At 47.7% G+C, this 144179-nt stretch overlaps 2 protein-coding genes across 6 annotated transcripts; one reads left to right on the forward strand and one right to left on the reverse strand.

The window, feature by feature from the left end:
- Positions 1–6777: 6777 nt before the first annotated feature.
- Positions 6778–76910, reverse strand: LOC147119058 (uncharacterized). The gene is made up of 6 exons (XM_085984022.1): positions 76673–76910; positions 62854–64165; positions 38476–39041; positions 38065–38391; positions 22705–22711; positions 6778–7609 (listed from the first exon to the last, which is right to left on the reverse strand). Exons 2-6 carry the CDS (start codon positions 64054–64056, stop codon positions 6941–6943), a joined length of 2772 nt encoding a protein of 923 aa, XP_085840148.1. The 5' UTR covers positions 64057–64165; positions 76673–76910; the 3' UTR covers positions 6778–6940.
- On the forward strand, positions 10779–19893 carry LOC147119059 (uncharacterized). 5 transcript variants are annotated; one of them, XM_085984763.1, is made up of 2 exons: positions 10779–10865; positions 18422–19893. In XM_085984763.1, exons 1-2 carry the CDS (start codon positions 10830–10832, stop codon positions 19172–19174), a joined length of 789 nt encoding a protein of 262 aa, XP_085840889.1. In that variant the 5' UTR covers positions 10779–10829; the 3' UTR covers positions 19175–19893. The 5 variants fall into 5 exon arrangements, with proteins under 5 accessions (XP_085840889.1, XP_085840890.1, XP_085840888.1 ...); XM_085984764.1 differs by lacking the exon at positions 10779–10865 and adding an exon at positions 10873–11603; XM_085984762.1 differs by lacking the exon at positions 10779–10865 and adding an exon at positions 11621–11849.
- Positions 76911–144179: the final 67269 nt, after the last annotated feature.

The following is a 144179-nucleotide window of genomic DNA, read 5'->3' on the forward strand; positions in this document are numbered from 1 at the left end:
AGAATCCCCATGTACATTCCCAGGGTTAGACTCTCCATATACAGTCCCAGGGTTTGAATCCCCATGTACAGTCCCAGAGTTAGAATCCCCATGTACAGTCCCAGGGTTGGAATCCCTGTGTACAGTCCCAGGGTTAGAATCCCCATGTACAGTCCCAGGGTTAGAATTCCCATGTAGAGTCCCAGGATCGGAATCCCCATGTACAGTCCCAGGTTCGGAATCCCCACGTACAGTCCCAGGGTCGGAATCCCCATTTACAGTCCCAGGGTCAGAATCCCCATGTACAGTCCCAGGGTCGGAATCCCCACGTACAGTCCCAGGGTTAGAATCCCCATGTACAGTCCCAGGGTTAGAATCCCCACGCACAGTCCCAGGGTTTGAATCAACCACATACAGTCACAGCATTAGAATCCCCATGTACAGTCCCTGGGTTAGAATCCCCACGTACAGTCCCAGGGTTAGAATCCCCATTTACTGTCCCAGTGTTAGAAGCCCCATGTACAGTCCCAGGGTTAGAATACCCATCTACAGTCCCAGGGTTAGAATCCCCATGTATAATTCCAGGGTTAGAAACACCGCGTACATTCAAAGGGTCGGAATCCCCACGTACGGTCCCAGGGTTGGCATCTCCGCCTACATTCCCAGGGTCGGAATCCCCATGTACGGTCCTAGGTTCGGAATTGCCGCGTACGGTCACAGGGTAGCAATCCCAGCTTACGGTCCCAGGGTCGGAATCGCCGCGTACGGTCCCAGGGTCGGAATCCCCGCGTACGATCCCAGGGTCGGAATCCCCGCACACAGTCCCAGGGTCGGAATCTCCGCATACAGTCCCAGGGTCGGATTCCCCGCGTACGGTCCCAGGGTCGGAATCCCTGCGTACGGTCCCGGGGTCGGAATCCCCGCGTACGGTCCCAGGGTCGGAATTCCCGCGTACGGTCCCAGGGTCAGAATCCCCGCGTACGATCCCAGGGTCGGAATCCCCGCGTACGGTCCCAGGGTCAGAATCCTCGCGTACGGTCCCAGGGTCAGAATCCCCGCGTACGGTCCCAGGGTCGGAATCCCCGCGTACAGTCCCAGGTTCGGAATGCCCACGTACGGTCCCAGGGTTAGAATCCCCATGTACAGTCCCAGGGATAGAATCCCCATGTACAGTCCCAGGGTTAGAATCCGCATGTACAGTCCCGGGTTGTTATCCCCATGTACAGTCCTAGGGTTAGAATCCCCATGTACAGTCCCAGGGTGAGAATCCCTCTGTACAGTCCCAGGGTTAGAATCCCCTTGTACAGTCCCAGGGTTAGAAACCCCATGTACAGTCCCAGGGTTAGAATCCCCATGTACAGTCCCAGGGTTAGAATTCCCATGTACAGTCCCAGTGTTGGAATCCGCATGTACAGTCCCAGGGTTAGAATCCCCATGTACAGTCCCAGGGTTGGAATCCCCATGTGCAGTCCCAGGGTTAGAATCCCCATGTACAGTCCCAGGGTTAGAATCAAAATGTACAGTCGCTGGGTTAGAATCTCCATGTACAGTCCCAGTGTTAGAATCCCCATGTACAGTCCCAGGTTTAGAATCCCCATGTAGAGTCCGAGGGTTAGAATCCCCAAGTATAGTCCCAGGGTTAGAATCGCCAAGTACAGTCCCAGGGTTACAATCCCCGTGTACAATCCCAGGGTTGGAATCCCCATGTACAGACCCAGGTTTAGAATCGCCAAGTACAGTCGCAGAGTTGCAATCCCCGTGTACAGTCTCAGGGTTGGACTCCCCATGTACAGCCCCAGGGTTAGAATCCCCATGTACAGTCCCAGGGTTAGAATCGCCAAGTACAGACCCAGGGTTAGAATCCCCATGCACAGTCCCAGGTTTAGAATCCCCATGTACAGTCCAAGGGTTAGAATCCCCATGTACAGTCCCAGGGTTAGAATCCCCATGTACATTCCCAGGGTTAGAATCCCCATGTACAGTCCCAGGGTTGGAATCCCCGTGTACAGTCCCACGGTTAGAATCCCCATGTACAGTCCCAGGGTTGGAATCCCCATGTACAGCCCCAGGGTTAGAATCCACATGTACAGTCCCAGGGTTAGAATCCCCATGTACAGTCCCAGGGTTGGAATCCCCGTGTACAGTCCCACGGTTAGAATCCCCATGTACAGTCCCAGGGTTGGAATCCCCATGTACAGCCCCAGGGTTAGTATCCCCATGTACAGTCCCTGGGTTAGAATCCCCACGTGCAGTCCCAGGGTTAGAATCCCCATGTACAGACCCAGGATTAGAATCCCCATGTACAGTCCCAGGGTTAGAATCCCCACGTACAGTCCCAGGGTTAGAATCCCCATGTACAGTCCCAGTGTTCGAATCCCCATGTACAGTCCCAGGGTCAGAATCCACATGTTCAGTTCCAGGGTTAGAATCCCCATGTACAGTCCCAGGGTTAGAATCCCCATGTACAGTCCCAGGGTTAGAATCCCCGTGTACAGTCCCATGGTTGGAATCCCCATGTACAGTCCCAGGGTTGGAATCCCCATGTACAGTCCCAGGGTTAGAATCCACATGTACAGTCCCAGGGTTAGAATCCCCATGTGCAGTCCCAGGGTTAGAATCCCCATGTAGAGTCTCAGGGGTGGAATCCCCATGTACAGTCCCAGGGTTATAATCCCCGTGTATAGTCCCAGGGTTGGAATCCCCATGTACAGTCCCAGGGATGGAATCCCCATGTACAGCCCCAGGGTTAGAATCCCCAGCTACAGTCCCAGGGTTGGAATCCCCATGTACAGTCCCAGGGATGGAATCCCCATGTACAGCCCCAGGGTTAGAATCCCCAGCTACAGTCCCAGGGTTGGAATCCCCATGTACAGTCCCAGGGTTGGAATCCCCATGTACAGTCCCAGGGTTAGAATCCCCGTGTACAGTCCCAGGGTTGTAATCCGCATGTAGAGTCCCAGGGTTGGAATCCCCGTGTACAGTCCCTGGGTTAGAATCTCCCTGTACAGTCCCAGGGTTAGAATCCCCATGTACAGTCCCAGTGTTAGAATCCCCATGTACAATGCCAGGGTTGGAATCCCCATGTACATTCCCAGGGTTAGGAAGCCCATGTACAGTCCCAGGGTCAGAATCCGCATGTACAATCCCAGGGTTAGAATCCCCATGTACAGTCCCAGTGTTCGAACCCCCATGTACAGTCCCAGGGTCGGAATCCCCCTGTACAGTCCCAGGGTTAGAATCCCCATGTACAGTCCCAGAGTTAGAATCCCCTTGTACAGTCCCAGGGTTAGAATCCCCATGTAGAGTCCTAGGTTTAGAATCCCCATGTACAGTCCCAGGGTTAGGAAGCCTATGTACAGTCCCAGGGTTAGAATCTTCATGTACAGTTTCAGGGTTAGAATCCCCATGTACAGTCCCAGTGTTCGAATCCCCATGTGCAGTCCCAGTGTTAGAATCCCCATGTACAATCCCAGGGTTGGAATCCCCATGTACAATCCCAGGGTTAGAATCCCCATGTACAGTCCCAGGGTTAGGAAGCCCATGTACAGTCCCAGGGTCAGAATCTCCATGTGCAGTCCCAGGGTTAGAATCCCCATGTACAGTCCCAGAGTTAGAATCCCCATTTACAGTCCCAGGGTCGGAATCCTCATGTACAGTCCCAGGGTCGGAATTCCTACGTACAATCCCAGGGTTAGAAACCCCATGTACAGTCCCAAGGTTAGAATCAACCACGTACAGTCCCAGGGTTAGTATCCCCATGTACAGTCCCTGGGTTAGAATCCCCACGTGCAGTCCCAGGGTTAGAATCCCCATGTACAGACCCAGGATTAGAATCCCCATGTACAGTCCCAGGGTTAGAATCCCCACGTACAGTCCCAGGGTTAGAATCCCCATGTACAGTCCCAGTGTTCGAATCCCCATGTACAGTCCCAGGGTCAGAATCCACATGTTCAGTCCCAGGGTTAGAATCCCCATGTACAGTCCCAGGGTTAGAATCCCCATGTACAGTCCCAGGGTTAGAATCCCCACGTACAGTCCCAGGCTTAGAATCCCCATGTACAGTCCCAGGGTTAGAATCCCCATGTATAATCCCAGGGTTAGAATCACCGCGTACATTCACAGGGTCGGAATCCCCGCGTACGGTCCCAGGGTTGGAATCTCCGCCTGCATTCCCAGGGTCGGAATCCCCGCGTACGGTCCTAGGGTCGGAATTGCCGCGTACGGTCCCAGGGTCGGAATCCCCGCGTACGGTCCCAGGGTCGGAATCGCCGCGTACGGTCCCAGGGTCGGAATCCCCGCATACGGTCCCCGGGTCGGAATCCCCGCGTACGGTCCCAGGGTCGGAATCCCCGCGTACGGTCCCAGGGTCGGAATCCCCGCGTACGGTCCCAGGGTCGGAATCCCCGCGTACGGTCCCAGGGTCGGAATCCCCGCGTACGGTCCCAGTGTCGGAATCCCCGCGTACGGTCCCAGGGTTAGAATCCCCATGTACAGTCCCAGGGTTAGAATCTCCATGTGCAGTCCCAGGGTTAGAATCCCCATGTCCAGTCCCAGGGTTAGAATCCCCATGTACAGTCCCAGGGTTAGAATCTCCATGTACAGTCCCAGGGTTAGAATCCCCATGTACAGTCGCAGGGTTAGAATCCCCATGTACAGTCCCAGGGTTAGAATCCCCATGTACAGTCCCAGGGTTGGAATCCATGTGTTGGCAATGAGCTTGGACCCAGTAAAACCCAGGTCAAGGGCAGGCCCACTGTGCTCACTCTGAACCCGGTTTGCTGCTCCCCCTGCCCAGCACTGCCTGCACCCGCAGCGCACTAAAATGGAATTTCAGCCTCAGTGTTGCAAGTTTCATCGGTTAGAGGCTGGAGAGATGAATCGTTCAAACTGACCCAGAGCTCTGTGATTGGTTCAATCTGTATATCACTGATGGGCCCTTTTACATTTGAGTGGTCAGGTATTCAAATTCCCACATACTCTAATCCCGGATATAACAAGGATGTCTTGCTACAGCTGTACAGGGCCTTGGTGAGACCACATCTTGAGTATTGTGTGCAGTTTTGGTCGCCTTATCTGAGGAAGGATATTCTTGCCATGGAAGGAGTTCAGCGAAGATTCACCAGGCTGATACCTGGGATGGCAGGAATGACGTATGAGGAGAGATTGGGTCGATTGGGCTTGTACTCACTGGAGTTTAGAAGAATGAGAGGGGATCTCATTGAAACTTATAAAATTCTGACAGGACTGGACAGACTAGATGCAGGAAGGATGTTCCCGATGGTCGGGGAATCCAGAACCAGGGGTCAGTCTAAGGATAAGGGGTAAGCCATTTGGGACAGAAATGAGGAGGAATTTCTTCACCCAGAGAGTGGTGAACCTGTGGAATTCTCTACCACAGAAGGCAGTTGAGGCCAATTCATTAAACATATTCAAGAAGGAGTTGGATATATTTCTTAAGGCTAAAGGGATCAAGGGATATGGGGAGAAAGCAGGTACCGGGTACTGAATTTGGATGATCAGCCATGACCTCATTGAATGGTGGAGCAGGCTCAAGGGGCCGAATGGCCTACTCCTGCTTCTATCTTCTATGCAGCACGGTGGCATAGCGGTTAGCACTGTTGCCTCACAGCGCCAGGGACCCGGGTTCGAATCCGGCCTCGGGTGACTGTCTGTGTGGAGTTTGCATATTCTCCCCGTGTTTGCGTGGGTTTCCTCCGGGTGCTCCGGTTTCCTCCCACAGTCCAAAGATGTGCGGGTTAGGTTGATTGGCTATGATAAATTGACCCTTAGTGTTAGGGGGATTAAATACGTGGGGTTACGGGGATAGGGTGGGATATGTGTTGGTGTCGGGGTTACGGGGATCGGGTGGGATATGTGTCGGTGCAGGCTCGATGGGCCGAAATGGCCTCTATCTGCACTGTGGGGTTTCTGTGATTCTGTGATGTATCTATGTTTCTATAAAAGAGGGGAGAGCTGTGTTTAAATCAGAGTCCACCTGGAGATTCTCTGAAGGAAGGAACTGGTCAGCTTGAAGTTCGAATCAGAAAAATCAGTGAGAAATTTCCACTGAGCAGTTTTTGACCATAGAATCAATGGTTACAGCACAGAAGGAGGCCATTCGGCCCGTCGAGCCCGTGCCAAAACAGCATAGCTCATCAGGACGGGGATTGAACCCGCGACATTGGCGTTATTAGCACCATGCTCGAACCATCTGAGCAAACTGACCAATATCAACTCCCACAGGGATGGGGAATTCTAGAATAAGGAGGAACCGGTCACGATTTGAAAGGTATTAAAGTATTTGAGGGGCCCTTACATTTGGGATCTTTGTTTATTTTGTCCACTCGAGGAGTTAGATAACAGACTTCCTCCTGTGAATGTAGAGCTGGATTATTGGGCCGTGATATGTTTCCTTGTTGATCTTCTGTTAAATACATTTCCTGAGGTAATTTAAATATAAACCAGGTTCTGAGGCGTGATGCTCTATTCACACATCGGAGGTGAGAGAGATGCTGTGGGTCACACGCTAAGTCCAGTAGCTGAAAGTGATTAACAGACTCGGTTTTGTGTTTAGTGATCCCGGGCGTGTTACCGATACCTTCCCTGGATACCAAGGCTAGGAGAGGCACTCTGGAATGTATGGGGAGCTGGGACTTGTCCATAAGAGTAACCGAAGGTATGAGAACTGAAATAATCTAGTTAAAAAGGAGAAAAGGCCCAAAAATGGAGCAGTCGGTCACAGGACATCAATTAGTCTCCTCTTATCTTGGAGACGTCAAGGACTCGATACACTGTGTGTTGGAAACAAAGCTGATTTATTTGGCATATATCCAGAAGATTAAACTCCAGCCCAGTTAGGGAGTTATTAACATCAGAAACAAACCCCAACTATCAGAATGAACATGGTTCAGTCCTGAATTTGATTAACAGCAGTAATAACAGCAGAATCCAACCCCTGCAGTCAGTGGTGAACTCGCTGGTGAGTCAGCAGGTTGGATGACTGAGTGAATCCCTTCCCACACACAGAGCAGGTGAATGGCCTCTCCCCAGTGTGAACTCGCTGGTGTTCAGTGAGTGTGACTGACCGAGTGAATCCCTTCCCACACACGGAGCAGGTGAATGGCCTCTCCCCGGTGTGAGTGAGTTGGTGTCTCAGCAGGGTGGGTGAACAAATGAATCTCTTTCCACACACGGAGCAGGTGAACGGTCTCTCCCCAGTGTGAGTGCGTTGGTGTGCCAACAGATCATTTTTCCTTTTAAAGGTCTTCTCACAGTCAGAACATTTAAAAGGTCTCTTATCAGTGTGAACAACTTGGTGTGAAATGAGGTCAGCTGATGAAGCAAATCCCTTCCCACACACGGAGCAGGTGAATGGCCTCTCCCCGGTGTGAATACGCTGGTGTTCAATGAGGTGGGACGAACGAGTGAATCCCTTCCCACACACGGAGCAGGTGAATGGCCTCTCCCCGGTGTGAATACGCTGGTGTTCAGTGAGGCTCCATGAACGAGTGAATCCCTTCCCACACACGGAGCAGGTGAACGGCCTCTCCCCGGTGTGAATACGCTGGTGTTCAGTGAGGTTCTTTGAACGAGTGAATCCCTTCCCACACACGGAGCAGGTGAACGGCCTCTCCCCAGTGTGATTGCGCCGATGAGCTTCCAGCTTAGATGGGCAAGAGTATCCCTTCCCACAGTCCCCACATTTCCACGGTTTCTCCGTGGTGCGGGTGTCCTTGTGTCTCTCCAGGTTGGACGATCAGTTGAAGCCTCGTCTACACACAGAACACATATATGGTTACTCCCCGCTGTGAAAATTTTCCTTATATAACAGATTCTACAAACAAATACTAATTATGATATTCATACAATATTATAGTTGTGTGGTAAAGTTCTTCTGACAGGCAGTGTCCACCAACTGAGCAGACCGATAGTTAGCAGATCTGGGAGGCACCACAAGATGTTCCACCTTGACTGCAGCAGTCAGCTTTTTTATCCCCGGGGTACGGACTCTCAACCAAGCTGCTAACTGCAAGATGGGAAAAGAGAACGGAATAATAGTGAAAAAAGGAAGATAAAAGGCAAAACAAAGTAATATCGGCAAGGAATAATGAATGTCTTGATGGCTGGGTCCTGTGAGTGATAACAGCAAAAAGAAGGAAATTTGAGTCGTCGTTTTCTTCTTTTATGGGATTTGAGAAAGTGGTCGGCTTCTTTTCTTTGGAAAAGTTGAAGACTGTGGACAAGGATCATTACATTATTTGGTTAGATAACATCAAGTGAAAACGAGGAGTTATTAGAGTGCCAATAGGACTGGCGTTGAACTGGTATTTACTTGTTTTGTTGAAGAAGTTTTGGGTTTCTGGTTAAAAGTAGTTTACTTGAAGTTTTAATTGATATCTGATATGGTTATGGGACTTTGTATATTGTGGTGTTATTTAGTGTTAAAGCTTTCCTCAATATATGAACGATCGAATGAACGAACGCTCAAGTGAACACACGCATGCGGACACAAATAATACGCACACACGCATACTCAATGGAACTTATGTTCGACCGAATGAAGGGCCCTCGCTCCCCAGGATGAAGGCCGGCATCCTATTGGGTGAGCGTGAGGCCTGTCTGGACGGATGAACAAACACACGTATGCATGCAGGTAGACAAATGATACGCACGCACGCAGACATGCACATTGGAATTTACGCTTGAGCAAACAAACGGAGGAATGAATGACCGAATGATTGAGCGATGCCAGTAGGACTGGTGTATACGGGTTCTTTCTTTTCTTGGTTTATTAAATAGTGTCAGTTTGTACTGTAAACATTATTGATTTACCTGTAAAATTTATTAAGGCCCGAAAAGTAGAGCCTGCGTGATTCTTGTTACATCTGTGAATCAGATCATCCTGCTGAAGGAAAGTTACAGAACAAACAACCTCAAACTAAACTTACAATTAATGAACTAACAAAGGGCCTCCATCGAACTGCAAGGAATATTACTTCCAGCTGCATTCCTTTTACAGATGTGCTCGCTCTAACTCGATCTTCCACAGACATAGGCTTGGCAAATTGTTTTTGTAACTAACAGCTCCTTCAGTATATTTTCTTCCCACAATTGAGTTTTGTGCCTCAGGAGTTAATTGGAACTATAAACTTCTTAAATTGATAGTTAAGACAGATGGCTTCGCCCGTAGGCAGCACAATGATGTTTATGGACATCTCCAACAGAGAAGGTCCCTGTGTAGAGAATAACAACAACTTGCATTTATGTAGCACCTTTAACAGAGTAAAATGTCCCAAGGTGCTTCACAGGAGCCTATTATCAAACAAAATTTGACACCAAACCGCATTAGGAGACATCAGCGCAAAAGAGGTAGGTTTGAAGGAGAGGGTTAAAAGAGGAAAGTGAGTCGGGGAGTTTGGGGGAACGAATTCCAGAGCTTAGGGCCCAGTAGCTGAAGGCACGGCCGCCAATGGTGGAGCGATTAAAACTGGGGACGTGCAAGAGGCCAGAATTGGAGGAGCGCAGCAATCTGGGAGGGTTGTAGGGCTGGAGGAGGTTACAGAGATAGGGAGGGGTGAGGCCAAGGAGGAATTGAAAAAAAGCTTCAATTCAAGAGTTTCTGGGCAGTTAGTCTTTTAATTCAGAATCTAGCAGCCTCTATGTAAACATACAATAGCAAAATACTGCGAATGCTGGAAATCTGAAATAACAACGGCAGGTCATGTGTGTATGAAATAAAGAAAATCTGGCTTATGTTTAGAATTTCATTCTAAATCCAGTTTAATAGTGACAATATTTTCATTTTAATTCCGGACTTCTAAAACCCCCTTTCCCACACTCGGTCCCTCCCTATAAACTGTCCCTATGTAATATTTCTCAGTTTAGGTGAAGGACGCTCCCTGACCAGTCTCCATTTCTCCTCCATTTACAGACGCTCCCTGATCAGTCACCATTTCTCCTCCATTTACAGACGCTCCCTTACCAGTCACCATTTCTCCTTCATTTACAGATGCTCCCTGACCACTTTCCATCTCTCCTTTCATTACAGACACTCCCTGATAAGTCACCATTTCTCCTCCATTTACAGACGCTCCCTGATAAGTCACCATTTCTCCTCCATTTACAGACACTCCCTGACCAGTTGCCATTTCTACTCCATTTACAGACTCTCCCTGACCAGTCTCCATTTCTCCTCCATTTACAGACGCTCCCTGACCAGTCACCATTTCTCCTTCATTTACAGATGCTCCCTGACCAGTCTCCATTTCTCCCCCATTTACAGACGTTCCCTGACCCATCACCATTTCCCCTCCATTTACAGCCACTCCCTGACCAGTCACCATTTCTCCTCCATTTACAGACACTCCCTAACCACTACCCATTTCTCCTCCATTTACAGACGCTCCCTGACCACTCACCATTTCTCCTTCATTTACAGACGCTCCCTGACTCACTTCCTGTCTGTCCCGGAGTTTGGCGCTTTGTTGAGATTCGGGCCGGAGTGAAACGGGAACCCGCGGGTGGGGGCGGATAATGTTCACTGCTCTTATAATCGGGCCTGGGGCCGCACTCGGGGTGTGTGAAGCCCGCGTCCCCCCGGGTTTCATTAACCCACCTCCCTCTGACCTGCTGCAACCTCTCCCGCGCATGCTCAGCTCACACTGCCCAACAATCAGCCTCTCCCGCGCATGCTCAGCTCACTTCTGTTGTTCAGGTTTAAAGGTCAAGCCCCGCCCCTCACACACACCGATTGCTTGGAGGACCCGCCGCCCGCTCGGTCCTCCAGCCCCGCCCCGCTCTTCCTATTGGTCCGAAGCTCCCGTCAATCACCCGGGTAGTGTGAGCTGAGCATGCGCGGACCTTGGCAGCAGCCGCTGACACATCAGGTGAGAGAGCTCAGGGAGCGGGTTCATGAACCCCGGGGCGGACGCGGGCTGCTCACACCCCGAGCGGATTCATGAACCCCGGGGGGACGCGGGCCGCTCACACCCCGAGCTCAGGGAGCGGGTTCATGAACCCCGGGGGGGACGCGGGACGCTCACACCCCGAGCTCAGGGAGCGGGTTCATGAACCCCGGGGGGACGCGGGACGCTCACACCCCGAGCTCAGGGAGCGGGGTCATGAACCCCGGGGGGGACGCGGGCCGCTCACACCCCGAGCTCAGGGAGCGGGGTCATGAACCCCGGGGGGGACGCGGGACGCTCACACCCCGAGCTCAGGGAGCGGGGTCATGAACCCCGGGGGGACGCGGGACGCTCACACCCCGAGCTCAGGGAGCGGGGTCATGAACCCCGGGGGGGACGCGGGACGCTCACACCCCGAGCTCAGGGAGCGGGTTCATGAACCCCGGGGGGACGCGGGACGCTCACACCCCGAGCTCAGGGAGCGGGTTCATGAACCCCGGGGGGAGGCTGCGAGATTCTCAGCAGCTCAGCTCTGCTCGGTGCTGTGTGAACGGGCTGCTCCACACCCCGGCTGCTCACAGGGAATGCTAGTGCAGAAGGCCCAGGGTGGAAGACCCAGAGGAGAGTGTCCTAGGCGGGAGGCCCAGCACGGAGGACCCCAGGCGGGGGGCCTAGGGCGGAGTGGCTGGTCGACAGAAGCGGAGTCGGGAGATGCTGTGGGTGAGCATGCTGCACGGTTTCTAAAGGTGAAGAACGGTCTCCGGCCCGAATGAGTTCGAGCGGCCCGTCTGTGTTCCATCTGGTGGCAGCTGTGAGGCTTTTTCTCGGTGACGGGATTGGGTTTGTGCCGCCATTTGGTGGAGGAAAGACAGACTGTTCCTATCTATAGTATGGTGCTTGAACAGCCATAAAATGGGAAAAGAGAACGGGATAAAAGTAAAAAAGGAAAATAAAAGACAAAACAAGGTATATCGGCAAGGAATAACGAATGTCTTGATGGCTGGGTCCTATGAGTGAATATGAGTGAATGGCCACAGCACTGTGGTACAGGGGGCCATTCAAGTGGAGGGAGTAAAAAGAAATGTTGTAGTGGTAGGGGATAGTATCATTAGGGGGATAGATAGGGTTCTCCGCAGTCAAGAGCGGGAGTCCCGAAGGCTGTGTTGCCTGCCCGGTGCCAGGGTTAAGGACATCTCTTCTGGGCTGGAAAGAAACTTGGAGGGGGAGGATCCAGTTGTCGTGGTCCATGTTGGTATAAATGACGTAGATAGGACAAGGAAGACGGTTCTGTTAAAGGAGTATGAGCAGCTAGGGGTCAAATTAAAAAACAGAACCTCAAGGGTAATAATCTCTGGGTTATTACCTGAGCCACGAGCGAATTTGGCTAGGATAAATAAAATTAAAGAGTTAAATGCGTGGCTCAAAGACTGGTGTGGGAGAAATGGGTTTTGCTTCTTGGGACACTGGCACCAGTACTGGGACAGGAGGGAGCTGTTCTGTTGGGACGGACTCCACTTGGCCAGTGCTGGGACTAGAGTCCTGGCGAATCATATAACTAGGGCTGCAGAGAGGGCTTTAAACTAATTAGTGGGGGGGAGGTTTCTAGAGAGCAAATAATAGAAATGACAACAGAGAAGGTCATAGACTTAGGTAGCAGTGGGGGAATTAAAAAACAGAATGTGTCAGGAAGGTATGGAGTAAAAAGTAAAGTACTAAAAAGGGAAAAAACAGGAACTAAGTGTTACAAAACATATTTGAAAGTTCTTTATCTGAATGCACGTAGCATTCGTAACAAAATGAATGAGTTAACGGCACAAATAATGACATATGGGTATGATCTTGTGGCCATTACAGAAACATGGCTGCAGGGTGACCATGACTTGGAATTAAACATACCAGGTTATTTAACAATCAGGAAGGACAGGCAGGAAGGGAGAGGAGGTGGGGTGGCTATGTTAATAAAGAAAGGAACCACTATAATACAGAGAAATGATATTGGGTCAAAGGAGCAGGATAGTGAAACAGTTTGGGTGGAGATAAGGAATAATAAGGGGAAAAAAACACTAGTGGGTGTAGTCTATAGGCCTCCAAACAGTTGCAACTCTGTTGGACGGAGTATTAATCAGGAAATAGTTGAGGCTTGTAATAAGGGAACAGCTATAATTATGGGGGATTTTAATTATCATATTAACTGGACAAATCAAATTGGGCAGAGCAGCCTTGAGGATGAGTTCATTGAGTGTATTAGGGATGGGTTTCTTGAGCAGTATGTAACTGAACCGACCAGGGGGCAAGCAACCTTAGATTTGGCCCTGTGTAATGAGACAGGATTAATTAAAAATGTCCTAGTAAAGGATCCTCTTGGAATGAGTGACCATAATATGGTTGAGTTCCATATTCAATTAGAGGGTGAGAAGGTTGGATCTCAAACAAGCGTGCTGAGCTTGAATAAAGGAGACTATGAAGGTATGAGAGCGGAATTAATTAGAGTGGACTGGGAAAATAGATTAAAGGGTAAGACGGTACATGATCAGTGGTGTACATTTAAGGAGTTATTTTACAACTTCCAAAAAAAATATATTCCACTGAGGAAAAAAGGGTGTAAAAGAAAAGATAGCCATCCGTGGCTAAGTAAAGTAATTAAGGATAGTATCCGACTAAAAACAAGGGCATATAAGGTAGCCAAATCTAGTGGGAGGATGGATGATTGGGATGTCTTTAAAAGACAGCAAAAAATAACTAAAAGATTGATTAAGAAAGGGAAGATAGATTATGAAAGTAAATTAGCAAAAAATATAAAAACAGACAGTAAAAGTTTCTATAGTTATATAAAAAGAAAAAAGGGTGGCTAAAGTAAATGTTGGTCCCTTAGAGGATGAGACCGGGAAATTAATGGTGGGAAACATGGAGATGGCAAAAACACTGAACAATTATTTTGTATCAGTCTTTACAGTAGAGGACACTAAGAATATCCCAACACTGGACAAACGGGGGGCTCTAGGGGGGGGGAAGGAACTAAATACGATTAAAATCATTAAGGAAGTGGTACTTGGTAAAATAATGGGACTCAAGGTGGATAAATCCCCTGGACCTGATGGCTTGCATCCTAGGGTCTTGAGGGAAGTAGCGGTAGGGATTGTGGATGCATTGGCAATAATTTTCCAAAACTCACTGGACTCAGCAAAGGTCCCGGCAGATTGGAAAACTGCTAATGTAACACCCTTATTTAAAAAGGGTAGTAGGCAGAAGGCTGGAAACTATAGACCTGTTAGCCTAACATCTGTGGTTGGTAAAATGTTAGAGTCCATTATTAAGGAGACAGTAACGGGACATTTGGATAAACATAATTTAATAGGACAAACTCAGCATGGTTTCATGAAGGGGAAGTCATGTTTGACAAATTTGCTTGAGTTTTTTGAGGAAGTAACATACAGGGTGGATAAAGGGGAACCAGTGGACGTAGTGTATTTAGACTTCCAAAAGGCATTTGACAAGGTGCCACACAAAAGATTATTGCTCAAGATAAAAAATCACGGGATTGGGGGTAATATTCTGGCGTGGGTGGAGGATTGGCTCTCTAACAGAAAGCAGAGAGTTGGGATAAATGGTTCGTTCTCAGATTGGCAACCAGTAACTAGTGGTGTTCCGCAGGGGTCAGTGCTGGGTCCCCAACTCTTTACAATCTATATTAACGATTTGGAGGAGGGGACCGAGTGTAACATATCAAAGTTTGCAGATGATACAAAGATGGGACGGAAAGTAGTGAGTGAGGAGGACATAAAAAACCTGCAAAGGGACATAGACAGGCTAAGTAAGTGGGCAGAGATTTGGCAGATGGAATACAATACTGGAAAGTGTGAGGTTATGCACTTTGGCAGGAAAAATCATAGAGCAAGTTATTATCTTAATGGCAAGAAACTGGAAAGTACTGTAGTACAAAGGGATCTGCATACTAACTCAAAAAGTTAGTATGCAGGTGCAGCAAGTGATTAAGAAGGCCAATGGAATGTTGGCTTTTATTGCTAGGGGGATGGAATATAAAAACAGGGAGGTATTGCTGCAGTTGTACAAGGTATTGGTGAGACCGCACCTGGAATACTGCATACAGTTTTGGTGTCCATACTTAAGAAAAGACATACTTGCTCTCGAGTCAGTACAAAGAAGGTTCACTCGGTTAATCCCGGGGATGAGGGGGTGGTCATATGAGGAGAGGTTGAGTAGATTGGGACTCTACTCATTGGAGTTTAGAAGAATGAGAGGCGATCTTATTGAAACATATAAGATTGTGAAGGGGCTTGATCGGGTGGATGCGGTGAGGATGTTCCCAATGATGGGTGAAACTAGAACTAGGGGGCATAATCTTAAAATAAGGGGCTGCTCATTCAAAACTGAGATGAGGAGAAACTTCTTCACTCAGAGGGTGGTAGGTTTGTGGAATTTGCTGCCCCAGAAAGCGGTGGAAGCTATATCATTAAATAAATTTAAAACAGAAATAGATAGTTTCCTAGAAGTAAAGGGAATTAAGGGTTACGGGGAGCGGGCAGGAAATTGGACATGAGTCTAGGTTCGGAATGGTCATGGCCCTGTGGGTAGTGGAGTGGGCCCAGGGGCCGTGTAGCCTTGTTTTGCTCCTACTGTGTTCTAATTCTGTTAGATTTCAGGAGATGGTTTTATTCCTGTTCCTGGCTGGGGTGGAGATCGCCTTTACAGAAGGTAAGTACTGTAGAAAATATAGGGACAGAGTGATCTCCTGGAAGAATTTCGATCGCCTAGATGGGTCGGAGAGGAATTTCCCGGATTTTTTTCTCCCAAATTGGCCATTGGGTCTTTATCTGGTTTTTCGCCTCTCCCGGGAGATCACATGGGTTCGGGTGGATGCAGAGTGATAGAAGATTTGAGGTTAGGATCAGATCAGCCATGATCTTATTGAATGGTGGAGCAGGCTCGAGGGGCCGATTGGCCTACTCCTGCTCCTATTTCTTATGTTCTTATGTTCTTATAACAGCAAGAAGAAGGGAATTTGAGTAGTCATTTTCTTCTTTTACGGGATTTGAGAAAGTGGTCAGCTTCTTTTCTGTGGAAAGGTTGAAGACTGTGGATAAGGATTATGACATTATATGGTTGGATAACATCAAGTGAAGATGAGGAGTTATTAGAGTGCCATTAGGACTGGCGTTGAACTGGTATAACTTGTTGAAGAAGTTTTGGGTTCTGGTTAAAAGTAGTTTACTTGAAGTCTTAAGTGATTTTTTGATATGGTTGTGGGACTTTCTATATTGTGGTGTTATTTAGTGTTAAAGCCTTCCTTAATCGAACGAACAAACGCTCTAGTGAACGCACGCATGCGGATACAAATATATGCATGCACGCTTACACAATGGAACTTACATTCGACCGAATGAAGGGCCCTCGCTCCCCAGGTGAAAGTCGGCTTGGTGAGCGTGAAGCCTGCCGGACAGATGAACAAACACATAGGCATGCACGCAGATAGAAACGGCACACATGTACACAGTCATGCACATGGAACTTACACTTGAGCGAACGAATGGAGGAATGAATGACTGAAAGATTGAACAATGCCAGTTGGAGTGGCGTATACGGATTCTTGCTTTATTAAATAGTTGCAGTTTGTACTGTAAACATTGATTTACTTGTAAAAATTTATTGTTGTATTTATATTGTTGACCATAATTGGTCAATGAATGTAATGGATTTACTATGTAACTGTTGAGTTATATAAGTACTGTTGTACTTGAATGTTAAAATTTTTAAAAAAGGACAACAGGTTATACCAAGCAAAAATGAAGAGTTACTAGATTGCCAGTAGGACTGGTATGTATTGTTTTTTACTATGGGTACCTGTATTGTTGACATTGGTTTTGTCTGGAAAAATGTATTATTGTATTTGTACTGTTAATCCTAAAGCTGTTTTTTCTAAGGCTTAGCCTTATTGTGGTTAATGAATGTAATGGATTTATCATGTAATTGATGAATTGTAACAAGTACTACCAGATTTAAATAAAAGATATAATGAACCCTGGGGGGACGTCGGCTTCACACACCTCGAGTGCGGCCCCAGGCCTAATTATTAAAACATTCAACATTATCCGCCCACCGCTTCCCGGTTTCTTCCAATTCACTCGGCAAAGGGGCCCCGCGCCAAACCCCGCGACAGACAGGAAGTCAGGGAGCATCTGTAAATGGAGGAGAAATGGTGTCTGGTCAGGGAGCGTCTGTAAATGGAGGCGAAATGGTGCTAGGTCAGGGCGCGTCTGTAAATGGAAGAGAAATGGAGACTGGTCAGGGAGCGTCTGTAAATGATGGAGAAGTTGCTATTTTTAATTAACAAATATATGATTGATTTTAATTAGATTCTTTTCCATGTCCCAGCTCCTGTAAATACTGGCTGTAAAGGGGGCAGACCATCAGGAGGCTCCACACCGCTGCCTGCTTGTGTGAAAGTGATCTCGCATCAGATTAATGTGCTTCTGCTGTGTGTGTGTTTAACAATGTGCCCGAAGCTGTTTACGAAATGTGGGGAATCAGTGAGTGTATAACTGAACCCAGCCAGAGTCAGCACCTTCAGGGGAGGAGAGGGAGGGGAACCAGTGAGTGTAGAACTGAAACCAGCCAGAATCAGCACCTGAGAGGGAGGGGAACCAGTGAGTGGCTGGGTTCAGTTCTACACTCACTGGTTCCCCTCTCCTCACCTGAAGGTTCTGACTCTGGCTGGGTTCAGTTCTACAGAGTCAGAACCTTCAGGGGAGGAGAGAGCGGGGAACCAGTGAGTGGAAAACAATCCAGCCAGAGTCAGCACCTTCAGGGGAGGAGAGGGAGAGGAACCAGTGATTGTAGAACTGAACCCAGCCAGAGTCAGCACCTTCAGGGGAGGAGAGGGAGGGGAACCAGTGAGCGTTGAACTGAACCCAGCCAGAGTCAGCACCTTCAGGGGAGGAGTGGGAGGGGAACCAGTGAGTGTAAAACTGAACCCAGCCAGAGTCAGCACCTTCAGGGGAGGAGAGAGAGGGGAACCAGTGAGTGTTGAACTGAACCCAGCCAGAGTCAGCACCTTCAGGGGAGGAGAGGGAGGGGAACCAGTGAGTGTAGAACTGAACCCAGCCAGAGTCAGCACCTTCAGGGGAGGAGAGAGAGGGGAACCAGTGAGTGTAGAACTGGACTCAGCCAGAGTCAGCACCTTCAGGGGAGGAGAGAGAGGGGAACCAGTGAGTGTAGAACTGGACTCAGCCAGAGTCAGCACCTTCAGGGGAGGAGAGGGAGAGGAACCAGTGAGTTTAGAACTGAACCCACCAGAGTCAGCACCTTCAGGGGAGGAAGAAAACTGGGAGTGGAAGAAAGAAATGTTGGAGATGGTGCGATGGGTTTGGATTTCAGCACAGGGAGGAGGGAGAATGTGTGGGACGGGGATTTACAGCTTTGGGGGAACAAGAGAGGAAAGAATGTTCCATAGAAACTAGAATTGTCTGTTCTGAATTCCTATCCTGTATTACAGTGATGACTTTTGTAAACTCCTTTTACAGGGTATTAGAAGGGGAAACTCAAACCAAACATCATGTCAAGATCTGACAGAGTCACTCGATTCACCATGTCCTGAATATCATCGGATTTTGAATATGGAAGGAAAAAGCCCCAATCACAGCGGGCAGAAATCATACACGAGCTCGGTGTGTGGACGAGGCTTCAACCAATCATCGGGCCTGTCAAGACACAAATGCAGTCACTCCAGGGAGAAACTGTGTAAATGTGGGGACTGTGGGAAGGGATTCAATTACCCATCGCAGCTGGAAACTCATCGGCGCTCTCACACGGGGGAGAGGCCGTTCACCTGCTCCGTGTGTGGGAAGGGATTCAATTACCCGTCCCAGCTGGAAACTCATCGGCGCTGTCACACCGGGGAGAGGCCGTTCACCTGCTCTGTGTGTGGGAAGGGATTCACTTATTCATCCAACCTGCTGACACACCAGCGCATTCACACCGGGGAGAGGCCGTTCATCTGTTCCGTGTGTGGGAAGGGATTCAAAGAATCATCCAACCTGCTGAGACACCAGCACATTCACACCAGGGAGAGGTCATTCATCTGCTCCGTGTGTGGGAAGGGATTCAATAATTCATCTGGCCTGCAGAAGCACGTGATAGTTCACACTGACGAGAGACCATTCGAGTGCTCTCGCTGTGGCAAGAGGTTTAGGCGCTCGTGCCACCTGCGGACACACCAAAGCAGCCACACCAGGGAGAGGCCCCGTGTGTGGCAAAGGATTCACTCAGTCCGCTAGCCTGGTGGGACGGGATTCACTCCTCCCGCTTTATGGTGCATCAGCGAGTTTACACTGGAGAGAGGCCGTTCACCTGCTCCGTGTGGGAAGGGATTCGCTACTTCATCCAACCTGAAAACACACCAGCGAGTTCACACCAGGGAGAGGGCGTTCACCTGCTCTGTGTGAGAGAAAGGATCCACTCGTTCATCCCACCTACTGACTCACCAGCGAGTTCACAAGTGACTGTAGGGGTTGGATTCTGCTCTTGCTGCTGTTAATCACATCCAGGACTGTACCATGTTCATTCTGACATTTGGGGTTTGTTACTGCTGATGTTAAACTCCAGCCCAGTTATAGAGTTATTAATATTCTGGTTATATGTCAAATAAATCAGCTTTGTTTTCAACACATTGCTGTCAGTGGAGAGGGATGAGAAATCTACAAAGTCCCCATGCGCGTAATCCTGAGGCCTGTAAGAAATATGTCCCAGCCGCGCGCTCTTCCATGGTTCAGAGCTCCTAGGCATGGAACAGAATGCTCCTTTACAACTGTGTTTAGAGTCAGGAAGAACGGTGAATGCTGGAAACGTGCTGTCAAATCAGAGATTGATGTAAAACTGCGATCTGTTCCTGACTGAAAGTGAAACGGCAGGTTTAAGTTTCCAATCTAAAAATGACTGGTAGTTATTCTACGAAGATTCAACGTGTTTATTTCAAATAAATCAGCTTTGTGTCAAACACAGTGTCAAATATTTGATTTCTCTAAGATAAGAGGAGACTAATTGATGTCCTGTTACCGACTGCTCCATTTTTTGGGCCTTTTCTCCTTTCTAACTCTAGATTAGTTCAGTTCTCATGCCTTCAGTTACTCTCATGGACAAGTCCCAGCTCCCCATACATTCCAGAGTGCCTCTCCCAGCCTTGGTATCCAGGGAAGGTATCGGTAACACGCCCGGGATCACTAAACACAAAACCCAGTCTGTTAATCACTTTCAGCTACTGGACTTAGCGTGTGACCCACAGCATCTCTCTCTCCTTCGATGTGTGAATAGAGCATTATGCCTCAGAACCTGGTTTAAATTTAAATTTGAATCCACTCAGCAAATGTCTTTTTAAATGAACAAGTAAACAGATCACATCAAACAAGTAGCAAAGGATTAGAGTCAATAAGATGAACAATTAAACACATCACAGCCCAATAATCCAGCTCTATATTCACAGGAGTAAGTCTGTTATCTAACTCCTCGAGTGGACAGAATACAGAAAGATCCCAGCTCTAAGAAACCCTCAGATCATTTGTAATCATTGTCTCCTGCAATGGCTCCTCTTCCTGCTCCCGCACTGTTAGAATATTTTAAAGTGGCCCAAATGGTCGGATATCCCAGCATGCTTTGCTTGACCATTCTAGCCAGGGAGCGAATGTGGAGAAAAGGGGAAGTTGAATCTTGTCTGTGTGTGTGAGCAGCAGACAGTTTGGAAACTCAAAGACAGAGAATACTGAAATGATAAACACCCAGGTCAAGAGAAGGACTTCACCGAGATAAGGGAGGCGGTTGCTCAGAGAGCCACATATCTAAAGACCCAATAACACTGGGAATTGCTCGGGCAGTAGACTTGTTGGTACCATGTGGGGCCAGGGGTCAGTTCATATTCTGATAACAGAAGCTTACACATTCCCAAAAGGGACATGCTGTTTCTTCAGCCCAGATAAGAGCTGTGATCTGGAATTCCGTGGCAATACGTGGAACAACCCATCCGTGGTTAACGCAGTGTCAGGATGGGGGTGGGATTAATGACTAAGACATTAGGACAGCAACACCTCGATTTTAAAATTCTCATCCTTGTTTTCAAATCCCTCCAGGGTCTCACTCCTCCCTGTCGATGCAACCTCCTCCAGCCCTACAATCCTCCGAGATCTCTGCGCTCCTCCAATTCTGCATCTTGCCCGTCCCCTATTTTAATCACTCCACCATAGGCGGGCATGCTTTCAGCTGCCAAGGCCCTAGGTTATTGAATTCCCTCCATAAACCTCTCTTTCCACCTTTAATAAGATCCTTAAAATGATAATCTTAAAGTTAGAACTAGGTAATTGAGGAGTGACATCAGACGGCACTTTTTCACACACGGTAGTAGAAATGTGGAACTCTCTCCCCCAAAAGGCTGTGGATGCTGGGGGTCGATTGGAGCTTTCAAGACTGAGATGATCGATTTTTGTGAGGTAATTGTTCCAAGGGATGTGGAATAAAGGTGGGTAAATGGAGTTAAGATACAGATCAGCCCTGATCTAATTGAATGGTGGAGCAGGCTCGAGGGGCTGAATGGCCTCTTCCTGTTCAGAATCACAGAAACCCCACAGTGCAGATAGAGGCCATTTCAGCCCATCAAGCCTGCACCAACACATATCCCACCTGATCCCCGTAACCCCACGTATTTAATCCCCCTAACACTAAGGGTCAATTTATCAGAGCCAATCAACCTAACCCGCACATCTTTGGACTGTGGGAGGGAACCGGAGCACCCGGAGGAAACCCACGCAAACACGGGGAGAATGTGCAAACTCCACACAGACAGTCGCCCGATGCTGGATTCGAACCTGGGTCCCTGGCGCTGTGAGGCAACAGTGCTAACCACTATGCCACCGTGCTGCCCGGTGTTACTGTGACACACTCAGAGTAATGTTACTGTGACACACTCAGAAATGCCCCGGAGCAGTGAAATCCCACTGGGCCCCAGCACACGCTCAACGGAAAGCCCAGGTCAGGAGCAAACCCAGCATGCCCTCTCTGAACCCGGTTTGCTGCTCCCTCTGTGCCCAGCACTGCCTGCACCCCCGGCACATGGCAGTGGAATTTCAGCCTCAGTGTTACAAGTTTCATCGGTTACAGGCTGGAGAGAGGAATAATTCAATCTGTCACCGAGCCGTGTGATTGGTTCAGTCTCCACTAATATTGACTGTCAGAAATGCCCAAGAAGCAGTTTTTGACTAATATCGGCTCCCACAATGATGAGGAATTCACAGAGTTACAGAGAGTCTGCAGCACAGAAACAGGCCATTCAGCCCAACTGGTCCGTGCCGGTGTTTATGCTCCACACGAGCCTCCTCCTGCTCCTCTTCATCCAAACCTATCAGCAGATCCTTCTGTTCCCCTGAAATGTATCCGTGCTATTCACCTCAACCACTCCATGTGGTAGCGAGTCCCACATTCTCACCATTCTCTGGGTAAAGAATTCCACATTGGATTTATTGGTGACTCTCTTATATTTATGGCCCCTAGTTTTGGATTCCCCCACAGAAAGAAACATCTTCTCTACGTCCACCCTATCGAACCTCTTCACAGTTTTAAAGACCTCTATCAGGTCGAGAGAAAAGAGCCCCTGCCTGCCCAGTCTTTCCTGATAAGTACATCCTCTCAGTTCTGGTATCAACCCTGTGAATCTTTTTTGCACTGACTCCAGTGCCTTTATATCCTCTTTATAATATGGAGACCAGAACTGTGCAGAGTTCTCCAAGTGTGGCCTAACCAAGGTTCGACACAAGTTTAACAGAACTTCTCGACTTTTCAATTCTATCCCTCTAGAAATGAAGCCCAGTGCTTGGTTTGCTATTTTTAACGGCCTTATTAACCTGCTCATCGGAAAACCCAGGGTAAGGTACACCCAGCGAGCCCACTCTGAACCCAGTTTGCTCATCGGAAAACCCCGGGTAAGGTACACCCAGCGAGCCCACTCTGAACCCGGTTTACTGCTCACCGGAAAACCCCGGGTAAGGTCCACCCAGCGAGCCCACTCTGAACCCGGTTTGCTGCTCATCGGAAAACCCCGGGTAAGGTACACCCAGCGAGCCCACTCTGAACCTGGTTTGCTGCTCATCGGAAAACCCCGGGTAAGGTACACCCAGCGAGCCCACTCTGAACCCGGTTTGCTGCTCCCTCTGTGCCCAGCATTGCCTGCAGCCCTGGCACACGGCAGTGGAATTTCAAAAGAAGGAAGGAATCTGTCAGCATTTGAAAGGCTTTTAGAAATAATTCAAGGAGTTTTCAGAGAGTTGGGATCTTTCTCTGTTCTCAGGGAGTTAGATATCAGCTTTTCGCCTGTGAATATAGAACTGCCTTTTAGGGCCGTGATCATCTTTGAAAGAGCTGCCAATTAATCCCACTCCCCGGCCCTTTCCCCATAGCCCTGCAAACTTTTCCTTTAAGTAGATCCAATTCCCTTTTGAAAGTTACTATTGAATCTGCATCCGCCCCTTTCAGACAGTGCATTCCAGATCACAACAACTCACTGAGTGAAAAATGTTTCATCTCCCCTCTGGATTTTTGTCCATTATTTGATGTGATGTGTTTACTTGTGAAATATATTTTCTGAGTGGATTTAAATATAAACCAGGTGTGCAGGCGTGATGCTCTATTCACACATCGAAGGTGAGAGAGATGCTGTGGGTCACACGCTAAGTCCAGTAGCTGAAAGTGATTAACAGGCTGGGTTTGTATTTAGTGATCCCGGGCGTGTTACCGATACCTTCCCTGGATACCAAGGCTAGGAGAGGCACTCTGGAATGTATGGCGAGCTTGGACTTGTCCATGTGAGTAACCAAAGGTATGAGAACTGAAATAATCCAGAGTTAGAAAGGAGAAAAGGCCCAAAAATGGAGCAGTCGGTAACAGGACATCAATTAGTCTCCTCTTAGCTTGGAGAAATCAAATACTCGACACACTGTGTGTTTGATACAAAGCTGATTTATTTGACATATATCAAAATATTAAATCCAGCCCAGTTATGGGGTTATTAACATCAACAGAAACAAACCCCAACTGTCAGAATGAACATGGTTCAGTCCTGGATGTGATTAACAGCAGCAATAACCGCAGAATCCACCTTTGGCAGTAAAGTGTGAACTCCCTGGTGTTTCAGTCGGTGGGATTGAATCAGTGAATCCCTTCCCACACACGGAGCAGGTGAACGGTCTCTCCCCAGTGTGAGTGAGTTGGTGTCTCTTGGAGTTTGGATGACTGAATGAATCCCTTCCCACAGATGGAACAGGTGAACAGCCTCTCCCCAGTGTGAACTCGCTGGTGTGTAAAAAGGTGAACTGAATGAGTGAATCCCTTCCCACACATGAAGCAGTTGAACAGTCCTTGGTGTGAACTTGCTGGTGTTCAGTGAGTTGCAATGACTGGCTGAACCTCTGCCCACAGTGAGAGCAACTGAATGGACTCTCGTCAGTGTGAACTCGCTGGTGTTCAGCCAGACGGAATGACTGCCGGAACCTCTTCCTGCAGTGAGAGCAACAGAACGGTCTCTCATCAGTGTGAACTCCCTGGTGTTTAATCAGCTCCTCAGAGGTTTTAAAGCTGTTCCCACAGTCAGAGCATTTAAAAGGTCTCTCATCAGCGTGATCAAGTTGGTGTGCAGTGAGGTGGGATGAACAAATGAATCCCTTCCCACACACGGAGCAGGTGAACAGCCTCTCCTAAGTTTCCAGCAGGGCCAGTTAATTGAATCCCTTCCCACAGTCCCCACATTTCCACGGTTTCTCCGTGGTGTGGGTGTCCTTGTGTCCCTCCAGGTTGGGCGATCGGTCGAAGCCTCGTTCACACACAGAACACGTGTACGGTTTCTCCTCGCTGTGAATGGTGCAATGTTTTTTCAGGCTGTGTAACTGGTTAAAGCTCTTTCCACAGTCAGTGCTCTGGAACACTCTCACTCGGGTGTGTGTGTCTCGGTGCTTTTCCAGTTACACTGATGTTTGAAATCTTTTCCCACAGACAGTGTAAGAATTTGCAATAATTTACAGTTCTGAAGATTCATTTTTTTTGATTAAAAGTATCCCTGGGAGATGTGCTTTTAAATTTCCAGGGATAAAAATGGCGGACACCACATGGCCGAGACAAAAGAGGCTTGGAATGCAGCTTTCTGTGTCTGGAGGTAAGGTTCAATGAAGACAAAGGACAATGCTTTGTTTACAAAGCAACTGAATGCTATTAGCATTTGTTTGTATATCGAGTGGATACATCTAAACTGCAGAAGAGACTTTTTGTATCTTGAATGGGAAGCGTTAAGATTTGAATGGATTTTAAATCACCCAGTACTGGACAATAGAGCAGTTGTGTCTCCCTTTTGTTTCAGCCCAGGGAGCTCCAAAAATCACATTAACCCAGTCTAACCACTGTGAGTTAGCCTATCACAGCTTTCTCTTGTGTATTGGACCCTTTTGGGTGGGGAATTTTGCACACAGCCCTTGCAAGGCAGAACGGGAGGGGCTCACCAGATATAAAGATAGGGCTGAGAAGCCAGCTCGCTCTCTTGACTTCCTGGGACCATAGGTGAGCTCTCTCTCTCTCTCTCTCTCTCTCTCTCTCTTCGCTGGACCACATGTGAACAGAGTTTCTGGCTCCTCAACAAGGCAACCTAGCAAGAGTTAAGGGGGGATGGTGATTTAAGGGAATTGCTAAGATTGTTTAAATAACATTGTAGCCATTGTATCCCTCGTTTTCGCCGTCTGCAACCCCCCTGTTATATAGTTTTACAATTTCACTGTGTTCGTGTGGGATAGTTTGATATTTTGATTATAGTTTCTTTTAGTTAATAAAGCTTGATTTTTTTCTCTCACCCAAACCACGTGTTCCGTTTTAATATCATTAATTATAAGTTCCTCCACTCCGAACTAAAGGATGGGTAGCGATTCGAAACCGCTGTTTGTAAATTGGTTTAGAGTGCAGCAGCAAAAAGACTGCTGGCCAGGTAGATTACCTTAAACCAGTTTAAAAGATGCCCCGAAATCCTTACACAGAACAGACAAACATTTCTCCTTGCACATTCAAAGGCCGATGATATTCGGGTCCTGATGAATTGAGTGACTCTCAGATCTTGATGTGATGTTTGGTTTGAGTTTCCCGTCTGTAAATCCTCCCCTTCTAATACCCTGTAAAAGAAGTTTACAAAAGTCATCACTGTAAGTGCAGGATAGAAATTCAGAACAGACAATTCTAGTTTCTATGGAACGTTCTTTCCTCTCTCGCTCCCCCAAAGCTGTAAATCCCTGTCCCACACACTCTCCCTCCTCCCTGTGCTGAAATCCAAACCCATCGCACCATCTCCAACATTTCTTTCCTCCACTCCCAGTTTTCCCCCTCCCTCTACTCTGGTTGGGTTCAGTTCTCCACCCGCTGTGTGCAGAGTGAGAATAAAATCAATGAGCCAATGATTGTCTCTGCTGGTCACTGGGACTTTTTGGATGGACCAATAGGGTGAGACTGGGTTGCCCCAGGGTCACCAAACAAGAATCAGCCCAACAAGGCTCCCTTTCAGGGGCCACTAATGTGGGAGAAACATGTGGACCAATCAAAATTATATTTGTTCAATTTATATTACCGATTTAGACTTTGGAATCAATAACACAATTTCTAAATTTGCGGACAACACCAACTTGGGGGGCATAGTCAATACTGAGGAGGACTGCAACAAATTACAGGAAGACATTAATAAACTTGAAGAATGGGCCTATAATTGGCAAATGAAGTTCAACACAGATAAATGTGAGGTATTACATTTTGGTGAGTAAAATAGGGAGGTCACATATTACTTGGAAAATAAGAATCTAAATGGGGTAGAGGAGCAAAGGGATCTAGGAGTACAAATACACAAATCACTAAAAGTATCGACACAGGTTAACAAGGCCATAAAAAAAGCAAACCAAGCACTAGGGTTTATTTCCAGAGGGATAGAATTGAAAAGTCGGGAAGTTATGTTAAACTTATATCGAACCTTGGTTAGACCACACTTGGAGTACTGCGTACAGATCTGGTCACCATATTATAAAAAGGATATAGAGGCACTGGAGAGGGTGCAGTGAAGATTTACAAGGATGATATCAGAAATGCGAGGTATACATATCAGGAAAGGATGAACAGGCTGGGTCTCTTTTCTCTTATACCTCCTTATGTGGCTCAGTGTCAAATTTTGTTTGATAACGCTGCTGTGAAGCACCCTGGGACGCTTTACTACATTAAAGGCGCTATATAAATCCAAGTTGTTGTTGTTGCTGTAAAGGAGGAGGCAGTAGCGATATTGGATAGGATAAAAATAGAGGGTTATACATAAAAGGTTGGCAGTCCTCAAAGTAGATAAGTCACCTGGTCCGGATGGGATGCATCCTCGGTTACTGAGGGAAGTAAGGGTGGAAATTGTGGAGGCTCTGGCCACAATCTTCCAATCCTCCTTGGATATGGGGGTGGTGCCAGAGGACTGGAGGATTGCAAATGTTACCCCTGTGATAAATCCATGTAGTGAGACAAGGAACTCGAAGAGGCGAGGTATGAGGATTAATACGAGTGCTTTATTGAATGACTGCGAGACAACCAGGCAGACCTGCTTCCAGGCATTGCACCTTTGCTGACCTTAGCAGGAAGCTAACCCCTGACCTTAACAGGAAGCAACCCCTGACCTTAGCAGCAGCATTGGCTACAGCACCACCTGGTGGATAACCTTAATCATAACATCCCAAATTACTATATCCCTCCCCCCTTAAGATTTCAGTATGAATTTCTTAACAAACAACCATTCCTAAGGGTCACCTAAGAAGTCTCCATTCACCATGTTCCATACTTGATGAATCTAACAGGTCAGTATCAATCTCTCTGGTGGCTTGCAATACCTTTGTGAACGTCTGACAGTAAAGTCCCTGCTTGTTTGTGGTGAAGCCACCAGCTGCTCCTGAGCAGTGCTCGGAGTATCTGACTCTGCAACGATGGTTTCCTCTTGACAAATGGGTTCCTGTGGAATGGTCTCTGTCCCTGATGGTGGCACCACAGGTGCTCTTGGATAACTGGGGGCAAACCTGTCCTCAGCCATTGCATCTGGAACCTTCATTTCAATTTCCCCTTGTCTGGTAAGTATCTGATCTACATGTCTGCGTACTACCCTACCATCACCCAACATGACCTTGTATGATACGGGACCGGTCATTGAGTCTATGAAGCCAGGAATCCACTTGGGTCCATAACTGAAATTCCTGGTAAGGACCACATCTCCTTCTCCAAAACTTCGGCTCTTTGTTCTTTTGTCATGGTTCTCTTTTTGTTTGTTTTGTCTGTTTTCCATTTTCCTTTTTAGGTCTGGGTGGACAAGGTCAAGAGTGGAGCGTAGTCTACGACCTAATAACATCTCAGCAGGAGAGAGTCCTGTGGTGGATTGAGGTGTTATTCTGTAGCTGAACAGAACCTGTGACACTTTGGCTGCTAAACTCCATTCTGCACTTTTTTTCATCATCTCTTTAAATGTTTGTACGGCTCTCTCTGCAAGTCCATTTGAGGACGGATGATATGGGGCCGAGGTCACCTGCACTATGCCATTTTTTCTCAAGAACTCTTTTGTCTCTGTACTCACAAAACAAGTGGCATTGTCACTTACCACGATCTCCGGTAGCCCTTGATTACTGAAGCTCCGACGCAGGCAGTCTATAGTAGTAGTGGCGGAAGCAGAATTTACAGGATAAACATCCATCCATTTGTAATGTGCATCAATGATTATGAGGAACATCTTCCCCATGAATGGACCCGCATAATCTAAGTGCAATCTTCTCCATGGTTTATCCAGCCACTCCCAGGGGTGGAAAGGAGCTGCTGCTGGTGCCTTCCGGTGTTCCTGACAAGTGCTGCATGTCTTGACTAGATTTTCTATCTCCTCATCTAGCTTTGGCCACCACAAGTAACTCCTAGCCAAGGCTTTCATACGCGAGACCCCAGGATGACACTGATGTAGTTGCTCTAGGATAGACTGTCATGCTGGCTGTGGAATAATCACTCGTGCTCCCCACAACACGCAACCATCCTGCACACTCAGCTCTGTTTTCCTGACACTGCAGGGTGTGAAGTCAGCCCCTTCCGGATGCTGTGGCCATCCCCTCACCACATATTCTCGAACTCTAGACAGTACTGGACCTTTACCGGTCCATGACCTTACTTGCTCTGCAGTCACAAGTGCTATGTCAGTGTCCTCCAACATCAACACTCTGTCCTCTGGAGCTGCACGGATAGGTGTGCCTGGCAGTGGAAGACGGCTCAAGGTATCTGCGTTCCCATGGTACTTGCCCGCCTTGTAGACGATGACATACTCATATGCCCTCAACGTCATGGCCCACCTCTGGATCCTGGGTGATACCATCTGTGGAACTGCTTTCATTTCATTGAAAAGAGAGATAAGAGGTTTATGATCGGTGCATATGGTGAACTTCCTGCCATATATGTACTTGTGGAACCTCTGTAACCCAAACATTACTGCTAACCCCTCTTTGTCTAACTGGGAATTGTTTTTTTCCGCTGGTGTTAGAGTTCGGGACATAAACCCTATTGGTCTTTCAGTTCCATCTTCCATGCAGTGTGAAAGAACTGCCCCCACCCCGTAAGGTGAAGTGTCACAAGAGAGAATGATGTCTTTCTCTGCATTGTAGTGAACCAGCACATCCGATGACAGCATCAGTTTCTTGGACTGTTCAAATGAAACCCCCTGCTCCTCTCTCCACTGCCACTGTGTCTCCTTGCGCAGTAGTTTGTGAAGAGGTGCTAACACAGTTGACAAGTTTGGTAAAAACCTGTTATAATAGTTCAGCAGTCCCAGGTAAGCTTTTAACTCAGCCACATTTGTAGGAGCAGGGGCGTCCTGCAGTGCTTGTACCTTCTCCTTGAGTGGATGGAGCCCGGTGGCGTCCACTCTGTGTCCCAGGAACACTGCCTCATTCCCCAGGAAAGTGCACTTACTCCTCTTGAGTCATAACCCTGCCCTCTCCAATCTCTGTAGTACCTCTCTCAGCGTGCTCAGATGCTCCTGGTTGGCTCTTCCCATCACCAGAATGTCATCCAGATAGATGGAAACATGTGGAATCCCTTGCAGTACACCTTCGATTGTCCTCTGGAAGATAGCTGGACTAGATGAGGCAACAAACAGTAAGCGGTTATATGTAAACAAGCCCTTGTGTGTATTTTTATTTATTTATTCATTGATGGGATGTGGGCGTCGCTGGCTAGGCCTGCATTTAGTGCCCATCCCTAATTGTCCTTGAGAAGATGGTGGTGAGCCGCCTTCTTGAACCGCTGCAGTCCATATGGTGTAGGTACACCCACAATGCTGTTAGGAAGTGAGTTCCAGGATTTTGGCCCAGCGACAATGAAGGAACGGCGATACAGGTTCAAGTCAGGATGGTGTGTGGCTTGGAGGGGAATTTGTAGGTGGTGATGTTCCCATGCGTCTGCTGCCCTTGTCCTTCTAAGTGGTAGAGGTCGTGGGTTTGGAAGGTGCTGTTGAAGGAGCTTTGGCGAGTTGCTGCAGTGCATCTTGTAGATGGTACACACTGCAGCCACAGTGCGGCGGTGGTGGAGGGAGTGAATGTTGAAGGTGGTGGATGGAGTGCCAATCAAGCGGGCTGCTTTATCCTGAATGGTGTCGAGCTTCTTGAGTGTTGTTGGAGCTGCACTCATCCAGGCAAGTGGAGAGTATTCCATCACACTCCTACCTTGTGCCTTGTAGATGGTGGAAAGGCTTTGGGGAGTCAGTAGGTGAGACACTCGCCGCGGAATTCCCAGCCTCTGGCCTGCTCTTGTAGCCACAGTATTTATATGGCTGGTCCAGTTCAGTTTCTGATCAATGGTAACCCCCCAGGATGTTGATAGTGGGGGATTCAGTGATGGTAATGCCATTGAATGTCAAGGGGAGATGGTTAGAGTCTCGCTTGTTGGAGATGGTCATTGCCTGGCACTTGTGTGGTGCGAATGTTACTTGCCACTTGTCAGCCCAAGTCTGAATGTTGTCCAGGTCTTGCTGCATATGGACACAGACTGCATCAGTATCTGACGAGTCTCGAATGGTGCTGAACAGTGTGCAATCATCAGCGAACATCCCCACTTCTGACCTTATGATGGAGGGAAGGTCATTGATGAAACAGCTGAAGATGGTTGGGCCTAGGACACTGCCCTGAGGAACTCCTGCAGTGATGTCATGTGATTGAGATGAATGACCTCCAACAACCACAGCCAACTTCCTTTGTGCTAGGTATGATTCCAACCAATTTATGGTGACATACTTCTTTGATTCGTCATCCAGTGTAATCTGCAAGTAGGCATGACTCATATCCAACTTTGTGAATTTCTTTCCTCCAGCCAGGTTTGCAAAGAGATCCTCTATTTTGGGAATCGGATACTGCTCTAGTTTGGACACCCGATTGACTGTCAATTTATAGTCTCCACAGAGTCTTACCGAATTGTCCGGTTTTAAAACAGGTACTATGAGAGCTGCCCATTCCGAACATTTCACTGGCTCCAGTATGTTCTCTCTCAATAGACGGTGAAGCTCAGCCTCTACCTTTGGCTTCATGGCATAAGGCACAGGTCGTTGTTTAAAAAACCTTGGCGGTGCCTCCTTGTCTATATAAATCTTAGCTGGGGGGGCCATTAAATGTGCCAAGTTCCTCCTTGAACACATTCTCATGTTCACTCAACACTTCTTGCAAAGTCAACTGTTTGCCCACATCTATTTGATGTACTGCTCCCCAGTCTAATTTAAGTTCTTTTATCCAGCCCCGACCTAACAGGTTTGGTCCGGTACCCGATACCATAACTACAGGTAGCTATTCCACTGTGTCCCTGTGTTGCACAGTTACCTTAGCTGTACCTAATGTCGCTACTCGTTCACCTGTATATGTTTTAAGATGCAGGGAGCAAGGCTTTAACTCTGGAACTTTTGCACGGTTCCACAATTTTGAGTATTCTGCCTTGTTCATTATGGTCACGCTGCACCCTGTATCCACTTCAAAGTTCACCTTAGAGTCATTTACTGTCAGTTGCAATGTGATAGGAGCCACTTTTGGAATGTTCTTTAACATGCCATACATTATGAACATGTCCTCTTCTTCCTCAGCTTCCCTGCTGATGTGGTGTGCTCCATGTTTTTTCACTTCTCTCCCTTGGTTTTGCTGTCCTCCCCCTTTTGGTTTGGATTCCTCCACAGGTGATTTCGCCCTGCAAGCTCATTTTATGTGTCCTTGTTTCCCACACTTGTAGCACTTTTCCTCCAGAAACTGGCATTCACTCACCAGGTGATCGCCCTTGCATCTATAACATGCCTTCACATGCTCACGTTGTGATTTCTGATGCATGTTCAACTTGTGCACAACAACCTGACCTGCAACTTGCATAGCATTAGCCCTCTCTGAACCCTGTATTTCTTTTACATCTCGGTTCACTGTCTCTATGGCTTGAGCAAGTTCCAATGCTTTTTCATAAGTAAGCCCAGTCTTGGATAATAATCTGCGCTGCATTCGGTCATCCATTATTCCACAAACTAGCCTATCTCTCAGCATTTCCTTCAGGTTGTTCCCATAATTGCAATCTTGTGCCAATTAAGGCAACACCGCTACGTAGTCCATTACACTCTCTTCCTCTTTCCTGTTCCTTGAATTAAACTTGAACCGCTGTCCAATCTCACTAGGCTCAGGGTTGAAATGTTCTTTTAGCACGGCCACTAATTCAACAAATTATTTGTCTCCAGGCTTTTCAGGACTGAGCAGATTCCTCATCAAACTGTAGGTTTGGCTTCCCACTGAACTAAGCAGAATGGCTTTCCTTTTTCTGGCATTATTTATTTCATTTGCTTTGAAAAAATAACCCAACACTTCACAGTATTCCTCCCAAGTTTGTGCTTGAATATCAAAAGCAGAGACCGTTCCTACCGTGGCAGCCATGCTCTCTTCCAACTGGTAGCTAACTGCAGCTCGTGATTTTGTTGTTTAAACAACCTGGCAGACTTCTCTTATTCAGGGTCCTGTTTTACCTCGTCGCCAAATGTGATAAATCCATGTAGTGAGACAAGGAACGCGAAGAGGCAAGGTATGAGGATTAATACGAGTGCTTTATTGAATGACTGCGAGACAACCAGGCAGGCTTGCTTCCAGGCATTGCACCTTTGCTGACCTTAGCAGGAAGCTAACCCCTGACCTTAACAGGAAGCAACCCCTGACCTTAGCAGCAGCATTGGCTACAGCACCACCTGGTGGATAGCCTTAATCATAACATCCCAGATTACTATAACCCCCTTGTTTATAAAAGGGGGAGAGGGATAAACCCGGCAACTACAGACCAGTCAGTTTAACATCAGTGGTGAGACAATAATCCGGGACAAAATTCATTCACATTTGGAAAAGGCTGGGCTAATAAATGAAAGTCAGCACAGATTTGTTAAAAGCAAATCATGTTTGACTAACGTGATTGAGTTTTTTGATGAAGTAACAGAGAGGGCTGAGACTTATTAGTAAAATTAAAGCCCACGGGATTAAAGGGACAGTGTCAGCGTGGCTCAGAGACAGAAAGCAGAGAGTGGTGGTGAACGGTTGTTTCTCCAACTGGAGGGACGTACACAGTGGTGTTCCCCAGGGGGTCAGTATTGGATTAAAGGGACAGTGTCAGCATGGCTCAGAGACAGAAAGCAGAGAGTGGTGGTGAACGGTTGTTTCTCAGACTGGAGGGACGTACACAGTGGTGTTCCCCAGGGGTCAGTATTGGATTAAAGGGACAGTGACAGCGTGGCTCAGAGACAGAAAGCAGAGAGTGGTGGTGAACGGTTGTTTCTCAGACTGGAGGGACGTACACAGTGGTGTTCCCCAGGGGTCAGTATTGGATTAAAGGGACAGTGACAGTGTGGCTCAGAGACAGAAAGCAGAGAGTGGTGGTGAACGGTTGTTTCTCCGACTGGAGGGACGTACACCGTGGTGTTCCCCAGGGGTCGGTATTGGATTAAAGGGACAGTGACAGCGTGGCTCAGAGACAGAAAGCAGAGAGTGGTGGTGAACGGTTGTTTCTCAGACTGGAGGGACGTACACAGTGGTGTTCCCCAGGGGTCAGTATTGGATTAAAGGGACAGTGACAGTGTGGCTCAGAGACAGAAAGCAGAGAGTGGTGGTGAACGGTTGTTTCTCCGACTGGAGGGACGTACACCGTGGTGTTCCCCAGGGGTCGGTATTGGATTAAAGGGACAGTGACAGCGTGGCTCAGAGACAGAAAGCAGAGAGTGGTGGTGAACGGTTGTTTCTGAGACTGGAGGGGCGTACACAGTGGTGTTCCCCAGGGGTCAGTATTGGATTAAAGGGACAGTGACAGCATGGCTCAGAGACAGAAAGCAGAGAGTGGTGGTGAACGGTTGTTTCTCAGACTGGAGGGACGTACACAGTGGTGTTCCCCAGGGGTCAGTATTGGATTAAAGGGACAGTGACAGCGTAGCTCAGAGACAGAAAGCAGAGAGTGGTGGTGAACGGTTGTTTCTCAGACTGGAGGGACGTACACAGTGGTGTTCCCCAGGGGTCGGTATTGGATTAAAGGGACAGTGACAGCGTAGCTCAGAGACAGAAAGCAGAGAGTGGTGGTGAACGGTTGTTTCTCAGACTGGAGGGACGTACACAGTGGTGTTCCCCAGGGGTCAGTATTGGATTAAAGGGACAGTGACAGCGTAGCTCAGAGACAGAAAGCAGAGAGTGGTGGTGAACGGTTGTTTCTCAGACTGGAGGGACGTACACAGTGGTGTTCCCCAGGGGGTCAGTATTGGATTAAAGGGACAGTGACAGCGTAGCTCAGAGACAGAAAGCAGAGAGTGGTGGTGAACGGTTGTTTCTCAGACTGGAGGGACATACACAGTGGTGTTCCCCAGGGGTCGGTATTGGATTAAAGGGACAGTGACAGCATGGCTCAGAGACAGAAAGCAGAGTAGTGGTGAACGGTTGTTTCTCAGACTGGAGGGACGTACACAGTGGTGTTCCCCAGGGGTCTGTATTGGATTAAAGGGACAGTGACAGCATGGCTCAGAGACAGAAAGCAGAGAGTGGTGGTGAACGGTTGTTTCTCAGACTGGACAACGTACACAGTGGTGTTCCCCAGGGGTCAGTATTAGATTAAAGGGACAGTGACAGCGTGGCTCAGAGACAGAAAGCAGAGAGTGGTGGTGAACGGTTGTTTCTCAGACTGGACAACGTACACAGTGGTGTTCCCCAGGGGTCAGTATTGGATTAAAGGGACAGTGACAGCATGGCTCAGAGACAGAAAGCAGAGAGTGGTGGTGAACGGTTGTTTCTCAGACTGGAGGGACGTACACAGTGGTGTTCCCCAGGGGTCAGTATTGGATTAAAGGGACAGTGTCAGTGTGGCTCAGAGACAGAAAGCAGAGAGTGGTGGTGAACGGTTGTTTCTCAGACTGGAGGGACGTACACAGTGGTGTTCCCCAGGGGTCAGTATTGGATTAAAGGGACAGTGACAGCGTGACTCAGAGACAGAAAGCAGAGAGTGGTGGTGAACGGTTGTTTCTCAGACTGGAGGGACGTACACAGTGGTGTTCCCCAGGGGTCAGTATTGGATTAAAGGGACAGTGTCAGTGTGGCTCAGAGACAGAAAGCAGAGAGTGGTGGTGAACGGTTGTTTCTCAGACTGGAGGGACGTACACAGTGGTGTTCCCCAGGGGTCAGTATTAGATTAAAGGGACAGTGACAGCGTGACTCAGAGACAGAAAGCAGAGAGTGGTGGTGAACGGTTGTTTCTCAGACTGGACAACGTACACAGTGGTGTTCCCCAGGGGTCAGTATTGGATTAAAGGGACAGTGACAGCATGGCTCAGAGACAGAAAGCAGAGAGTGGTGGTGAACGGTTGTTTCTGAGACTGGAGGGATGTACACAGTGGTGTTCCCCATGGGTCAGTATTGGATTAAAGGGACAGTGACAGCATGGCTCAGAGACAGAAAGCAGAGAGTGGTGGTGAACGGTTGTTTCTCAGACTGGAGGGACGTACACAGTGGTGTTCCCCAGGGGTCAGTATTGGATTAAAGGGACAGTGACAGCGTGGCTCAGAGACAGAAAGCAGAGAGTGGTGGTGAACGGTTGTTTCTCAGACTGGAGGGACGTACACAGTGGTGTTCCCCAGGGGTGGGTATTGGATTAAACGGACAGTGTCAGCGTGGCTCAGAGACAGAAAGCAGAGAGTGGTGGTGAACGGTTGTTTCTCAGACTGGAGGGACGTACACAGTGGTGTTCCCCATGGGTCAGTATGGGATTAAAGGGACAGTGACAGCGTGGCTCAGAGACAGAAAGCAGAGCGTAGTGGTGAATGGTTGTTTCTCAGACTGGAGGGACGTACACAGTGGTGTTCCCCAGGGGTCAGTATTGGATTAAAGGGACAGTGACAGCGTGGCTCAGAGACAGAAAGCAGAGAGTGGTGGTGAACGGTTGTTTCTCAGACTGGAGGGACGTACACAGTGGTGTTCCCCAGGGGTCGGTATTGGATTAAAGGGACAGTGTCAGCGTGGCTCAGAGACAGAAAGCAGAGAGTGGTGGTGAACGGTTGTTTCTCAGACTGGAGGGACGTACACAGTGGTGTTCCCCAGGGGTCTGTATTGGGACCACTTCTCTTTTTGATATAGGTTAATGACCTGGACTTGGGTATATTATATACTTGGGTATATAATTTCAATGTTTGCAGATGACACAAAACTTGGAAATGTCGTAAACAATGAGGAGGATAGTAGCAGACTTCAGGAGGACACAGACAGACTGGTAAAATGGGCAGACACATGGCAGATGAAAATTAATGCAGAGATGTGTGAAGTGATATATTATGGTGGGAAGAATGAGGAGAGGCAATATAAAATTATAAAATTCTAACAGGACGAGACAGACTAGATGCAGGAAGGATGTTCCAGATGGCGGGGGAGTCCAGAACCAGGGGTCACTGTCTAAGGATAAGGGGTAAGCCATTTAGGACAGAGATGAGGAGGAATTTCTTCACCCAGAGAGTGGTGAACCTGTGGAGTTCTCTACCACAGAAGGCAGTTGAGGCCAATTCATTAAATATATTCAAGAAGGAGTTAGATATATTTCTTAAGGCTAAAGAGATCAAGAGATATGGGGAAAAGGCAGGGACAGGGTACTGAATTTGGATGATCAGCCATGATCACATTGAATGGCGGAGCAGGCTTGAGGGGCCGAATGGCCTACTCCTGCTCCTATCTTCAATGTTTCTATGTTTCAATATAAACTAAAGGGTACAATTTTAACAGGAGTGCAGGAACAGAGAGACCTGGGGGTTTCTGTACACAAATCTTTGAAGGTGGCAGGACAAGTTGAGAAGGCTCTTAAAGAACCAGGCGGGATCCTTGACTTTATTAATAGAGGAATAGAGTGCAAAAGCAAGGAAGTTATGCTAAACCTTTATAAAATACTGGTTCGGCCTCAGCTGGAGTATTGTGTTCAATTCTGGGCACCGCACTTTAGGAAGGATGTCAAGGCCTTGGCGAGGAAGCAGAAAAGATTTACTAGACTGGTACCAGGGGGGAGGGTTTTCAGTTATGTGGAGAGACTGGAGAAGCTGGGATTGTTCTACTTAGAGCAGAGAAATTTAAGGGGAGATTTAATTCAGGTGTTCAAAATTATGAGCAGTTTTGATGGAGTAAATTAGGAGAAACTGTTTCCACTGGCAGAAGGGTCGGTGACCAGAGGACACAGATTAAAAGTAATTGGCAAAACAATCTGAGGGGAGATGAGGAGAATTTTTTACGCAGCGAGTTGTTGTGGTCTGGAATGCACTGCCTGAAAGGGTGGTGGAAGCAGATTCAATAACAACTTATAAAAGGGAATACTTGAGAAGGAAACATTGCGGGGCGATGGGGAAAGTGCTGGGCTGTGGGAATAATTGGATAACTCTACCAAAGAGCCAGCACAGGCACAATGGAGCGAATGGCCTCCTTCTGTGCTGTAAGATTCTATGAAACTCCAGCCCAGTTATAGGGTTATTAACATCAGCAGAAACAAATCAACTGACAGAATGAACATGGTTCAGTCCTGGATGTGATTAACAGCAGCAACAACAGCAGAATCCAACCCCTACCATCACTTGTGAACTCGCTGATGTCTCAGCAGGTGGGATGACCGAGTGAATCCCTTCCCACACTCGGAGCAGGTGAACGGCCTCTCCCCAGTGTGAGTGCGCTTGTGTCTCAGCAGGTTAGGTGAGTGAGTGAATGTCTTCCCACACACGGAGCAGGTGAACGGCCTCTCCCCAGTGTGAGTGCGCTTGTGTCTCAGCAGGTTAGGTGAGTGAATGAATCCCTTCCCACACTCGGAGCAGGTGAACGGCCTCTCCCCAGTGTGAGTGCGCTTGTGTCTCAGCAGGTTGGGTGAGTGAGTGAATGTCTTCCCACACACGGAGCAGGTGAACGGCCTCGCCCCGGTGTGAACATGCTGGTGTTCAATGAAACGGGAAGAACTAATGAATCTCTTCCTGCACACAGAGCAGATAAAAGGCCTCTCCCCAGTGTGAACTTGCTGATGTGTGACCAGGGTGGATGACTGAGTGAATCCCTTCCCACACATGGAGCAGATGAACGGTCTCTCCCCAGTGTGAGTGTGTTGGTGCCTCAGCAGATCCTTTGTTCTTTTAAAGCTCTTCTCACAGTCAGAACATTTAAAAGGTCTCTTAGTGGTGTGAACAAGATGGTGTTCAGTGAGGTTGGATGATTGAGTGAATCCCTTCCCACACACGGAGCAGGTGAACGGCCTCTCCCCAGTGTGAACTCGCTGGTGTGTCTGGAGCTTCGATGACTGAGTGAATCCCTTCCCACACGCGGAACAGGTGAATGGCCTCTCCCCGGTGTGACTGCGTCGATGAGTTTCCAGCTTCGACAGGGAACTAAATCCCTTCCCACAGTCCCCACATTTCCACGGTTTCTCCATGGTTCGGGTGTCCTTGTGTCTCTCCAGATTGGACGATCCGTTGAAGCCTCGTCCACACATAGAACATGTGTACGGTTTCTCCCCACTGTGAACGATGCAATGTTTTTTCAGGCTGTGTAACTGGTTAAAGCTCTTTCCACAGTCAGTGCACTGGAACACTCTCACTCGGGTGTGTGTGTCTCGGTGCTTTTCCTGTCACACCGATGTTTGAAATCTTTTCCCACAGACAGAACAGACAAACATTTCTCCTTCCACATTCATAGGCCGATGATATTCGAGTCCTGATGAATGGAGTAACTCTGTCAGATCTTGATGTGAGGTTTGGTCTGAGTTTGCGGTGTGTAAATGCTGCCCTTCTCACAGCCTGTAAAAGGAGTTTACAAAAGCCATCACTGTGAGTCCAGGATCGAAATTGACAAGATTCTCTCCTCCTGGTTCCTGGCCAAGGGGGCCGCGCATGCGCCCTGCTGCCCCCTGAGCCTTTCAAGATGGCGGCCGTTAACCCGGGCCTGTCACCGGGAGAAAGCCCCGCAGCTGCCGCCCCGCTCGGGGCAAACGCCCGGCCCGGAGGCTCTTGTTCAGGGCCTGAGGCTCACCCCGGGTGTTTATAAAGCCTCCCCGCTGGTTCTATTGCTTCCCTGCGCTCCGCCGCCTCCTCCCCGCTCCGGAATCTTCTCTCTGTCTTCCACCGCCATCATCCGATTGGCGGCACTGCGCACGCGTGGGACCCGCCCCGCACTGTGCCCGCCCCGTGCCTGCGCACACCAGGCCCTGCAGCATTGATAGGGCCTATTCTAGCCCGGAAGTGTTCTGGGTAATAACCGTCGCCATTTTGCTCAACAACAATGTGCAGGAGAAGTGAGTGGAATAGCTGAGTACAGAGATACCTTTGGACTAGGGAGTAGGAGGAGAATGAGTGGTGTGGCACAGAGCTGGAGAATCTATTTAATGGAGGGACTTGCTAAACAGGGTGATAAACGGACTTGCGAAACGGACCAGTGTCAAGCAAGGCTGTGTCATCGCACCAACGCTCTTCTAGATCTTCCTGGCTGCAATGCTACATCTCACCCTCAGTAAGCTCCCCGCTGGAGTGGAGCTAATCTACAGAACAAAAGGGAACCTCCGTCGCCTCCAGTCCAGATCCAAGGTCGTCCCATCCTCTGCCATCGAATTACAGTATGCAGATGATGCTTGCGTTTGCGCACACTCGGAGGCCGAAATCCAAACCACCGTCAGCACCTTCACCAAAGCATACGAGAGCATGGGCCTTGCACTAAACATCCGTAAGACAAAGGTCCTCTATGAACCTGCCCCGCCACACAGTGCTGCCCCCCGATTATCAAAATCACCGACAAGGCTTTGGACAATGTGGGCCACTTTCCATACCTCGGGAGCCTACTGTCAACAAAGGCACCACCAGTGCAGCCTTAGGTCGCCTGAGGAAGAGAGTGTTTGAAGACCAGGACCTCAAACCCAGCACCAAGCTCATGGTCTACAGAGCAATAGTGATACCCGCCCTCCTGTATGCTTCAGAGACATGGACCATGTACAGCAGGCATCCCAAAGCACTGGAGAGGTACCACCAATGCGGCCTTCACAAGATCCTGCAAATCCATTCGCAGGATAGGCGCACCAACATCAATGTTCTCACTCAGACCAACATACCCAGCATCGAAGCTTTGATCATGCTTGATCAGCTCCGATGGACGGGCCACATCATCCGCATGCCCGATACAAGACTCCCAAAACAAGTGCTCTACTCAGAGCTCTGACACGGCAAGAGAGCCCCAGGTGGACAGAGGAAATGCTTCAAGGACACCCTCAAAGCCTCCTTGAAAAAGTGCAACAATCCCACCGACACCTGGGAATCCCTGGCCCAAGACCGCACAAAGTGGAGGAGAAGCATCTGGGAAGGCGCCAAACACCTCGAGACTCTTCGCCGGGAGCAAGCGGAAGCCAAGCGCAGACAGCGCAAAGAGCGCACGTCAACCCAAGCACCCCACCCACCCGCCCCTTCAACCACCGTCTGCCCCACCTGTGACAGAGACTGTAGGTCCCGCATTGGACTCATCAGTCACCTGCGAACTCATTTTCAGTGTGGAGGCAAGTCATCCTCAGTTCCGAGGGACTGCCTAAGAAGGTGGTAAGGGGAATTTGGTGAGAATGGGAATTAGATGCTGAGGGGGAAGGAGGTGCTCAGTAATTTAAACCATGGAGCAACAGTAAATAATAAATAATCGCATCGGAGGACACCGAAAAAGTGACATCATCGGGAGCGGCGGATCTGCGAGGGAGCAGCGGCTGTGGGTGAAAATAAAGGTCGGTGATTTTCAGGCCCAGTCCAGCAGTGGGAACGGCGGCAGAATTCGAGAGTGACGTCGCAGTACAGAAAGTGACACCTGCGCAGGGGAAGCAGCTGATTGGGTGAGTATGGCCAGGTGAGTATTTATACTACTCTATAGTTTGACAGTTTAGGTTAATAGTTTATAAGGTTTAAAAGGTCTTAATTTTGTGGTTTATAGTTGCTAAGGTCGCTGTTGAGTAACGGGGAGTGCTAGGAAACAAGGGCCCTTGAGTATATCATTTAATTGTAGTGTAATTAGTGGTATTGATTTGATTTAATTTGAATTAATTAAAGGGTAAGACATGCCAGCACAGCTCGGCCCCATGGCATGCTCCTCCTGCACTATGTGGGAAATCAGGGATACTTCCTGTGTCCCTGACGACCATGTGTGTGGGAAGTGTATCCAGCTGCAGCGACTGGCAGACCACATTGCGGCACTGGAGCTGCGAATGGATACATACTGGAGCATTTGCAATGCTGAGGACATCGTGAATATCACGTTTAATCAGTTGGTCACACCGCAGGTAAAGGCTGCACAGGCAAGGAAGGGAATGGGTGACCGCCAGGCAGAGTAGTAGGCGCAGGCAGGTAGTACATGGGTCCCCTGTAGACATCCCCCTCTCAAACAGATATACCGCTTTGGATATTGTTGAGGGAGATGGCTTATCGGGGGAAGGCAGCAGCAGCCAACTTCCTGGCAACGTGGTTGGTTCTGTGGCACAGGATGGGAGGAAAAAGAGTGGAAGAGCTACAGTAATAGGGGGTTCTATTGTAAGGGGAATAGATAGGCGTTTCTGCAGCCACAAACGAGACTCCAGGATGGTATGTTGCCTCCCTGGTGCAAAGGTCAAGGATGTCTTGCAGCGGCTGCAGACCATTCTGGAGGGGAAGGGTGAACAGCCAGTTGTCGTGGTGCATATAGGTAAAAACCAGCATGAGGTCCTGAAAGCTGAATATAGGGAGTTAGGAGGTAAATTTAAAAATAGGACATCAAAGGTAGTAATCTCAGGATTGATAACAGTGCCACGTGCTAGTCAGTGTAGAAATAGAAGGATATTTCAGATGAATACATGGCTAGAGGAATAGAAACATAGAAACATAGAAACATAGAGATAGGAACAGGAGTAGGCCATTCGGCCCTTCGAGCCTGCTCCGCCATTCAATGAGATCATGGCTGATCTTCGTCTGAGATCATAGCTGATCTTACCAGTTCATTACCCCGTCCCCGCCTTTTCTCCGTAACCCTTAATCCCCTTAGCCTTCAGAAATATATCCAATTCTCTCTTGAAAATATTTATTGAATTAGCCTTCACAGCCCTCTGTGGCAGGGAATTCCACAGGCTCACCACTCTTTGAGTGAAGAAATTCTTCCTCATCTCTGTTTTAAATGATTTGCCCGCTATTTTTAGACTGTGGCCCCTGGTTCTGTGCTCCCCGGCCATTGGAAACATTCTCTCTGAATTCAGCCTGTCCAGGCCTGCCATAATTTTATATGTTTCGATGAGATCCCCTCTCAATCTTCTAAACTCCAGTGAGTACAAGCCCAAACTATTTAATCTCTCTTCGTAGGTCATTCCCGCCATTCCAGGTATCAGCCTGGTGAATCGCCGTTGCACTCTTTCCATGGCAAGAACATCCTTCCGCAGATGGGGCGACCAAAACTGTACACAATACTCCAGATGCGGTCTCACCAGCACCTTGTACAGCTGTAGTAAGGTATCCCTATTCCTATACTCGAACCCCCTTGATATGAAGGCCAACATACCATTTGCCTTCTTAATCGCCTGTTGCACCTGCATGCTCTCCTTCAGTGACTGGTGCACAAGAACACCCAGGTCCCTCTGCACTTCCCCATCTCCCAATCTATTGCCATTTAGAGAATAATCTACCCTCCTGTTTTTACCCCCAAAGTGGATAACCTCGCATTTATCCACATTATAGTGCATCTGCCACGTATCCGCCCATTCCCCCAACCTGTCCAAATCGCACTGTAGCCTCCTGACATCCTCATCAGAGCCCACCCCTCCTCCTAGTTTAGTGTCGTCAGCGAATTTGGAAATATTGCATCCAATTCCCTGATCCAGATCATTTATATATATTGTGAACAGCTGGGGTCCCAGGACAGATCCTTGCGGCACCCCGCTGGTCACTGCCTGCCACTCCGAAAACGAGCCGTTTATTCCAACTCTCTGTTTTCTATCCGCCAGCCAGTTCTCTATCCACGTTAATACTTTGCCCCCAATCCCATGAGCCTTAATTTTGCATGATAATCTTTTGTGTGGAACCTTATCGAAGGCTTTCTGGAAGTCAAGGTACACCACATCCACCGGCTCTCCCCCATCTATTTTACCAGTTACTTCCTCAAAAAATTCCAGCAGATTAGTCAAACACGATATACCCTTTGTAAATCCATGTTGACTCTGTCCGATCCTTTCCCCATTTGTCAAGTGCTCCGCTATTTTATCCTTAATAATGGACTCTAGCATTTTGCCCACAACCGATGTAAGGCTTACTGGTCTATAATTCCCTGCTTTCTCTCTACCCCCCTTTTTAAATATTGGGGTAACATTAGCTACCCTCCAATCCATGGGTACTGTTCCCGAGTCAATGGAGTTCCGGAAGATGATCCTTAGAGCATCTGCTATCTCCAGGGCCACCTCCTTAAGTACCCTAGGATGTAGTTTATCAGGCCCCGGGGATTTGTCGGCCTTCAGTCCCCTCAACTTACCCAACACCATATCCCTAGAGATACTAATTTCTGTCAGCTCCTCCCTCTCATTAGTCCCTATGTTTGCCGATATTCCTGGGAGGTTATTTGTGTCCTCCTTTGTGAATACAGAACCAAAGTATGAGTTTAATTGGTCTGCCATTTCCTTATTCTCCATTATATATTCTCCCGAATCGGACTGCAAGGGACCGACTTGGGATTTTACCAGTCTTTTCCTCCTGATATACCGATAAAAGCTTTTGCAGTCTGTCTTTATGTTTGCTGCAAGTTTACTTTCGTATTCTATTTTCCCCTTCCTCATTAATCCCTTTGTCCTCTTTTGCTGTATCCTGTACTGCCCCCAATCTTCCGGTCTGGTGCTTTTTTTTGCCAGTTGATATGCCCTTTTTTTTGATTTTATGCTGTCCCTAATTTCCCTCGTTATCCACGGTTGAGTCACCTTTTTAGGTTTATTTTTATGCCAAACCGGTATAAACATGTTCTGGAATTCTTCCATTCTATCTTTGAATGCTTGCCATTGTCTATCCACTGTCAATCCCCCCAGAAACACCACCCAATCAATCTTACCCAATTCCCGTCTCATACCCTCGTAATTCCCTTTATTTAAGTTCTGGACCTTAGTCTCTGATTCAATTTCCTCACTCTCCATCTCGACTGAGAGCTCGATCATATTATGATTGCTCTGACCCAAGGGGCCTCGTACAAGAAGATTGCTGATAAGTCCCTTCTCATTGCACAATACCCAGTCTAAAATGGCCTGATCTCGAGTCGGCTCCTCGACATATTGGTCCAGATAACCGTCCCGAAAACATTCCAGGAATTCCTCCTCCTCAGAATTTTTACTAATTTGGGTAGTCCAATCAATATGTAAATTAAAGTCACCCATGATGACAGCTGTGCTCTTATCGCACGCTTCTCTAATTTCCCTTTTTATGCCTTCCCTCACCTCCATATTACTATTTGGAGGCCTATATATCACACCCACTAACGTTTTCCTCCCCTTGCTATTTCTCATTTCTACCCATACAGATTCCGTTTCATCCGAGTTAATATCCTTCCTTTCCATTGCATTAATCCCCTCCTTTACCAGCAATGCTACCCCACCTCCCCTACCTTTTTGCCGATCCTTCCTAAATATTGTATATCCCTGGATGTTAAGTTCCCAGCCTTGCCCACCCTGCAGCCACGTTTCTGTAATCCCAATCAAATCATACTTGTTTACCTCTATTTCCACAACTAATTCATCCACCTTGTTCCTAATGCTTCTAGCATTAAGATACAAAGCCTTCAGGCTTGCTTTTTTCACACTCTCATTATGAATTAGTTTGGCCCTTTGTGTTTCTCTCCTTTGCTTATTGCTTCTCACCTTTCTCCATCTATTTCTGACTTCATATGACTTCCCTCTTTTCCACTACCTAGGTTCCCATCCCCCTGCCAAATTAGTTTAAATCCTCCCGAACCGCCCTAGAAAATATTACCCCGAGGACATCGGCTCCCTCACAGTTCAGGTGTAGACCGTCCCCTTGGTACAGGTCACTCCTCCCCAAGAACTGGTTCCAATGCCTCAAGAATTTAAATCCCTCTCCCTTGCACCACTGCTCAAGCCACGTATTTAGCTTATCTATCTTACTCTCTCTAAACTTATTAGCTCGTGGCACTGGTAGCAATCCAGAGATTACTAGCTTTGAGGTCCTACTTTTCAATTTAGCTCCTAACTCCCTAAATTCAGCTTGTAGGACCTCCTCCCTCTTTTTACCTACATCGTTGGTACCTACATGTACCACGACAACTGGCTGATCCCCCTCCCCCTTCAGAATGCTCTGCACCCGCTCCGAGACATCCTTGACCCTTGCACCAGGGAGGCAACATACCATCTTGGAGTCTCGGTCTCGGCCACAGAAACTCCTATCTATCCCCCTTACAATTGAATCCCCTATCACTATAGCCCTATCCCTCTTTTTCCCGCCCTTCTGTGCAGCAGAGCCAGTCATGGTGCCCTGAACCTGGCTGCTGGTGCCTTCCCCTGATAAGTCATCTCCCCCAACAGTACCCAAAACGGTAAACCTGTTTTGGAGGGAGATGACCGCAGGTGACTCCTGCACTACCTTCCTGCCTTTACCCTGCCTTTTGGTCACCCATTTACTGTCTGAGCTAGCCTTTACCTGCGGTGTGACCAACTCACTGAATGTGCTATCCACAACATCCTCAGCATCGCGTATGCTCCAGAGTGAGTCCATTCGCAGCTCCAGCGCCGCCATGCGGTCCGCTAGGAGCTGCAGCTGGACACACTTCCTGCACACATAGTTGTCAGGGACAGTGTCCCTGATTTCCCACATGGCACAGGAGGAGCATGACACGGGTCCGAGCTGCCCTTCCATGACTTAACCCTTACAATACCCTTTTATTTACTACGATTTAGCTTAATTATTGAATTCTACTTAGAATAAGTTTGTGAAAGTACTCACCAACCAGTCACCTACCTGTTTTCTGGTGTTGTATTTTCACTGCCGCCTCCTGTCCTGGAACCTTTTCCACCTAGGTTAGGCTCCTGAAATAAAATAAATTGAACCTACCTTTTCAACTTCCCCTAACCCCTAAAAGGTTAGAGGAGGTGGAAGGGTGGGAGACACTACACTGTAGTGTTTCGGGTTTAGCAACAGCTCCACCTATATAAGAGTTACTGGCCTCCTGCTCTCCCGACTGCCCCAGCTGTGAAAGAAAAAGCCCGCGAAAGGTGAGCTTTTAAACTCACCAGTTACTGGCCTCCTGCTCTCCCGACTGCCCCAGCTGTGGTCTCGGGCCTCGCCTCTCTCCGGTTTTTATACCGGGCTCCGACTCACTGCTCCCGACTGGTCTCGGGCCTCGCTGGTCGCCGGGTTTTCTCCCGAGCTCCTCCTCGCTGCTCCCGCTGGTCCCGACTGGTCTCGGGCCTCGCCTCTCTCCGGTTTTTTTACCGGGCTCCGACTCACTGCTCCCGACTGGTCTCGGGCCTCATCTGTCTTTGCACATGGAAGGAGAGAGCAGCGATCGCAGCGTGGACAAACCGCACACGTGTTCTATGTGCGGAAAGGGATTTGTTTATCCAGCTCACCTGCGGACACACCAGCTTGTTCACTCTGATGAGAGACCGTTTAAATGTTCTGACTGTGGGATGAGCTTTAAATGCTCTGGCGATCTGAAGGGACACCAGCGAGCTCACACTGATGAGAGGCGGTTTACTTGTTCCGACTGTGGAAAAAGCTTTAAAAACTCCGGGGATCTGACCACACACCAGCGAGCTCACACTGGGGAGAGGCCATTCACCTGCTCTGTGTGTGGGAAGGGATTCAGTCTGTCATCCACCCTACTGACACACCAGCTTGTTCACACTGATGAGAGACCGTTTAAATGTTCTGACTGTGGGAAGAGCTTTAAAAGCTTCCCGGGGCTAAAGCGACACCAGCGCCTCCACACTGGAGAGAGACCATTCACCTGCTCCGTGTGTGGAAAGGGATTCGCTCGGTCCTCCAATCTGCTGAAACACCAGCGAGTTCACACTGGGGAGAGGCCATTCACCTGCTCTGTGTGTGGGAAGGGATTCGCTCTCTCATCCCCCCTGCTGGTACATCAGCAAATTCACATGGATGAGAGACCATTTAAATGTTTGGAGTATAGGAAGAGCTTCAAAATCTCCAATTACCTGAAGAGACACCAGTGCCTACACACTGGTGAGAGCCCATTCACCTGCCCTGTGAGTGGGAAGGGATTCACTCAGTTATATGCTCTAATGATACACCAGCGAGTTCACACTGGGGAGAGACCGTTCACCTGCTCCGTGTGTGGGAAGGGATTCAGTCGGTCGTGCAACCTGCTGACACACCATTGAGTTCACACCGATGAGAGACCGTTTAAATGCTCGGAGTGTGGGAAGAGCTTTAAGAGGACCAGTAACCTGCTGAGACACCAGCGAGTTCAGACTGTTCTGTAGTGCGGGGTTGTGAGACCCTCTCCCCTGCACTATATTAAATATATTAGTTTAGATATTAAGCAAGGTGGGTCTGCAATAACTTTAAATCAACTGTCCTATTTAGAGAGTGTTACTCCCATCCCGGTTAATCGTATTGGGTCATCACAGAAAGGTGATGTTATATCTAAAGGAGGGACAGAGCTATTGCGAAGCTTGATTGGTCAGTTGAACTGGTTCTGCACTCAGACTGGACCAGAGGCCAGTTTTGATGTGTTGAGTTAAGTATTTCAGTGGATCACCCCACAGTAGAGAATGTTTTAACGGCAAATAAAACATGACCAAAATTAAATCTGGATTAATCCACACTTAAGTTCCCATCCTTAGGCAACCCAGTGACCATGAAGCGAGTTATCTTTAGCAATGCTTCACATGCTGATCGTCCTGATGCCTGTTCCACTGCAGCTGGTTTCATCGCCTTTCTTCTGGGCGAGAATGGGAAATGTTGTCCTTTAGCTTGGGACGCTAAGAAAATAAAAAGGGTTGTTCAAAGTACTCTGGCTGCGGAAACACTGCCTCTTGTGGAGACAGTGGATACTGGATTGTATTTGGACATCCTGCACAGTGGGAGTACTGAGGAAAGTTTACAAGACTAGGCTCTGGTATTCTACCCATCACCACCTGCCTATCCGACTTTTACATGGATGAGGGTTTAATGCAGCAACCGTGGCCGCTAATCTGCGCACAGCAAGCTCCCACTAATCGCAATGCGATAATCACCAGATAATCTGTATTGCTGATGTTGGTTGAGGGATAAATATTGGCCTCAGGACACAGGGGAGAACTCCCCCTCCTCCTCCCCCCATCTCCCCTCCTCCTCCCCCCCACCTCCACCCCCTCCACCCCCCCTACCCCCACCTCCCCCCCCTCCTACCCCCACCTCCCCCCCCTCCTACCCCCACCTCCCCCCCTCCTACCCCCACCTTCCCCCCCTCCCTCCCCATCCCCATCCCCCCTCATCTCCCCCTCCCCCTCCTCTCCCCCTCTCTCTCCCCCCCTCTCCCCCCTCCCCCTCCCCTCTCTCTCCCCCTCCCCTCTCCCCCCTCCCCCTCCCTCTCTCCCCTCCCTCTCTCTCCCCCCCCTCTCTCCCCCCCTCCCACCCTCTCTCTCCCCCCCTCCCCCCCTCTCTCTCCCCCCCTCCCCCCCTCTCTCTCCCCCCTCCCCCCCTCTCTCTCCCCCCTCCCCCCCTCTCCCCCCCTCACTCCCCCCTCTCCCCCCTCTCTCTCCCCCCTCCCCCCTCTCTCTCCACCCTCCCCCCCTCTCTCTCCCTCCCCCTCCCCCCCTCTCACCCCCCCCCTCTCCCCCCCCTCCCCCCCTCTCTCCCCCCGCTCTCTCCCCCCTCCCCCCTCTCTCTCCCCCCCTCTCTCTCCCCCCCTCCCCCTCTCTCTCCCCCCCTCCCCCCTCTCTCTCCCCCCCTCTCCCCCTCTCTCTCCCCCCTCCCCCCCTCTCTCCCCCCTCTCTCTCCCCCCTCCCCCCCTCTCTCTCCCCCCCTCCCCCTCTCTCTCCCCCCTCCCCCCTCTCTCTCCCTCCCCCTCCCCCCCTCTCGCTCCCCCCCTCTCTCTCCGCCCCCCCTCTCTCCCCCCCTCCCCCCTCTCTCACCCCCCCTCCCCCCCTCTCTCACCCCCCCTCCCCCTCTCTCTCCGCCCCCCTCTCTCCCCCCCTCCCCCCTCTCTCCCCCCTCCTCCCACTCTCTTCCCCCTCCCCCCCCTCTCTCTCCCCCTCCTCCCCCCCTCTCTCTCCCCCTCCTCCACCCCCTCCCTCCCCCCTCTCCCCCCTCCCCTTCTCTCCCCTCCCCTCTCTCCCCCCCTCCCTCCCCCTCCCCTCTCTCCTCCCCCCCTCTCTCCTCCCCCCCTCCCCCTCCCCTCTCTCCTCCCCCTCCCCTCTCTCCCCCCTCCCCCCTCCTCCCTCCCCTCTCCCCTCCCTCCCCCCTCCCCCTCCCCTCGCCCCCCTCCCTCCCAATTCACAATTCACAATTCAAATCGCTTTATTGGCATGATAAGTTACATCTTATGTTGCCAAAGCATCAAAATACATTTATGGTTTAGCACATAAACGCAGTTCTATTCATACAGTGTATAAACAGGTATATCCCTGAGTGTATAAATATACATTCGCATTGTTTATATATATTCTTTTCTTAGTTTACTGGCTGTCCCTCTGTTCATGGCAAGCTGTAACATAGTGTGCCGCCAGTGTTATACAGCTTCTCTCCTCTCCCAGTAGGAATGGGAGTTTTTGGTTGTCATTCAGATTTCTGAAATCAGGGCATATTTGTGAGAATTTTTGGTAGAAATTCTCCCTGATGCTCTGATATTTTCCGCAGGCTGTGAGGAAGTGCATCTCTGTCTCCACTACTCCCTGACTGCAGTGAGAGCATATCCTGTCTTCCCTTGGTAGCCTGGTCTGCCTGTGTCTGCCTTTTTCGATCGCGAGGCTATGTTCGCTAAGTCTGTACCTTGTCAAGGTTCTTCTCAGTTTGTTATCCTTTACCATGGTCAGGTAATCAGCTATGTTGTATTGTCTGTTTAGGGCCAAGTAGCAATTGAGTTTGCTTTGGGTTTTTGTTGTTTCTGCCCAATATGTCAGATATTTTTCCTTTTGCTTAGCGACGATTGTGTTGGGTCGAATTCTTTGTGTTACCCTGTCACTGTCCTGGGGCTGGTTATTGTTAGTATTGTTAGTCGTTACTTCACTGAGTCCCAGGACTAGTTGACTGAGGGTATTCTTCTTTATGGTCAGCTCTTGGCATTTCAGGGCGTCATAGTGATAGCATTGGGGATTGCTCATTTGTAGGTGATTCCAAAATTTGGTGGCTCTTTTTTGGATAGTGATTATTAATGGATATTGGCCTAGTTCCGCCCTGCATGCATTGTTTACTGTTTTCCTTTGAGTCCGGAGGATACTTTTACAGAATTCTGCATGTAGGATCTCAATTGGGTGTTTGTCCCATTTTGCAAATTCTTGTTGAGTTAGCGGTCTCCATACCTCACTGCCATACAGTGCAATTGGTTCAATTACTGATTTGAAAATTTTGAGCCAAATGCTAATTGGGATTTCTATTTGGATTGATTTTTTGATGGCATAGAAAGCCCTTCTTGCTTTCTCTTTCAGTTCATTCACAGCCAGTTTGAAGTTTCCCGTAGAACTGATTTTTAAGCCCAAGTATGTGTAGTTAGTGGTTTGTTCAATTTTGGTTGTTCCTACTGTGAAATTTATTTTGGGTCCCTAATGTTTGGATCTTTGCTGGAACACAAGGACTTTGGTTTTTTGGGGATTTATTGTCAGGGCCCAAGTCTGGCAGTACGACTCCAGCAGGTCCAGGTTTTGCTGTAGCCCCTCTTTAGTAGGTGACAGCAGAACCAGGTCGTCTGCATAGAGGAGGAATTTAACCTTGGATTCATATAGGGTGAGGCCGGGTGCTGTAGATTGTTCAAGTAGTTTTGCCAATCCATTTATGTAAATATTAAAGAGTGTCGGTGAGGTTGGCGAGCCCTGCGTCACCCCCCGCCCCTGTGGGAAGTATTTTGTTTGTTTGTCTCCAATTTTAACTGCACATTTGTTGTTTGTATACATTGATTTAATTACATCATATGTTTTCCCTCCTACCCCACTTTCGATAAGTTTCAGGAATAAACCGTCATGCCAGATGGAGTTGAAAGCCTTCTGGAAATCTACAAAGCATGCGTAGATTTTGCTTTTGTTATGGTGAACGTGTTTGTCAATTAGGGTCTGTAGGGTGAAGATATGATCGGATGTTCTATAGTTTGGCAGGAATCCAATTTGGCTTTTACTCAAGACATTGTGCTCCTCAAGGAAGTTTATAAGTCTTTTGTTTATGATGCTACAGAATACCTTCCCCAGGTTACTGTTTACACAGATGCCTCGATAGTTGTTTGGGTCGATTTTGTCCCCACTTTTGTATATGGGTGTTATGAGTCCTTTGTTCCAGATATCAGGGAAATAACCGACACTCAGAACCAAGTTGAAGAGTCTTAGGATAGCCAGTTTCATTTTGTTGTCTGTGTGTTTAATCATCTTGTTTAGTATGCCGTCTGTCCCGCAGGCTTTTCCTGGTCGCAGGTCCTTGAGTTTTTCAAGAAGTTCTTTTTCTGTTATTATGGCGTCCAGCGGGTTTTGGTTTTCTTTTATGGCCATTTCTAGCTTTTCCAGTTTTTTGCATATTTGGTGTTGCTCTGGTCTTAGTGTGTTTTTCTGGTATAATTTTTCAAAGTGGTTTACCCATGTGTCCCCATTTTGAATTGCCAAATCGTCGTGTTGTTTTTTGTGTAGTGTTTTCAAGTTTTCCCAGAAACAATTGGAATCAATGGATTCCTCCATGGAGCTGAGTGTATTCTTAATATATTGCTCTTTTTTGGTTCTGAGTGTGTTTCTGTATTGTGTTAGTGTCTGACAATAAGTAAGGCGTAGTTCCTCGTTTTCTGGATGTCTGTGTTTTTGGTTTGATATTTTTCTAAGTTTTTTCCTCATGTTATGGCAATCTCGGTCAAACCATTTTTCATAGTTTTTTGTTTTGGGTTTGTTCTTGCGAGCTTTCAAGTTTGCATTTGTTGCCAAATTATCAAAAATATTGTTGTTTACTAACTGCCCGGTTTACGCCTTCTTTATTGTGAGTGTATATGTTATCCAGAAAGGATAACATCCTCTCCCCCCCACCCCCCCCTCTCCTCCCCCCCTCTCCCCCCCCTCCCTCCCCTCCCCCCCTGTTGGCCTTTATTGCAAGGGGGTTGGAGTGTAAGAGTAAGGAAGTCTTGCTACAATTGTACAGGGCCTTGGTGAGACCACACCTGGAGTACTGTGCACAGTTTTGGTCTCCTTATCTAAGGAAAGATATACTTGCCTTGGAGGCGGTGCAACGAAGGTTCACTAGATTGATTCCTGGGATGAGAGGGCTGCCCTATGAGGAGAGATTGTGTAGAATGGGCCGATACTCTCTGGAGTTTAGAAGAATGAGAGGTGATCTCATTGAAACATACAAGATTCTGAAGGGGACTGACAGGGTAGATGCTGAGAGGTTGTTTCCCCTGGTTGGAGAGTCTAGAACTAGGGGGCCTAGTCTCAGGATAAGGGGTCGGCCATTTAAGACTGAGATGAGGAGGAAGTTCTTCACTCAGAGGGTTGTGAATCTTTGGAATTCTCTGCCCAGAGGGCTGTGAATGCTGAGTCTTTGAGTATATTCAAGGCTGAGATCGATAGATTGTTGGACTCTAGGGGAATCAAGGGATATGGACATCGGGCAGGAAAGTGGAGTTGAGGTTGATGATCAGCCATGATCTTATTGAATGGTGGAGCAGGCTCGAGGGGCCGCATGGCCATCTCCTGCTCTTATTTCCTATGTTCTTACGATGAATATCAGGTGAATTCTTCAAGGGTGAACCAGGCCAAATACAATAAGTTGAGAGGGGAAGTGAAGATGAAAATCAGATTGGCAAAGATAGAATATGAGAGTAGAATGGCGGTTAACATAAAAGGGAACCCAAAAATCTTCTTCCGGCATGTAAACATTAAGTGGGTAGTAAGAGGCGGGGTGGGGCCTATTAGAGAGAAAGGTGGTGATATATGCTTAGAGGCGTAGGGCAAGGCTAGAATACTCAATGAGTACTTTGTATCGGTGTTTACTAAGGGGGTGGATGCTGACAAAATATCGGTAGAAGTGGAAAAGGTAGAAGCAATGGAAGGGGTGAAAATTGATAGACAGGATGTACTAGAAAGGCTGGGTATGCTTAGAGTGGACAAGTCACCTGGTCCAGATGGCTTGCATCCCAGGTTGCTAAGGGAATTGGGGGAGGAGATAGCGGAAGTGCTAGCCATAATTTTCAATCTTCCCTAGATGCAGGGGAGGTGCTTGAGGACAGGAAAGTGGCAAATGTGACACCATTGTTCAAGAAAGGGTGTAAGGACAATCCTAGTAACTACAGGCCAGTCAGTTTAACATCAGTGGTGGGTAAAGTTTTAGAAACAATAATCAAGGAAAAAATTAACGGGCACTTGGAGAGATTTAAGCTAATTAAGGAGAGCCAACACGGATTTGTAAAAGGCAGATCGTGTTTGACTAATTGAATTTTTTGATGAAGTAACAGGGAGGATTGATGAAGGGAATGCAATGGACGTTGTCTACATGGATTTTCAGAAGGCTTTTGACAAAGTACTACATAGAAGGCTGGTTAACGAAATTGAGGCTCTTGGAATAGGTGGGTCAGTGACAGCTTGGATAAGGAATTGGCTTAAGGACAGAAAACAGCGAGTTGTGGTAAATGGCTGTTATTCAGACTGGAGGATGGTAGACAGTGGTGTTCCCCAAGGGTCAGTGCTGGGGCCACTGCTTTTTTTGATAAATATAAATGACCTGGATATTGGAATACAGAGTAGAATTTCTAAATTTGCCGATGACACCAAACTTGGGGGTGTGGCAAACAGTGAGGATGATACCAATTGACTGCAACAGGACATAGAAAGACTAGCAGAATGGGCACAGGTGGCAGATGGAATTTAATACAGAGAAGTGTGAGGTGATGCATTTTGGCAGAAGGGACAGGGAGAGGCAATATACACTTAATGGCACAGTTTTAAAGAATGTGCAGGGACAGAGAGGCCTGGGAGTTAATGTGCATAGGTCCCTGAAGGTGGCGGAACATATTGAGAGAGTGATTAGCAAAGTGTTGTAGAGTGTATTAACTGACACTCGACATGAAGTTTCAGATTGATATTCAAGTGGTCTTTATTATGCCGGCGGGGAGCCAGTCTCTCACCTACAGACTTCTCCAACTTGTTACAGTGTATACAGCATTTTTATACTTTCAAATATCTCGTGGTGACCTTGTGACTTGTTAGTCTTATTGGACTTCTGCAGTTGCTTAATTGGATTATAAGCTGCATGATTCAAACCGGCCAATTGAATTACGGATGATGCAATGCAGCTTTTGGTTGATTTCATTAACTCTGGGTATAGCCGCTGATTGAAAGGTCAATTTTGATCACATTACAAAACCTTGTCAAGATGTTTTCTGTTTTGATAAGCTGCCACAAGTTTCTGCACACACATACTGTTTTGCAAGCTTTCAGTAAATTTTTAACTTTAACTCTTTCCCCACTTCACAAAGCATATGGGATCTTGGGCTTCATAAATAGAGGTATTGAGTACAAAAGTAGAGAAGTTATGCTGAACCTTTATAAAGCGCTGGTTAGGCCACAACTGGAGTATTGCATCCAGTTCTGGTCACCACACTTTAGGAAGGATGTGAAGGCCCTTGAGAGGGTGCAGAGTGGATTTACCAGAATGGTTCTGGGGATGGGGGATCTTAGCTACAAGGACAGGTTGGAGAAGCTGGATTTGTTTTCATTAGAGCAAAGGAGGTTGAGGGGTGATTTGATAGAGGTGTACAAGATTGTGACAGGTTTGGATAGCCTAGACAGGGAAAGGCTGTTCCCACTAGTTGATGGTACCAGGACCAGGGGACGCAGATTTAAGGTTTTGGGCAAGAGATACAGAGGGGATGTGAGGGAAAACTTTTTTACGCAGTGACTGGTGAGGACCTGGAATTCGCTGCCGACGGACGTGGAGGAAGTGAAGACACTCAATGTTTTCAAGGAGAGACTGGATAGGCACTTGAGGGAAATAAACTTGCAGGGCTACAGGGATAGAGCGGGGGAATGGAATTGACTGGATTGCTCTACAGAGAGCCAGCATGGACTTGATGGGCTGAATGGCCTCCTTCTGTGCCATTATGACTCTGACTATGACTTGCATTAGAATTTGAGACAGTCTTTTTAATCTGTTAGATTATTGAAGCACAAACATTCCACACGGGTGCCCATAGGATGGCATTACCTGTTATATCTGTTGTTTGTAAGTTAGGGTCTGGACTTTGTTAATGTATCTTTAATTTGGCCAGTGAAGGCCCAACCTATGTTTCTTCCATTATTACTAATAACCATATTATAATCTCCACAGATAGATTTTGGAGTTTGTTTAGCAGAACTGCTTGCAAAGATAATTAAAAGTTAATTAGGAAAAGAGTTGGAATGAAAGGAATTTGAGGATGCTAAGGTATCCATCTTAGAATGGGCCATTTGCTAAATGGAAGTGAGATAGCGACTGGCTAAAGTGCGACAGCTCTGGGGCCATGATTAAGAGGGACTGGGTCAGGCCTTGTACTTGCTGGGTCAAGGATAGAGACAAGAGAGATAAGACACAAGTTCCAAAGGAAGAACCTTCAGAAAGATTAAACAACAAGACAAATTGGATGAAGCAATGAGACCCTCTTTTGGGGAGGGCTTTAATCCAAGAATCGAGACAAAGAACTTGAGCTGTCATTGGGTGATGAGGTTTTAGAGGAACCTCGATTGGTTAAATGGTCTTGTCAATAACTTGGCCTCAGGCCCACCCCTAAAAAGTGAATAAAAGTGACGCCCCGAGTGCTTGCCCACACGGACGGTGGAGGGGAGAGCCGAGCAGAAGTTGGGCTGGTTGAACGTTCTTTTGAGAGTGATCCCACACTCACCATCAGAGGTTCTAGAGAGAGAGAGAGAGAGAGAGAGAGGCCGGAAACCAGAGAACTCTTCACGCATGCCAGCTGTCTGTCCGATCGGGACCGGTACCAGCTGCTTGTCACGGGCATATGTTTTTGCTGTATAACCAGCATGTTATATTCCGTCTTAAACTCTGATTAAACACAATATACCCACCATACTGGTTTGCAGTTGGTCCTGATTATTTGAAAGACTGGAGACAAGCTACTAAATGGCCTAATCTCTACAATCCTGGGGGGTCACCATTGACCAGAACCTTAACTGGACCACCCACGTAAATACTGTGGCAGTAAGGGCAGGCCAGAGGCTGGGTATCCTGCAGCGAGTGTCTCAGCTCCAGACTCCCCAAAGCCTTTCCACCATCTACAAGGCACAAGACAGGAGTGTGATGGAATGCTATCCACTTACCTGGATGAGTGCAGCTCCCAACAACACTCAAGAAGCTGGACGCCATCCGAGGGTGCTTAAGGAAGTGACCCTAGAAATAATAGATGCATTGCTGGTCATCTTCCAAAATTCTATAAACCCTGAAATAGTTCCCATGGATTGGAGGGTAGCTAATGTTACCCCACTATTTAAAAAAGGTGGTAGAGAGAAAACAGGGAATTATAGACCGGTAAGTCTGACATCGGTAGTGGGAAAAATGCTAGAGTCCATTATAAAAGATGTAATAGCAGAGCACTTGTAACAGTGACCGGATCGGACAAAGTCAACATGGATTTACAGAAGGTAAATCATGCATGACTAACCTACTGGAATTTTTTAAGGATGTAACTGGTAGAATAGATAAGGGAGAACTAGTGGATATGGTGTATTTGGACTTTCAGAAGGTTTTCGATAAGGTCCCGCATAAGAGATTAGCGTACAAAGTTAAAGCACATGGGACTGGGGGTAAGGTACTGACTTGGATAGAGAACTGGTTGGCAGACAAGAAGCAAAGAGTTGGAATAAACGGGTCTTTTTCCGAGTGGCAGGCAGTGACTAGTGGGGTACCGCAGGGATCGGTGCTAGTACCCCAGCTATTCACAATATATATAAATGATCTAGACAAGGGAAGTAGATGCAATATCTCCAAGTTTGCAGATGACACAAAGCTGGGTGGGCGTGTGTGCTGTGAGGAGGATGCAGAGAAACTCCAGTAAGATTTGGACAGGTTGGGTGATTATACTGCATTTGCCATGCATCTGCCCAATGTGGATAAATGCGAGGTTATCCACTTCGGTGGCAAAAACAGGAAGACAGGTTATTATCTGAATGGCAATAGATTGGGAAAAGGGGAAGTGCAACGAGACCTGGGTGTCCTTGTGCACCAGTCGCTGAAGGTAAGCATGAAGGTGCAGCAGGTGGTTAAGAAGACAAATGGTATGTTGGCCTTCGTAGCGAGAGGATTCGAGTACAGGAACAAGGATGTCTTGCTGCAGTTGTACAGGGCCTTGGTGAGACCACACCTTGAGTATTGTGTGCAGTTTTGGTCACCTTATCTGAGGAAGGATGTTCTTGCCATGGAGGGAGTGCAGCGAAGATTCACCAGACTGATACCTGGGATGGCAGGAATGACGTATGAGGAGAAATTGGGTCGATTGGGCTTATACTCGCTGGAGTTTAGAAGAATGAGAGGGAATCTCATTGAAACTTATAAAATTCTGGCAGGACTGGACAGACTAGATGCAGGAAGGATGTTCCCGATGGTCGGGGAGTCCAGTACCAGGGGTCACAGTCTAAGGATAAGGGGTAAGACATTTAGGACAGAGATGAGGAGGAATTTCTTCACCCAGAGAGTGGTGAACCTGTGGAATTCTCTACCACAGAAGGCAGTGGAGGCCAATTCATTAAATATATTCAAGAAGGAGTTGGATATATTTCTTAAGGCTAAAGCGATCAAGGGATATGGGGAGAAGGCAGGGACAGGGTACTGAATTTGGATGATCAGCCATGATCTCATTGAATGGCGGAGCAGGCTCGAAGGGCCGAATGGCCTACTCCTGCTCCTATCTTCTATGTTTCTAAGTTTCTGTCCCTGGTCCCATTCTCGTAAATTTCTTCTGTATCCTCTCTAAGACCTTGAAATCCTTCCTAAAGTGTGGTGCCCAGTGTAAGTCCAGCCAGGGTTTTATAAAGGCTTAGCATAACTTGCTTGCTGTTGTAATCTATTCCTCTATTAATAAAACCAAGGACCCTGTTTGCTTTTTAACAGCCCTCTCAACTTGTCCTGCCACCTTCAAAGATTTGTGTACATACACCCCGAGGCCTCGCTGTTCCTGCACACCCTTTAAAATTGGACCCTTTAGTTTATATAGCCTCCCCTCATTCTTCCTACCAAAATGAATCACCACTTGCTTCTCTACATTAAATTTAATCGGCCACGTTTCTGCCCATTTCACCAGTCTGGCTACATCCTCCTGAAGTCTGTTACTATCCTCATTTAAGAGTTTTATGACATCTGCAAATTTTGAAATTATGCCCTGTATCCCCAAGTCCAGGTCATTAATATATATCAAAAAAGCAGTGGTCCAAATCAATGTTCACGTTAAGCTCTGTGGCCATGCAACGGTCTGGAGGTCCCGCGCAGCCGGCTCACCGCCCTATAAATGGAAAAAATGTGCATGCGCAGAAATTTGAATGGGTTGTGCAGCCCCTTAAAGGGGACACGCACCTCAAAAAAAAATTAGAGTGAACATTGGTCCTAATACCGACCCCTGGGGAACATCACTGTTTACCTCCCTCCAGTCTGAAAAGCAACCGTTTACCACTACTCTCTGCTTTCTGTCCCTTGGCAGAAAATTGGGAGGGGGCGAGAGTAAACAGCACCTAATTTCTCACCAAGCACTCACGGGAGCAGGGGATTAGCCCTACTTTAAATGTCAGTCGAACCCTCTCGCTACGAAGGCCAACATACCATCTGCCTTCTTAACCGCCTGCTGCACCTTCATGCTTACCTTCAGCGACTGGTGCACAACGACACCCAGGTTTATAATGTTTATAAAAAGGGAGACACTGTCCCTTTAAAATCAGTCATCCACGGGGACGCGGTCCCTTTAATGAAAATCACATAAAAGAGTGTCTGTCCCTTTAAGAGAAACGGCCACCACTCCCATATTTATCTTAAAATGCTGAAATTAAAAATTAAAAAAGGCTGAAAATTAATATTGAAAAAATTAATTCAGGGAGAAAAAGTATTTTTACTCAGAAGTATTTGCTCCAGAGGGTTTTTGTTTCTACTTCATCAATTTAAAAATGAACTGCTTTTTAAAAAACTTATGCAAAACACAATTAGTTTGAGCTGTAAACTGTGAAAAGAACATTAAAAATAAACTTTCCCAGGCTCACAGATTCTGACCAGGCCCCTTTACAAAATGGTGGCGGGCCGATCCGTCCAATGAGCCGGTTCCAGGTCCCGCCTCCTCCTTCCCCACGATTGGTTGGAGGACCAAAGCCCCTTGGTCGGTCCTCTAGGCTCAGCCTCCCCTCGCTCATTGGTGGAGAGCTCAGTGTCAGTCACTGCACGCCGGCGACGTCGTGACGTTGCAGGGTGGGCGGTTGGAGCAGGCGGGAAATTAAATTAAATCTCCCGTCAGCCTCCTCTGTCCCAATCAGCCGGCGCAAGTCCCGCCCCTCAGGCTCCCCGATTGGTTGCAGGACCCGCCGCCGGCTCGTTCCTCCAGCCCCGCCCCGCTCGCTCCCTATTGGCCAGAAGCTCCCGTCAATCAGGCCCTGGGCCAGGGTCACGTGTCCCTGGAGCGCGCTGCACCAAACTGAAGAAGCTGCGCTCGGGGCCCGGATCCGCAGATTCTCAGGTTTGGATTCCCCTTTATTCTCTCCCCTCCTCTGATCTCAATCGGATCTGGGGGAAAACTCACTTTCCCTCACTGATTGCGGCTCTTCACCAACACCGACTTTACAAAGAAAGCTTTGCGCGGCAGCCTGGAGCTCAGGGGCCCAGCGCGCAGGAGAATGATTGACAGGGGCCCAGGGTGTGTGCTGACCATGCACGGTGTGGGCCGGGCGCCTGTGGAGCAGGAGAGGGTGGGGCCATGGGCCGCATGCGCGGGGTCAGCCACAACTCAGCGCGGCGGCCGGAGCGCTTTCTGGAGCGCAAGGGCTTGTGGGGATTGCAGCCGCCATTACTGTTGATCATTTCAACCAACCTGTGCAGCAACTGGGACCTGAAAATCAGCTTCTCCATCTCCGCCGCGTCTGTTCTGATGCCATCTTCCATATCAGTGCTTCCGACATGTCTTCATTTTACCTCAACTGAGGATTCCCCTCTACTGTGGTTGACACGGCCCTTGACCGTGCCCGTTCTATTTCCCGCACTTCTGCTCTCACCCCTTCCCCTCCCTCCCAGAACCATGATAGGGTTCCCCTTGTCCTCACCTTTCACCCCACCAGCCTCCACATTCAACGGACCATCCTCTGCCATTTCCGCCACCTCCAACATGATCCCACCACCAAACACATCTTCCCCTCACCTCCCCTTTCAGCATTCCGAAGGGACCGCTCCCTCTGCGACACCCTAGTCCACTCCTCAATCACCCCCAACAGCCCTTCTTCACCCAGCACCTTCCCGTGCAAGCGCAGGAGATGCAACACATGCCCTTTTACCTCCTCCCTTCCCACTGTCCAGTGCCCCACCCTTTCCAGGTGAAACAGCGATTTACTTGTACTTCTTGTAATTTAATGTACTGTATTCACTGCTCACGATGCGGTCTCCTCTACATTGGGAGACAAAACGCAGATTGGGCGACCGCTTTGCGGAACACCTCCGTTCAGTCCATATGGGTGACCCTGAGCTTCCGGTCGCCTGTCACTTTAATTCACCGCTTCACTCCCACTCTGATCTCTGTCCTCGGCCTATTACATTGTTCCAATGAAGCTCAACGTAAGCTCGAGGAACAACACCTCATCTTTCGATTGGGCACTTTGCAGCCTGCTGGACTCAACATCAAGTTCAACAATTTCAGATAATTATCCCTGCCCCCATTTTTCATGCAGTATGATTTTTGCCATTCCCATTTGCAACATTTTATCTTTCCTGCCTCTTGCAAAAGTACAGGATGTTCTTTCAATTCCTTCCTCCCCTCCTAACCCCCCCCCCACCCTGTCTCTGCACCTGCTTAATATCTGTTACATCTCCAGCTTTTTCCAGTTCTGATGAAGGGTCCCAGACCTGAAACGTTAACTCTGTTTCTCTCTCCACGGATGCTGCCTGGCCTGCTGAGTATTTCCAGCATTTTCTGGTGCCCTCCTGTTCCATTCTGGGCACCACACCTCAGGAAGGATATACTGGCCTTGGAGGGACACGGCCCAGATTCACCAGAATGATACCGGAGCTGAAAGGGTTAAATTATGAGGACAGGTTGCACAGACTGGGCTGGTATTCCCTCGAGTATAGGAGATTAAGGGGTGATCTAATTGTGGTGTTTAAGATGACTAACGGATCTGATAGGGTAGAGAGAGAAACTATTTCCTCTGGTGGAGCTGTGGGGAGTCCAGAACAAGGGGGCAGAACCTTAAAATTAGAGCTCGACCATTCAGGGGTGATGTCAAGAAGCACTTCTTCACACACAGGGTAGTGGAAATCTGGAGCACACTCCCACAAAAAGCTGCTGAGGCTGGGGGTCAACTGAAAATATCAAAATGGAGATTGATAGATCTTGGGGATGGGTGGTGAGGCTTACGGAACCAAGGTGGGTAGATGGAGTGAGACACGGATTAGCCGTAATTTGATTGAATGGCGGAATAGGCTCGAGGGGCTGAATGGCCTCGTCCTGTTCCGAGGTTCCTCCCCCACCCTGTGCAGATTGTGAATCTCCATCACCTGTTGTAGCGGTGAGTAAAGGGGATTTAGTCCATCTGTGACCAGACCATAACCACAAGCCCGTCTGGGTATCACACCTGTACGGTCCGTAAGGTTATTATTAGATTCACACCGAGACATTGTGACTTTACTTGTCGACCTATTCTATGTGATAACATGAACAGTCCACCGGCACGCTCGAGGCCTTCCACGACCGGTGGGTACCGGAGGGACTGGCGTGCATCATCACCACCAAAAATAGAATTTAAATTTCATTTGTTAAGTTCCCCTTTAAACTTTTTTTTGTTATGTTGCAGGTTTTATTAGTTGTGCCCCTTTAAAAAGGGGGCACATGGTTGACTTTTAATAGGCAATTGCCTGCGATAAGGGGAAAAAAACAAACAGTCAAATCAAGGGAATCATCAGCACAACAGTTTGAAAGATTAAACAATAGTACAGGAATTTATAAAACATTCATCCATTCCACGTTCATGTCACCCCAGTTGTCTACAGGGCCCTGCGCTACAGAACAGTGTGAACTCGCTGGTGTCTCAGCAGTTTATTGGAGTATTTAAAGCTCTTCCCACAGTCAGAACATGTAAAGGGTCTCTCATCAGTGTGAACTCGCTGGTGTCTGGTCAGAACCCCAGACCTTTTAAAGCTCTTCCCACAGTCAGAACATGTAAACGGTCTCTCATCAGTGTGAACAAGCTGGTGTTGCTTCAGGTCCCCGGAGCATTTAAAGCTCTTCTGACAGACAGAACATGTAACCGGTCTCTCATCAGTGTGAACAAGCTGGTGTTGCTTCAGGTCCCCGGTGTATTTAAAGCTCTTTTGACAGACAGAACATTTAAAGACTCTCTCATCAGTGTGAACTCGCTGGTGTATCAGCAAGTTAGATGAATCAGTGAATCCCTTTCCACATACAGAGCAGGGAAATGGCCTCTCCCCGGTGTGAACTCGCTGGTGTCTGGTCAGAACCCCGGGGCTTTTAAAGCTCTTCCCACAGTCAGAACATTTAAAGGGTCTCTCATCGGTGTGAACAAGCTGGTGTTCCTTCAGATCCCCGGAGCTTTTAAAGCTCTTCCCACAGTCAGAACATTGAAATGCTCTCTCATCAGTATGAACAAGCTGGTGTCTCAGCAGGTTGGATGGATCAGCGAATCCCTTTCCACACACGGAGCAGGTGAACGGTCTCTCCCCAGTGTGAACTCGCTGGTGTGCGGTCAGAACCCCGGGGCTTTTAAAGCTCTTCCCACATTCAGAACATTTAAAGGGTCTCTCATCGGTGTGAACAAGCTGGTGTTCCTTCAGATCCCCGGAGCATTTAAAGCTCTTCCCACAGTTGGAACATTGAAATGCTCTCTCATCAGTGTGAACTCGCTGGTGTCTGGTCAGAGCCCTGGAGCTTTTAAAGCTCTTCCCACAGTCGGAACATTTAAAGCATCTCTCCCCAGTGCGAACAAGCTGGTGTCTCAGCAGGTGGGATGTGCAAGTGAATCCCTTCCCACACACGGAGCAGGTGAATGGACTGTCCCCAGGGTGACTGTGCGGATGAACTTCTGATGTAGACAGGGAACTGAATCCATTCCCACCATCCCCACCTTTACCCGGTTTCTCCCCAGTGTGACGGTGCACGTGTCTCGCCAGGTCAGGCGATCGGCTGAAACCGAGTCCACACACAGAACACGTGTGCGGTTTGTCTGTGCTGCGATCACTGCTCTCTCCTTCCATGTACAAAGGCCGATGATATTCAGGTCCTAATGAATCGAGCGACTCTGTCTGACCCTGACGTGATGTTTGGTCTGAGCTTCCTGTCTGTAAATGCTCCACTTCTAAAACCCTGTAAAAGGAGTGTAGAAAGGGGTAAGAGGGATAATGTTGCCTCATGCCCCCCTTTCCCAGCCCAGGGGCAGTGAAGCCGATTTTCAGGCCCCAGCTGCTGCACAAGTTGGTTAGCCTACCATCAGTAGTAGGGAAAATGCTGGAGTCTATTATAAAGGATGTGATAACAGGACACTTAGAAAATATCAACGGGATTAGACAAAGTCAACACGGATTTATGAAAGGGAAGTCGTGTTTGACAAACCTACTGGAGCCTTTTGAGGATGTAACTGGTAGAATAGATAAGGGAGAACCGGTGGATGTGGTGTATTTGGATTTTCAGAAGGCCTTTGATAAAGTCCCACATAAAAAGAGGTTAGTGTGCAAAATTAAGGCAATGGGATTGGGGGTAATATACTGGCATGGATTGAAAATTGGTTGACAGACAGGAAACAGAGAGTAGGAATAAATGGGTCTTTTTCAGGGTGGCAGGCGGTGACTAGTGGGATACCGCAGGGATCAGTGCTTGGGCCCCAGCTATTCACAATATATATCAATGATTTGGATGAGGGAACCAAATGTAATTATTTCCAAGTTCGCTGATGACACGAAACTAGGTGGGTTTGTGAGTTGTGAGGAGGATGCAAAGAGGCTTCAAGGCGATTTAGACAAGTTGAGTGAGTGGGAAATTCATGGCAGATGCAGTATAACGTGGATAAATGTGAAGTTATCCACTTCAGTAGGAAAAACAGAAAGGCAGTGTATTATTTAAATGGTGATAGATTGGGAAATGTTGATGTACAGAAGGACCTGGGTGTCCTTGTACACCAGTCACTGAAAGCAAACATGCAGGTGCAGCAAGCAGTTAGGAAGGCAAATGGTATGTTGGCCTTCATGGCAAGAGGATTTGAGTACAGGAGCAAGGATGTCTTACTACAGTTATACAGGGCCTTGGTGAGACCACACCTGGAGTACTGCGTGCAGTTTTGGTCTCCTTACCGAAGAAAGGATATACTTGCCATAGAGGAAGTGCAGCGAAGGTTCACCAGACTGATTCCTGGGATGGCAGGACTGTCGCATGAGGAGAGATTGGGTCGACTAGGCCTATATTCACTAGAGTTTAGAAGAATGAGAGGGGATCTCATTGAAACGTATGAAATTCTGATAGGGCTAGACAGACTGGATGCAGGGAGGATGTTTCCCCTGGCTGGGGGGCCTAGAACAAGGGGTCACAATCTCAGAATACGGGGTAGGACATTTAGGACTGAGACGAGGAGAAATTTCTTCACTCAGAGGGTGGTGAACCTGTGGAATTCTCTACCACAGAAGGCTGTGGAGGCCAAGTCACTGAATATAGTTAAGAAGGAGATAGATAGATTTCTAGACACAAAAGGCATCAAGGGGTATGGGGAGAGAGCGGGAATATGGTATTGAGATAGAGGAACAGCCATGATCATATTGAATGGCAGAGCAGGCTCGAAGGGCCGAATGGCCGACTCCTGCTCCTATTTTTCTATGTTTCTCTGCACTGCATCCAATGCAAGTATATCCTTCCTTAAATATGGAGACCAAAACTGTACGCAGGACTCCAGGTGTGGTCTCACCAGCGCCCTGTAAAGTTGCATCAAAACTTCCCTACTTTTATACGCCATACCCCTTGCAATAACGGCAATTCCATTTGCCTTTCTAATTACTTGCTGTACCTGCATGCTAACTTTCAGAAGTTAGCATGCAGAAGCAAGAATAAGGAAACACATTCATAGGACAGAAACATAGAAGATAGGAGCAGGAGTAGGCCATTCGGCCCCTCGAGCCTGCTCCGCCATTCAATGAGATCATGGCTGATCATCCAAATTCAGTACCCTGTCCCTGCCTTCTCCCCATATCCCTTGATCCCTTTAGCCTTAAGAAATATATCCAACTCCTTCTTGAATATATTTAATGAATTGCGCCTCCATTGCCTTCTGTCGTAGAGAATTCCACAGGCTCACCACTCTCTGGGTGAAGAAATTCCTCCTCATCTCTGTCCTAAATGGCCTACCCCTTATCCTTATACTGTGACCCCTGCTTCTGGACTCCCCGACCATTGGGAACATCCTTCCTACATCTAGTCTGTCTAGTCCTGTTCGAATTTTATAAGTTTCAATGAGATCCCCTCTCATTCTTCTAAACTCCAGCGAGTATAAGCCCAATCGACCCAATCTCTCCTCATACGTCATTCCTGCCATCCCAGGTATCAGTCTGGTGAATCTTCGCTGTACTCCCTCCATGGCAAGAACATCCTTCCTCAGATAAGGCGACCAAAACTGCACACAATACTCAAGGTGTGGTCTCACCAAGGCCCTGTACAACTGCAGCAAGACATCCTTGTTCCTGTACTCGAACCCTCACTACGAAGGCCAACATACCATTTGCCTTCTTAACCGCCTGCTGCACCTGCATGCTTACCTTCAGCGACTGGTGCACAAGGACACCCAGGTCTCGTTGCACTTCCCCTTCTACCAATCGAAAATGCTGGAAAAACTCAGCAGGTCAAGCAACATCTGTGGAGAGAAATTTGAGTTGACGTTTCGGGTCGAACCCTTCTTCAAAACTGGAAAGAAAAGAAACTAGATCGAAGGCAGGGCTGCGATCGGACAAAAGAATAAAAGAAACAAAAGAAGTAAAAGAGATTAGAAGCTAGACAAGATGGTAATAGGCTGAGATTAGGTGTAAAGTGTACCGGCAGGGCAAAAGATAGCTGCCAGGTGTGAGAGAGAAACAAAAGGAAAGGGGGGGGGGGGGAGGAAAAGGAGTGGAAAAATTTCATTTTTTCTTGTAATTTTTCCACTCCTTTCCCCCCCCCCCTTTCCTTTTGTTTCTCTCTCACATCTGGCAGCTATCTCTTGCCCTGCCAGTACACTTTACACCTAATCTCAGCCTATTACCATCTCGTCTAGCTTCTAATCTCTTTTACTTCTTTTGTTTCTTTTATTCTTTTGTCCGATCGCAGCCCTGCCTTCGATCTAGTTTCTTTTCTTTCCAGTTTTGAAGAAGGGTTCGACCCGAAACGTCAACTCAAATTTCTCTCCACGGATGTTGCCTGACCTGATGAGTTTTTCCAGCATTTTCTGTTGTTATTTCGGATTTGCAACATCTGCAGTATTTTGCTACCCTTCTCCCAATCTATTGCCGTTCAGATAATAATCTGCCTTCCTGTTTTTGCCATCAAAGTGGATAACCTCACAGTTATCCACATTATACTGCATCTGCCATGCTTCTGCCTAATCACCCAACCTGTCCAAATCATACTGGAGTTTCTCGGCATCCTCCTCACAGCACACACGCCCACCCAGCTTTGTGTCATCTGCAAACTTGGAGATATTACATCTAGTTCCCTTGTCCAGATCATTTATATATATTGTGAATAGCTGGGGTCCAAGGACCGATCCCTGCGATACCCCACTAACCACTGCCTGCCACTCGGATAAAGACCCGTTTATTCCAACTCTTTGCTTCCTGTCTGCCAACCAGTTCTCTATCCAAGTCAGTACCTTGCCCCAATCCCATGTGCTTTAACTTTGCACGCTAATCTCTTATGCAGGACCTTATCGCAAGCCTTCTGAAAGTCCAAATACACCACATCCACTTTTCTGCCTTATCTATTCTACCAATTACAGTCAGGGTAGACAGTCAGGCTGACGGGATGAAATCTGGGTAGAGAACTGTTCGTACAATCGATTTCAAAATTCTCATCCTGGTGCAAATCCCTCCGTGGCCTCACCCCCCTCCCCATCTCTGCAATCTCCTCCAGCCACCCCCCCACCCCCAAAAGAGATCTCTGCGCTCCTCTAATTCTGGCCTCTTGAGCATCCCTGATTTTTAATCGCTCCACCATTGGCAGCCGTGCCTTCAGCTGCCTGGGCCCTAAGCTCCAGAATTCCCTCCCTAAACCTCTCCGCCTCTCTTTCCTCCTTTAAGACGCTCCTTAAAACCTACCTCTTTGACCAAGCTTTTGGCCATCTCCCCTAATATCTCCTTATGTGGCTCGGTGTCAAATTTTTTGTCTTCTAATACTCCTGTGAAGCACCTTGTGACATTTTACTATTTTAAAGGCGCTATATAAATACTTCTTGCTGTTGGTGTAGATTTCTGTACTGTGAACCTGTCCATTTTGAGAGACTTCAGGCTTTCTTGAACAGTCTCTCTGTTTTCTGAAGATGAAGTTTAATTCCATTTCCCCCCCCACAGTTTCCACATGTACACTGACGACACCCAGCTCTATATCACTACCACTTCTCTCAACCCCTCCACTGTCTCTAAATGGTCAGATTGCTTGTCCGACATCCAGTTCTGGATTAGCACAAATGTTCTCCAATTAAATATCGAGAAGACCGAAGCCATTGACGTATGATATGATATGATTGGGATTACGGAAACATGGCTCCAGGGTGACCAGGGCTGGGAACTCAACATCCAGGGGTATTCAATATTCAGGAAAGACAGGCAAAAAGGAAAAGGAGGTGGGGTAGCATTGCTGGTTACAGAGGAGATTAACACAATTGTAAGGAAGGATATTAGCTCTGATGATGTGGAATCTGTATGGGTAGAGCTGAGAAATACCAAGGGACAGAAAACATTAGTGGGAGTTGTATATAGACCCCCAAACAGTAATGCTAAGGTTGGGGATGGCATTAAATGGGAAATTAGAGATGCATGCAATAAGGGCACAGCAGTTATCATGGGTGACTTTAATCTACATATAGATTGGGCTAACCAAATTAGTAACAATAATGTGGAGGAGGAATTCCTGGAGTGTATACAGGATGGTTTCCTGGACCAATATGTCAAGGAACCAACTAGAGATCAGGCCATCTTAGACTGGGTATTATGTAATGAGAAAGGAATAATTAACAATCTTGTTGTGCGAGGCCCCTTGGGGCATAGCGATCATAATATGATCGAATTCTTCATTAAGATGGAGAGTGAAGTATTTGACTCAGAGACTAGGGTCCTGAATTTAAATAAAGGAAACTACGATGGTATGAGGCGCGAGTTGGGTAGGATGGATTGGGGAATGTTACTCAAAGGGTTGACGGTGGATAGGCAATGGCAAACATTTAAAGATCGCATGGATGAACTACAGAATTTGTTCATCCCTGTTTGGCATAAAAATAAAACAAAAAAGGTGAATCAACCATGGCTAACAAGGGAAATTAGGGATAGCATAAGATCCAAGGAGAGGACATATAAATTGGCCAGAAAAAGCTGCAAACCTGAGGATTGGGAGCAGTTTAGGATTCAGCAAAGGAGGACAACGGGATTAATTAAGAGGGGGGAAATAGAGTATGAGAGTAAGCTTGCAGGGAACATAAAAACTGACTTTAAAAGCTTCTATAGATATGTGAAGAGAAAAAGATTGGTGAAGTCAAGCATAGGTCTCTTGCAGTCAGAATCAGGGGAATTTATAATGGGGAACAAAGAAATGGCTGACCAATTAAATATATACTTTGGTTCTGTCTTCACAAAGGAGGACACAAATAACGTCCCAGAGATGTTGGGGAACATAGGGTCTAATGAGAGGGAGGAACTGAAAGAAATCAGTATTTGTAGGGAAATGGTATTAGGGAAATTGACAGGATTGAAGGCCGATAAATCCCCAGGGCCTGATAATCTACATCCGAGGGTACTCGAGGAAGTGGCCCTGGAAATAGTAGATGCATTGTTAGTCATCTTCCAAAATTCTATAGACTCTGGAACAGTTCCCATGGATTGGAGGGTAGCTAATGTTACCCCACTATTCAAAAAAGGTGGTAGAGAGAAAACGGGGAATTATAGACCAGTAAGCCTGACATCGGTAGTGGGGAAAATGCTCGAGTCCATTAGAAAAGATGTAATAGCAGAGCACTTGGAAAACAGTGACAGGATCGGACAAAGTCAACATGGATTTACAAAAAGGTAAATCGTGCTCGACTAATCTACTTGAATTTTTAGAGGATGTAACTGGTAAAATAGATAAGGGAGAACCAGTGGATGTGGTGTATTTGGACTTTCAGAAGGCTTTCGATAAGGTCCCACATAAGAGATTAGCGTGTAAAGTTAAGGCACATGGGATTGGGGCAAGGTACTGACTTGGATAGAGAACTGGTTGGCAGACAGGAAGCAAAGAGTTGGAATAAACGTGTCTTATTCCGAGTGGCAGGCAGTGACTAGTGGGGTACCACAGGGATCAGTCCTAGGTCCCCAGCGATTCACAATATATATGAATGATCTAGATGAGGGAACTAGATGTAATATCTCCAAGTTTGCAGACGACACAAAGCTGGGTGGGCGTGTGTGCTGTGAGGAGGATGCCGAGAAACTCCAGTATGATTTGGACAGGTTGGGTGATTGGGCAGATGCAGTATGTGGATAAATGCGAGGTTATCCACTTTGGTGGCAAAAACAGGAAGGCAGATTATTATCTGAACGGCAATAGATTGGGAGAAGGGGAAGTGCAACGAGACCTGGGTGTCCTTGTGCACCAATCGCTGAAGGCAAGCATGCAGGTGCAGCAGGCGGTTAAGAAGGCAAATGGTATGTTGGCTTTCGTAGTGAGAGGGTTCGAGTACAGGAACAAGGATGTCTTGCTGCAGTTGTACAGGGCCTTGGCGAAACCACACCTTGAGTATTGTGTGCAGTTTTGGTCGCCTTATCTGAGGAAGGATGTTCTTGCCATGGAAGGAGTGCAGTGAAGATTCACCAGACTGATACCTGGGATGGCAGGAATGACGTATGAGGAGAGATTGGGTCGATTGGGCTTATACTCGCTGGAGTTTAGAAGAATGAGAGGGGAGCTCATTGAAACTTATAAAATTCTAATAGGACTAGACAGACTAGATGTAGGAAGGATGTTCCCGATGGCCGGGGTGTCCAGAACCGGGATCACAGTCTAAGGATAAGGGGTAAGCCATTTAGGACTGAGATGAGGAGGAATTTCTTCACCTAGAGAGTGGTGAACCTATGGAATTCTCTACCACAGAAGGCAGTGGAGGCCAATTCATTAAATATATTTAAGGAGTTAGATGTATTTCTTAAGGCTAAAGGGATCAAGGGATATGGGGAGAAGGCAGGGACAGGGTACTGAATTTGGATGATCAGCCACGATCTCATTAAATGGCGGCGCAGGCTCGAGGGGCCGAATGGCCTACTCCTGCTCCTATCTTCTATGTTTTTGACCTCGCCACAAACTCCGCTCCCTGGCAACTGACTCCATCCATCTCCCTAACAATGGGTGACCACCAGAAGGAAAAGGAGGACCAGGCAGGTAGTGCAGGAGTCCCCCGAGTGCATCTGGCTCTGGTGAGGGCGATGGTTCCTCTGGGGAGTACAGCCAGAGTCACGGGGTGGGGGGAAATCAGGAAAGCAATAGCGATAGGGGATTCGATAGTTAGGGGAACAGACAGGCGTTTCTGCGGCCGCAGACGTCACTCTAGGATGGTATGATGCCTCCCTGGTGCCAGGCTCAAGGATGTCACTGAACGGCTGCCGGACAGGTGAACAGTCAGAGGTCACGGCCCATACCAACGACATAGGCAGAAAGAGGAATGAGGTCCTGCAGGCAGATTTTAGAGAGCTAGGAGAGAGATTAAAAAGCAGGACCTCAAAAAGGTAGTAATCTCCGGATTACTCCCGCTGCCATGCACGAGCGAGGATAGAAACAGGAGGACAGAGCAGATGAATGCGTGACTGGAGAGATGGTGCAGGAGGGAGGGATTTAGATTCCTGGGACATTGGGACCAGTTCTGAGGGAGGTGGAACCTGTACAGTTCAGACGGGTTACACCTCAACAGAGCCGGGACCAATATCCTCGCTGGGGGGTTTGCTGGTGCTGTTGGGGAGGGTTTAAGCCAATTTAGCAGAGGGATGGGCACCAGGATGTAGCATTAGCCAGGAGAAACATGGTGCACAAGAGAGTGGGAGATACAAAGAGCATTAGAGTAAGAAATAGTACGGCATTAGGTGGGGTCAGACTAAGAGAATACAAGAATTTTACAGTGCATGTATTTAAACGCACAAAGTGTGGTAAGTAACGTTGGTGTGCTGCAGGCACTAATAGCCACATGGGAATGTGATGTGGTGATAACGGAGACCTGGCTCAAAAAAGGGCAGGATTGGGTCCTAAATATTCCTGGATATCAGGTGTTCAGGAAAGATCGGGAAGGAAAGAAAGGTGGTGGTGGTGTGGCAGTATTGATTAAAGGAGTATATTACAGTGCTCCTTTAAAAAGCCTCCTTGAAAAAGTGCAACATCCCCACCGACACCTGGGAATCCCTGGCCCAAGGCCGCACAAAGTGGAGAAGCATCCGGGAAGGTGCCGAACACCCCGAGTCTCTTCGCCGGGAGCAAGTGGAAGCCAAGCGCAGGCAGCGCACGTCAACCCAAGCACCCCACCCACCCGCCCCTTCAACCACCGTCTGCCCCACCTGTGACAGAGACTGTAGGTCCCACATTGGACTCATCAGTCACCTGAGAACTCATTTTTAATGTGGAAGCGTCATCCTCGGCTCCGAGGGACTGCCTAAGAAGGAAGAAGGAGAATATTACAGTGCTGGAGAGAGAGGATGTCCTGCAGAGGTCAAGGACATAATCTATCTGGCTCGAGTTAAGAAACAATAGAGGCACCATTACATTACTAGGTGTATTCTATAGGCCACCTACTAGTGGGGAAAATATGGAGGAGCACATTTGCAGGGAAATTACAGAGAGATGCAAGAACAATAGAATAGTGATAATGGGGGACTTCAATTATCCTAATATAGACTGGGATAGTAATAGTGTAAAGGGCAGACAGTGGGAAGAATTTCTGAAGTGTGTTCAGGAGAACTTTCTTGATCAGTACGTTTCTGGCCCAACGAGGAAGGAGGCATTGCTGGATCTGGTTCTGGGGAATGAGGTGCGTCAGGTGAATCAAGTTTCAGTAGGGGAACATTTAGGGAACGGTGATCATAATATCATAAGGTTTAGGTTAGCTCTGGAAAAGGACAGGGAGCAATCTAGAGTCAAAATACTTAACTGGAGGAGGGCCAATTTCAGTGGGATGAGAACAGAGTTGGCCCGGGTAAATTGGAATCCAGGATTGTCAGGCAAAACTGTAAATCGAACAATGGGCTGCCTTTAAAGAGATGATTCGGGTACAATCGAGGTACATTCCCACGAGTGGGAAAGGTAGGGCAACTAAAGTCAGGGCTCCCTGGATGACAAAAGAGATAGAGAGCAAGAAAGCAGAAAAAAGGGGGTGTATGACAGATGTCAGGTTGAGAATACAAGCGAGAACCAGGCTGAATACAGAAAGTTCAGAGGGGAAGTGAAAAAGGAAATAAGGACAAAGAGAGTATGAGAATAGACTGGCAGCTAACATAAAAATAAATCGGAAAGCCTTCTATAGGCATATAAATAGTAAACGGGTAGTAAGAGGAAGGGTGGGGCCGATTAGGGACCAAAAAGGAGACCTATGCATGGAGGCAGAGGACATGGCTGAGGTACTAAATGATACTTTGCATCTGTCTTCACCAAGGAAGATGCTGCCAAAGTCATAGCAAAAGAGGAGGTAGTTGAGATATTGGATGGGCTAAATTTTGATAAAGAGGAGGTACCAGAAAGGCTGGCTGTACTTAAAGTGGATAAATCACCAGGACCAGATGGGATGCATCGTAGGACGCTGAGGGAAGTAAAGGTGGAAATTGCAGAGGTACCGACCATAATCTTCCAATCCTCCTTGGATACGGGGGTGGTGCCAGATGACTGGAGAATTGCAAATGTTACACCCTTGTTCAAGAAAGTGTGTAAGGACAAACCCAACAGCTACAGGCCAGTCAGCTTAACCTCGGTGGTGGGGAAGCTTTTAGAAACAATAATCAGGGGCAAAATTAAGTCACTTGGACAACTGTGGATTAATTAAGAGACGCCAGCACGGATTTGTTAAAGGCAAATCGTGTTTAACCAACTTGATTGAGTTTATTAATGATGTAACGGAGAGGGTTGATGAGGATAATGTGGTTGATGTAAGTCTGACATCGGTAGTGGGGAAAATGCTAGAGTCCATTATAAAAGATGTAATAGCAGAGTACTTGGAGAACAGTGACAGGATCGGACAAAGTCAACATGGATTTACAAAAGGTAAATCATGTTTGACTAATTTGCAGACGACACAAAGCTGGGTGGGCGTGTGTGCTGTGAGGAGGATGCCGAGAAACGCCAGTATGATTTGGACAGGTTGGGTGATTGGGTAAAAGCATGGCAGATGCAATATAACATGGATAAATGCGAGATTATCCACTTTGGTGGCAAAAACAGGAAGGCAGATTATTATCTGAATGGCAATAGATTGGGAGAAGGGGAAGTGCAACGAGACCTGGGTGTCCTTGTGCACCAGTCGCTGAAGGTAAGCATGCAGGTGCAGCAGGCGGTTAAGAAGGCAAATGGCATGTTGGCCTTCGTAGCGAGAGGGTTCGAGTACAGGAATAAGGATGTCTTGCTGCAGTTGTACAAGGCCTTGGTGAGACCACATCTTGAGTATTGTGTGCAGTTTTGGTCGCCTTATCTGAGGAAGGATGTTCTTGCCATGGAAGGAGTTCAGCGAAGATTCACCAGGCTGATACCTGGGATGGCAGGAATGACGTATGAGGAGAGATTGGGTCGATTAGGCTTGTGCTCGCTGGAGTTTAGAAGAATGAGAGGGGATCTCATTGAAACTTATAAAATTCTGACAGGACTGGACAGACTAGATGCAGGAAGGATGTTCCCGATGGTCGGGGAGTCCAGAACCAGGGGTCATAGTCTAAGGATAAGGGGTAGACCATTTAGGACAGAAATGAGGAAGAATTTCTTCACCCAGAGAGTGGTGAACCTGTGGAATTCTCTACCACAGAAGGCAGTTGAGGCCAATTCATTAAATATATTCAAGAAAGAGTTAGATATATTTCTTAAGGCTAAAGGGATCAAGGGGTATGGGGAGAAAGCAGGGACCGGGTACTGAGTTTGGACGATCAGACATGATCTCATTGAATGGCGGAGCAGGCTCGAGGGGCCAAATGGCCTACTCCTGCTCCTATCTTCTATGTTTCTATGTTCGGCCTCAGACAAATGTTAGGGAGAGGGATGGAGTCAGTGGCTAGGGAGCAGAGTTTGTGGGGTGGCTGTCCCTTTAACTACAATTCATAGAATTATAGAAATTTACAGCACAGAAGGAAGCCATTTGGCCCATCTTGTCCGTGCTGGCTGAAAAAGAGCTATCCACCCTAATCCCACTTTCCAGCTCTTGGTCCGTAGCCTTGTAGGTTACAGCACTTCAAGTGCATATCCAAGTACTTTTTAAATGTGATGAGGGTTCCTGCCTCTACCACCCTTTCAGGCAGTGAGTTCCAGACCCCCACCACCCTTTGGGTGAAGAAAGTTCCCCTCTAAACCTCCGACCAATTACTTTAAATCTATGCCCCCTGGTTATTGATCTGTCTGCTAAGGGAAATAGATCCTTCCTATCCACTCTATCTAGATCCCTCATAATTTTATACACCTCAATTAGGTCTCCCCTCAGCCTCCTCTGCTCCAAAGAAAACAACCCCAGCCTTTCCAATCTTTCCTCGTAGCTAAAATTCTCTAGTCCTAGCAACATTCTCGTAAATCTCCCGTCTCGAGTAGTCACATCTTTCCTGCAATGGGGACGACCAGAACTGCATGCGGTGGCCTAACTGGTGTTTTGTACAGTTCAAGCAGAACCTCCCTGCTCTTACATGATACAGAAATAGAGAGGCACTGACGTAGGAGGAGAGATTGGGTCGATTGGGCTTGTACTCGCTGGAGTTTAGAAGAACGAGAGGGGATCTCATTGAAACTTATAAAATTCTAATAGGACTAGACAGACTAGATGTAGGAAGGATGTTCCCGATGGCCGGGGAGTCCAGAACCAGGGGTCACAGTCAAAGGATAAGGGGTAAGCCATTTAGGACAGAGATGAGGAGGAATTTCTTCACCCAGAGAGTGGTGAACCTGTGGCATTCTCTACCACAGAAGGCAGTTGAGGCCAATTCATTAAATATATTCAAGAAGGAGTTGGCTATATTTCTTAAGGCTAAAGGGATCAAGGGATATGGGGAGAAGGCAGGAACAGGGTACTGAATTTGGATGATCAGCCATGATCTCATTGAATGGCGGAGCAGGCTCGAGGGGCCGAATGGCCTACTCCTGCTCCTATCTTCTATGTTTCTATGTATTCAATCTTTCTTTGTAGCTGAAATTCTCGTAAATCTCCCGTCTCGAGCACACAGTCACATCTTTCCTGCAGTGGGGATGACCAAAACTGCACGCGGTGGCCTAACTGGTGTTTTTGTACAGTTCAAGCAGAACCTCCCTGCTCTTACATAATACAGAGAGGCACTGCCCCTTTAAATACCTGGGCGGGGGGGGGCACCCATTCCCCTTTAAATGGCTAAGCAATTTTTATTGTTGAAAAGGGGCCGCAGTCCCCTTTGACTCAACCCCCCCCTCTCACCCACCACAAATACTCACGAGAAAGAGAAAGAAGGAAGAATGCTGGTCTTTGTCCCTTTAAAAGTGGCTGCCCACCAAAATGTTCACAGCACCAGGGCTCTTCTGGATAAAAGTCGAAAAGAGAAAAGGTTCACTTTTTTTAAATCAATGCAGTTGATGAATAGCCTTACAATAAAGGTAATGCAAAGGAATAAACTCTCACAAGCTTGATTTTTTTCCACCCTCCTCCCCTTCCCTTTAACAGCTCCTGCAGACAATGAAAGCATGAAAGCGGCCTGCAGCCCACCGAAGTCCCGCCCCCCTCCCGCGCCGCCACTGGTTGGAGGACCGTCAGCCCGCCCGGTCCGCCCAGTGTTTTCCGCGCTACTGGTTGGCAGGCGCCTCGCGTCAATCACACACCCCCTCCGATTACGAGCTGACGCCAGCACGCAACGCCCAGGGGTCGGTTGGACCGGCGCACGCCACCGCAAGGTAAAAAAAAAGACACCCCACACAAATGAGGAAAAACAAGAATAATAATAATCGCACTTTAGAGGGGAGGGGATTGGGGCGATTAATGAGTGTTTTCAATTTGTTTCGGAAATAAAAAATTTTTGAAAAGCTTCCCAACGGTGCGAGGCTGGCTGCGCATGCGCTCCAGCCAGCCTTTGACTCCCCCACGTGGGCCCGGGGGCCGGACACGCCCACTTGCCTTCCCCTGCACCAATCACAGCGCGGGCAGGCGCTTCTCGCAATCGTCACCTGTCAATCACCTTCCCTTCCCCCTCGTGGTGTCGATTGACAGCGGTGTCAGCCAATGAGGTGCAGGAAGGGGCGGGACCAGGGCCAGGACTGACAGCATGCATAAGCACATAAGAAGTAGGAGCAGGAGTAGGCCATACGGCCCCTCGGGCCTGCTCCGCCATTCAATAGGATCATGGCTGATCCGAATCTAGATTCACGTCCACTTCCCTGCCCGCTCCCTGTAACCTCTAATTCCCTTATCTGCTAGGAAACTGTCTATCTCCATTTTAAATTTATTTAATGTCGCAGCTTCCACAGCTCTCTGGGGTAGCAAATTCCATAGATTTACTACCCTCTGAGTGAAGAAGTTTCTCCTCATCTCAGTTTTGAAAGGGCAGCCCCTTATTCTTAGATTATGCCCCCGAGTTCTAGTCTCACCCATCAGTGGAAACATCCTCCCCGCATCCACCCGATCAAGCCCCCTCACAATCTTATATGTTTCGATAAGATCGCCTCTCATTCTTCTGAACTCCAATGAGTAGACGCCCAACCTACTCAACCTTTCCTCATACGTCAACCCCCTCATCTCCGGAATCAACCGAGTGAACCTTCTCTGAACTGCCTCGAGAGCAAGTATATCTTTTCTTAAATATGGAAACCAAAACTGCACGCAGTATTCCAGGTGTGACCTCACCAATACCCTGTATAACTGCAGCAAGACTTCCCTGTTTTTATACTCCATCCCCCTCGCAATAAAAGCCAAGATTCCATTGGCCTTCCTGATCACCTGCTGCACCTGCATACTAAATTTTGTGTTTCATGCACCAGGACCCCCAGATCCCTTTGTACTGTAGCACTTTGCAGTTTCTCTCCATTTAGATAATAAATTGCTCCTTGATTTTTTCTGCCAAAGTGCATAACCTCACACTTTCCAACATTATATTGCATCTGCCAAATCTCTGCCCACTCACTTAGCCTGTCTATGTCCTATTGCAGGTTTTTTATGTCCTCCTCACTCATTGCTTTCCCTCCCATCTTTGTATCGTCGGCAAACTTGGATATGTTGCACTCGGTCCCCTCCTCCAAATCGTTAATATAGATTGTAAAGAGTTGGGGACCCAGCACTGACCCCTGCGGAACACCACTAGTTACTGATTGCCAGCCCGAGAATGAACCATTTATCCCAACTCTCTGCTTTCTGTTAGAGAGCCAATCTTCCACCCATGCCAGTATAGTACCCCCCAATCCCGTGATTTCTTATCTTGATCAGTAATCTTTTGTGTGGAACCTTGTCAAATGCCTAACTCAATTAAATACCTGCATGCAGCCAAAAAAAAACTTTTATTTAGTCAGCAGAAAAAACAGCAAAGCAAATAAGGTTTACTGAGTCAACAAAGCAAAGTCTATTTTAGAAACATAGAAACATAGAAACATAGAAGATAGGAGCAGGAGTAGGCCATTCGGCCCCTCGAGCCTGCTCCGCCATTCAATGTGATCATGGCTGATCATCCAAACTCAGTACCCTGTCCCTGCCTTCTCCCCATACCCCTTGATCCCTTTAGCCTTAAGAAATATATCCAACTCCTTCTTGAATATATTTAATGAATTGGCCTCCACCGCCTTCTGTGGCAGAGAATTCCACAGGTTCACCACTCTCTGGGTGAAGAAATTCCTCCTCATCTCTGTCCTAAGTGGCCTACCCCTTATCCTTAGACTGTGACCCCTGGTTCTGGACTCCCCGACCATCGGGAACATCCTTCCTGCATCTAGTCTGTCCAGTCCTGTTAGAATTTTATAAGTTTCAATGAGATCCCCTCTCATTCTTCTAAACTCCAGCGAGTATAAGCCCAATCGACCCAATCTCTCCTCATACGTCATTCCTGCCATCCCAGGTATCAGCCTGGTGAATCTTCGCTGAACTCCTTCCATGGCAAGAACATCCTTCCTCAGATAAGGTGACCAAAACTACACATAATACTCAAGATGTAGTCTCACCAAGGCCCTGTACAACTGCAGCAAGACATCCTTGTTCCTGTACTCAAACCCCTTGCTACAAAGGCCAACATGCCATTTGCCTTCTTAACCGCCTGCTGCACCTGCATGCTTACCTTCAGCGACTGGTGCACAAGGACACCCAGGTCTCATTGCACTTCCCCTTCTCCCAATCTATTACCATTCAGATAATAATCTGCCTTCCTGTTTTTGACACCAAAGTGGATAACCTCGCATTTATCCACGTTATATTGCTTCTTCCCAATCACCCAACCTGTCCAAATCATACTGGAGTTTCTCGGCATCCTCCTCACAGCACACACGCCCACCCAGCTTTGTGTCATCTGCAAATTTGGAGATATTACATCTAGTTCCCTTGTCTAGATCATTAATATATATTGTGAATAGCAGGTGTCCTAGGACCGATCCCTGCGGTACCCCACTAGTCACTGCCTGCCACTCTGAAAAAGACCCGTTTATTCCAACTCTTTGCTTTCTGTCTGCCAACCAGTTCTCTATCCAAGTCAATACCTTGCCCCCAATCCCATGTGCCTTAACTTTACACGCTAATCTCTTCTGCGGGACTTTATCGAAAGCCTTTTGAAAGTCCAAATACACCACATCCACTGGCTCTCCCTTATCTATTTTACCAGTTACATCCTCAAAAAATTCCAGTAGATTAGTCAAGCACGATTTACCTTTTGTTAATCCATGTTGACTTTGTCCGATCCTGTCACTGTTTTCCAAGTGCTCTGCTATTACACCTTTTATAATGGACTCTAGCATTTTCCCCACTACCGATGTCAGGCTTACCGGTCTGTAATTCCCCGTTTTCTCTCTACCACTTTTTTTGAATAGTGGGGTAACATTAGTTACCCTCCAATCCATGGGTACTGTTCCAGAGTCTATCGAGTTCTGGAAGATGACCAGCAATGCATCTACTATTTCTAGGGCCACTTCCTTAAGTACCCTAGGATGTAGATTATCAGGCCCTGGGGATTTATCAGCCTTCAGTCCCATCAATTTCCCTAACACCATTTCCCTACAAATACTGATTTCTTTCAGTTCCACCCTTTCATCAGACCCTATGTTCCCCGACATCTCTGGGAGGTTATTTGTGTCCTCCTATGTGAAGACAGAACCAAAATATGTATTTAATTGGTCTTCTATTTCTTTGTTCCCCATTATAATTTCCACTGATTCTGACTGCAAGGGACCTACGCTTGACTTCACCAATCTTTTTCTCTTCACATATCTATAAAAGCTTTTACAGTCAGTTTTTATGTTCCTTGTAAGCTTACTCTCATATTCTATTTTCCCTTTCTTAATTAATCCCTTTGTCCTCCTTTGTTGAATCCTAAACTGCTCCCAATCCTCAGGTTTACTGCTTTTTCTGGACAATTTATATGTCCTCTCCTTGGATCTTATGCTATCCCTAATTTCCCTTGTTAGCCACGGTTGAGTCACCTTTTTTGTTTTATTTTTATGCCAAACTGGGATGAACAAAATCTGTAGTTCATCCATGCGGTCTTTGAATGTTTGCCATTGCCTATCCACCGTCAACCCTTTGAGTGACATTCCCCAATCAATCCTACCCAACTCGTGCCTACCTTTCCCAGCATTACATGTACCACATAATAAAAACTCCTGGCTTTTTTTCTTTTAAATGAACTACAATTCCAGTTTAATAACAGGTTTGTGGAGCTTTCCTGATCTCCTTACAGAAGGTTTTGATGTTGAACCTATTTTTGGGCTGTTTTGTTTTGGTTCCGAAATCAAAGATGATCCTGTTTCTATCTCGGACTTGTTTGGAACCTGGTGCTTCAGTCTCTGAAGTCTAAACAGAGTCAAACTCTTGTATGTGTTCAGGATCAAGTGGTTCAAGATCACTGTCCAATCCAGGCCAGTAAACAAAGCTTCTTGCGATTGATTTCATACTGATGATCCCTGGCTGTTCAGTATGAAGTTCGGCCAGAATTCTATCTCTTAAGTAGGTACCACCGGTCTGTTTCCCCACTTGATACAACCTTGCTCACAAGACAATTCAGTATGGCGGTTATGGAATGGTTTCAACTCTGTGTCTAGACACTGATCAGTCCATCCATTCAAGGTGTTTTCAGACACTCTTTTCAGTACTGAGACCTTTTGAGTCTCATTTGCAATCTCAGTTGCATTCACGGGAAAGTCTTTGTCAACTGCACCTAGCGTCAACATAGAAACATAGAAGATAGGAGCAGGAGTAGGTCATTCGGCCCTTCGAGCCTGCTCTGCCATTCAATAAGATCATGGCTGATCCTCTATCTCAATACCATATTCCTGCTTGCCCCCCATACCCCTTGATGCCTTTTGTGTCTAGAAATCTATCTATCTCCTTCTTAAATATATTCAGTGACTTGGCCTCCACAGCCTTCTGTGGTAGAGAATTCCACAGGTTCACCACCCTCTGAGTGAAGAAATTTCTCCTCATCTCAGTCCTAAATGGCCTACCACGTGTCCTGAGACTGTGAACCCTCAGCCAGGGGAAACATCCAGTCTGTCTAGCCGTATCAGAATTTCATACGTTTCAATTAGATCCCCTCTCATTCTTCTAAACTCTAGTGAATACAGGCCTAGTCGACCCAATCTCTCCTCATACAACAGTCCTGCCATCCCAGGAATCAGTCTGGTGAACCTTCGCTGCACTCCCTCTATGGCAAGTATATCCTTTCTTAGGTAAGGAGACTAAAACTGCACACAGTACTCCAGGTGTGGTCTCACCAAGGCCATGTACAACTGTAGTAAGACATCCTTGCTCCTGTATTTACATCCTTTTGCAGTGAAGGTCAACACACCATTTGCCTTCTTAACTGCTTGCTGCACCTGCATGTTTGCTTTCAGTGACTGGTGTACAAGGACACCCAGGTCCCTTTGTACATCAACATTTCCCAATCTATCACCATTTAAATAATACTCTGCCTTTCTCTTTTTCCTACCGAAGTGGATAACTTCACATTTATCCACATTATACTGCATCTGCCACATATTTGCCCACTCACTCAACTTGTCTAAATTGCCTTGAAGCCTCTTTGCATCCTGCTCAATACCTGGTGTATTGTGCACAGTTTTGGTCTCTTTCTTAAAGGAAAGATATACTTGCCATAGAGGGAGTGCAACGAAGGTTCACCAGACTGGTTCCTGGGATGGGGGGATTGTCCTATGAGGAGAGATTGAGTAGACTAGGCCTATAGTCTCTAGAGTTTAGAAGAATGAGAGGTGATTTCATTGAAACATACAAAATTCTTACAGGGCTTGACAGGGTAGATGCAGGGAGGATGTTTCCCCTGGCTGGGGAGTCTAGAACCAGGGGTCACAGTCTCAGAATAAGGGGTCGGCCATTTAGGACTGAGAGGAGGAGAAATTTCTTCACTCAGAGGGTGGTGAATCTTTGGAATTCTCTACCCCAGAGGGCTGTGGAGGCTCAGTCGTTGAGTATATTCAAAACAGAAGTCGATAGATTTTTGGATATTAAGGGAATCAAGGGATATGGGGATAGTGCAGGAAAGTGGAGATGAGGTAGAAGATCAGCCATGATCTTATTGAATGGCGGAGCAGGCTCGAGGGGCCGAATGGCCGACTCCTGCTCCTATTTTTTATGTTCCTGGGCAGAACAGTAGAGTAGAAGTCAGAGGACGTAATGCTGGGTTCATAGATCACCGCTCAGACCAGCATCCACTTCTGGCCATCAAGAAACAAGGGAGAGGTTCCAGTACTGGAGGCACTGCTTTACAGCCTGGTGCCCAAGCGATGGGTTACAGTAGCATAGCGGTTATGTTACTGGACTAGTAATCCAGAGGCCTGGACTATTGACCCCGTGACATAAAAGGGAACCCAAAAATCTTCTACCGGCATGTAAACAGTAAGTGGGTAGTAAGAGGCGGGGTGGGGCCTATTAGAGACAAAGAAGGTGATATATGCTTAGAGGCGCAGGGCTAGAATACTGAAGGAGTACTTTGTATCGGTGTTTACTAAGGAGGTGGATGCTGACAAAATATCGGTAGAAGTGGAAAAGGTAGAAGCAATGGAAGGGGTGAAAATTGATAGACAGGATGTACTAGAAAGGCTGGGTATGCTCAGAGTGGATAAGTTGCCTGGTCCAGATGGCTTGCATCCCAGGTTGCTAAGGGAATTGGGGGAGGAGATAGCGGAAGGGCTAGCCATAATTTTCCAATCTTTCCTAGATGCGGGGGAGGTGCCTGAGGATTGGAAAGTGGCAAATGTGACACCACTGTTCAAGAAAGGGTGTAAGGACAATCCTAGTAACTACAGGCCGGTCAGTTTAACATCAGTGGTGGGTAAAGTTTTAGAAACAATAATCAAGGAAAATATTAACGGGCACTTGGAAAGGTTTAAGCTAATTAAGGAGAGCCAACACGGATTTGTAAAAGGCAGATCGTGTTTGACTAATCAAATTGAACTTTTTGATGAAGTAACAGGGAGGATTGATGAAGGGAATGCAATGGATGTTGTCTACATGGATTTTAGGAAGGCCTTTGACACTGTACCACAAAGAAGGCTGGTTAACGAAATTGAGGCTCATGGAATAGGTGGGTCAGTGGCAACTTGGATAAGGAATTGGCTTAAGGACAGAAAACAGCGAGTTGTGATAAATGGCTGTTTTTCAGACTGGAGGATGGTAGACAGTGGTGTTCCCCAAGGGTCAGTGCTGGGGCCACTGCTTTTTTTGATATAAAAAAAACGGCACGGGCTCGATGGGCCGAATGGCCTCCTTCTGTGCCATTTTGACTCTATGACTATAAGTCTGACATCGGTAGTGGGCAAAATGCTAGAGTCCATTATAAAAGATGTAATAGCAGAGCACTTGGAAAACAGTGACAGGATCGGACAAAGTCAACATGGATTTACAAAAGGTAAATCGTGCTTGACTAATCTGGAATTTTTTGAGGATGTAACTGGTAGAATAGATAAGGGAGAACCAGTGGATGTGGTGTATTTGGACTTTCAGAAGGCATTCAAATAGAAACATAGAAACATAGATGATAGGAGCAGGAGTAGGCCATTCGGCCCCTCGAGCCTGCTCCGCCATTCAATGCGATCATGGCTGATCATCCAAGTTCAGTACCCGGTCCCGGCTTTCTCCCCATACCCCTTGATTCCTTTAGCCTTAAGAAAAATATCAAACTCCTTCTTGAATATATTTAATGAATTGGCCTCTACTGCCTTCTGTGGTAGAGAATTCCACAGGTTCACCACTCTCTGGGTGAAGAAATTCCTCCTCCTTTCTGTCCTAAAAGGCCTACCCCTTATCCTTAGACTGTGACCCCTGGTTCTGGATTGCCCGACCATCGGGAACATCCTCCCTGCATCTAGTCTGTCCAGTCCTGCCAGAATTTTACAAGTTTCAATGAGATCCCCTCTCATTCTTCTAAACTCCAGTGAGTACAAGCCCAATCGATCCAATCTCTCCTCATACGTCATTCCTGCCATCCCAGGTATCAGCCTGGTGAATCTTCGCTAAACTCCTTCCATGGCAAGAACACCCTTCCTCAGATAAGGCGACCAAAACTGCACACAATACTCAAGATGTGGTCTCACCAAGGCCTTGTACAACTGCAGCAAGACATGCTTGTTCCTGTACTCAAACCCTCTCACTACGAAGGCCAACATACCATTTGCCTTCTTAACCGCCTGCTGCACCTGCATGCTTACCTTCAGCGACTGGTGCACAAGGACACCCAGGTCTCGTTGCACTTCCCCTTCTCCCAATCTATTGCCATTCAGATAATAATCTGCCTTCCTGTTTTTGACACCAAAGTGGATAACCTCACATTTATCCACATTATATTGCATCTGCCATGCATCTGCCCAGTCACCCAACCTGTCCAAATCATCCTGGAGTTTCTTGGCATCCTCTTCACAGCACACACGCCCACCCAGCTTTGTGTCATCTGCAAATTTGGAGATATTACATCTAGTTCCCTTGTCTAGATCATTTATATATATTGTGAATAGCTGGGGTCCAAGGACCGATCCCTGCGGTACCCCACTAGTCACTGCCTGCCACTCGGAAAAAGACCCGTTTATTCCAACTCTGCTTTCTGTCTGCCAACCAGTTCTCTATCCAAGTCAATACTGTAAAGTCTGTGGGTTGTACTGTTAATAACGACACAGACTTCAGGAGTAACAAACAAACAGGTCTTTACTATTCGAAGGTCAGGGCGAATCTGCCCAAGGAATCATGCCACAACACTTATATACCGGTGTGGTCACCGTCGGTATTACAGTATACAGAAGCCAAACAAGTAGTGCCACACCTAAAGTAGTTCTCTTAAAGGTGAACGGTTACATACAATAGTTCTCTTAAAGGTAGACGGGTACATACACTACAATCCTCCCTTTTTAGCTTATTACATACAGAGTCCCCATTAAACATAACATATCTTCAACTTCATATAAAACAATTTACAGACATAGTCTCGGTGGGAAACAGTTCACAGGTTCAGTCTCTGCGGGAACAGTTCACAGATTCAGTCTCTGATCTTGACTCGGTCCGAACAACATCTCTTTGGTGTAGATGGTTCACATTGCTAGCGTGACTCCTCCATATCCTTTTCTTGACGTAACAGCTTGAACTTTCGTCCTGCTGAACCAGCAGTGCTGACTTTTACAACAACTGGGTTGCCTTGATAATTTCCTACTTCCCAACTGATTTAACTCCTTTCGTAGGGTCCACGCATGATCTGGTAGAAGTGATAATATTTGCGATAGTTATCATCTTCTGCTTCTTCTTTTTCTTTTCTGCTTTTTGGAGACTCTCGGGGCTCCCTTATCAGCTGCCAGCTGTAGCACCACCAACTCTCTATGTTCCTTCGACTTTAAGTGCTTCATCCTGATTTCGGCACTTTGGGAGTTTTCATCACAAACTGGGCAGACCACATCCTCGTAATATTCAGTGTCACTCAACAGGTCATGGTAATATTCGGGTTCGTCCTGAGTTAGGCCAGCAAGAGGGCCTTCTACTTCCTCCTTACCCATCTGGACGTTAGCTGACTGTGGTTCCTTCCCTAGACATCTTTCTTGAAAAGACTTCTTCATGCATTCATCTTCATCCCGCTCTTCCTGGGTTTCCTGCAAATCCTTCACTAATGACCTCATTTGTGATTTCAACACTTCCCCTTCCCTCGGGGATTGATTGATCGGGCTATTCAATCCTTCTACTGGAGCAGCTGTTTCAACATTCTGTTGTTCACATAGACGCGATTCAGCGTACTTTTGGCATCCCAGTAAAGTCTGTTTTGCAACCTCAGCTATTTCCCAAACTTTTGAGAGCTCCGAACTCCTTCCCGTTGAAGATTGAAGCTCGTGTTCAGATTGTTCCCATTGCAGAGTCTTTTCCCTCAGCATATGAAGGAGTTGGCTGACCGTTAACTCTTCCACGGGAACACTGTGGATCAGAGTCTTCTCCATCTCATCCACCTTTTCCTCCAATGCTTCCACCTTCTGTTCCTCTTGTACTTTGGCTTTCAGCGCTCGGAAAAGTTGCGCCCTGATGCTCTCTAGCTCATGTTCAGGGACCATTCTTACAGTCTCTGTGTTTCTTACAGTTTCCTTTTCTTCCACTGAAAGGATTCCCAGTTGAATCTGTTCTTCAAGTTGTTGAACCTCGGACATTGCCGCCTCATATTTGTCTTGGGTTTCCTTCAATATTTTTATGAGTTCTTGGACATCTTGTCTTTCATGTTCTGCCATGTCTTTCACCTCTAATTTCTCATCTATGGATGGAACTTCTACCGATGAGTCTGTCTTGGCCTTGAGCTCATCAAGAATTTCCTGCAGCCTTTGGACTTCTTGCTCATGTTCAACCTTTAGTTGTTCATATGCTTCTACTGAAACTAGCTTTTCGGAGGTTGCCGAGTTAACCCCCTCCAGAATTGTAGCCTGGGCCTGTTCATACTGTTCTTTCAACTTCTCACACTCTGCTTGTAAGGAGTCGTAGAGAAGAACTGGAATAACATCCTGGCTTCCTGAAGATTCCTCTTCATTTGCTTCTTTTGCAATTTCCTGTTGGAGTTCAGCCAAGGCTGCTATGCTATCTGCCTCTCGAAGTCTCACTGCCATCAAATCTTCTTTATTCTTGCAGTCTATCTCAGCCATTTTCCGATTACTTTCATTTAACTGAGTGAGTAGTCCCTTATTCTGGGCTGAGAGATATTGCACCTTCTCATGTAGACCATAGCACTCCTTCTCTGCTCGACATAGCTGGTTACTGCTGATTTGGTTCTGTGTTTCAAGTTCCAACATCCTTTGCTTAGCTTCTTTCAGTTTCGCCCCTATAAGCTCCTCTTGCAACATGGCCACATTATTCACATCAGGTAAAGAAGCGTTTCTCTTTTCCATGTCCAAGATTTTTTTCTGCATATCTTTAAGTGCACACTGCGATTCAGCTTCTCTTAACCTTGCCTGCACTAGCTCCGTCTCCAATTGCAGAACAAAATCCTCAGTGTAGCGTGGTTTGCCTTTATGCTGTATCTCTAGATCATGCAAATATTCTAACTCCTGAACATCATAAGGGAGATGTGATCGGTAATTGGTCACGATGGCTCTATGGTCGCTCTTTGCTTGAGCTAGCTGCCTCTGCTGTCTTTCCAGGTTCTCCCATTCGGTGTCCCAGAACTTTTCCATTGTTTTCATCTCTTGTACGAGACGGTAACTCAACTGTTCTAATTGTTGTCGTACTTTGAAATAAGTTTGAGTCCGAGTTCGGTGTTCTTCCGTCGTGGATAAGTCCTTAACTTGAACAGGCTCAGAATTCTCTGTCAAACTGGAGTTCTGCTCTGAAGCTTTATTCTTCTCGGTAGCATAAGCCTTTATGCATGTCTTCGTTTTCTCCACCATAGTCGGCAAGTTCATTTTAGCCTTGTCTTCCATATTTGAGTTGGTCTTATCGTCATCCGTTTCAGAATCTGAGCTGATAGCTTGCACCGAGTCCTCACTCATTATGGCTTTTAGATAGTGCCATTCCATGTCTATTTTCTTGATCCACTCCCGTCCTAGAAGTGGTGGTCCTCCCTCAGGTAATACGTACAAGTTCATTCTTGGGTGTTCTTTACCCCTCTCTCTCACCTTGACTCTTATCTTCCCCATGGGGTATACCTTATGCCCTGTGTATGTCTGCAATACGAACTTGGTATTCCTTAAGGGTATGTGAGAGAATAGCCGGTGGTAGTCCCTTCGATTGATGACTGATAGAGCTGATCCAGTGTCCAACTCCATTCTTACTTGGACTCCAGCTATTCTTAGCATGACCCAGATAGTTTGTAGGTCAGCTTCCCTCCCCACATTGTGAATTCTCAGACTACCCAGCTCCTGGTTGTTTGGGTCTGAGTCTGAATTCTGTTCGTCTGAACTCTTCTCAGCCACCTTGTGTACCTTGCTGTACTTTTCTTGTGGTGGCTTCCTTTGGTTGTTGGTCTTCTTCCCTGACCGGCATACCTTTGCGATGTGACCCAGTTTGCCACATTTCCTACATTCTTGGTTCTTAAACCAGCATTGATCCTTGTCGTGCGTTGTCTTCCCACAACGATAGCATTTTGTTGTATTCGAGGTAATTTGGTCCACCCCGAGTGCCGCCGCCTTCAGCTGCATTTCTGTCGTTCCTTTCGCTGCGGCTTCGTGCGATGCAGCTATAAGAACAGCCCTGTCTAGTGTGAGGTCGTTCTCTTCCAGTAGTCGCTTTTGCGTCCCTTCTTTGGACAATCCACATACGAACTTGTCTCGCAGTGCCTCTGTCAGATTCCCTCCGAACTGGCAGTATTTCGCCAGCCTACGCAGTTCGACCAAGTATTCCGCGTTACTTTCGTCTTTCCTCTGCGTTCTTGCATAGAATTTGAAACGTTCAGCCAGCATCAACGGTGTGGGGTTCAAGTGGTCCTTCAGCACAGCCACAATCTCTTCGAAAGTCTGATCCACCGGTTTATCTGGTGCTATTAGATGCTTCAAGAGCCCGTATGTTTTTGCCCCCATCGAGTTTAGCAATGTTATCGCCTTGTCGTCTTCCTCTATTTTGTTGGCTTCACAATAAATCTCTATGCGTTCCACGTACGTGGCCCAGTCTTCTATCTCAGAATTAAAATCGTTAATATTCCCTCGCTTAGGCATCTTTCTTTCCTTGGGAGCAGCACAAGTATTTCTTTAAGTATTCTTATTTATTTGTTTATTTCTAAGATGGCGGTTTTTCCCGCGAAAATGGCGGTTTCCCGCTCTTTCCTTCTCTCTCCGCCCACTTCAATGGCAGTTAAGATGGCGGTTTTCCCGCGAAAATGGCGGTTTTGCACTCTTTCCTTCTCTCCCCGCCCACTTCAATGGCGGTTTCCCGCTTCTGTCGTCTTCTCCGCCTAATGGCGGCTTCCCGCGTTTCTTCCCTGGTGGAAGGGGTACGCTTTCCCCACAGTGGACAGGTTCAGCCGCTGGCTGGCTTCCGCACAGCTCCCCTTACTCGGCTCTGTCTCTCTCTCCCGCTCGCACGGCTCTACCGGCGCTGGGTACCCCGTTCACGGAGAACAGTTCAGCCGCTGGACTGGCTCTCGCGCAGTCTCTCTCCCCTTGCTCTGCTCTGTCTCTCTCTCCCGCTCGCACGGCTCTACCGGCGCTGGGTACACCCCGTTCACGGATAACAGTTCAGCCGCTGGACTGGTTCTCGCGCAGTCTCTCTCCCCTTGCTCAGCTCTGTCTCTCTCTCCCACACGTTCGGCTCTACCGGCGCTGGGTACCCCGTTGGCGGAGAACAGTTCAGCCGCTGGACTGGCTCTCGCGCAGCCTCCTTTGGTCGGCTCTGCCTCTCCCACACGCTCGGCTCCCGTTCGCCTCCCAGCCCTCACGCAGTCCGGTGCTTCCCTCCCCGGCTGCGGCTGAGTTTCTCTCTTCCCGCGCCTGCTCCCGGTCTCAGCGCTTCGTGGCTTCGGTCGCTGCCCGGCTTTTCCCGCCGATCGCGGTCCGGCTATCTCACGACGCCGTTGGACCCGACTTCCTGACCAGCTCTGCACCCCCTCGACCGTGGTCGAGTGCACAGCCCTTATCCTCCGGATTTCGTTACACTTTCCCCTACTCACAGTCTCTGCGGCCGCCTTGTTTCCTGCTGATCGGCTCACTCCGCACCGTGGTTGAAGGGTAGTCAGTGCCTGTTGCTGATGGAAGCTTTTGTTGCTAAAGTCTTCCTCCTTTCTATTGCTGCAGCCTCGTGTTTTCTCCCAGCATAACGACGAGGGCGGTTGCCTCTCTTCAACGCTCTTTAGTTGCTTTGGTAGTCTTGCCGCAGGGTACGATCGGACTCGTCGCCACTGTAAAGTCTGTGGGTTGTACTGTTAATAACGACACAGACTTCAGGAGTAACAAACAAACAGGTCTTTACTATTCGAAGGTCAGGGCGAATCTGCCCAAGGAATCATGCCACAACACTTATATACCGGTGTGGTCACCGTCGGTATTACAGTATACAGAAGCCAAACAAGTAGTGCCACACCTAAAGTAGTTCTCTTAAAGGTGAACGGTTACATACAATAGTTCTCTTAAAGGTAGGCGGGTACATACACTACAAATACCTTGCCCCCAATCCCATGTGCCTTAACTTTACACGCTAATCTCTTATGTGGGAACTTATCGAAAGCCTTCTGAAAGTCCAAATACACCACATCCACTGGTTCTCCCTTATCTATTTTACTAGTTACATCCTCAAAAAATTCCCGTAGATTAGTCAAGCACGATTTACCTTTTGTAAATCCATGTTGACTTTGTCCGATCCTGTCACTGTTTTCCAAGTGCTCTGCTATTACATCTTTTATAATGGACTCTAGCATTTTCCCCACTACCGATGTCAGGCTTACCGGTCTGTAATTCCCCGTTTTCTCTCTACCACCTTTTTTGAACAGTGGGGTAACATTAGCTACCCTCCAATCCATGGGTACTGTTCCAGATTCCATCGAATGTTGGCAGATGATCAGCAATGCATCTACTATTTCTAGGGCCACTTCCTTAAGTACCCTAGGATGTAGATTATCAGGCCCTGGGGATTTATCGGCCTTCAATCCCATCAATTTCCCTAACACCATTTCCCTACAAATACTGATTTCTTTCAGTTCCTCCCTTTCATCAGACCCTATGTTCCCCGGCATCTCTGGGAGGTTATTTGTGTCCTCCTTTGTGAAGACAGAACCAAAAAATGTATTTAATTGGTCTTCCATTTCTTTGTTCCCCATTATAAATTCCCCTGATTCTGACTGCACACGACCTACGCTTGACTTCACCAATCTTTTTCTCTTCACATATCTATAGAAGCTTTTACAGTCAGTTTTTATGTTCCCTGCAAGCCTTACTCTCATCTTCTATTTTCCCTTTCTTACTTAATCTCTTTGTATTATGTCCGTGTATAATTGAGACACGGACTGCAGGAGTTGATTATAACAAGTCTTTACTGAATGGAGACAACCTGGAAACTGAAACTACAGAAGCCTGCTAGGGCCTTTTATACAGGGGTGCTCACTGCCGGTACTGCAGTCTGAGTCCAGTTATTCCCTTAAAGGTACATACACAACAATTCCTCCCCTTTTAGATAAACAGTACATAACATTCATTTAACAACTAAATAATAACTAATTACAATTACAATTACGGTTGCTAGATACATTGGTTGAAGTTAAGCAATTATAAGTTCAGTCTTTGAGGAGGCTTCCCGATTCTGTCTGGATAACGCCTCTTTGGGACATCAGATTCTTCTGGCAAGGTTGAGTCGGGATCAATGTCGTTGTTTGGTTCGTCTGCTTCCAATATCACCGATTCTGCGGTAGATGCAATTGGTACTTCGGTTTCATCGCCAGGTGTATCAGATCGTGGTGTGGAGTTGACGTTTTCCAGTGACTCTAGAATCTGGTCAGCATGGCGTCTTACAATGCTCTCTCCAACGTCCACGGTATACATTAGAGGTCCTTGCCGTGTACAGATTGTTCCTGGCTGCCATTTCTCTGTGCGGTAGTCCCGGGCCAAAACTGGTTGACCTATCTTAAAACTCCTGGTCGGCCTTTCATTCATATTCTGAAACTGCCTGTTCTCCACATCTCTTCTGACGTTTGGCTTAACCAAATCCAAGCGGCATCGTAGTCTTCGATTGAAGAACATCATGGCTGGAGTTTGGTTGGTAACCGCATGTGTCGCATTCCGGTAGGCAAACAAGAAGTTATCCACCTTGTGTTGTAGGGGTATATCTTCATTACACATTGCCTTGATAGCCTTCTTGAATGTTTGAACAAACCTCTCGGCCAATCCATTAGTGGCTGGATGATATGGGGTGGATGTGTAATGCTTAACACCATTGTTCTTTAAGAACTTCCGATCTCTTCAGACACAAACTGTGGTCCATTGTCAGAGCAAATCTGTTCAGGCAGCCCATTCCTGGCGACTATGGTTCGTAAGACTGTGATAGATTTTTCTGTGGTAGTTGAGGACATTTTTATTACCTCTGGCCACTTTGAATGTGCATCCACCGCAATTAAAAACATCGAGTCCATAAGAGGACCAGCAAAATCAATGTGCACCCTTTGCCATGGAGATGAGGGCCACTCCCATGGATGTAGAGGGGTTTGTGGTGGGGCGTTTTGGACCTTCTGGCATCCTGTACAGCTCTTGGTCATCTCTTCGATTTCTCTATCGATTCCTGGCCACCACACAAACGCTCTGGCTAAGTTCTTCATTTTTACCCCTCCCAGATGACCCTCATGAAGCTCATTGAGCACTCTATCCTTCAATTTGGGTGGAATTACTACTCTGGATCCACACATCAAGGTTCCTCTGCACACTGACAGCTGTTCTCTTCTCGGCGAGAATGCTGGCAGCAGTGGTTCGCCATGTGCTGGCCATCCCTTCACCGTTAAATCATAGACCCAGGAGAGTGTCGGGTCATTTCGTGTTTCCTTTTCTATGTTTGCATTCGTCACAGGGAGACATTCGACTATAGTCGAGTGGAATAACTCCACTGGATCCACTGCCAGATCTTCTTCCACCGTCGGCAACGGTAGGCGCGACAATCCATCAGCATTCCCATGCTGTTTAGTTCCTTTGTACTCGATGTCATATTGGTGTGCCCCTAGGAAAAGGGACCACCTCTGTAGCCGTTGTGCCGTCATTATCGGTACGCCCTTCTGAGGGTTGAAGATTGAGACGAGAGGTTGATGATCAGTTAGTAGAGTAAATTTCTGACCGTGCAGGTAGTGATTGAACTTCTTCACCCCCCCACACCAGGCTGAGGGCCTCTCTGTCAATCTGGGCGTAGTTACGCTCGGCTGAAGTTAACGAGCGTGACGCAAAAGCTATCGGCCTCTCTGAACCATCAAGGAATTTATGTGACAGTACCGCCCCAATGCCGTAGGGAGACGCATCACACGCCAGTCTTATCGGTAGTGATGGGTTGTAGTGAGCCAATACTTCTCTTGAAGTGATTAGGTCCTTACTCTTCTGAAATGCCCGCTTACATTCATCGCTCCATTTCCATGCTACTCCCGTTCGTAGTAGGGCGTTCAGTGGATGCAGAATTGTGGACAAATTCGGCAAAAACTTATGGTAGTAATTCACCAATCCGAGGAATGATCTCAGTTGCGACACATTTTCAGGCGCTGGAGCCTTAACTACCGCTTCAATTTTGTCAGGGGACTTATGCAACCCCTCTTCATCAATCACGTGGCTACAATACGATATCCGTTTCTTAAAAAACTCGCACTTGGGGCGATTGGCTCGTAGCCCATGTTCACGTAGTCTAGTGAGCACCTGCTCTAGGTTGGCAAGGTGTTCACTGTCATCTTCACCTGTCACTAGGATGTCGTCCAAGTAACACTGAGTCCCCGGAATCCCTTGCAGGACCTGTTCCATCGCTCTTTGCCATATCGCCGGAGCTGATGCTACTCCGAACACCAGTCGATTATACTGGTAAAGACCTTTGTGAGTGTTTATCGTGAGATACTTCCTAGAGGATTCTTCAACCTCCATCTGCAAATGTGCTTGTGCTAGGTCAATTTTTGTAAAACGCTTCCCTCCAGATAGTGAGGCGAAGATATCTTCTATCCTTGGAAGAGGATATTGTACTGTGTGAAGGACTGGGTTCACTGTCACCTTGAAGTCCCCACAGATGCGAACCTTCCTTGGCTCCTCAGACTTATTGTTTAACGTTTTCTTCATGACAGGAACGATGGGTGTCGCCCACTCGCTCCAGTCTACCTTAGATAACATGCCTGCATTCTCCAGATTCTCCAGCTCTGCCTCGACGGCTGGGCGAATTGCATATGGTACCGGTCTTGCTTTGAAAAACTTGGGAATTGCATTCTCCTCTATTTTTATCGAGGCGGTTACGCCTTTAAGAGTGCCCAGTTCTTGTTGAAATACCTCTTTGGCGTCAGCTAAGATTGTTGACAATCGTCCAGGAGTGACGTCGTCATCCTTTTTACCAGCCACCGTCAGTGCCTGAATGGAGTGCCAGTCTAAACTTATCTTTCTGATCCATTCACGTCCCAATAACGGTGGTCCACCATCTTGCAGAATGTAGAGATACAATTTCCGTATTTTCTTGCCGTTGTATTCGACAGGCACCCTTATTTTTCCTCTGGGGTATACTTTTTGCCCCGTATACGTCCTCAAGACAATGGATGTCTCTCTCAAGGGTATGTGTGAGAATAGCCGCTCGTAGTCTCGTCGATTCATGACGGTTAGAGCTGATCCTGTATCCAATTCCATTTTGACTTGGGACCCTGCTATCGTGAGGGTGACCCAAATGGTTCGGTGATCCTCTTTTGCGATTACATTGTGAAGTTTGAGACAGCTTAGTCTCTTGTTCCCGGATTCACTATCGCTCATCTGGTCTTCGGAACTACTGTCCGTCATCTTTTGTATTTTCCTGTACGGTTCCTTAGTCGCCTTTTTGTTGTCGTTGGTCTTCTTCCCAGATCTGCAAACTCATGCAATGTGTCCCATCTTTCCGCATTGCCTGCATATTTTGTCCTTGGACCAGCAGTCCTTCTGGTCATGGTTTGTTCTGCCGCAGCGATAACATTTTGCAAATCCCCGTGTCATTTCGTGGGTGCCGTATTCCTGTGGCTTTTGTTGTATTTCCGCAGCTCCCCTTGCTGCTGCTTCGTACGATACTGCCACGCTGAAAGCCTTATCTAGCGTCAGCTCTTTCTCTGAGAGTAACCTCTTCTGGGTTCCTTCACTCAGGAGTCCACAGACAAATTTGTCCCGTAAGGTATCTGCCAGTCCTGCTCCGAACTGGCAGTGCTTTGACAGCTTGCGTAGTTCCGTAAGGTAATCAGCATTGCTCTTATTTTTATGCTGATTTCTCCTGTGGAATTTAAATCTTTCTGCTATCAGCAGCGGTGTAGGATTTAGGTGTTCCTGTACGATAGCAACAATTTCGTTAAAACTCTTCGCCTTCGGTTTGGCTGGAGTAATCAGGTCCTGCAATAGGCCGTACGTTCTTGCGCCCATTAAATTTAGCAATACCGATGCCTTTTTCTCATCGGCTATTTCGTTTGCCTCGCAATATACCTCGACTCTTTCCACATACGTGGTCCAGTCTTCTATTGCATTATCGAAGGCAGTGATATCGCCAGTCTTTGGCATCTTGAAAATCTAAGATGGCGCCTCCCGCGCTTTTCCTTCGTCCTCGATGGATCAAAATGGCGCCTCCCGCGCTTTTCCTTCTTCCCCGCCGAGTTAAGATGGCGCCTCCCGCGCTTTCCCGCCGCTGCCGCTGCTGCCAACGCTGTTGCTGGCGATTATATTTATTTTACTATCCTGTAATGGCGACGCCCTATGGTCTTCGCGCCTCCCCGATCGCTGCTGCCAACGCCGCTCTCCGCGCTATTTTAATTTTTCTCTCGCGTTTCAATATTTGCTCCGTTAATTGAAGAACCGTTCCCGTCGTGGAGTGGACCCTCTGGGACACTTCCCTCCCTCTTCTTAGGTCCGAACGCTGCCCGGCTGCGAAGCACCGGCCGCGCCCTGTGTGCTCCACCCTCTCTCTCTTTGCTTCCCGACTCGCTGCCCGGCCCCGTTGCAGAGCCACCCGATCGAGCTGTAGCCCGCCGCAGCCCAGGAAGGATCAGTGCACTACCTGCCACCAGCCCGATTAGCTGGGAAACCACAGACTGGAGAACCAAGCCTGGCTCTCGACAGTCTCTCCTGCAACTTTTCAATTCGATGATTTGGAGGGCGGTTGCCCACGGTCGACGCCCGTTTCTCGAGTTCCTTTGGATTATTATTTTTATTTTTTTTCTTTCTTCTGGCTTCGACCTTCAATAACGTCATCTGAGGTGCTGCCGAGTTGCAGGTAAGTTTGTTTCTTACTCGTCGCCAGTATTATGTCCGTGTATAATTGAGACACGGACTGCAGGAGTTGATTATAACAAGTCTTTACTGAATGGAGACAACCTGGAAACTGAAACTACAGAAGCCTGCTAGGGCCTTTTATACAGAGGTGGTCACTGCCGGTACTGCAGTCTGAGACCAGTTATTCCCTTAAAGGTACATACACAACACTTTGTCCTCCTTTGTTGAATCCTAAACTGCTCCCAATCCTATGGATTACTGCTTTTTCTGGCCAATTTATATGTCCTCTCCTTGGATCTTATGCTATCCCTAATTTCCCTCATTAGCCACAGTTGATTCACCTTTTTTGTTTTATTTTTATGCCAAACTGGGATGAACAAATTCTGTAGTTCATCCATGCGGTCTTTGAATGTTTGCCATTGCCTATCCACCGTTAACCCTTTGAGTGACATTCCCCAATCAATCCTACCCAATTCGCGCCTCAGACCATTGTAGGTCCCGCGTAAGAGATTAGCGTGTAAAGTTAAGGCACATGGGATTGGGGGCAAGGTACTGACTTGGATAGAGAACTGGTTGGCAGACGGGAAGCAAAGAGTTGGAATAAATGGGTCTTTTTCCAAGTGGCAGGCAGTGACTAGTGGGGTACCACAGGGATCGGTCCTTGGGCCCCAGCTATTCACAATATATATTAATGATCTATACAAGGGAACTAGATGTAATATCACCAAGTTTGCAGATGACACAAAGCTGGGTGGGCATGTGTGCTGTTAGCAGGATGCAGAGAAACTCCAGTATGATTTGGACAGGTTGGGTGATTGGGCAGATGCATGGCAGATGCAGTATAATGTGGATAAATGTGAGGTTATCCACTTTGGTGTCAAAAACAGGAAGGCAGATTATTATCTGAATGGCAATAAATTGGGAAATGGGGGAGTGCAACGAGACCTGGGTGTTATTGTGCACCAGTTGCTGAAGGTAAGCATGCAGGTGCAGCAGGCGGTTAAGAAGGCAAATGGTATGCTGGCCTTCGTAGCGAGAGGGTTCGAGTACAGGAACAAGGATGTCTTGCTGCAGTTGTACAGGGCCTTGGTGAGACCACACCTTGAGTATTATGTGTAGTTTTGGTCACCTTATCTGAGGAAGGATGTTCTTGCCATGGAGGGAGTGCAGCGAAGATTCACCAGGCTGATACCTGGGATGGCAGGAATGACGTATGAGGAGAGATTGGGTCGATTGGGCTTATACTCACTGGAGTTTAGAAGAATGAGAGGGGATCTCATTGAAACTTATAAAATTCTAACAGGACTAGACAGACTAGATGCAGGGAGGATGTTCCCGATGGTCGGGGAGTCCAGAACCAGGGGCCACAGTCTAGGGATAAGGGGTAAGCCATTTAGGACTGAGATGAGGAGGAATTTCTTCACCCAGAGAGTGGTGAACCTGTGGAATTCTCTACCACAGAAAGCAGTTGAGGCCAATTCATTAAATATATTCAAGAAGGAGTTGGATATATTTTTTAAGGCTAAAGGGATCAAGGGATGTGGGGAGAAAGCAGGGACAGGCTACTGAATTTGGATGATCAGCCATGATCTCATTAAATGGCGGAACAGACTCGAGGGGCCGAATGGCCTACTCCTGCTCCTATCTTCTATGTTTCTATGTTTTGCCTTCTCCTGATTTTCCATTGCACCACCATTGGCGGCCGTGTCTTCAGCTGCCTGGGTCCTAAGCTGTGCAATTCCCTCCCTAAACCTCTCCAGCCTCTCTCTCTTCCTTTAAGATGCTCCTTAGGTTAGGCCACAACTCTAGTTAGGCCACAACTAGAATATTGTGTCCAGTTCTGGTCACCACACTTTAGGAAGGATGTGAAGGTCCTTGAGAGGGTGCAGAGGAGATTTACCAGAATGGTTCCGGGGATGGGGGATCTTAGCTACAAGGACAGGTTGGAGAAGCTGGATTTGTTCTCCTTGGAGAAGAGGATGTTGAGGGGTGATTTGACAGAGGTGTACAAGATTATGATGGGTTTGGATAGGCTAGACGGGGAAAGGCTGTTCCCACTAGTTGATGGTACAAGGACCAGGGGACACAGATTTAAGGTTTTGGGCAAGAGATACAGGGGAGATGTGAGGAAGAACTTCTTTACGCAGCGAGTGGTGAGGACCTGGAACTCGCTGCCGACGGACGTGGTGGAAGCGGAGACACTCAATGTTTTCAAGGGGAGACTGGATAGGCACTTGAGGGAAATAAACTTGCAGGGCTACGGGGATAGAGCGGGGGAATGGGACTGACTGGATTGCTCTACAGAGAGCCGGCACGGACTGGATGGGCTGAATGGACTCCTTCTGTGGCTCTGTGACTCTATGGGGGAAAAATTCAGTTGGTTTGCACCTCCCGTTAGCGCCTTAAGAGGGCGCTAATGGGGGGCAAAGCGACCAGCGCCCGGGCGCGACGATATTTGTGCCGCTCGCGAAATTGACCAGACATTTTGCGGCGGCGCTAAACACTACCGCCATGATCTCCTGTGCCGGTAGATTGTGACGTCAGTCGAGTGCGCAACGTCCCGGTAGCGCCCCGGACCGGATATTGAGTGGCGCCCCCTGCCTTACCGCCTGCCGCTAGCAATGACAGGTTGAGCAGAGTGCTTTGCAGTCAGGAAGGGACTGGGGGAGCGCTATTTAAAGGTGACCGCTTCCTGCCTTTTTTTGTTGGTGACATTTTTGCACTACGCATTATGAGAGAGAGAGAGAGAGACTTCTGGAGAGATTCAACGCTGTGTGAAGGAGTTTTGGGTACTGAGCAGCACTTTGCAGGTTCATTTTGATTTGCCCTTGTATCGATTTAGAAGAGACTGTGGGGGCTGCACTGTGAGCTCTTTTCCTGGGCCTCTCCATTGTTCTTTCCAGCAGATTTGATGTACAGGTCTCTCCAGGCCGAGATTCAAGGCTGCAATGAGCAGGGTGTGGATGGAGAGCAAGATCAACCCTCCCCTTCAAGAACTGGCCGACACCAGTGTGTTTGTGTTCCATCGCTGACTGACATCACACGAGCTTCACCAGCGCCCTGAGGTAGCGCCTTGCTCCTCGGCCTTAGCACCTTACGACAGGTGTGAAGCGCCTGATTTAGCGCTCCAATCACCTCTAGGGGCGATAAAAGGCAAGTTTGCAGTCGGAGGCGATAAGTAGCGCCGGGCGCTAATCTTTGCGCCCGGCCAATGATCGCGCCCCAAACGGGACGATAGTGAATTTTTCCCCCCATGACTCTCCTTAAAACCTCCCTCTTTGACCAAGCTTGTCCTAACGTGGCTCGGTGTCAAATTTTTAAAAAACGGTTGTGTATTTATTCATGGGATGTGGGAATCGCTGGCAAGGCCAGCATTTATTGCCCATCCCTAGTTACAAAGTGGTGGTGAGCCGCCTTCTTGAACCGCTGCAGTCCGTGTGGTGAAGGTACTCCCACAATGCTGTTAGGGAGGGAGTTCCAGGATTTTGACCCAGTGACGATGAAGGAACGGCAATATACTTCCAAGTCAGGATGGTGTGTGACTTGGAGGGGAACTTGGAGGTGGTGGTGTTCCCATGCGCCTGCTGCTCTTGTCCTTCTAGCTGGAAGAGGTCGCGGGTTTGGGAGGTGCTGCCGAAGGAGCCTTGGCGAGTTGCTGCAGTGCATCTTGCAGATGGTACACACTGCAACCACGGTGCAGAGAATGTTTAAGAACATAAGAAATAGGAGCAGGAATAGGCCACTTGGCCTCTCGAGCCTGCTCCGCCATTCAATAAGATCATGGCTGATCTTGGGCTCAAAGCCACTTCCCTGCCCGCTCCCCATAACCCTTCACTCCCTTATCTTGCAAAAATCTGTCTATCTCCACCTTAAATATATTTAATGACCCAGCCTCCACGGCTCTCTGGGGCAGAGAACTCCACAGATTTACGACCCTCTGAGAGAAGAAATTCCTCCTCATCTCAGTTTTAAATGGGCGACCCTTTATTCTGAAACTATGCCCCCGAGTTCTAGATTTCCCCACGAGGGGAAACATCCTCTCTGCATCTACCTTGTCGAGCCCCCTCAGTATCTTATATATTTCAATAAGATCACCTCTCATTCTTCTAAACTCCAATGAGTACAGGCCCAGCCTGCTCAACCTTTCTTCATAAGTCAACCCTTTCATCTCTGGAATTAACCTAGTGAATCATCTCTGAACTGCCTCCAATGCAAGTATATCCCTCCTTAAATAAGGGGACCAAAACTGTACGCAGTACTCAAGGTGTGGGCTCACCAATACCCTGTACAGTTGTAGCAGGATTTCCCTGCTTTTATACTCCAGCCCCCTTGAAATAAAGGCCAACATTCCATTTGCCTTCCTGATTACTTGCTGCACCTGCATGCTAACTTTTTGTGTTTCATGAACAAGGACCCCCAGGCCCCTCTGAACTGTAGCATTTTGTAATCTCTCTCCATTTAAATAATAATTTGCTTTTTTATTTTTCCTGCCAAAGTGGATAACCTCGCACTTTCCCACATTATACTCCATCTGCCAAATGTTTGCCCAATCACGTAGCCTGTCTCTATCCCTTTGCAGATTCATTGAGTCCTCTGCACAACTTGCTTTCTCACCCATCTTTGTATCATCCACAAACTTGGCTGCATTGGCGAAGAGGGGGCATGAAAAAACACTGGCGGGCAAAATAAAGGAAAATCCCAAGGTGTTTTATTAGTATATTAAGGGCAAGAGGATAACCAGGGAAAGAGTAGGGCCCATTAGGGACCAAAGTGGCAATCTGTGTGTAGAGCCGGAAGATGTAGGTGAGGTTTTAAATGAATATTTTGCATCTGTGTTCACTATGGAGAAGGACGATGTAGGCATAGAAATCAGGCAGGGGGATTGTGATATACTTGAACAAATTAGTATCGAGAGGGAGGAGATACTAGTGGTTTTAGCGGGCTTAAAAGTGGATAAATCCCCAGGCCCAGACAAGATGTATTCCAGGCTGCTGTGTGAGGCAAAGGAGGAGATTGCAGGGGCTCTGACACAAATTTTCAGAACCTCTCTGGCCACAGAGGACTGGAGGATAGCTAACGTAGTACCATTATTCAAGAAGGGTAGTAGGGATAAACCAAGGAATTACAGGTCAGTGAGCCTAACATCAGTGGTAGAGAAATTATTGGAGAAAATTCTGAGGAACAGAATTAGTCTCCACTTGGAGAGGCAAGGATTAATCAAGGATAGTCAGCATGGCTTTGTCAGGGGGAGATCATGTCTAATCAATTTGATTGAATTTTTTGAGAGGGCGACTAGGTGTGTGGATGAGGGTAGTGCAGTTGATGTAGTCTACATGGACTTCAGTAAGGCTTTTGACAAAGTCCCACATGGGAGACTGGTCAAGAAGGTAAGAGCCCATGGAATCCAGGGCAATTTGGCACATTGGATCCAAAATTGGCTTAGTGGCAGGAGGCAGAGGGTGATGGTTGAAGGTTGTTTTTGTGACTGGAAGTGGTGTACCGCAGGGATCGGTGCTGGGTCCTTTGCTGTTTGTCATGTACATTATTGATTTAGATATGTGATGGGCCTTCAATAACCACAAAACTAGAAGTTATAGACTTAAACAAGTTGGCTTTTAATCACTAAGATCAAAGCTAACATCTCAACATGCCGACTGGTTCACAGGAATGAGTCATACAGATCCTGGGATCTTTATGTAAGAGAAGTCAGGGGCGGAGCCAAGAGCCAAGACCTGGAACCACCCAGGTTAGTCGGGAAAGAGGAAGTGAAACTATACACAGTGGGGGAGGGTAAAATACATGAGTGCAAAACGAATACAGGATCAAGACAAACAGATTTCATTACATTCACCCCTTCTGTAGATTTAGTCCATCGGGGTGATGTTTCTTAAAAGTTGGTATAAGTGAGTCTGTCAGGAGGTTTTGCAGTTCTCAGTGATCGGCGCAAAGCCGGTTGGGGTGCCTCTAGGGGAGTGGATTCTGGTTCCTCCGCTGTCCGGGCCTCCGCAGTGTCTTCCAGGTTATCTGCAGTGTCCTCCAGGTTAAAGTTGGGTATTGATACCTCTGGGCGTCATGTCTCTTTGTAGTGTAGGTCTTCATCGGGTAGTCTCCCATCGTTCTCTCCGCTCCCCGAGGGAGCGAGGTCTTTTATGGAAACAGTGTCCTCTCGCCCGTCAGAGTATTCGATATAGGCGTACTGAGAGTTTGCATGGAGGAGCTGTACCTTTTCCACAAGGGGGTCCGTTTTATGGCCTCTCACGTGCTTCCGCAATAGTACTGTCCCCGGAGACGTCAGCCACGCGGGTAGAGATATGCCCGAGGTGGATTTCCGGGGGAAAACGAACATCTTTTCGTGAGGGGTAGCGCTAGTGGCAGTACATAACAGAGACCTTATGGAGTGGAGCACGTCTGGGAGGACTTCTTGCCAGCGGGAGGTCGGAAGGCCTTTTGACTTTAAGGCTAACGTGACAGCCTTCCAAACAGTAGCATTCTCCCTTTCCACTTGCCCATTACCCCGGGGGTTGTAGCTAGTGGTTCTGCTAGTGGCTATCCCCTTCGAGAGCAAGAACTGGCGCAGCTCGTCACTCATGAATGACGTCCCCCTATCGCTGTGTATGTAGTTCGGCATGCCAAACATGCAGAATAGATTACAGAGACACTTGATGACCGTGGCACTGGTCATGTCTGGGCAGAGAATGGCGAAGGGGAAGCGGGAATATTCATCAATGATATTGAGGAAGTATACGTTACGGTCGGCAGAGGGAAGGGGTCCCTTGAAGTCCAGACTTAGGCGCTCGAATGGCCGTGTGGCTTTGATAAGGTGTGCACAGTCAGGCCTGTAGAAACGAGGCTTGCATTCCGCACAGATGCGGCAGGCTCTGGTCATTGCCCTGACCTCCTCGATGGAGTGGGGCAGATTGCGGGACTTTATAAAATGGTATAGTCGGGTGACCCCTGGGTGACAGAGGTCGTTGTGGAGACCCTGTAATTTGTCCGTATGAATGCTGGCACACATTCCCCACGATAGGGCGTCTGGGGGTTCATTAAGGGCTCCCGGCCTGTACATAATATCATAGTCGAACGTGGATAGTTCGATCCTCCACCTAAGTATTTTGTCATTCTTGATTTTCCCCCTTTGTTATTAAACATGAAAGCCACCGACCGCTGGTCGGTGAGCAGGGTGAAACGTTTGCCAGCTAGGTAGTGTCTCCAGTGCCGCACTGCCTCCACTATAGCCTGTGCCTCCTTCTCGACAGAAGAGTGCCTGATTTCAGGTCCCTGAAGGGTTCGGGAGAAGAAGGCCACAGGTCTCCCAGCCTGATTGAGGGCCGCAGCTAAGGCAAAGTCTGACGCATCGCTTTCGACTTGAAAGGGAATACATTCGTCCACTGCACACACTGCAGCCCTTTCAATGTCCTGTTTAATACTGGTGAAAGCCTCCCGAGCTTCAGCTGATAGTGGGAAGGACGTCGATTTAATGAGGGGTCGGGCCTTATCAGAGTAATTGGGCACCCATTGGGCATAATACGAAAAAAATCCCAGGCACCTTTTTAAAGCTTTGGGATTGTGTGGCAGGGGCAGTTCCTTTAGGGGGCGTAATCGGTCAGGGTCCGGTCCAATTACCCCATCTTCTACCACACAGCCGAGGATACAGAGACGGGTTGTGTTGAAGACACATTTGTCTTCGTTGTAGGTTAGATTCAACTTTAGGGCAGTTTTTAAAAATCTCGCAAGATTTAGATCGTGGTCTTGCTGGTTGTGCCCGCAGATAGTGACATTGTCCAGATAGAGGTAGGTAGCTTGTAGTTTATTCTCGTCAACCATGCGGTCCATCTCACGTTGGAAGACCGAGACCCCATTTGTTACCCCGAAGGGCACTCTGAGAAAATGGTAGAGGCACCCGTTCGCCTCGAAGGCGGTGTATGGGCGGTCCTCCATTCTAATGGAGAGCTGGTGATACGCGGATTTGAGGTCGATAGTTGAGAAGACTCGGTATTGCGCAATCTGGTTGACCATTTCTGATCTGCGGGGTAAAGGGTAGGCGTCCAGCTGGGTATAAATATTAACAGTCTGGCTGTAGTCAATTACCATCCGTTTCTTTTCGCTATTTTTAACTATGACTACTTGGGCACGCCACGGGCTGGTACTGCATTCAATAATGCCTTCCCGCAGGAGTCTGTCCACTTCCGCCTTGATAAAGTGTCTGTCTTCCGGACTGTACCGTCTACTTTTGGTCGCTATGGGCCTACAGTTCGGAGCGAGATTAGCGAATAAAGAGGGCGGGCTGATTTTTAAGGTTGATAGGCCACAGACTGTGAGTGGCGGCTGGGACCCGCCATATGCTAGCGTGACACTTTCGTGGTGGCACTGGAAGTCCAGGCCCAAGATTACATTAACACAGAGTTCTGGCATCACGAGGAGTTTAAAATCCTTGTAGTCCGTGCTTTTTACAGTCAGTGTTACCACACAGTAGCCCAAAATGTCCGAAGTGTGGGGCTTAGCAGCCATAGCAATTCTGCTCCGTGTAGGGGTTACCGTTAATGAGTGCCGCCGTACCAGGCTAGGGTGGATAAAACTCTCGGTACCCCCACAGTCAATTAAACATTTCGTTAAATTCCCGTTTACCTGTATGTCCATCATGGATTTTGTCAACGGGTGTGGCCTGGATTGATCCACCGTGATCGAAGCCACTGTTGGGCCCTGGGCGGCCGTTGAGTCGGGAAAAGATGGCGGATCCCAAGATGGCGGCCCGCACGGCACGCATGAGGCGGTGACAGAGTTGGAAATCGGATTCCCCCTGCAGACTTTGCTAAAATGCCCCTTTTTCTTACATTTGAAGCATGTAGCGTCCTTCGCTGGGCATCGTTGTCTGGGGTGCTTGGCCTGGCCGCAGAAGTAGCATTTCGGGCCTCGAGACATTGCCGCTGTAATAGGACTCCTGGGTGAACTTCTGTGTGGGGACTCCGGCGGCGTAGAGCTGGTCTGAGACCTGGATGGGGAAGATGGCTGATTCCAAGATGGCGGCCCCCTTGGCACGCACGAGGCGCTGAGGGCCGCATGGCTGGAAGAATAAGAGTCAGAGTTTTTCTGGGCCACGTCCAGCGATCGCGCAGTGGCCACTGCCTTTTTTAAGTCCAGGACCTCCTTCTCCAGCAGTCTCTGCCGGATATAATTCGATTTGAGGCCCGTGATGAAGGAATCGCGGACCAATTCGTCAGAGTACGCATTGGCCGTCACGGCCTTGCAGTTACAGTCCCGGACCAGGTCCTTTAGGCCCTGTAAGAAATCGTCCATTGATTCCTCTGGTCGCTGCCTGCGTGTAGCCAGCAGATGTCTGGCGTACACTTCGTTTACCGGCCTCTGGTATTGGGCCTTCAGGATAGTGATGGCCTCCGTGTAAGAGGTGGCATCCCGGATGAACGAATAAATCCGATGACTTACGCGAGTAGTCAGTAGACTCAGTTTATCTACCTCGCTAGCGGATGAGGCCCCCACGAAGATTTCGAAGCATTTGAGCCAGTGTCCAAATTGATTTGATGCTTCAGCAGAATGTGGATCCAAGTCTAGACGCTCTGGTTTTAGGAGTCGATCCAACCTAGTATTCTTTAGTGATTAAAATTGATGGGCCTTCAATAACCACAAAACTAGAAGTTATAGACTTAAACAAGTTGGCTTTTAATCACTAAGATCAGAGCTAACATCTCAACATGCCGACTGGTTCACAGGAATGAGTCATACAGATCCTGGGATCTTTATGTAAGAGAAGTCAGGGGCGGAGCCAAGAGCCAAGACCTGGAACCTCCCAGGTTAGTCGAGAAAGAGGAAGTGAAACTATACACAGTGGGGGAGGGTAATATACATGAGTGCAAAACGAATACAGGATCAAGACAAACAGATTTCATTACAATATGAATGTAGGAGGTATGATCAGTCAGTTCGCAGATGACACGAAAATTGGTGGAGTGGTAAATAGCGAGGAGGGAAGCCTCAGGCTACAGGACGATATAGACGGGTTGGTTAGATGGGCAGAACATTGGCAAATGGAATTTAACCCTGAAAAGTGTGAGGTGATGCATTTTGGAGGGACTAACAAGGCAAGGGACTACACAATGAATGGTAGGACCCTAGGAAGGACAGAGGATCAGAGGGACCTTGGTGTGCATGTACACAGATCCCTGAAGGCAGCAGGACAGGTAGATAAGGTGGTTAAAAAGGCATATGGGATACTTGCCTTCATTCGCCGAGGCATAGAATATAAGAGCAGGGAGGTTATGATGGAGCTGTACAAAACACTAGTTAGGCCACAGCTGGAATACTGTGTGCAGTTCTGGTCGCCACACTATAGGAAGGATGTGATTGCATTGGAGAGGGTGCAGAGAAGATTCACCAGGATGTTACCTGGGCTGGAGCATTTCAGCTATGAAGAGAGACTGGACAGGCTGGGGTTGTTTTCCTTAGAGTAGAGAAGGCTGAGGGGGGACCTGATTGAGGTGTACAAAATTATGAGGGCATAGATAGGGTAGATAGAAAGGAACTTTTCCCCTTAGTAGAGGGGTCAATAACCAGGGGGCATAGTTTCAAGATAAGGGGCAGGAGGTTTAGAGGGGATTTGAGGAAGAACTTTTTCACCCAGAGGGTGGATGGAATCTGGAACTCACTGCCTGAAAGGGTGGTAGAGGCAGGAACCCTCACAACATTCAAGAAGCATTTAGATGAGCACTTGAAGTGCCATAGCATACAAGGCTACGGACCAAGTGCTGGAAAATGGGATTAGAATAGACAGGGCTTGATGGCCGGCGCGGACACAATGGCCTCTTTCTGTGCTGTATGACTATGAGAAATGGGGACTGGTCAGGGAGCGTCTGTAAATAAAGGAGAAATGGAGACGGGTCAGGGAGCGTCTGTAAATGGAGGAGAAATGGTGACTGGTCAGGGAGCGTCGCTAAATGGAGGAGAAATGGTGACTGGTCAGGGCGCGTCTGTAAATGGAGGAGAAATGGTGACTGGTCAGGGAGTGTCTATAAATGAAGGAGAAATGGTGACTAGTCAGGGAGCGTCTGTAAATGAAGGGGAAAGGGAGATTGGTCAGGGAGCGTCTGTAAATGGAAGAGAAATTGTGACAGGTCAAGGAGTGCCCCTCACCAAAATTGTGAGATATTACAGAAGAAAAGCTTATAAGGAAGGACAGAGTATTGGAAAGAAGGTTAGAGCCAGAGTCAGCACCTTCTGGAAAGGAGAACCAGTGAGTGTAGAACTGAACACAGCCACAGTCAGCACCTTCAGGGGAGGAGAGGGAGGGGAACCAGTGAGTGTAGAACTGAACCCAGCCAGAGTCAGCACCTTCAGGAGAGGAGAGGGAGGGGAACCAGTGAGTGTAGAACTGAACCCAGCCAGAGTCAGCACCATCAGGAGAGGGAGAAAAGTCGACCGAAAGGAAATATGATGGAGATGGTGCGATGGGTTTGAATTTCAGCACAGGGAGGAGGGAGAGTGTGTGGATCGGGGATTTACAGCTTTCGGGGAACAAGAGAGGAAAGAATGTTCCATAGAAACTGGAATTGTCTGTTCTGAATTTCTATCGTACTTACAGCGATGACTTTTGTAAACTCCTTTTACAGGGTGTTAGAAGGGGAGGATTTACAGACGGGAAACTCAAACCAAACATCTGAGCGAGTCACTGGATTCACCAGGACCTGAATATCATCAGCCTTTGACTGTGGATGGAGGAATGTTTGTCTGTTCTGTCTGTGGGAAAAGATTTCAAACATCAGTGTGACAGGAAAAGCACTGAGACACACACACCAGAGTGAGAGTGTTCCAGTGCACTGACTGTAGAAAGAGCTTTAACCAGTTACACAGCCTGAAAAAACATCGCACCGTTCACAGCAGGGAGAAACCGGACACGTGTTGTGTGTGTGGACGAGGCTTCAACTGATCGTCCAACCTGGAGAGACACAAGGACACCCGCACCACGGAGAAACTGTGGAAATGTGGGGACTGTGGGAAGAGATTCAATTACCCATTCCAGCTGGAAACTCACCGACGCACTCACACCGGGGAGAGGCCGTTCACCTGCTCTGTGTGTGGTAAGGGATTCATTGATTCATTCAACCTGCTGACACACCAGCGCGTTCACACTGGGGAGAGGTTGTTCACCTGCTCCGTGTGTGGGCAAAGTTTTGCTCATTCATCCAACCTGCTGACACACCAACGAGTTCACACTGATAAAAAACCTTATAAATGTTCTGACTGTGAAAAGAGCTTTAAAAGCACAAAAGATCTGCTGACACACCAACGCACTCACACTGGGGAGAGGCCGTTCACCTGCCCCGAGTGTGCAAAGCGATTCACTAATTTATCCAACCTGCTGAGACACCAGCGAGTTCACACTGGGGAGAGGCCATTCACCTGCTCCGTGTGTGGGAAGGGATTCACTCGTTCATCCAACCTGCTGAGACACCAGCGAGTTCACAAGTGACTGCAGGGGTTGGATTCTGCTGTTATTGCTGCTGTTAATCTCATCCAGGACTGAACTTTGTTCATTCTGAGAGTTGGGGTTTGTTTCAGCTGATGTCAGTAACCCCTATAACTGGGCTGGAGTTTAATCTGTATCAATGTCAAATAAATGAGCTTTGTTTCTCACACACGCAGTGTGTCGAGTCCTTGATATCTCGACAATAAGACGAGCTGATTGAGGACTTGTTACAAACTGAGTGGAATCCATCTGAGAACTGAGATCCCACAACTTTTTAAAAGATGGATCTACAAGATGTCCAAGTCTGACAAGACAGGAAATTCTATTATATCACAGGGTCCACTTCAACCCTCCAGGGCAGTGAGCCCCTGTAATGTTGGATTTTAACCTATGGGAAATATTCTGATAATTTGTTATTGTCACGGGGCAAAGCAGCCTTGTTACTTTAACATCAGTTTAATCAAACTCAATGGGCAATCCGATCTCCAAAGGGAAACGTCTCCTTAAAGCTGACGGTGTCGGCAGTTCTGCAGCTCATTTCTCAGTGTGAGCGTGTCAGAATGAAAAGCTTTAACAACAGCCGATGTTTCACAAAGGGAGGCCTCACCAGACCAAAGGCCATTGGTGGAGTTTAATGGGCTGTTTGTGTCACTGGGCTACAGGAGGCCATTTTTAACCGAAGGAAAACTGGTCACAGCAAACAGAGAGTTTAACAGACTGTCCCTGGTCCACTCGAACCCCCACCTTCTCTCTCTCTCACTATTTATGCGCACTGCTGCAGTAATTGCTCCTCTGACCTTTCCTCTCTTGTCCCTCCTACACCCCTAATACACGGCCCGACACAATCTCCCTCCCCCTACATCCTCACTGTGCTGGAATCCACACCACTCTCCCCATCTGCTCCTTGTTCTCTCCCTGGATCCTAAAACTACTGAACTCACTCTTCCCCTCCTGAAGTCTACAGGCTCTAAAACTGAAGCTTGGTGTCCCTCAGTCCCGACTCCTTGATTTACCTCCCCTTCTCTCCTCCTCTTTCCCCCTTGGTTGTGTTCCACACTCTGGGCCTTGGGCCTTCCCCGGGGATTCTCAGTATGAACAGGTGGGATGTGTTTGGAGACAGGGTGTCCCGGCTCTCCACCTTTAAAGGGACAAGGAGACGACCAGCTGGGCTGAATGGCCCTGCTTTATGACATCACTGCAGTGCCTAGCAACCAACCTCCCTGAGCCCTGCTCATTATGGGCTGGGTTTAGCTCAGTGCTGTTACAGGAAGGGAAACAGGAGCAGGATTCACCCCGTGTGGAGCCCAGGATTAATGGGGAGAGGTACAGGATCAATTTATACCTTATTGAGTGAGAAATGTCATTGTCCCGGACACTCCCTGTCCCTCGGTATCTGTGTCGGGGAGCGGCTGATGGGTTTACTCTGTATCTGACCCATGCTGTACCTGCCCTGGGAGTGTTTGATGCTGACACTAGGGGCTCAGCTCCACGAGCACAACATTGAACCCAAAGATGATCTGATAAACCCATCAGCTTCTCCCCTGGACACAGGTCCTGAGGGACAGGGAGTGTCTCTGATATTTTGGTCGGTGTCGTTGATCAAGTTTAAACACCTCGCTCACATCTCCTCTCACCCTGCTTTGTTCTAATGAGAAGTGCCCCAGTTTCTCTCGTCTCTCCTCCTGGGAAAGAGAAGTTCGCCTCAGTTAGAAACTCAAACAGGCACTTCACTGCAGACAGGCCATCATGAGGAAACATTTCTTTACCCAGCGAGTTATTATGACCTGAAATGCACTGCCTGAAAGGGTGGAGGAAGCAGATTCAAGAGTAACTTTCAAAACGGAATTGGATAAATATTTGAAGGGAAAACATTTACTGGGATATGGGGAAAGAGCAAGGGAGTGGGATTAATTGGATAGCTCTCCCAAAGAGCTGGCACAAGCATGATGGGCCGAATGGCCGCCTTTTGTGCTGTATCATTCTATGATTCTCTAATAACTAAAGCCTCTCATCCGTGGTATAACCTCAGTGAATTTATTCTGCAGCCTCTCTGTGGCCCCGACATCTTTCCTGGTGTAAGATGCCCAAAACTTATTCTAACTGCAGCCGAACCAATGGTTTTGTTTTCTACGCCCCATTTATAAAAAACCTCGGGTAACATTTTTAAACCACTTTATAAACTTGCTCTCCAACTTTTACAGATTTGTGTATCTGATCTCCCTGTAGATTTTAGAGATATTAACATAACATGGCTGAAATTTTCTTCTTCTTAGAGCTGAGGATGACTTGCTTCCACATTAAAAATGAGTTCGCAGGTGACTGATGAGTCCAATGCGGGACCTACAGTCTCTGTCACAGGTGGGGCAGACGGTGGTTAAAGGGGCGGGTGGGTGGGGTGCTTGGGTTGACGTGCGCTGCTTGCGCTGTCTGCGCTTGACTTCCGCTTGCTCCCAGCGAAGAGACTCGAGGTGTTCGGCACCTTCCCAGATGCTTCTCCTCCACTTTGTGCGGTCTTGGGCCAGGGATTCCCAGGTGTCGGTGGGGATGTTGCACTTTTTCAAGGAGGCTTTGAGGGTGTCCTTGAAGTGTTTCCTCTGCCCACCTGGGGCTCTCTTGTCGTGCCGGAGCTCCGAGTAGAGCGCTTGTTTTGGGAGTCTCGTATTGGGCATGCGGACAATGTGACCCGTCCATCGGAGCTGATCGAGCGTGGTCTAAGCTTCAATGCTGGGGATGTTGCCCTGAGCAAGAACACTGACGTTGGTGCGCCTATCCTGCCAATGGATTTGCAGGATCTTGCGGAGGCAGCGTTGGTGGTACCTCTCCAGTGCTTTGAGGTGCCTGCTATACATGGTCCATGTCTCTGAGGCATACAGCAGGGCAGGTATCACTGCTGCCCTGTAGACCATGAGCTTAGTGCCGGGTTTGAGGTCCTGGTCTTCAAACACTCTCTTCCTCAGGCGACCAAAGGCTGCACTGGCATACTGAAGGCGGTGTTGGACTTCGTCGTCGACGTCTGCCCTTGTCGACAGTAGGCTCCCGAGGTATGGAAAGTGGTCCACGTTGTCCAAGGCCTTGTCGTGGATTTTGATAATCGGGGGGCAGCACTGTGTGGCGGGGGCAGGTTGGTAGAGGACCTTTGTCTTATGGATGTTTAGTGTAAGGCCCATGCTCTCGTATGCTTCGGTGAACGCGTTTACGATGGTTTGGAGTTCGACCTCTGAGTGAGCACAGACGCAAGCATCGTCTGCATACTGTAATTCGATGACAGAGGATGGGACGACCTTGGATCGGGACTGGAGGCGATGGAGGTTGAACAGTTTCCCGTTTGTTCTGTAAATTAGCTCCACTCCAGTGGGGAGCTTACTGAGGGTGAGATGGAGCATTGCAGCAAGGAAGATTGAGAAGAGCGTTGGTGCGATGACACAGCCTTGCTTGACCCCGGTTCATACGTGAATTGGGTCTGTGGTGGAACCGTTGGTCAGGATCATGGCTTGCATGTCGTCGTGAAGCAGGTGGAGAATAGTGACAAACTTTTGAGGGCAGCCGAATTTGAGGAGCACACTCCTTAATCCCTCACGGTTGACAGTGTCGAAGGCCTTTGTGAGATCAAAGAAGGCAATGTACAGTGGTTGGTGCTGTTCCCTGCATTTCTCTTCTAATTGATGTGCAGTGAAGATCATGTCCATTGTGCCCCTTAGTGGGCAGAATCCGCATTGCGACTCTGGGAGGAGCTCTTCGGCCACTGGGAGAAGGCGATTGAGGAGGATTCTTGCGATGACTTTCCCTGTGGCAGATAGCAGGGAAACTCCTCTGTAATTACTGCAATTGGACTTGTCACCTTTATTGAAGATGGTCACAATTACGGCATCTCTGAGATCCCCTGGCATGCTCTCCTCCTTCCAGATACATACATTGATAAATACATTGACATCAAATGTCTGATATAATGTGTATTGTGGGAAAGAGAAGTTTAGTCTGAGTTAGAAACTCAAACAGACGCTTCACTGCAGACAGGTCGCCATGGCAACACTGATAAGACGATAGCAAAATACTGCAGATGCTGGAAATCCGAAATAACAACAGAAAATGCTGGAAAAACTCAGCAGGCCAGGCAACATCCGTGGAGAGAAAATAGAGTGAACGTTTTGGGTGAACCCTTTGTCAAGACTCTCTTTTCTCTCCACAGATGTTGCTTGGCCTGCTGAGTTTTTCCAGCATTTTCTGTTGTTAACACTGATAAGACATTCCATTCACTGAATTGACTGGTTGGAATCTGTAATCAGATCAGGAGAAAGAACAGAGTTTGTCTGTTATTAACCACAATATAAGATTAGAATCAGAGAATGGTTACAGCACAGAAGGAGGCCATTCAGCCCGTTGAGCCCATGCTGTCTTTCTGCAAGACCACTTCAGCGAGTCCCACTCCCCCGCCCTTTCCCCGTAACCCTGCACATTTCTTTCCTTCAGGTACTTATCCAATTCCCTTTTGAACGCTGTGAATGAATCTGCCTCCACCACCCTTTCAGGCCATGCATTCCAGATCCTAACCACTCACTGCATAAAAAAGTTGCCTTTGGTTCTTCCGCCAATCACCTTAAATCTGTGTCCTCTGATTCTCGACCCTTCCGCCAATGGGCACAGTTTCTCTCTATCTACTCTGTTCAGAACCCTCATGATTTTGAACACCTCCATCAAATCTCCTCCCAACCTTCTCTGCTCTAAGGAGAACAACCCCAGCTTCTCCAGGCTATCCACATAACTGAAGTCCCTCATCCCTGGAATCATTATTGTAAATCTTTTCTGCACCATCTCTAAGGCCTTCACGTCCTTCCTAAAGTGCGGTGCCCAGAATTGGACACAATACTCCAGTTGAGGCCGAGCCAGTGTTTTATGAAGGTTCATCATAACTTCCTTGCTTTTGTACTCTGTGCCTTCCTTGCTTTTGTTGCCTCTTGTTGCTGGCTCCAGGCACTGGAGCGGTTCCTGTGTGTTCAGCTCTCAGCTGCAGTCAGTACCTGGGCCGGGCTCAGCACTTTACCCAGCGCATCTATGTCCACGTTGTCATACTTGACACGGAGGGGCTGTGCAAGCTTCTCGTCCACCTCGGTCAGGGCGAGAGGTCTCGACCACTCGTACAAGTCTATGGGCATGTTGCGGCCGCACTGCAGACAGCCCGGGCTAAGGCTGTGTGAGCTGGAGCCACGTGAGCTACACTGGAGAAGGTTGAGATTCCAGAAATAGTGGGGAACCAAGGGGCTAATGAGAGTGAGGAACTTAAAGTAATTCATATCAGTCCATAAAAAGTACTTGAGAAACTAACGGAACTAAAAGCCGACAAATCCCCTGGACCTGACGGCCTACATCCTAGGGTTCTAAAAGAGGTGGCTGCGGAGATAGTGAATGCATTGGTCGTGATCTTCCAAAATTCCCTAGATTCTGGAAAGGTCCTCGTGGAATGGAAGGTAGCAAATGTAACCCCGCTATTCAAGAAAGGAGGGAGAGAGAAAACAGGGATCTACAGGCCAGTTAGCCTGACATCAGTCCTCGGGGAAAATGCTGGAATCCATTATTAAGGAAGTGGAACAGGGCACTTAAAAAATGATAATATGATTAGGCAAAGTCAGCATGGTTTTATGAAAGGGAAATCATGTTTGCATAAAGCTCAAAAGTGGGTTCCAAATCATTAATGCTCCAGCTTCTAAGATTGGGAAGTGAACAGCTGTGAAATGGTAGGTTTTAGACCACTTCTGCAGCTTTCACCTGTTCACAGCAATCCACAGTCATTGAGAACCCGACATACTTACCTGACGTGATAGCCGCTCTCCGGGTCACTCGTTAAAAACCTGGTAAAATGGTGAGTACATGGGAAAATGCTGCTTAACTACCTCTTAACAAGCTTTAAAGTATCTAAATTGGCTGACCTGCCGCTTGGTGTCGAGTCTGTTCAGGGATGACAGACCCGACACTTAGGAAACTCACAAGGAGGCGGTTCAGAGCGGGATACCGACCCGCTGTCAGTTTTTGTATTTTTGACAGCAGACTCGCCTCCAAACCCGCAATCTGAGCACCGGCAAAATTCAGCCCTTAGAGAACTGCGTCCAGTTCTGGTCGCCATATTATAAAAAGGATATAGAGGCACCGGAAAGGGAGGAGAGAAGATTTAGAAGGATGATACCAGAAATGCGAGGGTATACATATCAGGAAAGGATGAATAGGCTGGGTCTCTTTTCTCTTGAAAAAAGGCTGAGGGGCGACCTAATAGAGGTCCTTAAAATTATGAACATTTTTTGATAGAGTGGATACAGAGAGAATGTTTCCACTTGTGGGGAAGAGCATAACTAGAGGCCATCAATATAAGATAGTCACCAAGAAATCCAATGGGGAATTCAGAAGAAACTTCTTTACCCAGAGAGTGGTGAGAATGTGAAACTCGCTACCACAGGGAGCAGTTGAAGCGAATAGTATCGATGCATTTAAGGGGAGGCTGGACAAACATATGTGGGAGAAGGGAATAGAGGGTTATGGTGATAGATTTAGATGAGGAAAGACGGGAGGAGGCTCGAGTGAACCAGAAAAACCAGCATGGACTGGTTGGGCCGAATGGCCTGTTTCTGTGCCGTATATCCTGTGTAATCCTGTGTAATTCTAACAATCTCAGTTTTGCAATTTTCAATTCACTATTTCCTGCAAACCTATTTTAAAAACCTGAGCCAGTGTGTTGTGAGACAAAGAGCCTTGTGTCCAATAAGGGGAATAAAGGCCCACAGCCTCCCCTGGCCCCGGGCCCTGGACAAGGGACTGGAGAAACTCGCTGCCCTGCGGATTAATCAGCCGGTGCTAGTCCCGCCCCTCGGGCTCCCCGATTGGTTGGAGGACCCGCCGCCCTCTCGCTCCTCCAGCCCCGCCCCACTCGCACCCTATTGGTCGGAAGCTCCCGTCAATCAGGCCGTGGGCCCGGGTCACGTGTCACCGAGGAGATCACGTTCACCGTCCAACTGACTGCACTCGGTCCGGGGCCTCGCGGACTCTCAGGTTTTGCTATTTCTCTTTATTCTCTCCCGATCCACCCCTCCCCCCACCCCGCGCGATTCTCCACCCAATCAGAGCGGAGAAAACTCACGTTGCGTCACCGATCGCGACTCTGTAACCGACACCAAGGCCTTTCCCCGGAATGCCCCGCGCCAACTCCGTTCGATAGGATCTGAGTGCGCAGGCGCAGCTCCGAGTGGGGGAGGGGGTTGGTCTCCTCTGGGCATGCGCGGTTATTACCCTTGGTGACCGAGAGGGGTCGCTGTGCTGGACTCGGCCCAAACTGCAGTCCCGTGTGCGCATGCGCAGACTCTCGCTGTCCCCAGTAGGAGCAGGAGTGGCCATTCGGCCCCTCGAGCCTGCTCCGCCATCCAATGAGATCATGGCTTATCATCGACCTCAACTCCATTCACCGGCCCTATCGCCACATCCCTTGATGCCCTTACTGGTCAGAAGTCTATCGACTTCTGTTGTGAATATACCCAATGACTGAGCCTCCACAGCCCTCTGGGGTAGAGAATTCCAAAGATTCACCACCCTCTGTGTGAAGAAATTTCTTCTCATCCCAGTCCTGAATGGCCGACCCCTTATCCTGTGGCTGTGGCCCCTGGTTCTAGACTCCCCAGACAGAGGAAACATTCTCCCAGCATCCACCCTATCAAGCCCTGTAATAATTTTGTATGCTTCAATGAGATCCCCTCTCATTCTTCTGAATTCAAGAGAATACAGGCCTAGTTTACTCAATCTCTTCTCATACGACAGTCCCGCCATCCCAGGAATCAATCTCGTGAACTTTCGCTGCACTCCCTCTATGGCAAGTATATCCTTCCTTAGGTAAGGAGACCAAAATTGTACACAGTACTCCAGGTGTGGTCTCACCAAGGCCCTATATAATTGGAGTAAGACTTCTTTAGTCCTGCACTCAAATCCTCTTGTAATGTCAATCAACCATCAGCTAGAAGAGGTCGCTGGTGAGACCAGTGAAGAAAGAAAGACTTGCATTTATATAGCGCCTTTCACCACTACCAGACATCCCAAAGTGTTTTACAGCCAATGAAGTACTTTTGAAGTGTAATCACTGTTGTAATGTAAGAAACGCAGCAGTCAATTAGCGCACAGCAAGCTCCCACAAATAGCAATGTGATAATGACCAGATAATCTATCTTTTTATGTTGATTGAGAGATAAACATTGGCTCGGAGACTGGGGATCACTGCCCTGCTCTTTCCCACATTACAACAGTGACTACTTCATTGTAGTACTTCATTGGCTGTAAAGCACTTCAAGACATCTGCTGGTCATGAAAGCACTGTTTAAATGCAAGTCTTTTTTTCTTGAAATAGTTCCATGGGATCTTTTACATCCACCTGAGAGAGCAGACGGGGCCTCAGTTTAACGTCTCATCCAAAAAGACGGCACCTCCGACAGTGCTGCACTCCCTCAGCACTGCACTGGAGTGTCAGCCTAGATTTTTGTGTTCAAGTCTCTGGAGTGGGACTTGAACCCACAACTTTCTGCCTCAGAGGCGAGAGTGCGACCAACTGAGCCACAGCTGACACTAAAGAACAAGCAGTTCTGATGAAGGGTCATCGACCTGAAACGTTAACTCTGTTTCTCTTTCCACAGATGCTGCCTGACCTGCTGAGTGTTTCCAGCATTTTCTGTTTTTATTAAAGAAACGAGGGAGTGATTGCTGACAGGAAGAATGTTGGGTCATCCTGCGCATGCGCACCTCCCTGGCGGCTGAGGCGAAACACCGACTCGCCCCCACCTGAGCTGCGCACGCGTACCAGATGCTGCAGCTCCGCATGCGCGCCTGGTGTTCCAACCGCGGGGTTTTGTGCGCTGAGCATGTGCGATGCGGACCGATCGGGACGGGCGATTGTGGAGCAGGAGGGAGAGCGCGGGGGCCATGAGCACATGCGCGGGACTTAGCATCAACAGAGTGCTTTCTGGAGCGCGGGGGCTTGTGGGTATTAGAGCCGCCATTACTGCTGATCCTTTCAACCAACCTGTGCAGCAGCTGGGGCCTGAAAATCAGCTTCACTGCCCCTCGGTTCAGAAAGGGAAAAATTAAGCAACAGTTTGCCTCTGATCCTTCTCTGATCTCAATTTATAGGGTTATAGAAGTGGAGCAGTTACAGGCGGGAAGCTCAGACCAAACATCACGTCAAGATCTGACAGAATCACTCGATTCATCAGGACCTGAATATCATCGGCCTTTGCACATGGAAGGAGAAAGCAGCAATTGCAGCGATGACAAACCGCACACGTGTTCGGTGTGTGGACGCGGATTCAGCCGATTGCCTGACCTGGCGAGACACATGCACCGTCACACCGGGGAGAAACCGGGTAAAGGTGGGGACAGTGGGAAGGGCTTCAGTTCCCCGTCTACAATAGAAGTTCAACGGCGCAGTCACACTAGGGACAGTCCGTTCACCTGCTCCGTGTGTGGAAAGGGATTTGTTTGTTCATCCCACCTGCAAACACACCAGCAAGTTCACACTGGGGAGAGACCATTTCAGTGTTCTGACTGTGGGAAGAGCTTTAAAAGCTCCGGGGATCTGAAGGGACACCAGCTTGTTCACACTGATGAGAGACCATTCACCTGCTCTGTGTGTGGGAAGGGATTCACTCAGTCATCCACCCTGCTGAGACACCAGCTTGTTCACACTGATGAGAGACCCTTTAAATGTTCTGACTGTGGGAAGAGCTTTAAAAGCTCCGAGGATCTGAAGGGACATCAGCGAGTTCACACTGATGAGAGACCCTTTAACTGTCCTGACTGTGGGAAGAGCTTTAAAAGCCCCGGGGAACTGAAGCGACACCAGCTTGTTCACACTGGAGAGAACCCCTTTAAATGTTCTGACTGTGGGAAGAGATTTAAACGCTCTGGGGATCTGAAGAGACACCGGCTCCTCCACACTGGGGAGAGGCCGTTCACCTGCTCCGAGTGTGGGAAGGGCTTCGCTCAGCCCTCCAACCTGCTGGTACACCAGCGAGTTCACACTGACGAGAGATCCTTTAAATGTTCTGACTGTGGGAAGAGCTTTAAAAGCTCCGGGGATCTGAAGGGACACCAGCGAGTTCACACTAACGAGACACCCTTTAAATGTTCTGAGTGTGGGAAGAGATTTAAAAGCTCCACGGATCTGAAGAAACACTGGCTCCTCCACACTGGGGAGAGACCGTTCACCTGTTCCGTGTGTGGGAAGGGATTCGCTCGGTCCTCCAACCTGCTGGTACACCAGCGAGTTCACACTGATGAGAGGCCGTTTCACTGTTCTGACTGTGGGAAGAGCTTTAAAAGCTCCAGGGATCTGAAGGAACACCAGCGAGTCCACACTAACGAGACACCCTTTAAATGTTCTGAGTGTGGGAATAGATTTAAACGCTCCGGGGATCTGAAGAAACACCGGCTCCTCCACACTGGGGAGAGACCATTCACCTGCTCCATGTGTAAGAAGGGATTCGCTCGGTCCTCCAACCTGCAGGCACACCAGCTTGTTCACACTGACGAGAGACCCTTTAAATGTTCTGACTGTGGGAAGAGCTTTAAAAGCTCCCAGGAGCTGAAGAGACACCGGCTCCTCCACACTGGTGAGAGGCCGTTCACCTGCTCTGTGTGTGGGAAGGGATTCACGGAGTCATCCACCCTCCTGTCACACCAGCTTGTTCACACTGACAAGAGACCCTTTCAATGTCCTGACTGTGGGAAGAGCTTTAAAAGCTCCAAGAACCTTAAGAGACACCAGCGAGTTCACACTGATCATAGAATCTAACAGCACAGAAGGAGGTGATTCGGCCCATCGTGTCTGCCGGCTCTTTGAAAGAGCTGTCCAATTTAGTCCCAAACCCCAGCTTTATCCCCAGAACTCTGCAAACTAGTCCTCTTCAAGTACATGTCATAGAAACATAGAAGATAGGAGCAGAAGTAGGCCCTTCGGCCCCTCGAGCATGCTCCGCCATTCAATGAGATCATGGCTAATCATCCAAATTCAGTACCATGTCCCTGCCTTCTCCCCATATCCCTTGATCGCTTTAGCCTTAAGAAATATATCCAACTCCTTCTTGAATATATTTAATGAACTGGCCTCCACCGCCCTCTGTGGCAGAGAATTCCACAGGTTTACCACTCCCTGGGTGAAGAAATTCCTCCTCATCTCAGTCCTAAATGGCTGACCCCTTATCCTTAGACTATGACCCCTGGTTCTGGACTCCCCGACCATCGGGAACATCCTTCCTGCATCTAGTCTGTCCAGGCCTGATGGAATTTTATAGGTTTCGATGAGATCCCCTCTCAATCTTCTAAACTCCAGCGAGTACAAGCCCAATTGACACAATCTCTCCTCATACGTCATTCCTGCCATCCCAGGTATCAGCCTGGTGAATCTTCACTGCACTCCTTCCATGGCAAGAACATCCTTCCTCAGATAAGGCGACCAAAACTGCACACAATGCTCAAGGTGCGGTCTCACCAAGGCCCTGTACAACTGCAGCAAGACATCCTTGTTCCTGTACTCAAACCCTCTTGCTACGAAGGCCAACGTACCATTTGCCTTCTTAACCGACTGCTGCACCTGCATGCTTACCTTCAGCAACTGGTGCACAAAACACCCAGGTCTCTTTGCACTTCCCCTTCTCCCAATCTATTGAACACCCAGGTCTCTTTGCACTTCCCCTTCTCCCAATCTATTGCCATTCAAATAGTAATCTGCCTTCCTGTTTTTGCCACCAAAGTGGATAACCTCACATTTATCCACATTATAGTGCATTTGCCATGTTTCTGCCCAATCACCCAACCTGTCCAAATCATACTGGAGTTTCACGACATCCTCCTCACAGCATACCCTCCCACCCAGCTTTGTGTCGTCTGCAAATTTGGAGATATTACATCCAATTCCCTCGTCCAGATCATTAATATATATTGTGAACAGCTGGGGTCCTAGGACCGATCCTTGCGGTACCCCACTAGTCACTGCCTGCCACTTGGAAAACGACCCGTTTATTCCAACTCTTTGCTTTCTATCTGCCAACCAGTTCTCTATCCAAGTCAATACCTTGCCCCCAATCCTATGTGCCTTAATTTTGCACGCTAATCTCTTATGCGGGACCTTATGTCCAATTACCGTTTGAAAGTTCCTGTGGAACCTGATTCCAGCATCCTTTCAGATGGTGTGTTCCAGATCTTAACAACCCACTGTGTGAAAACAATTCTCCTCATTTCCCTCTAGTTTTAGCAACTATTTTAAATCTGTGACCTTTGGTTACCGACCCATTTGCCAGAGTGAACAGTTTCTCCCTACTTGCTCAATCAAAACCCCTCATCATTTTTAACACCTCTATTAGGTCTCCTCTTAACCTTCTCTGCTCTAACGGGAACAATCCCAGCTTCTCCAATCTCTCCACATAACTGAAGTCCCTCATCCCTGGTACCATCCTGGTCAATCCTCCTCTGTACCCTCTCCAAGGCCTTGACATCCTTCCTAAAGTGTGGTGCCCAGAACTGTACACAAGACTCCAGCTGAGGCCAAAACCCGGCAGCTGTACAAAACCCTGGTTAGACCACACCTGGAGTACTGTGAGCAGTTCTGGGCATCACACCTTAGGAAGGATATATTGGCCTTGGATGGAGTGCAGCATAGGTTTACCAGAATGATACCCGGACTTCAGGGGTTAATGATGTAAGCTACAGGTGGACGAAGTGATATCCAAGGTCGACGTTGAGCTATAGCACAGATGACAGACTTCGATCGGAGGTTCAAAACGGTCTTTATTCACAGGCCTGGGGAGAACCTTCTGAAACCGCTCTCAGATCCAACTCCACCGAAAGTTTAGTTGTAACGATCAATAACATGTCATTCTATAGTGGACACTAGGTGGAGCCGTAGAGCTGTATATAGCTGTATGTATAAGACTACACTACCCAGCTGTATGATATTAAGACTACATTACCCATGAGGCACTAGGCTACCCACAAGGCAACGGTCAAGATGGCAGCCTGCACACAGGAGCACACATGCGGCATCTCTACAGATACTGTACCTAGAGAACGTGTACTGAATAAATGACTAGCTAGAAGCTAGCTGTGTTCATAATAAGAATGTCTAGTTATTGATGAACATAACATGGTACCAGGGTGGTGAAGATCTACTGAAAATTGTGAAAAACGACATGGAGAATTTGAAGCCTACCAGAGCGTTTGAATCTCACAAAAACAATCGACTACAATTGGCAGACTTTTAATCAACAATTCGAACTCTACATTGCAGCCATCGGATTTGGTACGAAGCCAGACACAAGGAAGATAGCGTTGCTGCTTACGGTTGCAGGCCCACAGGTGATAGAGGTATTTAATACATTTGTATTTAATCCAGAGGAGAACAGAGGAAAATTAGAAGATGTGCTAAAAAAATTTGATGCACATTGCTCTCCCAAAAAGAATGAGACGTATGAAAGATACATCTTCCGTTCTCGGACACAGCAACAAAATGAGACTTTTGATAGCTTTATAACTGATCTGAAACTGAAAGCACAGACATGTAATTTCTCGGAGCTCAAAGCATCCATGATTCGTGACCAGATTGTGTTTGGTATTCATGATAAAAAACTCAGGGAACGTCTGTTGAGAGAAACCGAACTAAATTTGGAAAATGCGGTGAAAATATGCCAAGCCAGCGAGCTAGCTCGAAAGCACGCGCAGACTTTCAGTGAAATCAATAATGATGCGATTGTAATGAGTGATAATGCTGCTGCCGGTGCTGTGTCCTATAAGGGGAAGAAACATGGGCAGAACAGAAATGAAAAGCAATCGGAGGATGAAATTTTTAATTGTAAACGCTGTGGTTACAAACACCAGTTAAGACAATGCCCAGCGTTTGGAAAAATGTGCACAAAGTGTAATGGAAAGAATCACTTTGCCAAACAATCCTTTTCAAAAGTAAAAACAATGAAAGGGCAACAAGTTAATGTGATTGAGGACACTGATTTAAGTGAGACATTTTTTGTAGGAATGGTGTCATGTGACGATATCAAAAAAGATACAGAAAATGTGCAGCCCTCAGAAATGGACAATGCTGAACATAAAGTCAATGCAGTAAAAGTGGACAAATGGATGATCCCACTGCAGATAAATGGAGCATTAGTTACATTGAAACTGGACACTGGGGCAAAAGCAAACTTAATCAGTATGAGTGACATAAAAAATATGAAAGAAAAGCCCAAAATACAGAAAAGTCAGTACTACTGAAGGACTATAACGGACAGAAAATAGATAGCTTAGGTGTATGCAGACTCAAAGTGACAGTCAAAGACAAAGTGCATCATCATGTTTTCTGTTGTGGCTGAAAGACTTGATTCGATACTAGGTGACAAAGCTTGTGAAGACTTAGAACTGGTCAAGAGAGTCTACCGTATAAACTGTGCCATAAGCAGACCAGATGACTCAGGTGATGAAGCAGCGAGCCCATCAAGGATGAAAAGGCCAAAGGGTATCCATGTCTTCAAAAAGCCTAGTTTCTCCAAGAAGAAAGAAAAAGACTTTAAGGTCAAAGAGAAGCCAAAGGAAGAAAAGCACAAAGAGGAAAAACACAAGGAGAAAAAGTCCAAAGATATAACCGCAGCAGATGTTGTTAAGCAGTGGAAAGAGAAAAAGAAAAAGAAGAAGCCTGCACCAGAGCAGGAAGCAGTTCCGGTGGATACTCCTTCTTCCCTCAGGCCAATCTTTGGTGTTCCATTAGCCGAGGCTGCTGAGAGGACTATGCTGTATGATGGGATCCAGCTGCCAGCAGTTTTTCGAGAGTGCATTGACTACATTGAGAGTTATGGCATGAAGAGTGAAGGAAACACTGAAACCCTCTCCAAGCAAAGATCGCAAGGAGACCTTGATCTATACAAGAGCAGATTGATGACAATGCCGCAACTGCATCTTGTCATTCACCGCCAGAACAATCTCATGAAGACACATCAGACTTACCCGTGTTGAGAAGATCCACACGTGAAGTTAAAGAGCCTGATAGACTTAATCTTTGAGTACAATGTAAAGCTTTGAAAATGTGTTGACTGTTTTGAAAATGTTTATGTTTACAGAGCACTAACAAAAGTGTTACTGATATCATCTTTATTGTTTTCTTGAAAGTTGATTGATATTGATTTTGTTAAACCTCAAAGAAAGGGGGATGTAACGATCAATAACATGTCATTCTATAGTGGACACTAGGTGGAGCTGTATATAGCTGTATGTATAAGACTACACTACCCAGCTGTATGATATTAAGATTACATTACCCATGAGGCACTAGGCTACCCACAAGGCAACAGTCAAGATGGCAACCTGCACACAGGAGCACACATGCGGCATCTCTACAGATACTGTACCTAGAGAACGTGTACTGAATAAATGACTAGCTAGAAGCTAGCTGTGTTCATAATAAGTTATTAATGAACAAGTGTTAGGGGGATTAAATACGTGGGGTTACGGGGATAGGGTGGGATATGTGTCGGTGCAGGCTCGATGGGCCGAAATGGCCTCTATCTGCACTGTGGGGTTTCTGTGATTCTGTGATAACAAACCTTCTGAAACCGCTCTCAGATCCAACTCCACCGAAAGTTTAGTGAGTTAAGATTATGTATAAGAATGTATCAGTCACATCCTGCCCTAGGGGCAGGTACAAATCTATCAATCATAGTCTCTAGTATTCCATTATATCCGTTGCTTCTACCGCATGACATTTTTACGCTTCTTCCCATATCCCGCAGTTAATCATGTTGTTTGCTTGTTTGACTTATTCCAACTCGTCTATCACCGTGGCCTTCTTCTTATCTACTCTTGTAGCCTGGAGCCACAGTCGTCCATTGTCCCTGCCAGATGGTCCGGCTCAGTAACATGTTTTCATAAGATAACAGTTCTTGTTCAATCGGCCTACTGGTCCGAACCATCTCTGCAAAGCACAGATTCTGACCTTGTAACCTGCTCATGTTACTTCTGCAAGGCAAGCATATTTGTAATTAGTTCCACCAGACTTTGATGTAAGCCATTTTGTCTTTTAGACAACCGTGTGTAGCTTCACAAACAAGCGAAGGCCGCCTTGTCACTCAATTCTTATGTATGTTATCTTGTACACGTGCTACCCGGCCTGGCTGCATTTTCCCACGAGCCAGACTTTGCAGCTGACTCTGCAGTTTAATTTCCATCATCTCAGTACTTGTCTTTTAGAGCTTAGCTGGGTAAATACAATAAATTCAGACCCATCTACCGTTTAACTCAGGGTATGAATTAATTCGCTACCTCCACCCTGTACACTGGTGCTACCTTATACATATTCTAACATAAACTAAAGTATAATATTAATTTGGTTACTACAGTTAAGTTACGAGGAGAGATTACACAAATTAGGGTTGTATTCCCTAGAATTTAGAAGGTTAAGGGGTGATCTGATCGAAATTTTCAGGATATTAAGGGGAACAGATAGGGTAGAGAGAAACTATTTCCGCTGGTTGGGGATTCTAGGACTGGGGACATAGTCTAAAAATTAGAGCCAGACCTTTCAGGAGTGAAATTAGGAAACACTTATACACACAAAGGGTGGTAGAAGTTTGGAACTCTCTTCCGCAAACGGCAATTGATGCGAGATCAATTGTTAATTTTCAATCTGAGATTGATCGCTTTTTGTTAACCAAAGGTATTAAGGGATATGGGCCAAAGGCGGGTGTATGGAGTTAGGTCGCAGATCAGCCATGATCTCATTGAATGGGCTTGAGGGGCTGAATGGCTTCCTCCTGTCCTATGTTCCTCACTAGTGATTTGTAAAGGTTTAGTGTAACTTCCTTGTTTTTGTATTCAATGGCCCCATTTGCAAAGCCAAGTATCCCATACACTTTCTGAACCGCCTCACCAACTTGCCGTGGTACTTTCAAAGATTTGTGAATATGGACCCCCAGGTCCTTCTGCTCTTGCACCCCCTCAAAATAGTCCCATTTAGATTATACGTCCTCTCCCTGTTGTTTCTCCCAAAGTGTATCACTTAAACATAGAAACATAGAAGATAGTAGCAGGAGTAGTCCATTCGGCCCGAGCCCGCTCCGCCATTTAATGAGATCATGGCTGATCATCCAAACTCAGTACCCTGTCCCTGCTTTCTTCCCCATATCCCTTGATCCCTTTAGCCTCAAGAAATATATCCAACTCCTTCTTGAATATATTTAATGAATTGGCCTCAACTGCCTTCTGTGGCAGAGAATTCCACAGGTTCACCACTCTCTGGGTGAAGAAATTCCTCCTCATCTCAGTCCTAAATGGCTTACCCCTTATCCTTAGACTGTGACCCCTGGTTCTGGACTTCCCCACCATCGGGAAAAACCTTCCTGCATCTACTCTGTCTAGTCCTGTTAGAATTTTATAAGTTTCAATGAGATCCCCTCTCATTCTTCTAAACTCCAGCGAGTATAAGCCCAATCGACCCAATCTCTCCTCATACGTCATTCCTGCCATCCCAGGTATCAGTCTGGTGAATCTTCGCTGCGCTCTCCATGGCAAGAACATTCTTCCTGAGATAAGGTGACCAAAACTGCACACAATACTCAAGGTGTGGTCTCACCAAGGCCCTGTACAACTGCAGCAAGACTTCCTTGCTCCTGTACTCACTATGAAGGCCAACATACCATTTGCCTTCTTAACCGCCTGCTTCACACTTATCCTCATTTAATTTCATCTGCCTTGTGTCTGCTCATTTCACAGTCTGTCTCTGTCCTTCTGAAGTCTGCTACTACTATGCTCATTATTTACTACGTTGCCAAGTTTTGTATCATCCGTAAACTTCAAACTTGTACACCTATACCCAAGTCCAGGTCAGTTATATATAACAAGAAAAGCAATGGTCCTAATCCCGACCCCTGTGGGAACCCACTGCATACTTCCCTCCAGTCAGAAAAACATCCCTCAGCACTGCTCACTGTCTCCTCTCCCTTAGCCAATTATATACCCAAATTACCATCAGCCCTTTAATTCCCTGTGCTTCTACTTTACAAGTAAGTCTCTTGTGCGGTATTTTATCAAATGCCTTTTCAAAGTCCATATATATAACATCTGCTGCACTACCTTCATCAACCCTCTGTTACTTCATCAAAGAATTCAATCAGGTTAGTCAGACATGATTTACCGTTAACAAATCCATACTGGCTGCCCCTTATTAACCCATGCTTCTCCAAGTGAGAATTAATTTTGTCCTTGACAATGGTCTCTAGTCATTCACCCACCACTGACATTAGACTGATTGGCCTGTAGTTACAGGTAGACTACCCTTTATCCGGACTTCCGAAAACCGAAACCCACTAAAAACCTTCAGTTTTTTCGTTCAGCGTAAGTCGTGCGTACGACTTACGCTGAACAAAAAAACCTTCAGTTTTTAGAGGGTTCCGGTTGCGGAAGTTCGGATAAAGGGTAAGTCGTGCGCACGACCCCCCGCCGACCCCCCCGCCGACCCCGCCAGCCCCGACAACCGCCGACCCCGCCAGCCCCGATAACCGCCGACCCTGCCAGCCCCGACAACCGCCGACCCCGCCAGCCCCGACAACCGCCGACCCCCCCCGCGGACCCCGCCGGCCCCGACAACCACCGACCCCACCAGCGCCGACAACCGCCGACCCCCCCGCAGACCCCGCCAGCCCCGACAACCGCCGACCCCGCCAGCACCGACAACCGCCGACCCCCCCGCGGACCCCGCCAGCCCCGACAACCGCCGACCCCCCCCGCGTACCCCGCCGGCCCCGACCCCCGCCGACCCCGACTGACTTACGCTGAGCGTCAGCGTAAGTCATGCGCACGACCCCCCGCCGACCCCCCCGCGGACCCCCGCCGACCCACCTTCCGAAATCCGAAATTCTCCTTTATCCGAAACTCGGCTGGTCCCGAGGTTTTCGGATAAAGGATAGTCTACCTGTACCAGGTTTATCCCTCTCCCCTTTTTTAAACAGGGGTGTAACATTTGCAATCCTCCAGTTCTCTGGCACCACTCCCATATATCTGAGGGAGATTGAAAGATTGTGGTCGGAGCTTCTGCTATCTCCACCCTAGCTTCCCTCAGCAATCTAGGATGCATCGCATCTGGACCAGGTGACTTGTTAACTTTGAATGATGACAACCTATTGAGCACCTCCTTTCTATCTATTTTTATCCAATTTCTCTACTCCCCCCTCCTCTACTGCGACATTAACTTCATCCTCTTCTTTTGTGAAGACAGATGCTAAGTACTCATTCAGTACCTCAGCCACGCCCTCTGCCTCCGTATGATGAGCTCCTATTTGGTCCCTAATCGGCCCCACCATTCCTTTAACTATCCAATTTCAATTTCAATTTTATTGCTCACATAACTAAATACAAGAAGTGTAATCTAGTCAGTGAAATGCTTTTTTCTTGACGAGCCGAGAGCACCAAGCAGCAAGAACACTTCGCTGCCTGGTACGCACGGAGCTCGCAAGGACGGCAACCATCTTCATCGGCGCCATCACAAAAAAACACATACCGACATATACACGCATACATACTTTAATTAAATATAAATAAAGCAGACATAAAATAAATAAAAGACATAAAAATGAACAAGCAATAATGTAAAAAAAGTAATTTCTACAGTAATTACATTGATATTTCTACCCAGGCTTCTAGAATAATCTCTGGTTACACGGTGGCCGCACTGGGAGAGCATCATGAGGAACTCACAACTTATAATTAAATAAATTTAATTAATTAATTAATTAATTAATAAAATTAAATAAATAAAGTGCCCCCTCAGTCTTTCTCGATGGTTCCATCTTGGTCTCTCTCGATGTTTCCCCTCTCTCTCTCTCTCGATGTTTCCTCTGTCTTTCTCGATGTTTCCTCTCAGTTTTTCTCGATGTTTCCCTCGATTTCTTCCACACACCTGGCCTGCACATTACCCCTGGCTGTCCAACTTGGCATCCTGGTAACCGGGTTCCGCTCCAGCTCTCATCCTTCAAACTGTCGCTCCAGCTCTCGTCCTTCAAACTGTCGCTCCAGCTCTCGTCCTTCAAACTGCTCTCTCCAGCTCTCGTCCTTCAAACTGTCGCTCCAGCTCTCATCCTTCAAACTGCTCTCTCCAGCTCTCGCTCCTTCAAACTGTCTCTCCAGCTCTCGCTCCTTCAAACTGTCGCTCCAGCTCTCGTCCTTCAAACTGTCTCTCCAGCTCTCGACCTTCAAACTGTCTCTCCAGCTCTCGACCTTCAAACTGTCGCTCCAGCTCTCGACCTTCAAACTGTCTCTCCAGCTCTCATCCTTCAAACTGCTCTCTCCAGCTCTCGCTCCTTCAAACTGTCTGTCCAGCTCTCGACCTTCAAACTGTCTCTCCAGCTCTCGTCCTTCAAACTGCTCTCGCTCCTTCAAACTGTCTCTCCAGCTCTCGCTCCTTCAAATCCTTTTACTTTTCATATGTTTATAGAAGATTTTTGGGTTCTCTTTTATGTTACCCTCTAATCTTTTCTCATATTGACTCTTTGCCCTTCTTACACCCGGTTTCATTTCCCCCCGCACTCTCTGAGTTCTCCTGGTTTTTGACTGTATTCTGTACCTGACACGGTGACATAGTGGTTAGCACTGTTGCCTCACAGCGCCAGGGACCCGGGTTCAAATCCAGCCTCAGGCGACTGTCTGTGTGGAGTTTGCATATTCTCCCTGTGTCTGCGTGGGTTTCCTCCGGGTGCTCCGGTTTCCTCCCACAGTCCAAAGATGTGCGGGTTAGGTTGATTTGGCTATGATAAAATTGACCCTTAGTGTTAGGGGATTAAATACGTGGGGTTACGGGGATAGGGTGGGATATGTATCGGTGCAGGCTCGATGGGCCGAAATGGCCTCTATCTGCACTGTGGGGATTCTGTGATTTGTCGTAAACCTCCTTTTTCTGTTTTAATTTAACCTCTATATCCTTTGTCATCGGGAGCTCTAGCTTTGGATGGCCCATCTTTCCTCCTTATGGGAATATGTTTGGTTTGTACCCGAACTATCTCAGTCTTGAAGGCCTGCCATTGGTCATTCACTGTTTTCCTGGACAATCTTTGTTTCCAGTCCACCTGTGCTCAATCCCTTCTCAAATCACTGAAATTGGCTCTCTTCCAGCGGGGTATTTTCACCATTGATTTTTCTTGTCCCCTTCCATAACTACTTTAAACCTAATGATATTGTGATCACTGTTAACCAGATCCCTCCTGCCCCAGAACCGATGAGAGACTCTTTAAATGTTCTGACTGTGCAAAGAGGTTTCAGAGTTCATCCAACCTGCTGAGTCACCAGCGAGTTCACACAGATCTTCAAAGAAAGGAAGATGTTTTAGAAAGGCTGGCGGCAATAAAAGTTTGCAGTCATCTCAGAGTAGTGATCCTTTAATTACAATCTCGCAAAACAAGGAGAATCACTGTCCCTTTAACTACCACAAATCCCGGTGTGGAGGAGAGGGGGAGTTACAGTCTGTCCCAGTAACTGTCGCAGAACAGAATTAACGACCCTGTCCCATAAGGGCTTGACCCTCCCCCACTCCCTGCTTTTCCTCAAGTGTCTGATCCTTAAAATTCTCATCCTTGTTTTCAAATCCCTCCGTGGCCCCGCCCTCCCTATCTCTGTAATCTCTTCCAGCCCCTACAACCCCCCGAGATATCTGCGCTTCTCTAATTCCGGCCTCTTGAGCATCCCCGATTTTAATCGCTCCACCATTGGCGGCTGTGCCTTCAGCTGCCTGGGCCCTAAGCTCTGGAATTCCTTCCCTAAACTTCTCCATCTCTCTACCTCCCCTTTTTTAAGATGCTCCTTAAAACCTACCTCTTTGACCAAGCTTTTGGTCATCTGCCCGAATATCTTCTTATGTGGCTCGGTGTCAAATTTTGTTTTATAACAATCCTGTGAAGAGCCTTGAGAGGTTTTACTACATTAAAGGCGCTTTATAAATGCAAGTTGTTGTTTCCTGAAGCTAGTAATAAATTCCCCAGAGGGAAAAAAACTTGTACTTTTACTCCCAAATATTAAAAAGTTTGTTCTACAGAAACACGAGGTTTATCTGCTTTTATTCATGAATTTAAAAAGTCTCTATTAAAACCTGAGCCAGTGTGTTGTGAGACAAAGAGCCTTGTGTCCAATAAGGGGAATAAAGGCCCACAGCCTCCCCTGGCCCCGGGCCCTGAACAAGGGACTGGAGAAACTCGCTGCCCTGCGGATCAGACAATCAGCCGGCGCTAGTCCGCCCCTCGGGCTCCCCGATTGCTTGGAGCACCCGCCGCCGGCTTGCTCCTCCAGACCCACCCCGCTCGCTCCCTATTGGTCGGAAGCTCCCGTCAATCAGGCCGTGGGCCCAGGTCACGTGTACTCGAGGAGATCACATCCCGTCCAACTGACGCCGCTTGGTCCGGGGCCTCGCTGACTCTCAAGTTTTCCTATTTCTCTTTATTCTCTCCCGATCCAGCCCTCCCCCCCACCCCGCACGATTCTCGGAGCGGAGAAAACTCACTTTCCGTTACCGATCGCGACTTTGTAACCGACACCAAGGCCTTTCCCGGAATGCCCCGCGCTGACTCCGTCCAACAGGATCCGAGTGCGCAAGCGCAGCTCTGAGTGTGGGAGGGGGTGGTCTCCTCTGGGCATGCGCAGTTGTTGCCCTTGGTGACCGGGAGGGGGTCGCTGTGCCAGACTCAGCCCAAACCGCTGCTCCGTGTGTGCATGCGCCTTATCTACCTGTCCTGTTACCTTCAGGGACCTGTGGACCTGCATCCAAGGTATTCGCTGCTCACGATGCGGTCTCCTCTACATTGGGGAGACCAAACGCAGATTGGGTGACCGCTTTGCGGAACACCTCCGTTCAGTCCGTAATGGTGACCCCGAGCTTCCGGTCGCCTGTCATTTTAATTCACCGCTCCATTCCCACTCGGACCTCACCGTCCTTGGCCTCTTGTATTGTTCCATGAAAGCTCAACGTAAACTCGAGGAACAGCACCTCATCTTCCGATTAGGTAATTTGCAGCCTTCCAGACTAAATATCGAGTTCAACAATTTCAGATCATAACCTCGGCCCCTATTACTTTTTTATTTATAATTTTTTCCACCCCTTTGTTTTGGGTCTTCCTTTCCGCCCCCCCCCCCACCCCCTTTCCTTTTGTTTCTCTCTCCCACCTGGCAGCTGTCCTTATCCTGCCAGTACACTTCACACCTAATCTCAGCTGTCTTTTGTCTCCACGGGCCTATTACCATCTCGTCTGGTTTCGAATACCTTTTATTGTCTCTTTTACTTCTTTTGTTCGATCGCAGCCCTGCCTTTGATCTATTTTCTTTTCTTTCCAGTTTTGAAGAAGGGTTTCGACCCGAAACGTCAACTCAAATTCCTCTACACGGATGTTGCCTGACCTGCTGAGTTTTTCCAGCAATTTCTGTTGTTATTTCGGATTTCCAGCATCTGCAGTATTTTGCTATCGTCCAAGGTCCCTCTGATCTTCTGCACTTCTCAGAGTCCCACCATTTATAGTGTATTCCCTTGCCTTGTTAGACCTCCCCAACTGCATTACCTCACACTTCTCCAGATTGAATTCCATTTACCACTTGTCTGCCCACCTGACCAGTCCATTGATATCTTCCAGCAGTCTGCAGCTTTCTTCTTCATTATCAACCACACGGCCAATTTTTGTATCATCTGCAAACTTCTTAATCATACTTCCTACATTCAAGTCCAAATCATTGATATATACCACAAAAAGCAAAGGACCCAGTACTGAGCCCTGCGGAACCCCATTGGAAACAGTCTTCCCATCACATAAACACCCTTAGACCATTACACTTTGTTTCCTGCCTCTGAGCCAATTTTGGATCCAACTTGACACTTTGCCTTGGATCCCATGGGCTTTTACTTTCGTGACCAGTATCAAAAGCCTTGCTAAAATCAATATAGACTACATCAAACGCACTCCCCTCATCGACCCTCCTTGTTACCTCCTCATAAAATTCAATCAAGTTAGTCAGACACGACCTTCCCTTAACAAATCCATGCTGACTGTCCCTGATTAATCCGTGTCTTTCTAAATGAAGATTTATCCTGTCCCTCAGAACTTTTCCCAATAATTTTCCCACCACCGAAGTTAGGCTGACTGGCCTGTAATTACTCGGTCTATCCCTTTCTCCCTATTTAAACAATGGTACCACGTTAGCAGTTTACAGCCTGCCGGACTCAACATCAAGTTCAACAATTTCAGATAATTATCCCTGCCCCCATTTTTCATGCAGTATGATTTTTGCCACTCCCATTTGCAACATTTTATCTTTCCTGCCTCTTACAAAAGTACAGGATGTTCTTTCAATTCCTTCCTCCCCTCCTAAACCGCCCCCCCTGTCTCTGCACCTGCTTAATATCTGTTACATCTCCAGCTTTTTCCAGTTCTGATGAAGGGTCCCAGACCTGAAACATTAACTCTGTTTCTCTCTCCACGGATGCTGCCTGGCCTGCTGAGTATTTCCAGCATTTTCTGTTGTTAGTTCAGATTTCCAGTATCCACAGTATTTTGCTATTGTATGAGGATTGGAAAATGATGGTCAGAGCCTCTGCTATTTCCTCTCTTACTTCTCTTAACACTCTGGGATACATATCATCTGGACCTGGGGATTTATCCACTTTCAAAGATGCTAAACCCCTTAATACTTCCTCTTTCACTATGTTTATTTCATCTAATATTTCACACTCGTCCTCCCTGATTGCAATGTCTGCATCATCCCTCTCTTTTGTGAAAACAGATGCAAAGTATTCATTAAGATCCATATTCATGTCTTCCACTTCCACACACAGGTTACCTTTATAGTCCCTAATAGGCTCCACCCTTACTTTAGTTATCTTCTTGCTCTTAATGTATTTATAAAACATCTTTGGGTTTTCCTTGCCAATATTTTTTCATGCCCTCTCTTTGCTTTGCTTTTCTTCTTCAAAATAGTGCCATAGGATCTTTGACGTCCACCTGAGAGAACAGACGGGGCCTCAGTTTAACATCTACTCCAAAAATCGGCACCTCTGACACTGCAGCACTCCCTCAGCACTGCACTGGAGCGTCAGCCTAGATTTCTGTGCTCAAGCCTCTGGAGTGGGACCTGAACCCACAACTTTCTGACTCAGAGGCAAGAGTGCTACCAACTGAGCCACTGGCTGACACTAAAGAACAAGCAGTTCTGACGACAGGTCATCGACCTGAAACATTAACTCTGTTTCTCTCTCCACAGATGCTGCCTGACCTGCTGAGTATTTCCAACAGTTTCTGTTTTTATTAAAGAAACGAGGGAGTGATTGCTGACAGGAAGAATGTTGGGTCGTCATGGACATGCGCACCTCCCTGGCAGCTGAGGCGAAACACCGACTCGCCCCCACCTGAGCCGCGCACGCATACCAGATGTTGCGGCTCCACATGCGTGCCCGGTGTTCCAACCGCGGGGTTTTGTGCGCTGAGCATGCGCGTTGCGAACCGATCGGGACAGGCGATTGTGGAGCAGGAGGGAGAGCGCGGGGGCCATGAGCACATGCGCGGGACTCAGCGTCAACAGAGCGCTTTCTGGAGCACGGGGGCTTGTGGGTATTGCAGCCACCATTACTGCTGATCCTTTCAACCAACCTGTGCAGCAGCTGGAGCCTGAAAATCAGCTTCACTGCCCCTAGGTTGGGAAAGGGGAAAGTTAAACAACAGTTTACCTCTGATCCTTTTCTGAACTCATTTTACAGGGTTATAGAAGTGGAGCAGTTACAGGCGGGAAGCTTAAACCAAACATCACGTCAAGATCTGACAGAGTCGCTGGATTCATCAGGACCTGAATATCATCAGCCTTTGCACATTGAAGGAGAAAGCAGCGATTGCAGCGATGAGAAACCGCACACGTGTTCAGTGTGTGGACGCGGATTCAGCCGATTGCCTGACCTGGTGAGACACGTGCACCGTCACACCGGGGAGAAACCGGGTAAAGGTGGGGACGGCAGGAAGGGATTCAGTTCCCCGTCTGCATTGGAAGTTCAACGGCGCAGTCTCACCAGGGACAGTTCGTTCACCTGCTCCGTGTGTGGAAAGGGATTTGTTTTTTCATCCCACCTGCAAACACACCAGCGAGTTCACACTGGGGAGAGACCATTTCAGTGTTCTAAGTGTGGGAAGAGCTTTACAAGCCCCGGGCATCTGAAGGGACATCAGCTTGTTCACACAGATGAGCGACCATTTACATGTTCTGACTGTGGGAAGAGCTTTAAAAGCTCCGCCTATCTGGTGCGACACCAGCGAGCTCATACTGATGAGAGGCCATTTAACTGTCCTGACTGTGGTAAGAGCTTTGAAAGCTCCGGGGATCTGAAGGGACACCAACTTGTTCACACTGCGGAGAGGCCGTTCACCTGCTCCGTGTGTGGAAAGGGATTTGTTTGTTCATCCCACCTGCTGACATAGCAGCTTGTTCACACTGATGAGAGGCCGTTTCACTGTTCTGACTGTGGGAAGAGCTTTAAAAGCCCTGGAGAGCTGAAGGGACACCAGCGAATTCACACTGACGAGAGACCCTTTAAATGATCTGAGTGTGGGAAGAGCTTTAAAATCCCCCGGGAGCTCAAGCAACACCAGCGAGTTCACACTGGGGAGAGACCGTTCACCTGCCTTTTTGTGTGGGAAGGGATTCACTCGATCACCCAACCTGCTGACACACCAGCTTGTTCACACTGATGAGAGACGCTTTAAGTGTTCTGACTGTGGGAAGAGATTTAAAAGCTCCGGGGAGCTGAAGAAACACCAACACCTACACACTGGAGAGAGACCGTTCACCTGCTCTGTGTGTGGGACGGGATTCACTCGATCACCCAACCTGCTGACACACTAGCTTGTTCACACTGATGAGAGACGCTTTAAGTGTTCTGACTGTGGGAAGAGCTTTAAAAGGTCTAACATCCTTAAGGGACACCAGCGTGTTCACACTGATCATAGAATCTAACAGCACAGAAGGAGGTGATTCGGCCTATCGTGTCTGTGCCGGCTCTTTGAAAGAGCTGTCCAATTTAGTCCCAACCCCAGCTTTATCCCCAGAACTCTGCAAACTAGTCCTCTTCAAGGACATGTCCAATTACTGTTTGAAAGTTCCTGTGGAACCTGATTCCAGCATCCTTTCAGATGGTGCGTTCCAGATCTTAACAACCCTCTGTGTGAAAACAATTCTCCTCATTCCCCTCTAGTTCTTTTAGCAACTATTTTAAATCTGTGACCTTTGGTTACCGACCCACTTGCCAGAGTGAACAGTTTCTCCCTACTTGCTCGATCAAAACCCCTCATCATTTTGAACACCTCTATTAGGTCTCCTCTTAACCTTCTCTGCTCTAAGGGGAACAATCCCAGCTTCTCCAATCTCTCCACATAACTGAAGTCCCTCATCCCTGGTACCACCCTGGTCAACCTCCTCTGTACCCTCGCCAAGGCCTTGACATCCTTCCTAAAGTGTGGTGCCCAGAACTGTACACAAGACTCCAGCTGAGGCCAAAACCCTGCAGCTGTACAAAACCCTGGTTAGACCACACCTGGAGTACTGTGAGCAGTTCTGGGCACCACACCTTAGGAAGGATATATTGGCCTTGGAGGGAGTGCAGCGTAGGTTTACCAGAATGATACCCGGACTTCAAGGGTTAAGTTACGGGGAGAGATTACATAAATTAGGGTTGTATTCCCTGGAATTTAGAAGGTTAAAGTGTGATCTGATCGAAGTTTTCAGGATATTAAGGGGAACAGATAGGGTAGATAGAGAGAAACTATTTCCGCTGGTTGGGGATTCTAGGACTGGGGACATAGTCTAAAAATTAGAGCCAGACCTTTCAGGAGTGAAATTAGGAAACACTTCTACACACAAAGGGTGGTAGAAGTTTGGGACTCTCTTCCGCAAACGGCAATTGATGCGAGATCAATTGTTAATTTTAAATCTGAGATTGATAGGTTTTTGTTACCCAAAGGTATTAAGGGATATGGGCCAAAGGCGGGTGTATGGAGTTAGGTCGCAGATCAGCCATGATCTCATTGAATGGCGGAACAGGCTCGAGGGGCTGAATGGCCTCCTCCTGTCCTATGTTCCTCACTAGTGATTTGTAAAGGTTTAGTGTAACTTCCTTGTTTTTGTATTCAATGGCCCTATTTACAAAGCCAAGTATCCCATACGCTTTCTGAACCGCCTCACCAACTTGCCGTGGCACTTTCAAAGATTTGGGAATATGGACCCCCAGGTCCCTCTGCTCTTGCACCCCCTCAAAATAGTCCCATTTAGATTATATGGCCTCTCCCTGTTGTTTCTCCCAAACTGCATCACTTCTCACTTATCCTCATTTAATTTCATCTGCCTTCTGTCTGCTCATTTCAGTCTGTCTCTGTCCTTCTGAAGTCTGCTACTACTATGCTCACTATTTACTACTGTAACCCCTTCACGGTTCTCTAGATATATGTGAGATGTGGTCTCTGTTGTAGACAGTATTCTATAGTCCAGTAAGGAGATCACTACTACAATGGCTTAATTCTAATTATCTTACTTTATAGTTTTAACGTCAGACAGTATAAGAAGATTATGGGTCAATGACCTAAATTAGACATTTGCATACATTAGAATGAATCTAGACATAATAAACATACATTCTCCATTTACATGGATTCAAAGGAGAATCTGTCCCTGTGTCCAAATTCGAGTGCACTCTTTCGTTGGCGCGCTTAAGTTGGAGCTCATGGTATGTATAATGTCTGCAAGACTTACGACTCCGAACCCCTTCGTTGAATTCTCTTCACGATCACTGAATCCCACTTTGAGTTCTGGATGCAGAGCTACTAATACGAAGGGTGGCGGCCGAGTTTGGAAGCCCGGGACGGGATGCGGCAGCCATTTGCCTCCTGAGCCCTCTTTTTCAGAGCTCCTGCCCTCTTTTCTTCCAGTCGCTCCCGTTTCCCGCTCGAAAACCCCGACTCCACCCCTTCCTCCTGGGGTTTCTGCCTGGAGACTGCGCAGCCTCACTGTCTGCAACAGTTGATACTGGTGCATAATTATGGAAAGTCTTCTCTTAGTCACATTGTGTCCTTAAAAGTTCTTGCCGTACCTTCACATGGGCAACTTTAACCCAGGGATTTATAACAATGATAATACAGTGTCTAAGTTAAAGATTGATAACCATACTTGGCGTACATAACATTTCCAGTGTGCATTGCACTCCCCCCTCCCAAATATAGGCATGTCCCCATGACTAATGAACTTTACACATAAGTGGTTGCATGCTTCCCAACCATGTATAAAGGGAGGTAACATATCGAACCGTAGGGGCTATCATTACACGTGGCACTCCTAGTGTACTGTATGTCAATCTTTCAGGAACCTTCTTAACTCGCTGTGAGCTCCTTATTTCGGATACCCGGTCTTCAGTTCCTTCAACTACGTTGGAGGCGTTGGTTCCTTTGTTATCATGCCTTTCAGTCTCTTTTATCTCCTTCTCGGAAGCATCTGGTTCTTCCCAGACCATGTCCAAGTCTGAGCTAAATGGTTCAGACAATTCATCCAGATTCTGTCCTATGCGTCTTTCTGGGAGGTCGTACCATAGATCCCATTCTTCATCTTCCGACTCATCAGGTTCCTCATGATCCACACACTGTGTCATGGGTTTTCTGTCTTCTGGAACAAAGTTTTCCTGGTTTCTCGTTTTTTTCCTTCTTCTTCTCTGCAGGGTTCTCCTACTAGGTGTCGGCTCATTATCCGCTGGCGGATCCAGACGCACTTGCTGTCCCAATGGCAGGATATGATTCCGGTGCAGTATTTTTATGGGTCCATTCCCACCTGCAGGTTTTAGCTGAAACACAGGTAGTTGTGACATTTGATTTTCAACAATGTAAGGTGTAGAAGCCCAGCAGTCTGCTAACTTATGTTTCCCTTGAAGTCCTAGGTTCCGTATGAGAACTCGGTCACCAGGCATGAGTTGGGAAAACCGGATCTTCTGGTCATACCTCTGCTTATTTCCTTTATTCTGTTTGGCAGAAACAGACTCAGCAAGTTCATAAGCAGTTTGCAATTCCTTTCTCATGTCAGATACATACTTGAGGTAAGTTCTCTGTGATGTGCCATCACTGGATACTCCGAAACACAAATCCACCGGCATCCTCGCTTCACGTCCAAATATGAGGTAGTACGGTGAAAAACCAGTAGCGTCATTTCGGGTACAATTATAAGAATGAACAAGATGTCTAATGTGCCGACTCCACTTGTTCTTTCGCTTTGAATCCAGCGTTCCAAGCATGTCTAACAAAGTACGGTTAAACCGCTCAGGTTGAGGATCTCCCTGAGGATGGTATGGAGTTGTTCTTGACTTCTCAATCCCGAGCATGGACAACAACTCATGTATAAGTCTACTTTCAAAGTCTCTACCTTGATCACTGTGTATTAACTTTGGCAGTCCATAATGGATGAAGTATTTCTCCCACAACACTTTGGCAATGGTGGATGCTTTCTGATCCTTTGTGGGAAAAGCTTGGGTGTAGCGAGTATAATGATCTGTAATGACCAAGACATTTGCGGTATTGCTGGAATCGGGTTCGATGGACAGAAAATCCATACAGACAAGGTCTAGAGGTCCATCACTTTGCATGTGAAACAGAGGAGCAACTCTTTTAGGTAAAGTCTTTCTCTGGACACAACGTGCACAGGACTTGCAGAACTCCTCAACCGCAGACTTTATACGCGGCCAATAGAATCTGTCCTTGGCCAACCCATAGGTCTTATCTACTCCCAGATGACCTGCGTCATCATGCAAAGACTTCATCACTATTTCCCTGTACTTTTCAGGCAGGACCAACTGTGAATGACATGGTTTAGTGGGTGGGTGAGTGATTCTACACAACACTCCCTCTTTAATTTCCAAGTGGTCCCATTCTCTTAGGAGCAGACGACAGTCAGGATGCTTTGATTTGTCGATCTGTGTAATATCACCCAGACGGAGAGCTGAAAACACCTCATGAATACAGGGATCCTCCTGTTGTGCTTTGGATATTTCAGATGAACACAACATGGGTAAGTTTTGTACATCCAAACTGGAAAGGTTGCAAAATGCCTGGGGAACAGCATGCATTGACGCTCCCAAGTGGTCAATCTCTCGGGCATGAAATGAATTCTTTGGTCCAGATACCACGGACATCTGACACATTACTTTCACATCTGCTGAAGCAACATCTTTCCACTCTGGTTTCTGGTAGTGTGGGCGACGAGACAGAGCATCTGCGTCAATGTTCTGGTTCCCAGGTCTGTACCTGAGACTAAAGTCGTAAGCAGATAGTGCAGCAAGCCAGCGGTGGCAGGTGGCATCAAGTTTTGCCGAAGTCAACACATAGGTTAATGGATTATTGTCTGTCCTCACTTCAAACTTCGCTCCATACAGATAATCCTGCAGCTTATCCACCACCCCCCACTTCAACGCCAAGAATTCTAGCTTATGAGCTGGGTAGTTACGCTCTGATGGCGTAAGACTGCGACTGATGAATGCTACGGGTCTCCGCCCTGCTCCTTGGTCCTGGTACAACACACCACCCAACCCTTCTTGACTGGCATCCACGTGTAGCACATATGGAAGCTGTGGGTTTGCAAAAGCCAACACGGGGGCTTGAGTAAGACTTTGCTTTAAGGTGTGGAAGGCCTCTTCGCATTTCTCATCCCATCTAACACCAAAAGGCTCAGAGGGTTTGAAGTAGTCCTTGTTCTCTTTACCTTTAGCCTTTTTCTTCCTCTCGGCTGGTGGGAGGTAACCAGCCAGCAGCTGATTCAGAGGATGGGCCACTTTGGAGTAATCCTGCACAAAGCGCCTGTAATATCCGCAGAACCCAAGAAATGACCGCAAGGCAGTCACTGTGTTCGGTTTGGGCCACGTGGTAACAGCTTCGATCTTGGATGGATCTGTGGCTACTCCATCCTGTGATACAATATGCCCCACATAGGACACGGATGTTTGGCAAAACTGACACTTGTCCAATGATAGCTTGAGACCTTCATCCTCCAGGCAACCAAGCACTTTCAGCAACCGAGCTTCGTGTTCTTCAAGGGTTGCCCCAAACACAATGATATCATCCAAGTACACCAATACTTCGAGCAAGTTCATGTCCCCAACTGTTTGTTCCATTATTCTTTGAAAAGTTGCTGGAGCGCCTGAAACTCCCTGTGGCATCCTTTCAAATTGGTAGAACCCAACTGGACATATAAAGGCTGTCTTTTCTTTGTCCGATTCACTCATCGGTATTTGGTAGTATCCACTTCTGAGATCCAACACACTGAACCACTTGCTTCCATTAAGACAAGCCAGTGCATCCTCAATTCTTGGAACGGTGTATTGGTCGGGAATAGTACATCTGTTAAGCGTCCTAATGTCCACACACATCCGAATCTTTCCGTTCTTTTTCCTCACCACCACTATAGGAGATACATAAGGACTCCTGGACTCGGTAATGATCTCAGCTTCTTTTAACTGCGACAGGTGCTGTCTCACTGCTTCGATGTCAGCTGGTGCCAGCCGTCGAGGCCTCTCCCGAAAGGGTTTATCCTCGGTAATTCTGATAGAATGGCGAGTACTCTTACTACAACCAACATCAAACTCATGAGTAGAGAAAACTCCTCTCCGCTCCATCATCTTCCTGACTAATCGGTCCTTCCATTCTTTAGGAACGAATGAATCTCCAAAGTTGAAGGAGGAGGGTGTCAGATCTCCGGTTGAGTTAACTTTGGACTCTTCCTTCACATGTGACGACAGTACATTTACAGGAAACAGATGCGCAATCGGCATTCCTTTCCTCAATGTGATTCCTTTGCCTGACATATTCCTCACGGTCACTGTAACTCTCCTTGACATCACAGCTGTCGGGGTCTGCAACTCTGGTCTCACCAGAAGCTCATTTGGAAACCGTGACTCTTCTGCAGGATCATCAGGTGACTCTATCAGAATGGCTTCAGTACCTGGCGTTCCAGGGAATTTTGGTATCCCAGGGATTCTAGCCACTCCTCCAGGATGCAGGGTGATAGGTTTGGCTCGAACATACCACACAGTTCCTCTTTTGCTATCATCTGCGTCGGAAGAAAGTTCAGGCAGTTTCTCAAAAGCCTTTTTGAAAACAGGGTGAATGTGTCTGGTGCTCAAGAAGTTTTCACCTCCCTGCTCTTTGCAGCTTGTCAGGAGTCGTCTCACTATGGGTGTATTACTGCCAACCAGTATGGAAACCTCACCTTTCACCATGGGGTCAGGGCAAACCAACACAAGTGCATCAATGGTCTCAGTGGTCCCTACATCAGCTTCCAAGAACTCCAACCTCAGCGACAAATAGCCATCATATGGGTAATCAGCAGGACTAAGGCCCCAGATCTGCAGAAGACTGATTGGGGTTAACGGCAAATGCGTCAGGTATCGGTCATAGAAGGATCTGTACAGTATGGTAACCTGAGAACCCGTGTCGAGGATAGCTTTAGTATAAATGCCTTCAATCTGTATTGATACAGCAGAACTCGGCCCTACTAAACCTTCAGGTATGATGTCTTTCATATCCCCTCGTCTATTATTGCACTTAGCGGAACGTGTCTTAACTACAGGGACAGCAGGCCGTTCCGTTACTGTGCCCCTTTGTAGTTTCCCGACTTCTTGGTAAGTTTTATGAGACGGTCATTTACTTTTTTTAGATTTTCCTCACCTCTACATTCTCACTTGAAATGTCCATCCTTTCCACAGTTATAACAAAAGACTCCAGGTCTATCTCCTTCATGGGGATATCCTTTAGAGGAATCATTCATTTTGCTGTTAGACTTCGCAGGGTGTTCAACCTTTTGCACCCGTGCGTCATCCCTTTCTGTGTTGGGCTTAGACCGAAAATATGCCATCTCGGCTCTCATGACATTTATTTCCTTCTTCAGCTGTTCCATCTCAGGGTTGACATCACCCTTAGGAGTAGGAACTGTAACAGGAGTCACAAGCTTGGACATCACAGCACTCTTTGCTACATTCCGGGCCTGAAGCATATCCTCCTCCTCTCTGACTTCCCTTAGCAGCTCAGTGAAGGTAGGTGGATCTCGCAACTTATGGGTCATGCGTATGCGAAGAGCAGTCACGTCTTCGAGCAATGCACCTCGCACAACCTGTTCAATGCGGAACCGATTCATTTCAGGCAACTCAATCCCTCTTTTCCGTAACATACAATGCAGCAGTTTGTCTATTCTCAGCAGATAACTGGACAGCTTCTCTCCCTCACACTGGAATGTGCTTCTGAATCTGACCATCAAATCTGAAATGGTTTCAGTAGTTCCAAAGGCAGTTTCTAGAGCCTGCATGTAGTCAAAGGAAGTAGCAGAGGTGTTCTGCGCCTTTAAGAATCTTACAATGTCAGCAGCAGGACCCTTAAGGCTTTCTACTATTCTCTGCCTCTTCACATTGTCACTGCACTTCCATTCCTCTAGCAGAGGCAGGGTCTGCTCAGCCCAGGTGTCGTACTCCTCTTCCCCACTGGGAGTTGGTCTCACTCCTGAGAACATACAGAGCTTACGGCATCCCTGAGCCTCGAAGGGCAGATTGGTGCATTTATCCACCAGAGAACTAATGGCACTGACCAACTGAGTGTTCATATCCAGGGCCGATGGACCTATCAGACCTTTGACATCAGCAACAGTCTTTCCTTCTTGTCTCAAGAATGACAACAACTTGGTCTGAAACCCTTCTTCTTCCTTAGTAGTAATAGGGACAAACTGAACTGGCCAGGGACCAGCCTCTTCAGAAAGCCCAACTGCCTCAGGTAAACCATGACCTCTCAGGTTCTCTGATGTCTGGATCAACACAAACTGCTTCTTGGTAGCTGTATCCAAGCAGCGCTCAACTATCCTAACCTTTCCAAAGGCTTTGACACAATTCAGAGCCCTTAGCAAGACATCATCAGGGTC

Source organism: Somniosus microcephalus, chromosome 4 (assembly GCF_052327205.1).
Source record: "Somniosus microcephalus isolate GS21.2 chromosome 4, FLI_Smic_1.0, whole genome shotgun sequence".
NCBI classification, from domain to species: Eukaryota; Metazoa; Chordata; class Chondrichthyes; order Squaliformes; family Somniosidae; genus Somniosus; species Somniosus microcephalus.

Excerpts from the sequence above, each read along its gene's own strand:
- LOC147119059 (XM_085984762.1), top strand. The coding sequence starts at position 11,796 with ATGGGAAAAGAGAACGGGATAAAAGTAAAAAAGGAAAATAAAAGACAA. Across the intron at positions 11,850-18,421 it reads AAAATAAAAGACAAAACAAG|GGTATTAGAAGGGGAAACTC; the intron begins GTATATCGGCAA and ends CTCCTTTTACAG.
- LOC147119058 (XM_085984022.1), bottom strand. The coding sequence starts at position 64,056 with ATGGAAGGAGAGAGCAGTGATCGCAGCACAGACAAACCGCACACGTGT. Across the intron at positions 39,042-62,853 it reads GACACCAGCGAGTTCACACT|GGAAAGAGCTTTAACCAGTT; the intron begins GTTCTGTAGCGC and ends TGCACTGACTGT. Across the intron at positions 38,392-38,475 it reads CAAGTTCACACTGGGGAGAG|GCCGTTCACCTGCTCCGTGT; the intron begins GCCTTTTATCTG and ends CACCGGGGCGAG.